The sequence below is a fragment of the Nicotiana tomentosiformis genome, chromosome 7, assembly GCF_000390325.3.
Source record: "Nicotiana tomentosiformis chromosome 7, ASM39032v3, whole genome shotgun sequence".
Classification (NCBI taxonomy): Eukaryota; Viridiplantae; Streptophyta; class Magnoliopsida; order Solanales; family Solanaceae; genus Nicotiana; species Nicotiana tomentosiformis.
The window spans coordinates 125,812,263-125,956,441 of NC_090818.1; the positions used below are offsets into that span (position 1 = coordinate 125,812,263).

Below are 144,179 nucleotides of genomic sequence, written 5' to 3' on the forward strand. Positions count from 1 at the left end.
ATAGTAGGACATGGCAAATCTAATATTAACCGGAAAATAAGGAACACACCTTCAACTTACCAAGGACATGACTCAAGATTGAAGGATATGGAAGTCGGGGATTAGGTAGAAGATTAGTAGGTAGTCTGAAATACCGTATTTGTTCCTTATTTTCCATATCAGTATTATTATTATTATTATTATCATTCTTGTATTTTCTTCAATTTCTATTACTACATGTTGTTTCCTTTGATTTGGTTACCTTATTGCTTTGTTAGTTTGTTGTTATTACTATTCTTGTCTTTTTTATTTTCAACCTGATTTCTTCACTTACTATTGTTTTTCTTTTTCAAACTTACTTTGAAATATTTTTTCTTGAGCCGACAGTCTTATCGAAAACAACATTTCTACCTCCACAAGGCAGAGTAAGGTATAGGTACACACTACCCTATCCAGACCCCACATATGAAAATACACTAAGTATATTGTTATTATTGTATTTGTATAATAGCCTTCTAAGAACCCTACGTGTATGAAACTATGTATTTATTGTATGTTAATACATTTGATTAGATACGGAATTTGAGAAATAAAAAAAATTGGAACGCACAAATTAAAATTTTGGATTCAGTCTTTAATCTCCACCTCTAACATATACTACCTATGTTCCAATTTATGTGAACCTATTTGACTGGACACGGAGTTTAAGAAAAAACGAAGACATTTGGAATTTGTGGTCCTAAACAAGTCAAAAAGAGCCCTGGAGTATTTGTGTAATTATAAAAGCTTCTCATTAAGGGTAAAATTGTATATTTAAGCAAAATTATTTCCAAATTAAGAAATTGGTCATTTTTTTTGGAACAGACCAAAAAGAAAATATGTTCACGTAAACCGGAACGGAGCGAGTATAAAACTAAAAAGAGAGTAAAGAAATTTGCATAATCCTAGTCGAGATAAATAACTTGCAGAAGTTGTAAACTACGGAAGTGGACCGTTACCTAATCCAAGTGACATCACAAGCATTCAAATGAACGTACTAAATTCATTTCTAGTTGAAAGTTGATAGTTTCCGTTGGCTACTTCTGTCTTAGATATCTTCTTTTTTTACTGTCAACCACTCAATTTAAAAGTCCAATCTTTGTTGAACTTTCTATATAAATAGATCATTTGAAAATCCACAACTACGTAACAATACTTCAGTCAAAACTATATAACATAATCTTAAGAGTCAAATAAATTTTGCTCTTCATGTCCACAAATACAATAACAAACAAACTCAGTGCAATCCCACGAATAAGACCTGAAAAGGGAAGTTACCTTACCCAAAAAAAAAAAGATGAAAAGAAAATAGTAACAACAAATATAACAACAAGATAGTAAAAAAACCAAAGCAAAAGAAACAAGATAGTAATAGCCAATACAAACACTTGATAAAAACACTTAAGCCAACAAGGAAGAATCAGAGCTTGATTCCAGACATACTCTAGCCAACCAACTAAACACCACAAACTTCAAAAGTCATCGTTTCTTTCTTTAACAATGTTTCGAGTCAAACTACTTGATATAAATTGAAAATGGAACGAAGGTCTGAATAAAACAGTAATAACAAACCCAATATGATCTCACAAGTGAGATATAAAAAGGATGAGATATACGCAGACTTTATATGTACCTTGTATAATTTCCTCAAGAGAAAGCGTATTCAAAACAGATTTGACAAATACAAGGGATTTGGTAAGGAAGTTAACTGTTCTTCACAGTATACAATTTCACCAACTACAAGAGACATATCAAAAGACAGAATAGAAAAGAATCCACAGCTTAAGACCTGTTTTAGTTACAAACTTGTTTACAAAACCTAAAATTAGAAACTGATGATCAATCTTCCTTCAAAGGCTAAAAATGAACAGAAAAACAACAAAAACAGGAAAAATTGAATAAATCCAACCAACACTGAAAAACAGCCAATATATAAATAGAAATATCGATTATCTTAAATTATATCACACAAACCTAATTAGCCACTGAGCTTTTTTTAAGGTAATTTTTCATTGAATCGTTTCTATACTCTTGCTCAGCTCTTCCAACTTCTTCATCCTCATTTTCTCGCTTTCGCCCACCAGCTATAAAAACATACATACACAGATTAGACACATCGAAAAGAGTTTTAAATACACAGAGAAAATTATTTGGAACAGGGAAATCAATAAATGCAGTAAATATATATTTACCTCCATCAATCTTGATATAAGCTGTACTTTTTCCTTATGTTTTTCATTGAAGGCCTCAAGAGCTTCTTTGTATTCTCTTTCCTGTAGTCACATATTGAAATGGCCATTGTCAAATAATTCATCAAAATATTATTAGTAGTAAGTATTAAATCCCATCTCAGCAGTTAACTAAATTGAGATGAAGTATTATCAGTAAGGGTGTTCATAGTTAGGTTCATATTGGTTTACCCCTAAAAATAAACCAAATCAATTAAGTCAATTTTTCAAATATCAAAACCAAACCAGACCAATTAAGTCGGTTTTTTATCGATTCGATTTTTGTCATTTTTTTCTTGAATATGAGACATACACTACCAAAGACATTTTCCGAATACCATATTCCAACATATCAAACCAATTACTCTTTGAGTAAATATGTCATATACCAAGATATTTTGATAGTAATTGAATTAAATAGTAAATAAAATTTAATGACTCAATTTAAGACAAGTTATTTTTAACATGAAATATTGATTCTTGGAACTATCGATCAAACTAGAATGTAAAGGCAAAGAACTAGATTACTATAACGAGAAGCAACTAGACTACAAACCAAGAGTCAAACGATTAATATGTACAACAACCCAGTTATTCCCACAAGTGGAGTCCGGGGACAAACGATTAATATGTATCATATAAAAAAAATTAACTTATATAATAATATACATATTTTAACAATATACATATTTTGTCAATTGGTATTTTTATAGTTGGTTTGGTTCGAATTTTCAGCTATTTTTTGCTTAAAACCAAAATAAAACCAATTTTGGTCAGTTTCTAAAATTCAAAACCAAAAAGTTATTGGGTTTTTTGTCAGTTTGATTCGGTTTTCAGTTTGCTTCAATTTTTCGGTTTTCCATAAACACCCCTAATTATCAGTATTGATTCCTTATAACAATATATATTATTTACAAAAATAATCACCCAGCCAACCTGACCTGCCCCAAAAAAATGAACAAATAAACAGTTTAACGAAATATTGAGACAAAAAATTCATGGCATAGATATAGTACACAAAATTAGTGAGTGTAAATTGAAGAAAGCAGTGGGAAATATATTTGATACCTTCTTCTGGCAAGTTTGTCCCAGAGGTTTTAACTCTTTGTTGACTGCATCAATCCTCTTTCTGACCGTTGAAACTTCTTTCTTCATTGGATCTGCTAATGCTTCTAATTCCTGATAATTTATTTGTAATTTAATGTTATATATATACATGTATTGTATAAATTTTGAACAAAACTAAAAAAAAATCCTTTTTTCCTATTAATTACTCATCAGAGCTACCATTTCCAACAGTTGAAATTGCCAAAAATTTATACACATTTTGTACCAATTTTAACCTCCCAGATTTATCAAATTGTGTAGTATAGTACAGGTTTCAAACACAATAATATGCTGAAAAAACTAACTTAAAGAGGGAAATAATACAGATCAGAGTTCTTTTGGCTCAAAAAAAAGTAGGAAAATCCCAGAAAGTAAAAGGGGAAAAGAGGACAGAAATGCAAATCTAGATTTTGTTGAAATAAAGAAACAAATATGTGTTCCAAATAATTAATCCTTCTGTTTTTGTTCAAAATTTATGGTAAGTTAAATTTCTCATTTTTTCGCACAAACTAACACAATAATTTTCAATTAAACTAGCAATACCTTTGCCCTAATTTTCTAATTTTCACCGGAATATGTCAAAAATTCCTAAAACCCAAAACAAATAAAGTTATTTCAAGTTCTTAGGCTAAAAATCAAAACCTTATACTACAAAAAGAAAAAATTTATATTCAGAAAATTAAATGCTTAAGCCAAAAAAAAAGAAGGGAAAACAAACCTCGCGAATAATGGCCAAACGGCGAGTTTCTTCTTCAATACGACCCAACTGAGCTTGAACTTTCTCTTTAACTTCAAGTTTCTTTTTCTCAATTTCTTCTTCTTTAGCTTTGAAAGTTGAAAGTGCAGATTTAGACATTTCTTCATCTTCTTTTGTTAATGTACCATTAAAACTCAAACTCCCTGAAATTTGACTCGTTGATTGCATCAGTGTTTGTAGCTGTTGTTGTTGCTGATTCTGCATTTTTTTTTTCTTTACCAAAATTTTACTCTTCTGGTTTCTTCAGTTCTTTCTCTTTTCTCTGTTTTGTGTCTACACTATCTTTTTCTTTTTGCTTTGGTTATGATTGGAATGGACCCTTTTTTTCTGCTCTACTGTTGCAGGGTTGTGCTTATGTACAAATACAAAGGGCACATTTCAATATCTTTTTAAATTTTTTCTTGTGTGACCCACAAAAGAGGGTGAAAAGTATAAATAGTTAAAATACTAGTGGTGATTTTATAAGTAAAGAAATGTGATTTTACACCATCAAAAGAATTGTGGTAGTATACATAACTCGTTTCACTCTTAATCATAGGTTTTCTGTTCGACCCTTAAAAATACAAAAAATAATGATAGAGAGTGTTTTTTTCATTTAGTAGGTTATACAACAACAACAACCCAGTATAATTCCACTAGTGAGGTCTGGGGAGGGTAGTGTGTACGCAGACTTTAATTCTACCCTGGATCAGAGAGACTGTTTCCGATATACCATCGGTTCCCTCCATTCAAGAACTCTCACCTTACTCTTAGGATGACTCGAACTCACAACCTCTTAGTTGGAAGTGGAAGCTACTCAACACTACAACAACCCACTTTTGTCTATGCGACCTCTTTTGTAGGTCATACACTATACGAATTCAAAACAATTGGAGCCAAAGCAAATATCAAATTTCAAATGAAAACGAAAAAACAAAAAAGAAATCTTTACGTAAATAGTTAGTTGGATTCATTGTTATTTTTCATAATATGAATTATAATTATACATTTGCATATTATTTATAGTTTAAACGATTGAATGAATACGTATTGGGGTTATTTCTTTCAACCACCAACAAGGCAACTATTCATTCATAAAAGAAGCATGGACAAGAATTTCATCACTTTGCTGATTTTATTGTCAATCTCAAAGCTTGTGTCTACTCATTTTCTTTAGTAATTAGCTAATATCTTTTTCATTTGATGTTCGATATCTGTTTTAAGGTCTAACTAATTCGAATTCGCATTGTGAAGTCTCATATATGATAGTATTAATTATATTACTCAGACGAGTTTACCTCCCTTGTATTAAGTTAACCTTTTTAGTAATCTAGTTAAGTTGTAACTAGAATTAGTTAGTTTGTTATTAATGTGTACTTCTATATTACTTAGAGGTTAGAAAGTTAGCATTAAGCTGTATGAAATCCTCTTTTCGATTGCTCTCAATTTGCTCTCCTCTCAACTTACAATCGCAATACTCATTTGATATTAAATTCAACTTGGAGATTTAACATAATTCCCTTTTAACTACCTTTACCAGAACACAGTTTTATAGTTTAATTAACATTATGGAAACTACAACAATATTTTTATTGCTAGTTCTCTTTTCCCTCTTTTGCTTAGGCAAATTGTAACGTAAGTAATGTTGTTGCATGCCAAAAAGATGAACAGCCTGACATTTGCACTTGATTACTCTATCTTTGCAAGACTTTTGCAAATAAGGTCCCATTTGACGAATTTTTTTTAAAGTTACTTCATGCATATAATTCCAACTGTCTTCATTTTCTTTCTTTTTAATAAAGTATTTAGTACTATTATAACTCGTTGATCGGACTAATTTGGCCGGACCAAGATCCAGCCGAGAGAGGGCAGTCTTTAGAAACAACAAGTTGGGAAAGTAAGAGAACGTTTCGCGTTTTCTTATCTTATTCCGGCTTGGACTAATTTTGATTCATATAGTATAACCTCTCTAAAAAGTGAAGCAATAACCTTCTAAGAGGTTCTTTATTCCAGAGTTTGAACCAAAATCTTTTGATGGAGGACTAAAGTATCGCAATTATCCTATTGATATATAAATATGCAATTGGCTTTCTGAGCAAAATAAGCGTTAAAACACAATCTCTTACCTTATTATTTTTCAAAAGCTAATTTTTCGAAATTTATTCTTCCACTTTTCGGTGTTCAAGTATTTATATATATATATATATATATATTTCAAAAAAATCAACAACACATTCTTATTCTGATCAATGAATCAGAGTTCCGAAACAAAAGGAGAAATAATTAAATGTTGAAATAGTTTCTACTCGAAATGATCTAGATTTTTAAATTAAGAGTTCTATAAATTGACTCTTGACAAGAAAAAAAAAACAAATGCATATCTTGATGATTTCGCGACTAGTCGTTATAAAATGTTGTTAAAATGTAAATTGTTGATGTCTTCACTGTTGCATGTATGGATGGATTTGCTCTTACCGCGTCACTCAGACCGCAAACAATAAATAATTTAATTAATTAAAGGGTCAAGAAATCATTCTTCTTTACCATAGATAGTCAAAATCCACGAGTTGAAGTCTAAGTGCAGAAAAACTCGAGAACAATAAGAAGTCATTATTATTTGTTAGTTCGACCCGTTCAATCAGCTACTGATACTTGTATCATGGTAGGCTGTCTACATCACACTCCCTTAGGGTGCGACCTTTCCCCAGACCCTGCCTGAACAATTTCACAGCTCAAAAAATTTTATTTCCCATTTTGTTTCTCTCTCACACACACACACATATATAAACTCTTGTACACACAATATATATATATATATATATATATATATATATATATATATATATATATATATATATATATATATATATATAAACTCTATATCGTACCACAATATTTTTTTTTCTTCAAGATTTAGAATAACTCATGAAGCATAAAAGCTTAAGAATGCTAAATTCTGTTTAATTACTAAAAGTTATTTAGTATAGAATCAATAACATCTTAATTAAGAAAAAAGTTTGGTGTAGAGTTGCAGAAGGGTGGCATGACTCGCCAACACTAATAGGAAAAAACAAAAAATAAAAGATAAATATAAATGAATTAAAAAAGAAGCCTTAAGAAAGAAGAGTCTAACAAGGGAAAGATTTAAAGTCTTAGCTTACTTTTTTAACAAATATGACCAACTTTCCAGTTTTGATTTTTAAAGAAGAATCTCTCTTTGTCATTAAATATACACATATTATTTCCAAAATATTTTTTAATACTCCCATTTTTTTCTTTATCATTTTAAAATATAAAAATTACTAACACTTTATTTTACTTGTTAGTTGGGTATGATTAGGTCAAGCTGTACTTTACATATTTTAAAATGATATAAATATAAAGTTGATAGTGCTTAATCTTTTTTCTTTATAATTGGGACCATTTCCTCCACTTGACCTTTTCAAGATTCAAGGATGATCAATGCACGTAATAGCAATCAATTTCGCGTCCTAATCAATTGCCTGCTCGTGTAATATATATACTTTGAAATCGTAATGTCATTGTTTGTGCAAAAACTAATCATTTTTTTTTTCCTTTTGAAAATTACTTCATAGGGAAGGGGAATTCATAAAAGTGTTATTAAGAAAATTCTAAAATTGCTAAATATGAAAATAAAGAAATATAATTCATAAATTGGATGTAAATGAAAAAGGATGGAATGCTAATTCCCTCCCTCAAGCACAGAGGCGGACGCACTCTACAGGGAGAGGGGTCAGGCGTACATGAAAACTTCGTTAAGAACTCTATGCATACTTGAAAATGTCTTCAAGAAATAGTTACATTTTAGTATAGGTCTCCGTACTAATCTTTCTAAACAGTGATAAATTTATATTGAATGTCATAGTGACCTCGCGACTGTCAAATTATGAGTTCGCCTCTGCTCAAGCAGAAACGGAATGACTTCTTGTTGGCAAAACGAAAAACTAAATAACGACGGTAATTCTCTGAGCCAATCTGAATTTAAAATGTTAGACTCTATATGAAAGAAATGAGGATATATGAGTACTTCACGACTAATTCGTTTGTCATAAATTTAAATATTATTTATCCTTCATTTAAATATGTTCACAAAATACTATGACTTGTTTTATTTGTAATATTTCTTCTAAGATTTGGATTTCATTTCAAGACTTTTATCTTCAATCATTTGATCTGTCATGCCCGGCCAACATGTATAGTATATGATTAGTATTTTAAGTGCTAAATTGTGTTTCTCAAATAAAAAAGTAATCCAAGCTTGAAGGTAGTTAACCAACTGTTTTTCTTGGATTCGCGGCCTAACTCCAATTATTAGCTAAAAAGAAAAGAAAATAAAAGGAACATTAATTATTGGGATTCAATAATTTCTTTAACAGAACATTTTTGTTGGTTTTTTTATTTTGATAAGCAGATAGCACTATTTTTCTTATTTCTCCTTCTTTTATTGGTGTCTTTTCCAATCAATAAAAGACCTCAATTTAAGTAGAAAATAGCCCCTTCGGGATTTGAATTGCGAGTTTGACATGATTTCACATAATCTAAAGATGCGGCGTTTTAATTTCAACAGGTTTTTGAGAAACAGTTTTGAAGAGAAATTATGCATTTAGATTATTTACCTAATATTGCTTTTGGATAATAATGTACTCTCCTTATGTTCTAGTTTTTACGGATAGAACTCTATATAACAGCATCCATATACAGTCAAACTTTTCTATAACAGGCTCGTTTATTCCGAATATTTTTGGATGTTATAGCGAAGTATTGTTATAGAGAACATATATTATAACATAACATGAAAATTAGTTCTGGAAAAAGCATGGTGAAGTGTTGTTATATAGGGACGCTGTTATAGAGAGGTCTGACTGTATAACAACACTTCACTATAAAAGGTATGTTTTTTCCGGAACCAATTTTCATGTTATGTTATAATATATGTTCTCTATAACAGCACTTCATTATAACATCCAAAAATATTCGGAACAAACGAGGTTGCTATAGAGATGTTTGACTGTATGACAATATTTTTTTTAGTTCTTTTCAAAAAAAAAATGTTGGCTTTCGAAATTTGAAAACAGTTAAACTTAAAATTTTCATTTTATCTTTAGTAACATGCTCTTATTTCCATTATTTAAGATTATAATTTCAGAAGTCTTATAACCACATAAATATTGTTGAATATTTATGACTACAAATTTAAAAATATATATATTTTTAAACTCCCAATAAAACTTATAGCCACACAAATATTGTTACACCTTAGCTAATGATGTCGAGTTCTTGTTTAGCCGATGTTGCTTGATACTTAGATTTTGTTTTGTGGTTTATTATAGATATTATTTTAGTCATATGATTTTTTAATAAAAGTAATTTAAATAACCTATAACAGAATATCAGAATTTTTTGTTGGTCATTTTCTTCTATTCAAGTTCTAAGTGATAGGAGATGAAAACCTTATATGATACATTGACCATACAATTTCACACAATCCTTTTCAAAATAAAATATTTTATTAGGCGTGATTTTATGGTGTGACTCACACAATTGATATTAATTGTGTGAGGCTTTTTTTATCTCACACAATTGTAGACTCATATCTTACACATATGAGCTCACAAAATTCTGGGACCACAAAATTGTAAGACAAAAAAGATACCTCATACAACTAGTGTCAGTTGTGTGAGGCACAAAATAAAAATTTTAGCGTAAAATGAAATTCCGTTATGATTATTCATGACTTCAATACATTTAATAACAAGTCATAGTCTCAACTCAGCAGACAGCAACTCTGAATTCTGGAAATGACGTGTAGTTAAAATGACAAGTATTAATCTGTTTTTTTTTTTTGGGCAAACTTATCCAGATTGAGACTTTATTGTTTCTTTCTTGAAATCAATTAATATCTTTTTGTTCATTTATTAATAGAATAATCCAACTACCAGATTCAACTGGATAATCCGACAATTTTGATACTTTAGTTCACCTATTTGTGCTCATTTGTTTTTTCAAACAGAAACTCCATTGTTTTTTTCTCTTTTTGTTCGTATAAAGAAAAAAAATCTTAATTGGACCCCATTAACTAGTAGTTAGCTAAGGTAGATAGGTACTTAGACGTTATATGACGTCTGAAATATTTCAAATTTATTAAAGTTGTTCTAAAGAAGAGGAGGTCACGGGTTCGAGTCGAAAAAACAGCAACTTGCAGAAATGAAGGGTAAGACTAAGTACGATAGACCCTTGTGGCCCGACCATTTTCCGGACCTCGCACATAGCGAGAGTTTAGTGCACCGGACTACATTTATTTTTTTAAAGAAAATCATCAATCGTTCCTAAAGCACAAAAGGTGAATTCTTTACTTTTAAGGCGAAGCATAAATGTACAGTGAAAACTTACTAAAAAATTCATAAATATTAAATTTTGAATCTGTAATTTCAAAATTACAAAGAGCTGACTGATAAAACATTGAAGGTTGAACTGATTTGAATTAATTTGTCCAAAATTTATTTTCCTAATCTGATATTGGGAGAGTTAATATTATAATGGTAAACAATATTGATGAAACCACTGTCTTATCTCAACGGATCTTTCATATAGAAGAGTAATTTTAGCAATTGAATGACTTTGAAGTGAATCAATAAAGTTTGTGACTTTTGCAAATAAAGTACAGTTTTAATATCGTTTTAACCAGGAGACAATTAATTTTATTCCTTCAGCTGTAATTTAACTCAGTGTTAGTTTTTCTTTTTTTCCAAAATTAACTTAAGGTGAATAAGCAAAAAGATATTTTCAACATGTTCAATGGGCCCATTCTATATGGGCCAGAAGGAAGCAAAAAATATGGCATTCCTAGTAAACAAAAGATATGATGGGCCTTATGATGATCCATAGTAAAAAGCCCATAATTAGAAGATAGTCCTCATATTTTAGCTGAGCTCAAGTTATGCAAAAATAAATGGGCTAAAGTCCATGTCGATTTATTCAGTTTGTAATATGTTATTTTTACGTATTTAGTGAATTTACTATATTCGCTTCTAATTATGATGACAAAACTAGAGTTTATATTCCTCAGGAGAAGCATTTTCATTCGAGGAATAGTAACTCATCAATAATATAATGTTGCTATTTCGTATTTTCCTCCTTTTTTAAAATCCTCTTTTCCCTCCATTTTAATTCTTTTTCTCCAATGACTTTAGTTTTTGAGCAAATTCACCCCATTTGATCTAAGACCGAGGGCTTGGATCGAGGTTTTGAAAAGTGTGAAATACAATAAGAACATTGATGAAGTATAAGCTTTAATTTAGTGAAAGACAAGGCAGTAAGCAAAGCAAACTACATCGGTAATCGGGAGTAAAAGTCGAAGATAAGTTACTATAATACAAGTATTCATCGCTACTTTCATGAAGATAACTTTAACGTTAGTCTAAGATTTCCCTCGGCAACTTTATCTCCATCTCGACTTTATCGCTAACTTATGTTTGAGTTTAGAAATACAAGAACATGGAGTATAAGTTTAAATTATAGTTTTAACTTGTTCGGGGATTGAGGTATTAGTACAACAATAAAAGCTAAACGTACGAGTGTCTTAGAAGCAATTAAGCAATTTGAACATCAAAGTTTAGAGTTTAGACTTTACATACCAAACACAATTAACAAGTATGAAAAAAAGGTAAGACCTCGGAAAAATAAGTCACGTGTGGGCACGTGATTAATCTAAGATACTAGTCGCGTGCCTGTCTTCCTCTTCCTCCACTATAAATTAAACCGAATAAAGAAAATATTGTTTTTTTTAAAAAAAAAAAAAAGAGAGAAAAGAACAAAAGGTCAAGGGGAAAATGAATGGGCCCCACATGAAAAGCTGGCAAATATCTGACACAAATCTCTGAAATTTTATCTGACATATTTAGAGTAGTCTCCTTCCCTCACTGACATGTGACCCACCCCCTACCTTTTTCTTTAATTATTTAACATATTTTAAAGATAAAGAAAAATATTTATAACAACAAAAATATCTTTTGAGGGTAAAGACGAAACAAGTGAGGTGGATTGGTTTTTATCATACTTCATATTTGTGATCGTGCACATTTGGTCCAAGCCAAGGATCTATGTTCCAAATTTCCAATTACTAGACCACCCAAAATATAAGTTTAACTTTCTCTGGTCTTGTGAAACTTATTATTCTACTAGTTTGAACATGAACAAGATAACCTCCCGTTTGACCATAAAATTAGAGAGATTTTTGTTAACTTTATTTTTAAATATTTGTTAATTTATAAATTATTATCATTTTTTGGCAAATTTTGAAAATAAAATCTTCAAATCCCAAAAATAACTTCAAAGTAGTTTTTGAAGTTTTCTACTCACAAAACTCTAAATTCTTTTCAAGTACAATGCATGTCCAAATACAATTTTAACTTTAAAAAATAATTTTCATCTTATCTTCAAAAACTCATATTTTCAAATTTCAACCAAATCTATGTCTAAACGCTAGCTAAGAGCTCATTGTACATGGCTCAACTTCTTACTGTGTTACAAGGTTTAAGTCTAGTCCTTGAACAAAATTTGGTTCCATCAGAGGCGGAATCAGAATTTCAACGCGAGACACCATATTCTGCTTAACCGGTTTCAGAATATCAAGTTATTTATATACTCGTATTCAAGAAATATACACATACATATACAAAAAATTTACAGAAGTTTACGGGTCCGATGCCCCCAAATGTTTTCTAAATGAGTTTTAATTCATTGCAAACCTCTTAGAGTGAAGGCAGTATACTTCTTGAAGAGGAATAAGTGGAAACAAATGTTAGTGTGAAATGGTACAAACAACTCGGAACACATCAAACCAAATATTAAAAAACCGAAAGCAATTCAAGAGCCTATTTTGGTTTAGCGGATTGAAAGTAACTAACAAATACAAAGTATATTTGAGTTGATTCTATAAACAAATATTTGTATTTGGATAAAAATACTAAAACTGATATAAACAATTGTTGTGTTTGGTTGAAAAGTGCTATTAATAAATAATATCGAAAACATGATTTTCACGAAGGTGATTCAAAAAATAAAAAGAAAGCAAACAGAAGTTAAGGGGATTTAGCATATTATATATACAAAAAAAATACTTAATATACACAAATAATATTTTGGAAAATGGCCAAAAATGCCCGTTTATTATCAGAAAATGATTATTGATAGGTTCTATGCATCCCTGCTATGTTTTGATGATCTAACAAACTTAATGCTAGGAACTAGATAAGGAACCTGTTACACATCCTCAAGTACTTAAGATCAACAAGTCTCAAAGTCGGGGATATAGTTCAACTCTTCAGAGTCATAGAAACAACAGAGGGAACAAATGAACATCAGTTCCCTTGGAGACCGTACCAGTCAACTCCCCAACAGTTATAAAATTGCTGCCTGCAAACGCAGCAGTGAAAATCAGTACAGCAGTCAACTTCATTGGGAATGCTCCTGTACCAAACATGCTTGCATCATTCAAGTGATGTCGCCAATATTATATTAATATTAAGCCAAAGACAAAACATCACTTGAACATTTTCAAAGAATCAATCTAGCCTTCTCTCAAGTCTGTGCATCTATCCAGCAATCGATTCTCAAGTGCTTCAAGAACAAAGAACTAGATAACAAGGACCAGTTCCCTGCATCGAGTTATCACATGTCCTTAGTTGTGTTGTACCTTTGTTAAAGCTTCTTACTTGGAATTCCTATTTAGCTTGGTTAGAAGCAAGTGTGTAGGAAACTTTTGTTTAATCACAAACTCTGTGTTTGTGTCTTGGCTAGGTTTAGTCGAGTTGTAAGTCTTTGTAGTAGAGTTATTATAAAGTGGCTTGTAATAGAGTTGTGACAAGTTAGTAAGGGATTAAGGAGTTAATTCCTAGGTTACAAGAGGTTGTAATCTAAAGTTTGCTCAGTAGTGAAGTTGAAATCCTACAAGGGTAGATCGTGATTTTTAATCCGTGAGTTGGAAATTTTCCACGTAAAATTCTACTGTGTCGTTTACTTACTGCTGTGTGTGTGTGTGTGTGTGTGTGTGTGTGTGTGTGTGTATTCTGTGGGAACAGATAGAGAACCAGGTTCTCTATACAGTCTGGTGTACTCTTAGTTTCTATCAATTGGTATCAGAGCAGGTTCTTTCTATCAGGCTAACACCTAGAAAGGATCCCCATGGCTGCTCCACCAAACTTTGAAGAAGGTCAATCTACCTACAGACCACCAAGGTTCAACGGCCAATACTATGGATGGTGGAAGACAAGGGTGCATAATTTCATCATGGCTGAAGATTCAGAACTCTGGGACGTTATATGCGATGGATCCTTCGTTCCTACAAAGACCATTGGTGACCCAGTAGTAACATTTCCCAAAACAAGAAACGAATTAAATGATGTTGATCGCAAGGCCATAGAGAAGAACTTCCGAGAAAAGAAAATTCTCGTCTGTGGTATTGGACCAGATGAATACAACAGGATCTCAGCATGTCAATTTGCTAAGGAGATCTGGGAAGCTCTCCAAATAGTTTGGCGCCTACCGTAGGGTTAAGGATAATAGTGATTTTCTGGTGCTAATTTTCATAACACACACTGCTTTACACTTGTTATTGTAAGAGTTTTTGATTCCAAGATCAGCATGTCAAACTCTCGAGCAGTACTTACACACATTGACAATGACCTTGGTTTTCCTGGCGAAAACTACAAAGTAGCTGCCCCAGGAAAGGAAGTGCCTCCAGTTGACCTCAGGGGAGTACCAGTTGCAGACCCCATCGACGTTATGTCACGACCCAAAACTAACCTCTGTCGTGATGGCGCCTATCGTGGAACTAGGCAAGCCGAATCATTTCCAAAACAAACTGATATTTTCATTTCAAAGAAAATTTTAAGGTTATTTAACATAAAACCTCCATTTAAAGAGTTCAAATCAAAGAAAAACAGAAGTGTGAAAATGAAAAGCCCGACATCGGGGTGTCACTAGTCATGAGTATTTACTACAATCTGTCTAACAATATCAAGGCTAACTCAGCCTGGAAAATAGCTAAATACAACTAGAGGAAGATAAGAGAGAGAAGAGCATGGGCTGTGATCGCCAAACAGCTACCTTACTATCTCCAAGAAATATCTGCAACCAGAACACTCAATAACTGCTACCGTGTCCAGCTACACTTGAATATGCACACAAGGTGCATGGAGTAACGTGAGTACGCCAATTCAGTAAGTAACAACAATAAATAAAGAGTGAGTAGTAGTGACGAGCAATAAAGCATATAACGTTCATATCATGAAATCTCAGTAAAGTATAACATGCTTTAAAAATCAGTGTTTGAATCGAATCATCTCGTTTAAACCCGGTTCCAGTAAAAAAAAATCATTTAAAGATATTTTTCTAACAAGTTTTCAAACCAAGGCTCAATGCAAAGGTGAGCAAAAGAAATGATGAAATCATAAATAACCCCTCGGGCAAAACATCACTCATAAACAGTCCCTCGGGCAAACCTCACAGTCACTCGTGCCACTCGAGCATACCTCACAATCACTCTTGCCACTCGGGCATATCTCACAATCACTCATGCCTCCCAGTCACTCAGTACTCGGTACTCGCACTTAGTAAGTACCTGCGCTCACTGGGGGTGTGTACAGACTCCGGAGGGGCTCCTTCATCCCAAGCGCAATAATCTTCACGGACAACTCACGTGCTATAATAATAAAGTATGATGTAGGCGGGTAGCCCCGATCCACACTCATCCTCAAAAATCAGGCTCTCGGACTCACTCAGTCATAAATATGCTGCAGGCGAGCAGCCCCGATCCTCACTCATCCTCACAAATCAGGCCCTCGGCCTCACTCAGTCATAAACCTCTCAAGCCACTCGGGCATTTTAGTAAAACAGGGCATTCGGCCCAAAACAACATTTATATGCATCAAAATAGAGTCATAAAACTGAGTTATGCGGTAAACAAGTATAAACATGACTGAGTATAGATTTTCAATCGAAAACAGTGAGAGGATGGTAAGAAACAACCCCTAAGGGTCCAAATAGCATTGGCACAAGGCCCAAACATGGCATTCAGCCCAATTTACAGAAATTCTTTCTAAAACTTATAAGTATCAAATGGTTTCAACAAAGTATGCAACTTTACAGTTGCTACGGGGCGGACCAAGTCATAATTCTCCAACAGTGCACGCCCACACGCCCGTCACCTAGCATGTGTGTCACTTCAAAATAGTAGAATGATACGAAATCCGGGGTTTTATACCCTCAGGACCAGATTTACAATCGTTACTTACCTCAAACCGCGAAATTCTTATTCTGCAATGTCCTTTCCTCATGAATTGGTCTCCAAACGCCTCGAATCTGGTCATAAATAATTCGTTTCAGTCAATAAAATTCATTGGAATTAATTCCATAAGATAAAAATGATTTTCCATAAAAATCCAAAAATTAGCTCAAATATCGCTCGGTGGGCCCACATCTCAGAACTCGACAAAAGTTATAAAATCCGGAAACCTATTCAACCACGAGTCTAACCATACTAATTTAACAAAAATCCGACCCCAACTCGACCCTCAAATCTTCGATTTAAACCAAGAGGGTTTTCAAATTTTCCCAACTCAATTCACCAATTAAATGATAAAAATAACCATGGATTCGGGTAATTTAACCAATATTGAGTTAAGAATACTTACCCCGTTGTTTCCTCTGAAAATCACCCAAAATCGCCTCACTTCCGAGCTCCAAATCGCCAAAAACTGAAAATGGGATGATGTCCCATTTTCAGAACTTAAACTCTCTGCCTAGACTTTTCTTCTTCGCGAACGCGGTCAGTGCCTCGCATTCGCGAAGCACAAAATAGCTCCCGTCCAAATTCCTCCTTCGCGAACACGACATCTCCCTCGCGTTCGTGAAGCACAAAAAAATGCCTCTGCCTTAATGCCTTCTACGCGAACACGTTCAACCCATCGCAAACGCGATGCTTCATTCCCTCTCACTACGCGAACGTGACACCCCCCTACGCGAACGCGTAGACCAATTGCCTGGGGTCTTCGGCTGCTTCCTCTCTTCTTCGCGAATACGTAACACCTCTCGCGTTCGCGATGCACACCCAGTCCACCCTTCGCGAATGCGTGCTTCTCTTCGTGAATGCGAAGAGCAAATATGCAAGCCTCTCAGTTCCTCTTCGCGAACGCGATGAAGTAAACCAGATTGTGCATCTGAAAAATTCCAGCAGAGTTCCAAGTCCAAAATCCAACTCGTTAACCATCCGAAACTCACCCGAGCCCTTCGAGACCTCAACCAAATATACCAAAAAGTCCTAAAACATCATATGGACTTAGTCAAACCCTCAAATCACCTCAAACAACACTAAAACCATGAATTACACCCCAATTCAAGCCTAATGAACTTTGAAATTTCTAATTTCTACAAACAACTCCGGAACCTATCAAATCACGTCCAATTTACCTCAAATTTTATACACAAGTCATAAATGACATAGCAAAGGTATTCCAATTTTCAGAATCGGATTCCGACCCCGATATCAAAAAGTCAACCCCCTCGTCAAACTTCTCAAAAATTAAACTTTCGGCATTTCAAGCCTAATTCCTCTACGGACCTTCAAATAATATTCTGGACATGCTCCTAAGCCCACAATCACCATACGGAGCTATTGGAATTATCAGAATTTAAATACGAGATCGTTTACTCATAGGTCCATATCCGGTCCACTTTTCTAACTCAATTTTTCAATTATGAGACTAAGTATCTCATTTCACTCCGAGTTCCTCCCGGACCCAAACCAACTAACCCGATATAACATAATATAGCTGAATAACACCAAAAAAAAAGTAGAGATGGGAAAAACGGGGCTATAACTCCCGAAACGACCGGCCGGGTCGTTACACGCTAGTTCCCATGTTGCCCTGAATGCAAATCTGGGCGTCGACCCCGAAAATAGCGTCCATAGAGACGTTCGATCAGCTGGTCAGAATGCACAGGGCGATGAAGAAGGCGGAATCAGCCTTCGAATAATATTCGAAATGTTGCAGGCTCAACAAGCTGCAATAACACAACTTCAAAATCAGAACCATGCACCGAGTAGGGTCGAACCCAAGCCATCACAAGAAGTTGTTCACAGGGCCGAACTATTGCCGAGGAGGTCAAATATGAATGAGTCAGGGACCGACCCCGCTATCTTGAAAATGTTCGAGGAGCTGACAAAGCGAATTGAATCGGGGGAGAAGAAGATTGAAGCGAATGACAAGAAAATAGAAACATATAACTCCCGGGTTGATCAAATTCCGGGGGCGCCACCGATTTTGAAGGGTCTGGATTCAAAGAAGTTTGTACAAAAGCCCTTTCCCCCGAGCGCGACTCTTAAGCCCATTCCAAAGAAATTTCACATGCCAGAAATTTCCAAGTATAATGAAACTACCGACCCCAACGAGCATGTCACTTCTTACACATGCGCAATAAAGGGGAACGATCTAGAGGACGATGAGATTGAGTCCGTACTGCTGAAGAAATTTAGAGAAACTTTATCAAAAGGGGCAATGATATGGTACCATAATTTGCCACTTAACTCCATTGATTTTTTTGCCATGCTCGCAGATTCTTTCGTTAAAGCACATGCCAGAGCGATAAAGGTTGAGACTAGAAAATCGGACCTCTTCAAAGTAAAACAGAAAGACAACGAGATGCTCAGAGAGTTCGTATCTCGGTTCCAAATAGAGCGTATGGATCTGCCCCCGGTCGCCGATGATTGGGCCGTTCAGGCTTTCACTCAAGGCCTAAACATACGAAGTTCGGTAGACTCACAACAACTAAAGCAAAACTTGATAGAATATCCAACTGTAACCTGGGGCGATTTGCATAATCGATACCAGTCAAAGATTAGGGTCGAGGATGACCAGTTGGGGGCTCCTTTCAGGTCCGTTTATCCAAACAGGACCATCGACAGAGTTAAAAGGGATATTGACCGGGAACCACGATCAAATAGAGATCGATATCAGTCATACGGTAGAGATCAGAGAAACAACGGGCCTGGATGCAACCCCGTTCGAATTGATAGAAGAAATGATCTAGGACGGAGCTCTCGAGGGCACATGAGTAAGAGCGGTTTCGACAGAAATGTCGAACCCAAAGAAGCGCCACGACTATCGGAATACAACTTCAACATTAATGCATCAGTTATTGTATCGGCCATTGGGCGCATCAAAGACTCCAGGTTGCCCCAACCTCTGCAGACCGATCCAACCCAGAGAAATCCTAATCAAATGTGCAAATATAATGGCACCCATGGTCATAGAACAGAAGATTGCAGACAGCTGAGGAATGAGATAGCATGTTTGTTCAACGAAGGGCATCTTCGAGAATTCTTAAGCGATCGGGCTAAAAACCACTTCAAGAACAGAGATTCAAACAGACAGAATGAGCAAGAAGAGCCGGGCCCGTATTCAAACGCACCAAGGTGTCGATCACGAAGGAACATCGTACTCGATACTACGTACCGGAAGGGACCTAGTCTTTCAATGACGAGGATGCAGAGGGGATCTTACAACCCCACAACGACGTACTGGTAATATCTCTCCTTATGAATAAAATTCAAGTTAAACGTGTTTTGACTGATCCAGGTAGCTCGGCTAACATTATTCAATCGAGGGTCGTAGAACAGCTCGGCCTACAAGATCAAATTGTGCCCGCAACCAGAGTACTTAACAACCTCAACATGGCAAGTGAAACCACCAAAGGTGAAATTACTTTGCCAGTGAACGTGGCCGGGACCATCCAAGAAACAAAGTTCCATGTGATCGAGGGTGACATGAGGCACAACGCCCTGCTCAGAAGGCCGTGGATCCATAACATGAGGGCAGTACCTTCGACCATTCACCAAGTTCTGAAGTTCCCGACATCGGAGAGAGTCAAAATCGTGTACGGGGAGCAACTCGCCGCCAAGGAGATATTTGCAGTCGATGAAGTGATACCGGTATCGACACTCTCATCAACGAAGGGATCAGATTTGAAGGGAAAACAGAAGGCCAAATAGCAACCACAGACACCGGCCTCAACCCAATTGCAGGAGCAAGGGATCGATGAGGATGACGACTACTGGATCCCTCGATCCTTCATAATTTCTGATGACTCCGACGCCACCAAGTCAACGGTTGAAGAGTTGGAACAAGTCACACTGGCCAAGCATCAGCCCGAACGAAAGGTATACCTGGGCACAGGGCTAACCCCCGAGCTCAGCAAAAAACTTATCCATTTCCTTAAAGTTAACACGGATTGCTTTGCTTGGTCCTACCTCAATATGACATGGATCCCACCAGAAATTACCACTCACAAACCTGGACCCTAAATTCCGCCCGGTGAAGCAAAAAAGAAGGCCCCAGTTCGAGGTCAAACATGCCTTCATCAAGGACGAGGTAACCAAACTTCTCAAAATAGGATTCATTCGGGAAGTAAAGTACCCCGAATGGTTAGCAAACGTAGTGATAGTCCCTAAGAAGTGAAACAAACTTAGAATGTGTGTATATTATAAAGACCTGAATAAAGCATGCCCCAAGGATTCTTTTCATTTGCCTAATATCGATCGTATGATCGACGCCACGGCCGGCCACGAGACTCTCAGTTTTCTCGATGCCTATTCCGGGTACAACCAGATACAGATGAACCCGGAGGATCAGGAAAAGATCTTGTTTATCACTAAAGTACGGTACCTACTATTATAATATAATGACATTCGGTCTAAAAAGTGCTGGTGCAACTTATCAACGCCTAGTAAACCGAATGTTCGAAGAACAAATAGGAAAATCAATGGAAGTTTATATTGATGACATGTTAGTTAAGTCCATGCAGAGGACCATTTAAAGCATTTGCAGGAGACTTTCGATATACTGAGGAAGTATAATATGAAGCTTAACCCCAAAAAATGTGCATTCGGGATTGGCTCAGGCAAGTTTCTTGGTTTCATGGTGTCCAATCGAGGAATCGAGATCAACCCCGATAAAATCAAATCTATCGAGGATATCACGGTAGTGGATAATGTAAAGGCCGTGCAGAGGCTGACGGGGCGGATAGCCGCCCTAGGACAATTCATTTCGAGATCCTCACATAGGAGCCACTGATTCTTCTCGCTGCTTAAGAAGAAGAGCAATTTTGCATGGACTCCGAAATACCAGTAGGCCTTGGAGGAACTAAAGCGGTATTTATCGAGCCCGTCGCTGTTTCACACCCCGAAAGTGGACGAACAGCTTTACCTATACTTGGCAGTCTCGGAGATAGCGGTAGGTAGAGTCTTGGTCCGAGAAGAACAAGGTACGCAATTCCCTATCTATTATGTTAGTCGGACCTTAGGTGAGTCCGAAACTAGATATCCATACTTAGAAAAAATAGCGCTTGCTTTAATAAGTGCCTCTAGGAAACTAAAACCATATTTCCAATGTCATCCAATATGTGCTGTAACAACTTATCCTCTTCGAAATATTTTGCACAAACCCGAGCTTTCCGGTCGATTGGCCAAATGGGCCGTAGAAATCAGTGGGTACGATATTGAGTATCGACCCCGAACCGCCATCAAGTCTCAAATCTTGGCGGACTTCGTGGCTGACTTTACGCCGTCCCTCGTACCCGAGTTTGAAAAAGAACTATTGATAAAATTGGGTACATCTTCGGGAGTCTGGACCCTCTTTACGGACGGTGCTTCGAATACGAAGGGGTCCAGACTAGGTATCGTACAAAAATTACCCACATGTAATGTAGTTAGGCGATCTATCAGAACTATAAAATTGACTAACAATGAGGTCGAGTATGAGGCCATGATTGCAGGTCTCGAACTAGCTAGAAGCTTGGGAGCGGAGGTCATAGAGGCTAAGTGTGATTCTCTCCTCGTGGTAAACCAAGTTAACGGGACTTTTAAAGTCCGAGAAGACCGAATGTAGAGGTACTTGGATAAACTATAGATGACTCTACATCGATTTAAGGAATGGACCTTGCAACATGTACCTCGAGAACAGAACAATGAGGCTGACGCTCTTGCAGACTTAGGTTCATCGGTCGAAGACGACGAACTCAACTCGGGAACTGTCGTTCAACTTATGAGATCGGTAATCGAAGAAGGTCACGCCGAGATAAACTCCACAAGTTTAACCTTGGATTGGAGAACCAAATGCATAGAGTACTTAAAAAAAGGGAAGCTTCCATCAGATCCAAAGGAGTCGAGAGCTCTGCGCACAAAGGCAACACGGTTCACTTTGTCCGAAGACGAAATGCTGTTTAGAAGGACGTTCGATGGACCGTTGGCAATATGTTTGGGATCGGGAGATACCGACTACATCCTACGGGAAATTCACGAGGGCACTTGTGGAAATCATTCCGGTGCCGATTCACTGGTCCACAAAGTAATCAGAGCAGGGTACTATTGGACCGATATGGGGAAGGATGTAAGGGAGTTCGTTCGAAAATGCGACAAATGCCAAAGGCATGCGCCTATGATTCATCAACCCGGGGAACTACTCCACTCGGTCCTGTCCCCATGGCCCTTCATGAAATGGGGAATGGACATCGTTGGCCCTCTCCCGTCGGCCCCAGGTAAGGTTCAGTTTATTTTGTTTATGACTGATTATTTCTCTAAATGGGTTGAAGCACAGGATTTCGAGAAAGTCAGAGAAAAGGAAGTCATAGACTTCATTTGGGACTACACCATATATTGATTCGGGATACCATCCGAGATTGTATGTGATAATGAAAACAATTCATCGACAGCAAAGTAACTAAATTTTTTGAGGATCACAAGATCAAAAGGATCATATCAACACCTTATCATCCCAGCGGGAACAGACAAGCCGAATCGACCAACAAAACCATCATCCAAAATCTTAAAAAGAGATTGACCGACGCCAAAGGAAAATAGAGAGAAATACTACCCGAGGTTCTATGGGAATACCGCATAACATCGAAATCCAATACCGGAGCAACACCGTTCTCGTTAGTTTATGGCGCCGAAGCTCTGATCCCGGTCAAGGCCGAAGAACCTAGCATCAGGTTTCGATATGCAACAGAGGAGTCGAATAACGAGACCATAAATACAAGCCTAGAATAGTTGGACGAAAGACGCGAAGCCGCTCTCGTCCGATTGGCCGCCCAAAAATAGCGGATCCAAAAGATACTACAATCGAAGAGCCAATCTTCGACATTTTAACGTCGAGGACTTGGTGCTAAGAAAAGTCACTCTCAACACCCGAAATTGGAATGAAGGGAAATTGGGTCTGAACTGGGAAGGACCGTACCAGGTTCTCGAAATCATCAGAAAAGGATCCTACAAGCTCGGCATGATGAACGGCGAACAACTGCCGAGCAATTGGAACGTATCGCACATACAACGATACTACTGCTAAGGTACGACCCCTCCCATTTTTATTTATATTTTAAACTAACCCTTGCAGGTGTTCGACCAGAAACAACGATGGATTCTTCGACACGAAGCCTTTAGGTCTGAAAGCACGCGTTGCACTCTTTTTCCCTTAGACCGATTTTGTCCCAAATGGGGTTTTCGGCGAGGTTTTTAATGAGGCAACCATTGATCGTGCTAACTTAGAACAATTCAACAGTATCCGAGGCTTCTTTACAATCAACCTAGAAACTGGGGGGCATTGCCCTCGAATGCCAATTTTGATGCAAGGAATTACTTCATGGCAGCATGGTCTCGATAGAAAAAATTTGTAAGGGCCAAATAGTCAAACGAACCGTGCCCGCATAGTTTGCTCGAGCCATGGCACAGAACATGTACGCATGTATAATCATTTATAAAGAGAAGTATTTTTCTTTACCGATATCTCATGCCTTAGAAATTTTTTTCTACTTTACAATTTCATACTCTCGATCATTTATGTAAACAGGCTTAAGGGTCGACCATAACCAGAGTTCGGATAATTACCCCCACGTTCGGGGATTGCCGTCCGAAAAATAAACGAGATCGATTTATTAAAACTTCGAGATCATAAAACCTTTTAGAAAATCCTCGATTTTTATAGGCCACGGCCACCCCACTCGGGGACTGACACTTCGGGCAAGCTCGAAGTAAAACGGGAAAATAAGCCCAAGGGGCAAATTCCAAACTAAAGAGGCTACGACCGAATTAACACGGGTCGGAGACGTCCGAATTTCATAACAAAACAGGTCTTCGAATTCTTTCATAAACCGGTTAAAAAGGCTACCTCCCGGGCAAAATCATAAAAGGCTTCGATAATATCAAGCCTCGAAAATTCTAATGAGTACAAAATTGTTCGAACTTTAGAACAATTCCTTATTTCATGCTAAGGCATTACAAGTTTTGCAAATACAAATGATAAAAAACTTTTTCAAGCCGAAAAGATGAGAAAGCCATAAACAATCTTTTTACAAAAGCCTAAGGACTGTTTTTTGCTTTGAGTTCAAGAGACCATCCTCGCTCAAATAAAAAACCTAAGGGTTACTTTACTTTGAGTTCGAGCAAACACTCACTCGATCGTAAAGCCTAAGGGCTATACTAGTTCGATTTCAATCAAATTGTCTAAACTTCGGACCTTAGAATACAACTTCATAATTTTATAAGGCAGAAAGGAAGAAAGTTTATATATATATATATATATATATATATATATATATATATATATATATATATATATATATATATATATATATATATATATATATATATATATATATATATATATATATATATATGTCAAAAATTATTTACAAGGGCAGCATGGCCCGATCAAATTTCTCTACAAAAAACCGAGGAACAGTTTTAGATGTTTTGGCCATTTAGTTTTTGTGGGCAAAGAAGAATGGAGATTAAAGTATTTGGTGCTTTAGGAAGAACAAACAAAGGAACTCAAAAATCTGAAGATAGGAAGCTTTGGAGAAGGCAAAGAACTATAGAGATTGGAATGAAAAAGATTTGAAAGTAAAGTTTGAAATAATGAAGAATGAGGCTATTTATCGATTTCACAACGACGGTTCAAAACTGGTAATGGCCGACCGTCGACTGACGCGCATTAAATACCCGGAAGACTATACCGACGAGACGTTTCAGTCACTCATGTTGCTTATGTCACGACAATTACGTCATGATGTACCGAGGTGAAGATCGAAGGCTCAAATCGTTTCTTGTCATTACTCTCCAAAAAACGAGGGGACTATCTGTATACGGTCATTTTGTATGGTTAATCGAGACCGAGAAGGATAGAGATCTAGTGAGATCGAAGGAAGCCTGCAAAGTCGAATAACAGAAAGCCGAGGAATTCGTGACCGGGCGAAGATTGTGGCAGAGATCTCGGCATGTATCAAGTCAAGACCAGTTGATTAGCCAATTAGGAGATTTTCTTCTGTATTTAGAATTATACCATATGTAGAACTCCTCTACTATATAAAGGGGGTTCCAATCATTTTGTAAGGGGAACATTCTCGCATAACAAAATAATATATTATGTTTTCTCTCTTAAGCTCTCTTATTCAATTGAAATTCGAGGGCGACCTAGTTCGAGGGTCAAAGTTGCGCGTTACATTGATTTGCTTCATTTTACAGTTAATTTTTAATTTCAATTCTCATATTTCTCAATTTGTGCCAAGTGAAATCACATATCCTTAAAATCACTTATAAATTTAATTGTTATTCGATTTTAAGAGTAAACAATTCCTCATTTTCATAATAATGTTATACTGCATATATTTGCATGAACAAAACCGGCAAAAAGTTAAAATATTCAGACAGTTCTTTTTACCATATGGTTAATTACTTCTTGTTAAACAAGACCGCAAAACTAATGTATGATTTGATATTTGATCAGATTTATGGGTCCACATCCAAACAAGAAAATTTTAGACTGTTTATGCCATATTTTAATTAAGTAATTTGTTAAGCAAGAGGCAAAACTAACGTGTGAAAATCTAGAGTCGATAAATTCAAAATGAATCTGATTTTAGTGTGTATACATATTTTAATAAAAGCATAAAAAATAATTTATTCAAAATTTTCATTGCTCTAAATTTCATAGATTACTATTACCACATATTGCTTGATTGTTATTTTTCGCTTCGATTTTCTTAATATTTTATTGTTGCTATTGTTTATTGTCGCCATTGATTTTTTTCATCTTTCTTTAACTGATAATCTATTGGAAACAATCTCTTTTCCTTCTCGGGATACGAATAAAATTTACACACATATTTCCTTCTCCAAACCACTGAATTTGTTAGTTGTTGTTGCTTCATTGCTCTAAATCCAGACTCTGAACATGATTTGATTTGATCAGATTGAGGGGTCAACAAAACAAGAAACTAAGTACAGGATTTGAATTTTGTTTCATGTGTGATGATTATTTATTATGATGATTATTATCACAAGATATATCAGAAAGGAAAAGGAAGACATTTGACCACAAAAGTTTAAGTTTGATTATTGTTACACTTGCCATTATCATGCCATGCATGTGGAGAGAAATAATTGTTTTATCTGCCCTAGGTCTTATCATCTTATCTCTGGTAAATAACACCTAGAGAAACATTTAACAGGGAATATCTTGGTGTTTGTAATATAATAATTAAACAAAACAATATACTAATCTTGTTTCATTTCTAAAGAAAAAACATATTTGGAAAGTGCATGGAAAAAGGAGCTCATGTGTTAGCATAAGGACTTTCACATTGGGCCAAAAAATACCCCAACATAAATAAAACTTTTTAACTTCTACTTGTAATATAAGCTTGCCATAGCTTGTAAAGAAAGTCGAGACTAGCTAAGTAGAAATTACTACATAATAATTTCTTTTCTTTTTTTTCCTTTGAAAGTTCTTTGACCATGATTACAGGTGGAGCTAGAGTATAATTCGGTCGAATTCAGTAATTTTAGTTCAAAATATATATTTATCTTAAGAAAATTATTGAATATATATCCCTATATCTTAATTTATATAATATATTTCGTTTTGCGAGATTCAAATTTCTTAATTCTGACAAGATATTTGAACATAAAATCTTTAAATTTTTTGAAATAGAATTTATACATTTGGAAATTACGTAAAAAAATAGTATAAGTCACAATAATTAATAATCGAAATATTTAAAAGGCATATGAAAACATTACGGTCAAAGAACAATTCGTTTGATTCTTGAAAGTCGAATACCTTCAAATAAGTTGGGAGAGAGAGAGTATAATTTAATATTAATTTAATATCCAATAACTTAAAAGTACTAAAATTTGGAATACATAAAATTAAAATTCTGATTCTGTCTCTGATCATTGTTCTTTGATGCGTCTTAGTGAAAGAAAAATAATTTTGGTATCTTTTGGTTTGGTTTTTAAACAATAACCATTTTAAAGAATGCCTCTACTGCATAATATTATGAGGTTGAAGAGAAGTTTTAATGTGACTATCTTGTTATTCAAGTGTAATAAAAAGGTGTCATATCTTAAATATAAAAGTTTTCTGGAAATCACCAATGGAATCATCACAAGTTAGAGTCAAAATCAACAGATTCAATTACATTTACAGAATTGACCATATAAATCTGCCTTTGACCTAAACTTTGTAGTAACAACATAGCACAACTAATGAAAATTAGACAAACTCTGATTTTTGCTGAAATAGAACTTGCAATTGTCAGCTCCTTGTTTACTACATTTTTTCCTCCTTTTATCACATTCTCAGGGATGTTCAGTTTCTTGACTTGTAGCAGGAAAAATAATGAAGAAAAAGTTAAGTTTTTTGAGCCCCAAAATAGAATTGCATTTAAGCCTCATTAACTGCAGCTTTATCTCTTTCTTTCCTTTTGGTTCCCTTCCCACGGCTTACAGCTACAGATAGACACAATCTGCACAAACTTACACCCTATTTTTTTAATACTAGCATTTACTAATTGAAAATTTATTTTTTTCGAAACCGACTAAAAATAAAATAAAAAAATATAAACCATGAACAGAAGGAGAAACGTATTATAAAAGGTAAACATGTTGTACTTTGCAAATTACTTATAAAATTTTTAAAAAGTAGGGATTGCGCGAACATAGGCTCTAGTTGCTACAAATTATGACAAAGGGCCGATCTTAGGCGAGCACCCGCTCAAAATGCAATGAAGGTCACCAACCTAAGCCACGAGCCTTACTAATCTCCTATTGACCCCAATCCAGGAACATGATAATACTAGTAGTATATAAACTTCATTACACAATTAAGTTGTGAAGGTCGAGAACTAGCGTAGAAAGTTGGTAGACAGTCGATCGAATTTCTTTTTCATACATGTAGTACCAATATTATTTTTGTACTTTCTTATACTCGGATTTCTATTACTACCGGTTATTTCTTTTGCTTAAGTTATCTTATGATCTTGAAGTTGTTATCGCTTCTTGTTACTACTTCTTTTTCATGACTTCTCTATTGCTATATTTCTTTTCAACAATGATGTGACTATATTTTTCCTTAGCCAACATCCTATCGAAGTCTTTCTATCTTCACAAAGTAGGTGTACGATTTCCGTATACACTACCCTTTCCAGATCTCACTTGTGAGATTACATTAAATTTGTTGTTGGTGGTGGTGTTAGTGTTAGTGTACAAAAAGGACAACTCGTTGCTCTAAGTTCCCGTTATGCGCGGGGTCCGGAAAAGGATCGGACCACAAGGATCTATCGTATGCAACTTTACCCTATATTTCTGTAAAAGGTTATTTTCACGGCTCGAACTTGTAACCTCCGTCACATTGCGTCAACTTTACATGTTAGTGTATATAAGTTGAAAATCTTTATAGTAATATTATACTTTGCTTTTTCTCTCAACTGTCTTGTCTGACTGTCTTTTTTCTCAAGTGCTCTAAACAGAGCTTAGCTAAAGGACTTTTCTTTTCTTTTTCATCACTTTGGCTTTGTGAAGTGGCCTCAAACAAGACACTTTTCAGGCTTTTTTCAACTATATCACTGATCTCTTCCTACAAAAGATATATATAAACTGTCCACAGAACTCTCTGCAAAAAAAAAATTCCTTTTCTACTGCCAAAAACCAAACTTAATATCAAAGCCAATAACAACAACAAACAAGAGAGAAAACTGTCCCAAATAATGGACTTTAATCTGAAGCAATGGAAAAACCAACAACAGCAAAATGAGTCAGAAGAAGAAATACCAATACCTTGTGCAAAATTACCAAGACTTGTTCTTGACCTTGACTCTTCTTTTTCACATTCTGCTTCTGATTCTGCTCTTCCATTATTTGTATCTGAACCTACCAAATTGTCAGCATATCCTCTTTCTTCAGATTCAACTTCCACTCCCACTAAATTTACAAGTGAGTAAAATACTAAGGATCCTTTTAATTTGTCCATAATTCTTTTTTTCTTTTTTCCAAAACTCATTTTCAAGAACATTTTTTATATCCAAACACCTATTAATACTCCTTTATTTCTGTTTTTTTTTTTTGTGCAATTTAAAAGTTATGAATTTTTTTTACTGTTAAGGTAACATATCTATAATATTTTTTTTTTTTTTTGGAGTAGGAATGGGAAGTAGTTATTTCAGTTTGGCACAGTGGCAAGAACTTGAACTGCAGGCTTTGATTTATAGACATATGTTAGCTGGTGCACCTGTTCCTCTTGAACTTCTTCATCTTGTTAAGAAAAGTCTCATTACTTCTTCTCCTTATAATTACTTGCCTCAATCCTTTCAACAATATCACCACTATCAACAAGCCTGTAAGTTAATTATCTCCTTTTTCTTTTCAATTTATTGTGAAAATAGAATATATTGCTGTATAATTATTCATACTTAGTTTGTATAGAGAAAGGATCTGTATTTTGATGTTTTCTCTATTATTATTATTATTATTATTATTATTATACTTTGATAAATGAGGGGAGCCTGGGCGTTACTGGTAAAATTGCTGTCATGGAGGTCACTGGTTTGAGATGTGGAAACAGCCTTTTGCATAAATGGAAAGTAAGATTGTGTATAATAGATCCTTGTGGTCCGATCCTTCCCCGATCTATGCGCACCGCTGGAGTTTAATGCACCAATGCACCGGACTGCCTTTTTTTAAAATTTGAGAAATGAGTAATGCATGATGAATTTTTTTTGTTGTTGGTCAATAATTCTCAGCCAACTAAATTAAGAAAAACTACCCTTTTATCCCCTCCATGTTTCAAAGCCTATATTTGTTTTTCTCCTTCTATGCTATTTTGATGTGATTTCTTATTTTCTTGATTTTTAAGCTTGGAAAAATGGAAAAACACATATTAAAGAAAATATGTTCTGCTCTATAGCTTTTGTCAACAAATTTAAGCTAAAGATCCATCCTTTATATCAGTTTAAACTAGTACTCCCCTAAGTCAATCAGCTCAACTGATCTCATTTTTTTGTTGTTGGCATTTTCAAGAATATTGCTTTTCTTTTATTATATACTTACTATATATATACATCAGGAATTTCTTTTAGTATATGTATATCACTTGAATAATTTTGTACTTTTCTTTAAGTTCTGTGTATGGACAGTGTATAATATTGTAACACCATCGACTTAAGTACAGATAGTTGTTTATAACAAATACAGTCAAACCTCTCTATAATAACATACTTATATAACAGTTATTCGCTATAAAAACCAATATTTTTTCGAACCGATTTTTATGTTATGTTATAATATATGTACTGACAATTTTTTTTTTTTTGTGTGTAAAATATAAATGAAGTGGTACAATCGGGATATTGGGGAAGAACAGGCATGGATCCCGAGCCAGGGAGGTGTAGGAGAACTGATGGGAAGAAATGGCGGTGTTCGAGGGATGTTGTTAGTGGCCATAAATACTGTGAACGCCACGTCCACCGCGGCCGTAACCGTTCAAGAAAGCCTGTGGAAATCACCACAATGGCCGCCCCCGTCCCTGCTGGCGGTGTTAACACCGCCAACAGTGGCGGCAGTGAAGTCCTTAATGCTAGTGCACCTCATTTTACTCTATCCGGAACTTCACCTTCTATTGATCTTCTTCATCTCAATCAAAGGTATGCATTTTTGACAATTGAGTTTAAGTTATATATGCACAATGCATAATATATTTACACATTAGGTTAAGTTGTAATAACATGTAATTAATGCTTATAATAAACATTATTGGAAAAAAGAGTAAACAATCTGCTATAACACGTTAATTACACGAATGGTGTTGGAAAATTCGGATTGTCCGTATATATAACTTAAACCTTTGAAGTTTTTGAATATGTTGTGATTATACCCTTGTGTTATTTCTTTGGGATTTTGTGCTTTTCTTTTTCCAATTTTATAAAGTAAAACGTCAGTCTTGGTTCTTGTACATGGGGAAGGATTTGTCCTATTTTCTGTATTGCCTCATTATTTATAACTCCACTAGATTGATCATTTTTCCCCCTAGTGAGTTAATTAAAATTAAACAACATTTTGGACCAATATTCCTTTATACATACTTATTCTTCTCATACAAATTTTGCACTTAATGAAAGTTAATCATTTTCCCAAGAGCAAGTTTTACTTTCTACAAGGAAATGACTGTTTTTTAGCAGAAGTGACAAGAGCATTGAACTCAACTTTTAAATAAAGGGACTAAATATTTGTATTATCAGAAACAACCTTTCTACCTTCAAAGGTAGGATAAGATCTGCGTACACGTTATCCTTCCCAAATCCCACTTGTGAGATTACATTAAATTTATTATTATTATTATTATTGGACTAAATATATGTATTATTCTCTTCTCCCCCATCCTCTCCTTTTTCCCTACCACCTCTAAAGAAACATTGGTTGATTTGATACTTGTCTCCTAAAAGGAAGAATATATAAATTAATACCCTGATCAAATGACTTTATCTACTTCAAATTCCATTATCACATTTTCCTATTGTTTCTTTCTAACTCAGGTAGGGGTCCACTTACTGATTTTTTCTTGGATTTTTAGAATCTCATTTAAGATAGTTTGGTCCACTTTCAATTTCATAGTTGGACCCCAAACCCCACCTTCTTGATTTTTTCTGAAGTTTGCTTTGGCACAGAGCTACTTTTTTGGTTGTGCATATTGAGTAGGACTCACCCCATCCACTTGTTCTGTGTCTCTGCACATATATAGGCCCCCCTTATGTACTGATGTTTTTTGGGCTATTAACATATTTAGTTGGTCAGACTAAAAAATAATTACAGCTGCTAGTCAAATATATATCTTGATTATGTATATTATATGCTTATTATACATTAATATATAAAAAATATAATTTTTTTTGCTATTATTTTGGAGGCGACGATATTGTGTAGATTTTCCATGTTTTATGTTTTTATAGGCCTAGTATAATTTAACCCTGAGTCGAAGGTTTATAGGAAATAACTTCTCTATCTCCACAAGGTAGGGGTATGGTCTACGTACATATTACCCTTCCCAGACCCCACAGTGTGAGATAATACTGGGTATCTTGTTGTTGTAGTATAATTTAACGGATTATAATAAGTTACTTTATCATATTTATCACGTTATCATGTCAAATTTATTATGAAAAAATATCTACTGTTATAAGTCAACTTAACTTAATGGTGTATTTATTTATTTTGCCTTTTGCTTGATTTGGGCTGGGCTAACATGATTTTTTGTAGGCCCTCAGAATCCACTATTGAGAAAAAAGGCCCATTGGAAGTCCAAAATGATGTTACTGGGGATGGTAAATCCAGTAGCCAAATCCTTCGTTGTTTCTTTGATGATTGGCCTAGACAACTTGAGGAAGGCAATAATGCCAGAAGCAATGGTAGCTCTGTGGCTTCTGCCACCAGCCTCTCCATTTCGATGCCCGGAAACCCCTCGTCCGACTTCTCGTTAAAGCTCTCAACCGGAGATAGACAGAAGTCTGGTGCTCGAGTCACCACGTGGGGAACGAACCAAGTGACATCGATGGGCGGACCACTAGCCGAGGCTCTAAGGTCATCGACATCTAACTCGTCTCCAACGAGCGTTTTGCATCAGTTGCCGCGGGGTAGCACATCAGAGGCTAGTTATGTTAGCACTTGACTATAAGTGCACTGTTGATTTTTCATGACAATGGTGTTTTTGGACCCTACTATAACTTCTTTTGCTTTGTTCAACTTTTTTCATCTTTCACCTTACAAAGCTGGTGCTTGCAATATGGAGTTTGTATTATTTTGGTTTGTGTAGGTGAAATCATGAATGCTTTGCTTATTTCTTTCTTGAGCTCGTCTCTCTTTATCATACTCTTCTCATCTTTTCCAACATTAAGATTGATATTACGTTGTTTTGTCCAAAGACGAAAGATCCAATCTTTTTCTATGGTGATGTTAAAATTTATGCCTATTTTATATCTATTTAATGATCAATCCACTAAAGAACATGCCAGTTTATCACTGGGCGACCAATGGAAAAAGAGCGAGGGAGTTAACTAACTATCATAATCAAGAAGGTAAATTGATGTGCAGAAACAACAAATTTAGCCCCAAACCAACCACAACAACAAGCCTCCTTCATTTGACACAAATTATGATGAATTTTCGTGTACATACTTGTTGGAGCTTTGGTGGGGCATTTAAAACGTCGGTTTTGTCCTCAACAACAATCTGCCAGAATTTTAAAGTCTCCCAACAATAACATAGGAGCCAGCAAATTGGTAGCAAAACTTGGAAGGGAAAAAAGGGATCTTATACAAATAGCCGGCCGGATCAACTATTTATATTTTCCATCCGGTATACATAGGTTGTGCACATATTATAAGCAGTTGGGTGGACGGCTTTAGGCTAAATGTTTTTTTTTTTTTTTTAAATAACACTTTTAGCCACCAATTTTGAGCCCAATAAAACATCATTAGATCAGCTCTATTTCCATTTTATAGTTATTGTATACTAGGTCATATAGTTGATATCGAGTTGGCTGTACATGTAAAGAGATGTTACTGCTACCACCCACTGGCTCAGCTAGATGATAATTTACAGAATGCAATATGAACTCCTAAGCAAAACCTGCTGAAGTTAGTGTAGCAGTTTGACATAAGTTCATCGATTTTACATGCTTCTTCAGCACTTCATCTCTGCGTATATTGCTCTGCTAGTAGGGGAAAGAACTGCAAACCTTTGTCACATGAAACTCCGCCAAGACTAATGCAATATTGCCAGACTTGTCAAGAAGCTTATCTGGATAACCGGGTGGTGTTCGCATCTTTCAATAAGTCCATTCATTCTTCAATAGCTACTTCTTCTTCTACTTTGTCTACTAGTGCATAGACCACTGCCGTTCTGCTAGGTGCATACACCATAAAGGAACTAGGACGGTCATCATACCACCCTTCCTGCATAGACAAAATTGAATTTTTTATAGAAATTTCTTTCTGAAAGAAAATTAAATAACACAAATAATGGAGGGAGATTTTACTTACGAAGGTGAAAAATTCAGCATTGTGATCAATTCTTCCAAAGCCACCAAAAAGTGGATCATCCGAGTCCAAGACAACCTGGAAGTGCAACATTTGAGTTAAATCATGTCAAAAGAAAATCAATTGAATGCATAGACCGCATCAAGAAGGCGATAGTTTAAGACAGCATTCCGAAATCTTTAAGTTCTTAGAAATCACCTATTTTAAGCATTTCCAAAAGATACCTCAATTGTGTGATACCAGGATGTCCTACTCTTTATCAAATACAGGAAATGGACCAACTCCAAATTAGAGCATGAGTTCGCCACTACAGAGTTTCTTCAAGAAATTCTTAGTTTCCAATAAAGTACTGATTTTGAATTGAATCTAACACATCCTCACATTTGCATTGATAAAATCAACTATCTAACAAAACCTTAATATCGTTCTACCACTTGATATGAAAGTGAATACCTTGAGGTGTCAATTCTTGAATAATCACTTGATCATCTTACAAATTGGCTAATGCAAGCAAAGGTATGGGAAGAGCTAAACTAATGGTCAAAGAATACCAGCATTCAGATTTTGCATTTCATATTTATCTATAGTACTGAAAAGAACTGAAGTCTATGGATTTATTTTAGGTTCCAAGATGATGGCATAAAAGAGCTTTCACTTGGATCACCCACATCAGTTTTCTGTCAAATATGTTTACCAGAGAAATATGAACCATTGGGATCACGATGGGGAACAGTTGACGATTCATTAATCAAAAGAACATTTTTTGATTATGCATTACAATTGTCAAATAAATCGGTTGCACTACTTATACAAAACTGATGGTCTCCATTTCAAAGGAAAGAATGAGTAAATGTACTATCGAAGTAGACATGTTTCAACTTAGCATACCTTGTATTTTCCAGGCTTCAGGCAGCCTATGCGATAGTCTGAATAACTATTTGTCCAGTGAAAATTAAAGACGAAAACTAGGTCACCTCTTTCAAATACAATCATCCTATCTCCTTCATCCTTTCGTGATATGTACTGGTGTTCTGAAGTCATAAACTGCCAGAAAGAGTAGATAAAGTTTCGTCCATTACACAGAAGTATAAAAAATGAACACAGTATGAACAATAAAGTAAATATACATGACCACTAAAGAGAATAAAGCTAACGACAGACTATTATCATGCTTGTTGTGTATAGAAGACTGCCAAGAGATTAGCATAAAAATAACTTGATTGTTCCATATTTTCTCTTTTTCCATGATTTTCCATTAGAAGTTGCAACACATGTCATTATCAAGTTTTAAAGTTGGCTGAAAGATGCTTTTGACAACCTAGGGACAACAGATGAGCAGGAAAAATTTAAAAGAAAAAGATGATTGAGCCTCAGGGGACTTGGATGTCTGAAAATGACACTGGAAGCCTGGAACCGTCAGGAAAAGAAGAAAGATTGGACACTTCAACATGCTCTAAGGGCGCAGTAAGATCTAATAGACATTACCAAGGTTGAGAGAGTTAACGATAAGTTTCAAAACTCTAGAGATGATTTTTAAGATAATCATCATTCTATTTGTTCTTTAGTAAGATCCATGAGCAACCTGCACTTGATATTTGGTGAAAGAAATACATAAATGCACTGTGAGCTGGATTTCCATACAAACAAAGTGTTAACTATACTGGTACAGCCAAGGTATCTCTAAATCTTTGTTTTGAAACTAGGTGATGGGCCTATGGATATATTGCTCATATTCTGATTGTTTTAATGATGGTTTTCACTATGTTTGCTGAATTGCAGAAATTGGAGATAAAATGTGTCATTGCATGTCCCATATGATAATATGGAGTTAAGCATTTAATTGACACTTTAATTGTGGTTTCTTGGTGATTTCATTGCATTGTGACTGTTAGTTTATAGATATGTATAGTGTAGTCTTGTCCCACATTGGAAGAGGAGTAATATCTCCTTGTAGTGTATAGCTATAAATAGGGACCTCTTGTATTGTATTTATCATCCAATATCAATAACATATTTTCTCCCGTGCCTTCTCATATGGTATCAGAGCATTAGAGAGAAAAGATCGCTGTACGTCATTCCAGCGTTAACCGGGAAGAAAGAACTTAGTCATCGTGTAATTTTTCCGGTGACCTAAGGCTTGTCTAAGTGAAAGTCACTTTCTGTCGGTGTTGTGCTAAAACCAACACCACCACGAGGTAGATCACCCTCCGACTACCAACCCCTGAAATTTTATCCGGCAGAAAAGCCGCCACGCTCCTCCACGCGCCGGCAACAACTTTTCCGGCGAGGGTTCCGGCCACTTTCCGGCCATTTTTTCGCGAAGCTTCTTCAGGACAGTGTGTTCTCCTTAAAATTCCGAGCCTACCCATCTAATTCAAATCAAATTTCGGCCACTTTTATATTTTTCCGGCGTGAACAGTGACCTTTCTGGCCATTTTTTGAAAATATTTCTTCAGGACAGCTTGCTCACAAAGGAATTCCGAGTCTATCCATCCTGGTTACAACAAATTCCGACAACTTTGGAATTTTCCGGCGAGCTACAGTATTTCCGCGCGTGAACAGTGTTTCCGGCACAGAAATAGTGTTCTGTTTTCCTGCTGTAAACAGTGTTTTTCAAGCTATTTCTTCAGTTTTCTCACCGGAGTTACTTATTTCCACTATTTCAAGTTAACTCTACTACTACATCTCGTAGCGACATGTGAACCGATGCTTTGAATAGTCGGATGGTTTCTTTAGCAGATTATATTGAGTTCCTTCGGTACAAAGCATGTAAGCAGACATCTTCTGAGATAGCTTCTATTGTTCAAACAGGTAATAGCGTGACTTGTTTCTCCCAATCTTCATCCTCTGAGTCTTGGGTCATTGATTCAGGTGCATGAGATCATATTTATGGTAACAAATCTTTTTTCACTACTATTTCATATTCTCAATCTCTTCCAAAAGTCACAATGGCCAATGGGTCTCAAACCATGGCAACTGCAATAGGTCAAGCAAGCCCACTTCCTTCCTTACATTTAGATTCAGTCCTTTATGTTCCCAATAGTCTTTTTAATCTCATAGCTGTTAGTCGCTTAGCCAAATCACTTAAATGCGCTGTTTTATTTCTTGATGACCATGTTTTTATACAGAAACGCAGTACGGGGCGGATCATTGGTACCGGGCGTGAATCAAACGGACTTTATCCTTGCTAAATCACATGGACTCACATCTTGTCTTCCTTCTACAACTTGTCCTGTTACTGATTCACCAGATTTATTACATAAACGGTTGGGACATCCCAGTTTGTCAAAACTTCAGAAAATGGTATCTGATTTATCTCACTTGTCAGCTCTAGAGTGTGAGTCATGTCAGCTCGGTAAGCATACCCGCCCCCATTTCCCTCGACGTCTTGATAATCGAGCAGAGTCACCTTTTACTTTAGTCCATTCAGATATTTGGGGTCCTAGTCGGGTCAGTTCCACCTTAGGATTCCGCTACTTTGTTAGTTTCATTGATGATTTTTCCAGGTGCACTTGGATATTTTTGATAAAAAATCGATCTGAGCTGTTTTCTATTTTCCAGACCTTCCACGCTGAAATTCAAAATCAATTTGGGGTTTCTATTCGCACATTTCGTAGTGATAATGCTCGAGAGTATTTGTCTTCCCCATTTCAGCAGTTTATGAAATCTCATGGGATTATTCATCAAACATCTTGTCCGTACACATCTCAACAAAATGGGGTAGCTGAAAGAAAGAATAGACATCTTATTGAAACTGCTCGTACCCTACTCATACAATCTCATGCTCCGTTGCGTTTTTGGGGGATGCCGTTCTTACATCTTGCTATCTTATTAATCGTATGCCATCTTCAGCTATCCAGAACCAAATTCCATTCTCTGTCTTGTTTTCCTACTTACCTTTGTTCTCTCTTCCACCCCGTATCTTTGGAAGCACTTGTTTTGTCTATAACCTTACTCCAGGAACAGATAAGTTAGCTCATCGTGCTCTTAAGTGCGTATTTCTGGGTTTCTCGAGAACACAAAAGGGGTATCGATGCTACTCTCCTGACCTCCAGCGGTACCTTATGTCCGCTGATGTTACCTTCTTTGAAACCCAATCATACTTCATAGGTTCAGGTCATCACTTAGATAATTCTGAGGTACTACCAGTTTCATCTTTTGGAGATTCAGTCACTCCAGCTCCACCACCTACAGCTCCAGTTGTAGCTCCACCACCTATAGCTCCAGTTGTAGCTCTACCACCTATAGCTCCAGTTCCACCACCTACAGCTCCGGTTGTAGCTCCACCACCTATAGCTCCAGTTCCTCCACATAATCCAGTTCAACCTTCTGCAGCTCCACTATTCTTGACTTATCATCGTCGTCCACATCCAGCATCGGGCCCAGGTGATTCACGCCCCGCATCAGATTCTGCACCTACTGCGGACTTGTCTCCTCTTAGTCAACCAATTGCACTCCGCAAAGGTGTACGATCCACACTTAATCCTAATCCCCACTATGTCGGTTTAAGTTATCATTCGTCTGTCGTCACCACATTATGCTTTTATATCTTCTTTGTCCACTGTTTCTATCCCTAAGTCTACAGGTGAGGCACTATCTCATCCAGGATGGCGACATGCTATGATTGACGAGATGTCTGCTTTACATGCGAGTGACACTTGGGAGCTTGTTCCTCTTCCTGCAGGTAAGTCTACTGTTGGTTGTCGTTGGGTTTATGCAGTCAAAGTCGGCCCGGATGGCCAGATTGATCGGCTTAAGGCTCGTCTTGTTGCAAAAGGATATACTCAGATTTTTGGGCTTGATTATAGTGATACTTTCTCTCCCGTGGCTAAAGTAGCATCTATTCGTCTCTTTTTGTCCATGGCTGCTGTACGTCATTGGCCTCTTTATCAGTTAGATATTAAGAATGCTTTTCTCCACGGTGATCTTGAGGAAGAAGTTTATATGGAGCAACCACCTGGTTTTGTTGCTCAGGGGGAGTTTAATGGTTGTCTATATGGTTTGAAACAGTCCCCTCGAGCTTGGTTTGGTAAGTTCAGCACAATTATTCAGGAGTTCGGCATGACTCGTAGTGAGGCTGATCACTCTGTGTTTTATCGGCATTCTGCTCCTAATCTGTGTATTTATCTAGTGGTTTATGTTGATGATATTGTTATTACTGGTAATGATCAGGATGGTATTACTAATCTGAAGGAACATCTCTTTCAGCACTTCCAGACTAAGGATCTGGGCAGATTGAAGTATTTTCTAGGTATTGAGGTCGCTCAGTCTAGCTCAGGTATTGTTATTTCACAGCGGAAGTATGCCTTAGACATTCTTGAGGAGACTGGAATGATGGGTTGCAGACCTATTGACTCTCCTATGGATCCGAATGCTAAGCTTCTGCCTGGACATGGGGAGCCTCTTAGAGACCCTACGAGATATAGGAGGTTGGTTGGCAAATTGAATTACCTCACAGTGACTAGACCTGACATTTCTTTTCCGGTGAGTGTTGTAAGTCAGTTTATGGATTCTCCATGTGATAGTCACTAGGATGCAGTTGTTCGCATTCTTCGGTATATAAAGTCAGCTCCAGGCAAAGGATTACTATTCGAGGATCGAGACCACGAGCAGATTGTTGGGTACACAGATGCTGATTAGGCAGGATCACCTTTTGATAGACGTTCTACGTCTGGATATTGTGTTCTAGTAGGAGGTAATTTGGTCTCGTGGAAGAGCAAGAAACAGAATGTAGTTGCTCGATCTAGCGCCGAAGCCGAATATCGGGCCATGGCTATGGCGACGTGTGAAGTTAGTTTGGGTCAAGCAGTTGCTCAAGGAGTTAAAGTTCGGAGAAATCAGCAAGATGGAACTAGTGTGTGATAACCAAGCTGCTCTTCATATTGCGTCAAATCCGGTGTTCCATGAGAGGACTAAACACATTGAGATCGACTGTCACTTTGTCAGAGAAAAAATACTTTCAGGAGATATTGTTACAAAGTTTGTAAAGTCGAATGATCAACTAGCAGATATTTTCACTAAGTCTCTTACTGGTTCTCGTATTAGTTACATGTGTAACAAGCTCGGTACATATGATGTGTATGCACCGGCTTGAGAGGGAGTGTTAGTTTATAGATATGTATAGTGTAGTCTTGTCCCACAATGGAAGAGGAGTAATATCTCCTTGTAGTGTATAGCTATAAATAGGGACCTCTTGTATTGTATTTATCATCCAATATCAATAACATATTTTCTCCCGTGCCTTCTCACAGTGACAATGTCCTTCAAGGTTTCTAAGGATGTTCGAGCAGGGGGGGGGGGGGTGGGGGTTTGGGGGGGGGGGGTGAGCCGGAAGGCAAGAGAGTCACAAATTGAGCAAGATAGGAAGATGATGGAAGGCTAGAGCACCGCTGAGCAAACATTGAAGGTGTTAACTTGAAATATGCAAAAGGATGTGAGAGGGTAGTGCCTAGTTTCTCCCAACAGACAGCAAACATAGAATTGTCTACTTCATCTTCGCACACCAATTTCCACCACCAAACACCAAAAAGAACTATTAGCTCAATAATCCAAGCTACAATTAAGCATTAGGAATTTTATAATCTTCGAATTGGGACTCTGTTAAACCTAATACTCCCTCTGTTTCAATTTAGATGACACACTTTCCTTATTAGTCTGTTCCGAAAAGAATGACACATTTCTATAATTGGAAATAATTCAACTTTAAACTCTTCATTTTACCCATTTTACCCTTAATGAGAAGTTTTTATAACCACACAAATGTCATGGCCCCACAAAGCTTTTACCCTTAGGCTTTTAAGACCACAAGTTTTTCAAGTCTTTTTTTCCCCATAAACTCCGTGCCGAGTCAAACTAACTCATCTAAATTGAGACGGAGGGAGTAACTATTTAGTGCTGGTTAAGTCTTCGGTAAATAGGGTGGGTAACTCTTTCAAAAAGTTGCTGGTTATATCTCTTTCAAAAATTTGCTACAAGTTCGAAACTTTAACTGCATTTTTCCATGAATCAGAATATCTGTAAGACTACCATAACCAGAAACTAATTCTCATGAATCAGTAAAGTAAATGACTGGATCCCAGCTTCGTCTGGTTGTTCAAAGAATGATAAATGATTACTGGTTATGGACAAGAATTTTCAGCAAACTGTATTTAGCCAGATAGTAAAAGACACTACATGATTATGCTATCACATAGATCTGAGACTATGTTTTACAAGAGCTTAATGAAGTTCCTCAAACAAATGAAAAACTACTGGTATGGGAAATCAAGAAGCACAAAACTGAGAAAGCGGCACAATATAAACACATACCTCATATCTCTCTTCAAGATGCTGCATAGCCTGGTCAAATTCTTGCAACCCATGGTATCTTAAATAATCTGCATCTCCCTGAATATCCAGCAAGGATAAGCACTCACAAATTAAGACTGAAAAAAGCTAAAAAGGAACTTGGAATAACGCCAAGAAAAAGTTAGAAGTATATTGGTCCTTATACTTCTCTTTAACCAAAATAGAAAAAGCTGATGGGAATCGTGTGTGTGATCCCACTTTTTTTTATCGTTTCTTTCACTTCTTAACTAGACAATGGAATGAACCTTATCCTCTCTCTTTTACCGAAATTTTGTTATGTCCGTGCAAAAAGACAAGAGTATGAAGTATTTGGGGGAAAAATTACTCTACATGAAACATAAATGTCAATGCATATTTACACTAATGACAGAACTCATAAAAGCTACAGTTTGCGTGTCAGAAAAGGATGATTCTGTAAACTGTAGACAAGACCTGACTTACCCTTAAGGAGATAAAAGAGGTCATCATAGTTCACAAAGCAACCAAGCTAGACTTTCAACTTTCAATTGATAAATGTAACATGTCAATTCACTATAAGCATAGACAACATTATTTATGTTGAGTTATTATCTATCTAAGCGAATTATCTTTTTGTTATACTCTCTTTATCCCACAAAGTTTTTTGCTAGCAGCTCTATTAAGTAATCTGATCACTCACCCTTGCTCAGCGTAAAGACAGCCTCAAAACATTAATCTCTCCGTTCCATTTAGTATGACATTGTTACTGTATAGGGAACCAAGGAATGTTTTCTTTGACAATGCATTTGTAAGAAAATATGATTTACAGTATGTTTATATAATTAGTAAATATGTCGATATTCAAAATAATTAAGAAATCAACGTCCAAATTCACGCCGAAAATTAAATATTTTGACCCTTGTACTCTAAACCCCATCATTCCCTTTGGGAACAGAGGGAGTATTTGCATCAGCGCCACATCAATGCACCAAGAAGCTAGAACGGTAAAGCATACAACCTGGATAAGAAATAATGCAAGGGCTAACCAGATCAAATCTCCGTCTGCATTTATCATAACTGAAATTGTTTCCGGGAATCACTTGTCCATCAGGGAGGTGTTGTTCAGCCCTAGGGAAATCAATCCACTCTGGAAAATATAAGTGAATGTATTAATGTACAATAAAGAATACCAGGAAAGAAAATTGTACACGATCAAAAGCAGCCTAGCAAAGAATTAAGGCCAAGGAACAAAAATGTTAGCAATCTATACCAGGGTGGCCAAATTCATTTCCCATGAAATTTAGGTATCCTTCTCCTCCTAATCCCATAGTTACAAGCCTGATCATCTTGTGCAACGCAATCCCACGATCTATTAATGGTGTTGACGGTCTATCCAGAGCCATAAAATCATACATATCCTGAAAAGAATAGTTGCGTTTGGGGGGGGGGGGGGGGGATTAAAGAATTACATGAGAACTTGATAAACTAAATCAAGAAAACACACAGCTCTAGCCCTTGAAGACGTAATTTTGGAGCATTATTTAGACTCATAGTTGACATAATTGCGTGTTAACAACTCCATTCTGTTGTAAAGCTAATAGGACAGGACATGGGATATTCATGCTCACGCATTACTATTAGAGAAATAAAAAGGGTAATCATCAAAATACACAAAAAATATCCAGCTTATAAAAGAACATGACGGTGCTTTTTTAAAAGGGAGAAAGTAGTAGATTCATGTATGAATACATCCTTCAGAGAAAATTTACTTCGGAAATGAAGCTGATAGTTTCGTGAAATTATAGAATATCTAATAGAACTGGTGGAAACAGCCTCTCTACCTTCCCAAGGTCGGGGTAAGGTTTGCGTATACTCTACCCTCCCAAGACCCCACTTGTGGGATTACACTGGGTTTGTTGTTGTTGTTCTAATAGAAATGGTAGGTGAAAGAATGCAGACTTCTCCCTCGAATAAATGGATGAGTTAATAATGCAAAACTAAAGTTCTCCTTCAAGTGGCATGCCCAATCTTAAGTTTCAATTTGATTGCTGAGAAAAGACAGAAAAAGTATATATAACCTTGTCCATCAACCAGAATGCTATAGTTTTATCACCAACTAGAGCTTGATCATGACTTTCCGCATATGAAACACACTTTTCCGACCATCTTCTATTTGTCAGTGTATGAATAATATCACCCACTCTCCAATCCTCATCCCTTTTCCTGTAACAAACAGAGTTAGAAAAATGAGTTTTCTAGATAAGCGACTTGCACATAGAGAAAAATATGAACTGCTGGAAATTAACTGAAGTCAAAACACAAAATATTAAGGAGCATATCCTGAGAGCAAGCGAGTGTTCTGTATTCTGGATAGAGAGAGCATATGGTCAAACAAGTAGTAGACACGCATTGCCACCCAGCATAATAGCATCAACACTGAAATCATTTGATGATAGTTGGACAACTGCAGAATAATCTTTCAAAGTTGTCTCACAACAAGAGCACGTGCATCTTCGCCTCACTTAAGAAGATAGTTCGAAACCAATACTAGTTCACATAACCAAACATTACACCACTCAGACATTGAGAAATTACCAAAACAGTGAAACACTTCCTACAAGATGGCACCATTATTTTTCTTAGGCAAACATAACTTGTTTTCCCATTTCTTTCCCCTATACAAGACTAACATTGCCTTCCTCCATATACAAGGTAAACAAGCTACCTCCACTACTCTCCCTTTGTTGAACTTATGCCTCACCCTGGAAAATGGTTCGGATGCTTCTAGATTAGAATAAATTTGAAATATCAAACACGGGTTTAGGCTAGCGATTAAAAGGAGATAGGCTGGCTTGATTGCACGAGTCCATGTATCCTGATTAGTGTACCATCACCATCAGAACTGCTGCCCATTGAAAACAAATAAAAAGGCAAAAGAAGCTAGTGCAGATGGTTTTCGCCTGGAAAAAATCCTGTTGACTCTTGAGTGATTCAGATTGCTGCTTACTAAGAATCTTATCTTGCAGCATTCATGACAAAACTTCACGAGTTAACAGAGGGCTCCAGTAAAACCTAAAGAGAATATGTAACTACTTTTCTCTAGACCAGTTACTATCCCTCAAAATAGGCTCTCAGAAAAGGAAAGAAAAATGTACAAGGAACAGCAAAAAAGATATGCAATTATGCAGTGTAGACCACATTAAAATGTTTCAGTGGTTGTGCTTGAGTTGCCTCGTCTATTGTAAACTTCGAATTGACATCATCTACACACTAATTTTATGTTCTCTATTTTTGGTATACTTCTTGTATACAGTGTCTTTCCCATATATTTATCAAATTAATTTACTTCATCAAAAAATATACTTTATATAATTTCAGGGATAAGCATTTGAAGCTTTAGAAACAGCATACTTGAGCAACTCAATCCATTTATCAGCAATTGCCATATGCAGCCGATAGTCAAAGCCAACACCCCCATCTTGAACGGGAATACAAAATGTCGGCATTCCACTAACCTGAAATTAGTAGCAAAAAGAGTAGAGCATTAAGAGTGTGATCAGAAGAGTAGCAGCCCATATAGAGTAAAATGTCCTTTCTCTTCACATTGCATAATTTGCAATTAGCATAAATATCTGTTTCATAAAAGAAGAACCTTTGAAAAGCATACAGTAGTACCAAGGACAAGCATACAGAGTCCTCCATATAAAGAAGAAAACCAAGCAGATCAGGAAAAGTCACCCAACTCCTTATAAGGACACTACTTATACTATAAACTCTTTTGAGAAGAAAACTTGTCCTTAAAAATCCTTGCATCACCAGATGCCCCGAACACACTAAACAGTTATCATAGCAAAACATTTGCCGATATCTTCCCTTCTTTGCGAATATAAAATTTACGTCTGATAAACAATAATCCATTCAGAGTTAGTAACCAGACATATTGTTCAGATTAATCAAATACTTCCAACCATAACTATTTTATATTTGATAAGTTACTTCGTTATAAATAAAGTACAATATCATCACAAACAAGTACTCCCATGCAACACGCACTATTAACGGAAATCACCTTATTGGGCTCTTGAAAGTCTAATAGGCCATTGTTATTTATTTTTGTTTTTATTTTTTTGATGAAGTAATAGGCCATTGTTATTGTTAAAGACAAATAAAGCATTTAGATGAGGTAGCACACGCAATTCAGCCAGTAGTATACCATTCATGCACCAAGACCAGGCAAAGGTTTTGTACCCTTCCAAAAAAAGGGCTAGGGAGAACCTAACGGAGTTATACACTCAGAAGAAGGAGAAAATAAAGACATATAACAGAGCAAGCCCATAATTAAGTTCCATATACGATAATCAGAAATTAAGAATGTGAAATAGAATTAACAATGAAGTGAGTGTTATCAAGAGAACAAAAATTTCAAATAAACCTAGAAAGAGGCTTGGCTGTAATATTGAACCAAAGAAAGACAACAACAACGAGGATAAGAAGTTTAAAACTAAGTGCTTCCTATTGGTCTTCCGAAAGACCAAATGAACATCCACATCCACTCTATAGGAAACAACGAGGAAAAAAGAATGTATATAATGAATTTTTTAAGGCTGTAGTAAGAGTTGCTACTACCACATTGTGCATCCCCTCCATTTTCATGAAGATCATGCTCGCTTTTAGTCAACTTAGCATAAGGGTCTTGACCTTAAAAGGAATAGTCAGACCACTAACTTATAAAGGAACTACTTTTAGAGAATATGCTACCTAGACCATTGAAACTTTATCCTCGGCCTGCTAACCTGATCTTAACACTAATTGCCCAAGGTATCAATCCCACATAAGTCGCATACATTATGTTGAATTTTTACAACAGGCTGTACAAATACATCCATCATACCCAGTAAGCCATTTAAAGGAAAGAATAGATCCTCAGATAAGAAATACGAGCATATGGAAAGCAGAGACTTCACGTTGTCTTTTGCAGAGCTATCTTGAAACTTAAAAATTGAAACAGAAAATGTTTTTAAGAGCAATAAATCTTCAGATAATTTTTTATCTTTAGTTATACGTTAAAGTCGACATGGGCAAAATCAGGCTTGACCAACATTAGCAGTGAATAAAGGGCATCAAAACATATGTAACAAAACTATGACCCCATTGTCTGAAGAATGAACTGATCCATCTCAAAATAAAAATAACCAGGGAAGGTAAGATAGTTAGCATCATTCCAACAGTATTTAATTTGAGATATTGCCACAGGTGATGCTTGATTGAACACTCTGATGGGGAAAGTTAAGATGGCCACAGAGGAGATAAGGAGAGGATGATCTGACATGAGGGGATAATAATAAGGTAGAAATCCATTGGAGAAAAATTAGGAGCAAAGACCTTTCTCTTTTAAATTTATTCTGGAGATCAGAAAAAACTCCAGTCAGCATAATCAGCAGAATGGACTTGTTGTCACTGGAGAATGAACAAGAAGTTCCTACTTTCTATACTGGATTTCCACTTGCGTTAATTAAGGGAATTCTATAACTATATTAGAGATGGGGAACAATGAAACTTCATATTTCACTTTGAACAGGGTTCAGGAAGATGAGAATTTGGAGAAGCAGTTCGGAGACATTAAAACATAAACTTTTCTAAGCAGTAGTTTTCTGAAAAGTGAACCAGACTCCTCTTAGAACAAAATCTTATATCCCCTGACGTCATAACCAAATTGATTCTCTAAGCTGCTTTTTTAAAATTATTGAAATTTTTCATAAATACTTTATTGGTGGTGTTAGCAGATGGTATCCTCCAGCTTGAAGATCCTACCATCAGAAATTCAGCATACTGAGGTCTCATTGGATTTTACACAATCTCAGAGCATTCCAGTCACCATAAGGTCAATGTGACAAGTACTTACATCTTCACCAATGGTAATCGCATCTGGGAAAAGCCCGTGAATAAGATCATTGACAAGCATCAAATACACCACAGCATCCACATCAGTCGCGAATCCGAAATATTCATTGTAGTTCCCGGTGAATGCCACCTATAGAAATTAAAAATGCATCAGGTAAGTAGTTTAGCAGAATACTGGAGAGACCACCTTGGTAAAACACATGAAGCAGGAAGAAGGAAACTGATATTTCCAAATAGTATGACATTAGCTGTGCGTATAACTACTATAGAGTTCCTGAAGCTAAAAAGAGGATTCTCATAAACCTTAATTTTTCATTATATTCTGTAGATATTGGGAAAGTATTTACCAACCCCACCTATGTGTGCCTTGCGAAGTATAGCCAGTCTCAAGCTTGGATGAGGGGGATCACATTAGGTTGAGGTTAGCATAAAAGTAGTTCAACTCTGATTAATCCTTTAAATATTAACTTAAATAGGGTGGAACAACATACAGCAGATTCATATAGTCGACTTCAACTAATATTGGATTAAAGCATGTTGAATTGATCGATTGGAAATTGTTGACTAACATGTTCTTCCATACTTATACAAATTTGGAAATCATGTAACTATTTAGTCTGTCTGTTTTATAGTAATCTCATTCGCATAGACACCTTTAATCTATATATATGTACTAATTCATCTCTTTCAACAACTTTTTACAAGTAAAAGCAACTCAAAGTTTGCTCAACCCAAAGAGAGGGCAAAAATAATGGAAATTAACTACTCAATGTAAACTACAAAAATTGTACTTCAGCTCCTTAAGAGGCCACTTTCCCTCTTAAATGAAAACCACCAACAGATTTTCGCTAAACTTTGTTTGTTTTTTTTTGTGTCCGGGCCAGCTTGCACGTGACTCGGCTAATTCCACCCATAACTGCAACCTACCACCAACACAAGTACCGGATAACTTAGCTCACCAAGGCTTGGGCAGATGAGAAGAAATCACCTGGTGTTTTTTGTCTCCGCTAGGATTTGAACTTCAGACCTCATCGTTCTCCTCCACTTCATTGACCACTAGGCCACACCCTTGGGTACAAGACATCCGCTAAACTATTTTTCCATTTGATTGGACAGATTTATCTTAGACATTCAGGCAGAGAATTAACATTGCAGGCATTTAGCTTATTCAATGAAAGAAGAGGAAAAAATAATGAAGCCGATTTTATACAATGGTAATACCAGGGTAATACTAAATAAAATGAAGAGAAGGTACGAATTCTTCTAGATAATATTAAAATCATAATGTCTTGGCTAATAAATGGCCATGGTACTAAAAAGGAATTGTTGCAGTTAGATGCCTAATTACTTTGTGAGTTGCTTACTAGAATGCTAAATAACTGCTGCGTACTCCATAGAATGATACAAAGGTCAACTAGGTTTTTTTCCCATAACTTGGTAGTTACCAGGCACCTTGTTGTCTAAAAGCTGTCACTTGTGATCACAAAATTGAGTATAAAAATTATGTTGGATCAACTTTACCGATAATCCGTGGTGAGTATACATCATTGATGTCACACCATCAAATCTAAATCCATCAAATTTGAACTCATCCAACCACCATCTCGCATTTGAGAGAAGATACCTAAGTACCTATAACAAGAAACATAGTTTCTGTCACACCCATGGACACGAGGCACAAGGTTCTGGTTGACTCATATTTGAAAGGAAGAAAGTACCTCCCAGTGTCCATAGTTAAAGAGGCGGGAATCCCACATCCAATGATAACCACGAGATCCAGAGTGAAAATAACAACTATCAGTTCCATCAAACATGTTCAGCCCATCTAAAGTATTATTTGATGCATGGCTGCAAAAAAGTTGCACGATTCCAGCAAGTCAAGGACAAAGTAAAGCTTGTCAATAGAAAATATGTGCCAATAAAAAAAGATTAACACTTATTACGACCAGATGTTAGAATTAAGCACCATTTCTTTCACTTATGGATCCATGGGAATAAAAAATAAAGCCTAATCTGAAAGCTATGCACTTGCACCTTAACCACAAGAACAGAAAACAGAACTCAAAATGGAGCGAGTATAGTAGTACACAAGCTCAGTACAAAATCCAGAAGTCAACAAAATATCGTACAAAAGGTACAATGTTTTTCACTTTTTAACCTCCTTTTTTTGGTTTAAAAGTTCATACTGCTCTTAAGGTTTTTTTAATCGTTTTCACTTTGGGATTTGGGCAGAAACGGATGAACTGGATAAACTGTATATCTACTGTCTAAATTTCAGTGTTGATGAATGGAAGTCCTGAAGGCTTTCTCCCATCTCAAGGGGATTGAGGCAAGGAGGTCCTTTTTATCACCTTTTCTATTCTTGCTTGTGATGGAAGGTATGGGTTGGAAGCTGGAATATGCTAAAGAAAGAGAATGGATTAGGGGTTCAGTATGGATTTTCACGGTGATCAGGATATCACGGTAACATACTTACTATATGCTGAGGACATATTATTTTTCAGTGAGGCACAGGAGCTACAACTCAGATATTTGAGACTAATACTTCTAGTTTTGAAGTATTATCTGGATTGAACATCAATCTGGCAAAAAAGAGCATCTTTCCCATCAATGAGGTGCACGAAATTAGTTGCCTGGCATAGACTTGATTGCAAAGTAGAATAACTTCTACACTAATCAGAAAAAGTGGAATCACTTCTACCACATACTTGGAATGCAATTGGGAGCCAAACATAAGAGCAACGCCATTTAGCAAGGAGTGATAGAGAAGCTCAAAAGGAGATTATCAAACTGGAAGAAGCACTACATGTCTGGCAGAAGAATTAAACTGATATATACTACACAGCTTCCCCATGTATGTCAACAACAACAAACCCAGTAGCTTCCCCATGTATGTGATGTCACTTTTTCCTCTCCCCGCTAAAATGGAAAAAGAATAGACCAATTGAGGAGAGACCTTTATGGAGTGGTAACAAGGAGAAGAACACTCTTTACTAGTAAAATGGAGTGTGGTCACTTAAAACAGGAAACAAGGAGATCTAGGCATTAAGAAGTTCACTATAAAGCAAACAGCCTCTAACTCAAATAATTATGGAGGTGCAACTCAGTAAATAGTCCCTTGTGGAAGCAGGTTATAATTGCCGAACATGGGCAAAACAGTTAGTCCAGTAAACCTGTCACAGGCCCTCAATGAGTGGGCTTGTGGAAGCATCAGAAACCTCTAGAATGATTATGTCAAATACATACACTTCTCAATGGGTAATGGCATCAGGATAAAATTTTGGTAGGATGCTCGGATTGGTCATATTCCACTAAAGATGAATTTCCAGACCTGCATTATAAGGGAATAAATACTGAAGCAGCAGAAGCACAACACTGGTCACGGAGAGGATCGGGATTATCTTTCAGGAGAAACTGTGAAGACTGGGAAATTGGGAGTCTCACTAACCTTTCTCAAAAAAAAAAAGTAAAAGTGGTGGGGTGGGGGGAATCGGGAGTCTCACTGATCTGATAGGGAAGTTAGAAGGGGCCAGAATATGTCAGAGGAAGTCGACAGCGAAATGGAGACATCAAAAGGATGGGAAATACACTGCTAAGTCTGGATATAGAACTTTTTGCAACAGATGGAGTACTATTACCCATAATCTGTAAGGGCAAAGCACCACTTAAGGTGGCTAGCTTTTGTTGGATAACTGCACATGAAGCATGTTCGGCACAATCAAAATTACAAAGGAGGGGAATAATGTTGTGCAGCAAATGCTACATTTGTGAGGAAAATGAGGAAGAGGTGAATCACCTCTTCATACACTGCAAGGCAGTCTGAAAATTGTGATGCATGTTTTTCAGCTTATACAATCTAAAATGGGCATTACTAAAGACAGTTAAGGAACTAGCTCATTGCTGGAATGGAAGAGAGCTGGTTAGGGAGAATAGTAAGACATGGATGACCATCCCTGCATATCTTTTTTGGATATTTGGCTGGAAATGAACAGAAAATGCTTTGACGGCGTAGCCAACCCTGTACACAAACTTAGATATTCATGCTTATATTTTTATGCTTTCTGGAGTAAGATGATAGATGTATATTATGATGTCAACTCTTTACTTGAATTCCTGAGTTCCCTAGATGTTAGAAACAGGGAAGGCTGAGTGTTTGCTTTGTATATAGCTGCACCTACTTGGTGCTGTTTCTGTGGAATTAAATTACGTTTACTTGTAACAAAGAGAATCAATTAAGAGATCAATTAAGAATCTTGGGAATCGTCTAGGAGACTCAATCACTGTAAATATGTATCATTTCCTATGTTAGAACATGTTTACGAACTGTCTAAACCCCAATAGCTTGTTGGAATATCAAGCTGAACATGCTTTCTAGCTGTCGGCAGTGTACAATATTTTTTAGGCATCGAGTACAATAATGCATCTGGCAGAAAAGATTATGTGCGATTAATGTTTCTTAATGAATATTTCCCCACCTACAGAAAAATAAGGAGAATATCTCCACACCTCTCCTTGGTTATTTATTCTTATGTGTGCATCAACGTTCATCATATGTAGACAGGAAAGCTAATCCACATAATTGAAAGCTACAGCATTTAATAATTCATCAATTGCAAAAGGCAAATTTTTAGGCATTTTTACGGTAAGTGTCCAACATCCCCACCATCAGACTGACTAGTTCTTCACAAGGAAAACTATATGTCACCAATCAAAAACATGAAATGACAAAAAGACTTGATCCTTAAATTCACTAAACACGGTTGCAATAGTAAAAGATTAATTAATACCTGTGAACAATGTCCATGAGAACAACAATTCCTAGCTCATGAGCTTTATCAATCAAAGACTTAAGGTCATCAGGCGTCCCAAAACGGCTGCTTGGTGCAAAAAAATTTGTGACATGATAACTGAGACAAAGAAGGATAACAAGTTCCATTAGAAATACTAAAGTAGTCAGTTAAAACAGTTACTGGCACCAGTTGACGAGATCAGAAACTGAGACGACTTGCTGAAGATATAGAGTAACCAGGGAAACAAATGCAAACAGTAAAAACGAGAATTACCCAAAACTAGCATAATAAGAATGCTCTTGAATAGCCATAATTTGCACAGCGTTGTATCCAAGTTTTTTTATGCGAGGAAGAACTTCATCTCTAAAATTCACGTATGAGTTAATTTTAGGCTCCTGCATCACAAATATACAACCATTTCTAGGGTCAGAGGATAACAACATAAACTCAATAGTTCAGACAAATAGCAAAACTTAAGGAGACTGAGATAAGAAATAACTAAAAGCTTCTTGAAAATGCGTATGGCATTTAACTCCGGTCCCAGGATCTTGGGAGAAAATGGAATAGAAAAAGGGGTAAAATATTTTATTTTATTTCTTTTTTGATAAAGACAAAGGGGCCAAATATTCACATCTCTGATGCATCACATTTTGCAGCTACGATATATATGCACGAGGAATCAGCTCTTGCTATCATAACATCCATATACAAAAGTATCACAAAAATGAAGAAGTCCATATAAACAGCTGGAAACATTCAAAAGCTCTTGGCACAGTAAAAAGGTATCTGGTAGTACTTTTTTTCTTATATAGTTCTCGAAAACTAGGTCAAATAAACAGAGAATAGTAATAGTAAAATAAAAGAGTCAAAAATACATAAGTGTTTGCACTTGACAAATTTTCAGTGTTTTCTAGTCTGCCTATCCCGTCGTGCTTTTATTGTGGAAGATGATTACTTGGTAAAGAATAATATCGACATGTGAAAAGGGGCCTTCAGATGCCATTTCTAGAACAGCAAGAAAAGAATTAACATCTGGTTCATAAAGTTAACATTCAGAAAACCACACGGCAAAACCTTAATCAACCACAATCACTTCAGTTCGGCTTTCAACAGCCACTTTAGAGAAATAGCTGCTCTGATGACTAAATGTTCACATATACGGCAGTCATGACAGGTCCAACATGAAATGAGATATCAAAATTCAGATTCAAAAATTATAAAATTACATGAAAGAGTAGGGATGCACACCGGACTACTCATTCCGATATGAGATTCATATATTCTCAGTGACTTTGGTTTCTTTGGCCGTGGATGTTGGAATACATACTTCTCCTACAAGGAATTGAAAACGAATCATAACACGAAAACAAATGACAGAAATAAAAGTTTGTGAGGATACAGAAATTAGCAAGGGAACACAAGCACCTACGTAGGAAAGAAAAGGAAAAACTTCTAGCTCACAGACTGCTGTGCAAGACACTACTAAATAAGCTAATCAACAAAACCAACTGGACAAATATACAGGAGAACATCAGAAAGAAGAGTTGGTAGAAGACTATTAATGTATGCTTGCCAGGGACTAGCTCAAATCCATACGTTAACATGTCAACATATTTTGTAGCTTTTTCATTGAAACTCTATGCCACACAAATCCTTGCTTATCAACATATTCTTTTTTCTTTTTTATGACGACTATTCCACCGGGTATATCTCCCACCAGTACTAAGTGACTATTCCGCCAGCTTATCACTTAGTTTCTTGCTAAATAAATATGAGACAAGCTAATCTTAAGAAAGAGATCACTCTAATCGCTTAATGATTTCTCGGAAAGAATATCTTTATGTGAAAGGATTCTGAGTTCTGACAGCAAAGTTGGTCTAGTATTTCTCTAGGTCCAAATATTGCACCTTGAAGCTATAGCTTGCAATGTGTATTGTAAGGAAGCTGAAGAAATGGTTAAGCATATAATTGTTCAGCATGAACACGTGAACGAGTGTTGGACCCTCATTTTTGGGCTTGAGGCATGAGTATGTCGTGCGGCTCGTGTCATATTCTATCTAGGATTCCCTTTCATTTAGGCTCGCTATTTTGGGGGTGGAAGGGGAAAGCATATGGCTACAGTATAAAATGCTTATTAAGGTGCAAGGATTTGTGTGGCATAGAGTTTCAATGAAAAATTCCTTGAACATATACCTACATATATGATGTCCCTATTCCCTATGCCAGTGAACAGAATAGATGCCTTGAGAAGAAATTTCTTATGGGAAGGCAACAGTGATAAAAAGAAAATCCATTTGGTCAGATGGAACTCCCTTACAGTTAACAAGAAGACAGGGGGGTTAGGAATCAAGAACTTAAGAGTACGGAACCAAGGTTTGATGATGAAATGGTTATGGAGATTTGCCTCAGAAGAACAATCCTTATGGAAGGAGGTAGTTAGAGAAAAATATGGTATGGAAGGAAAATGGACAACAAAGCCTGGGAGAAATCCCTATGGGGTCAGCCTCTGGAAGTCTATCAGGAACTTTTGGCCTAAACTAATAAACAAGTCAAATTTCAGAGTGGGAAATGGTATGAAAATATCTTTCTGGGAAGACAATTGGTTAGGTCAAGGATCATTGAAACATCTTTTCTCAGACATTTACACACTGAACCAGCAGAAAGAAGCTACAGTAGGTGAGGTTTGGACAGACCAAGGTTGGAACTTGACCTTTAGAAGACTAATAAATGATTGGGAGATTGACAGATTCATAGAGTTTTACAAAACACTGGAGCAATTCAAAGGAACATCTACCTCTGAAGACTGTATGAAATGGCAACGGAATGGGAGACAAAAGTTCTCAGTTAAAGCAGCCTACAAGGAATTCAACACTTCAAATAATCAGATAGGATGCTGGCCATGGAAGCTGATTTAGAAAGTTAAAATCCCCTATAAAGTTGCTTGTTTTTCATGGCTATTGGCTAAAGAGGCAGTTCTAACTCAGGACAATTTGATCAAGAGAGGTTACCAGCTATGTTCTAGATGTTACTTATGTGGGGAGGAGGCAGAGACAATCAATCATCTCTTTTTGCACTGCAGAGTCACTTTACAACTATGGAGAATATTCATCAGCTTAAGGGGAATCTTGTGGGTAATGCCGAGAAGAATATCTGAAGTTCTAGCTTGCTGGAACAGAGAAGGAAACCACTCCAGTCATAAAGAGAGATGGAGAATTGTCCCAGCTTGCATTTGGTGGACAATATGGGAAGAAAGAAATCAAAGATGCTTTGAAGATAAGTCGAGGAGTATTCAGAAGATCAAAATGAAGTGTTTAATTCTTTTCTATTTTTGGTGTAAAGGAGAGTACCTAGAAGACCATGAATCAATTTTTGATGTTTTAGGATTCTTGTGAGATGACAAAGGATTGGAGAGTTTTCTCTTGTATCCCACCTTGTAATTATGGGGGACTACACATTTTTTGTGTAGTCTACTTTATATATATAGAAATATGTTACCTTATCAAAAAAAAAAAAAAGCTTTCCGCGGACAAAATTTGCTATTAACAGGTTGTGAATCCTAGTGTATCTCAATGATGTAGTCTGGCAGCTTGGAAAAACTAGCAAAAAGCCATGAAGACTTCCGGAGCTTCTTTTTTTCCCCTATGCACCTGTTATCCATGGTTTAGAGCCTTCTTCTCTTAAAACTCGTATAATTGATGCTCAATAAAGTTCCATATTCAAATAATTAATATTTTTATCTAGTACAGCCCGATTGTAAAACCTTATCTACTGTAGTATTTTGGTGCAAACTGGTCGTTGCACATGATTAGATGCAATGCTAGACACAATAGAGGATTTGCACGATTGCAACTACACTTGTTGCACTGGCTTAATGCAAGTATTTATAAATTATCATATTACTTATAATTAAAAAAAAAGAACATTATACAAGTGGATAGCATACTCCTTAAGTAATCCGATCGTTTCATATATCTACAATTTTTTTTAGTCGCAATCTTTATTTATTTCCAGTAAAACCCATTTTGCCATTTCAATTACTATCCAAACAAAAGAATAATGGCAAGCTTAAATGCAGCCACGTGTGAATTTTCTAGTATGGGTTTTCACATATGAGTTCAAACTAATAAAGATTTTCCATTCCATTGAGTGTGACCATCGCATTTAAAAGCTTAAGCTGTTATAGAGGGCATCTTTAATTTATTTAATTATGTCTAATTCTTTTTCATGTGCGGGTCTAATTCTTTTTCATGTGCGAAGCACGAGGAAATTTTTCCTGATAATGAGTGGCGGTGAGACTCGACCCAGGATCTCTGCCTACTCTGTGGGAGTGTGTGACAATCTCATCTAAAAGCTAAAGTTGTTCGAGATTGATACCTTAATTTATTTAATCATGTCTTTACCACATTCCTTTGTATGACGAACCAAATACAAGTCCATATACTAGGCAATTAGCAACAACAGAGAAAAGAGTGTAACCTCTTCGGGTGGATCATAGTATATTCCATTGTATGGAATTTCACCAGGAGGCTGTACAGAGAACTTGATCCAAGCAGGAATGGAATCCTTAACACCTGATGGAGTGTCCATACGTATCTACATTTTCAGTATATTAGAGTAATATTAGTAAATAGTGGCATAGAACCACCAGGATCAGAAATAGACGATAAACTATGATTATATTATGAAACAAGCACAGTGAAAATATATGTTATATACATTATGGAAATGATGATTTACAATTAAATGCTCTGACCTAGAACATTAGATCAAACCTAGAAAATCAAATAGTGATATTCATTGTTACTGATCTTGAATTGAATAATAAAGAAATTGCATCAGGGAAACAACTTTTGAAAGCTCATTCATAGATGAATATTTATATTGTTTCCTTTTGGAAGGGGTGGGTTGGGGTGTCTGTGTGCTGAAAGAGAGAGCGAGAGGGGAGACAGAGACACTATAAACTTTGTTAAAACACATCTCCTTGAAAGAGTAACAAGCCAGCACTTATCAGGCTTAGAAGTGAATAGACCTATATAACTAAAAAGAATTCTTGAACATTCTTTGACACAAGTATTTTAACTGAAAGGTAGAAAACAGTAGTATCGACAGCCAATGGATAAAATACCCAAAAGTCAATCAGAGCACTGTGGAAAATGAACATACCTTCACTCTGGACCCATGAGGAATTGCAGGAGAGCCGTCCGCATTATTTGGCAAAAAAATCCCCCAGACACCAAATTCGTTCTGCTTATAGATCATGAATTAGTTTTATGCAACATTCCGTCACTGCATAGAGCTTAACATTATAACATGCACAGCATAACGTGTCTTTATAAGATGGTAAAAGAATACTAAGAGCTTCAATCAACATGTTAACCACCATCATCCTAGATCAAAACAGCAGTACTATGCAGATTACTCTTGTGCCATTGTCTCTATACTTCTTCAGTACTCGTACAAATTAGATATTATATAAAAGTGAATGCAAATAAATGATCCTTCTACATATCCTTCATAGTTAACATATTAATTACAGAAGATGACCGTAACACTGAAACTCTCTATAACAACCCCCCCCCCCCCCCCCCAAAAAAAAAAACCCCCACCCCGAGGAACACAAAGGAGAGAAGAGAAGAGAAAGACAATGGAAGCTAGTGAAGATGCGACTCATCTACTATAGCAGTGCAAAGATTGTATAACATCTGTGGAATATGATCCATAAAAATTCAGGAAGTAGTTGGATAATGCCTGAAGAATCTTTTGGGAAACTGGAAAATAAATGAAAGAAGGAATAAAGACAATGCTTGAACAGAAATTCCTCAAGCGATGGTTCTGTCAATTCGGAAAGAAGAGAATAGAAGATCTCTTGAGCAAGTGGAACTTTTTCCTTTTTTTTTTCAAGTACAAGTGGGACTTTCTTTTGTTCCAAACAGAACGTATGATGTTCTCTTAGAGTACTTCAGGAGTACTCAAAAGATGGAACTTGTATAGGTGTTAGGATGTCTTCTGCAGAGAGCAATAATATTTGTATAGCTCCTCTTTGACCTGTACACTTGTCTAATATCCGGTTGATCCCTTTTGTGCAATGAACTGAAAAAGAAGGAATTTTGTTGCATGCTCCTAGAAGTAAAGCAGAGTACTGAAAGACTCGGAAAAATCTAAAGAACACCAGATCTTGAATATTTCATTTTATCATATCAATGGAACATCTACAAGAATAATTAGACTTCTTTTCTTTTTTTGATAAGTAACCAGACCAGTTAGACATAGAAAGCACTATTCTCACCAAATACCAATTTAAAGTGTGTCGGCGTTTTCAGACCTACTATCAAGGAACTAACGAAATATGAGCCTTGCTAGAAACATGTCAAGAAATGATTACTTTGAAATCTTAAGAAATCTGTTAGTTTACAGATATGTATAGTGTAGTCTTGTCCCACATTGGAAGAGGAGTAATATCTCTTTGTAGTGTATAGCTATAAATAGGGACCTCTTGTATTATATTTATCATATAATATCAATAACATATTTTTTCCCGTATCTTCTCACATGGTATCAGAGCATTAGTGAGAAACCCGTCGTTGTGCATCATTCCAGCGACTTCCGGGAAGAAAGACCTCTTTGCCGTGCAATTTTCCGGCGATTTAGAAGGTTGTCCCGTAAGCAAATAACTTTCTGTTGGTGTTGTGCAAAAACCAACACCACCACAAGACTCCTCAGGCTTCGGCGACCAAACCCCAGTTAACCCCACCGGAAAACACACGTCCACGCGCCCTCACGCGCTTGGAAAAGAAAAGAAAAAATCCGGCAAGATAGGACCCACGCGCCGGCGCGTGAGCACTGTTCCGGCCAGATTTTGAAAAAGTTTCAGTTGAACAGTAGGATCGCCTGGTAATTCTGATCCTACCCTAACTGGTTTTGTTTCATTCCGACCACTTTGAGTTTTTCCGTCAGCTACAGTAGATTCCGGCGTGAACAATGTTTCCGGCACAGAAATAGTGTTCTGTTTTCCTGCTGTAAACAGTGTTTTTCAAGCTATTTCTTCAGTTTTCTCACCGGAGTTACTTATTTCCACTATTTCAAGTTAACTCTACTACTACATCTCGTAGCGACATGTGAACCGATGCTTTGAATAGTCGGATGGTTTCTTTAGCAGATTATATTGAGTTCCTTCGGTACAAAGCATGTAAGCAGACATCTTCTGAGATAGCTTCTATTGTTCAAACAGGTAATAGCGTGACTTGTTTCTCCCAATCTTCATCCTCTGAGTCTTGGGTCATTGATTCAGGTGCATTAGATCATATTTATGGTAACAAATCTTTTTTCACTACTATTTCATATTCTCAATCTCTTCCAAAAGTCACAATGGCCAATGGGTCTCAAACCATGGCAATTGCAATAGGTCAAGCAAGCCCACTTACTTCCTTACCTTTAGATTCAGTCCTTTATGTTCTCAATAGTCCTTTTAATCTTATAGTTGTTAGTCGCTTAGCCAAATCACTTAAATGCGCTGTTTTATTTCTTGATGACCATGTTTTTATACAGGAACGCAGTACGGGGCGGATCATTGGTACCGGGCGTGAATCAAACGGACTTTATTACCTAAATCACATGGACTCACATCTTGTCTTCCTTCTACAACTTATCCTATTACAGATTCACTAGATTTATTACATAAACGGTTGGGACATCCCAGTTTGTCAAAACTTCAGAAAATGGTATCTGGTTTATCTCACTTGTCAGCTCTAGAGTGTGAGTCATGTTAGCTCGGTAAGCATACTCGCTCCCATTTCCCCCGGCGTCTTGATAATCCAGCAGAGTCACCTTTTACTTTAGTCCATTCAGATCTTTGGGGTCCTAGTCGGGTCAGTTCCACCTTGGGATTCCGCTACTTTGTTAGTTTCATTGAATGATTATTCTAGGTGCACTTGGATATTTTTGATAAAAAATCGATCTGAGCTATTTTCTATTTTCCAGACCTTCCACGCTGAAATTCAAAATAAATTTGGGGTTTCTATTCGCACATTTCGTAGTGATAATGCCCGAGAGTATTTGTCTTTCCCATTTCAGCAGTTTATGAAATCTCATGGGATTATTCATCAAACATCTTGTCCGTACACATCTCAACAAAATGGGGTAGCTGAAAGAAAGAATAGACATCTTATTGAAACTGCTCGTACCCTACTCATACAATCTCATGCTCCGTTGCGTTTTTGGAGGGATGTAGTTCTTACATCTTGCTATCTTATTAATCGTATGCCATCTTCACCTATCCAGAACCAAGTTCCATTCTCTGTCATGTTTCCCTACTTACCTTTGTTCTCTCTTCCACCCTGTATCTTTGGAAGCACTTGTTTTGTCTATAACCTTACTCCAGGAACAGATAAGTTAGCTCCTCGTGCTCTTAAGTGCATATTTCTGGGTTTCTCGAGAACACAAAAGGGGTATCGATGCTACTCTCATGACCTCCAGCGGTACCTTATGTCCGTTGATGTTACCTTCTTTGAAACTCAATCATACTTCACAGGTTCAGGTCATCACTTAAATATTTCTGAGGTACTACCAGTTTCATCTTTTGGAGATTCAGTCACTCCAGCTCCACCACCTATAGCTCCAGTTGTAGCTCCACCACCTACAGCTCCAGTTGTAGCTCCACCACCTATAGCTCCAGTTCCTCCACATAATCCAGTTCAACCTTCTGCAGCTCCACCACTCTTGACTTATCATCGTCGTCCACATCCAGCATCAGGCCCAGGTGATTCACGCCCCGCATCAGATTCTGCACCTACTGCGGACTTGTCTCCTCTTAGTCAACCAATTGCACTCCGCAAAGGTGTACGATCCACACTTAATCCTAATCCCCACTATGTCGGTTTAAGTTATCATCGTCTGTCGTCACCACATTATGCTTTTATATCTTCTTTGTCCACTGTTTCTATCCCTAAGTCTACAGGTGAGGCACTATCTCATCCAGGATGGTGACATGCTATGATTGACGAGATGTCTGCTTTACATGCGAGTGGCACTTGGGAACTTGTTCCTCTTCCTGCAGGTAAGTCTATTGTTGGTTGTCGTTGGGTTTATGCAGTCAAAGTCGGCCCGGATGGCCAGGTTGATCGGCTTAAGGCTCGTCTATACTCAGATTTTTGGGTTTGATTATAGTGATACTTTCTCTCCCGTGGCTAAAGTAGCATATGTTCGTCTTTTTTTGTCCATGGTTGTTGTACGTCATTGGCCTCTTTATCAGTTAGACATTAAGAATGTTTTTCTCCACGATAATCTTGAGGAATAAGTTTATATGGAGCAACCACTTGGTTTTGTTGCTCAGGGGGAGCTTAATGGTTGTGTGTGCAGATTGCGCAGGTCACTATATGGTTTGAAACAGTCCCCTCGAGCTTGGTTTGGTAAGTTCAGCACAATTATTCAAGAGTTCGGCATGACTCGTAGTGAGGCTGATCACTCTGTGTTTTATCGGCATTCTGCTCCTAATATGTGTATTTATCTAGTGGTTTATGTTGATGATATTGTTATTACTGACAATGATCAGGATGGTATTACTAATCTGAAGCAACATCTCTTTCAGCACTTCCAGACTAAGGATCTAGGCAGATTGAAGTATTTTCTAGGTATTGAGGCCGCTCAGTCTAGCTCAAGTATTGTTATTTCACCGCGGAAGTATGCCTTAGACATTCTTGAGGAGACTGGAATGATGGGTTGCAGACCTATTGACTCTCCTATGGATCCGAATGCTAAGCTTCTGCCTGGACAGGGGAGCCTCTTAGAGACCCTACGAGATATAGGAGGTTGGTTGGCAAATTGAATTACCTCACAGTGACTAGACCTGACATTTCTTTTCCGGTGAGTGTTGTAAGTCAATTTATGGATTCTCCCTGTGATAGTCACTGGGATGCAGTTGTTCGCATTCTTCAGTATATAAAGTCAGCTCCAGGCAAATGATTACTATTTGAGGATCGAAACCACGAGCAAATTGTTGGGTACATAGATGCTAATTGGGCAGGATCACCTTTTGATAGACGTTCTACGTCTGGATATTGTGTTCTAGTGGGAGATAACTTGGTCTCGTGGAAGAGCAAGAAACAGAATGTAATTGCTCGATCTAGCGTCGAAGCCGAATATCGGGCCATGGCTATGGCGATGTGTGCGTTAGTTTGGGTCAAGGAGTTAAAGTTCGGAGAAATCAGCAAGATGGAACTAGTGTGTGATAACCAAGTTGCCCTTCATATTGCGTCAAATCCGGTGTTCCATGAGAGGACTAAACACATTGAGATCGACTGTCACTTTGTCAGAGAAAAAATACTTTCAGGAGATATTGTTACAAAGTTTGTAAAGTCGAATGATCAACTAGCAGATATTTTCACTAAGTCTCTTACTGGTTCTCGTATTAGTTACATGTGTAACAAGCTCGGTACATATGATGTGTATGCACCGGCTTGAGGGGGAGTGTTAGTTTACAGATATGTATAGTGTAGTCTTGTTCCACATTGGAAGATGAGTAATATATCCTTGTAGTGTATAGCTATAAATAGGAACCTCTTGTATTATATTTATCATATAATATCAATAACATATTTTCTCTCGTGCCTTCTCACAAAATCCATATTTTCTTGCAAAGATCCTTGTAACATGCAAATTTGAAAACGGATCACGTGCCAATATAACTCGATCAACAAAGGGGTAATAGAAAAGGTAAACAGAAATAAGAATACGAGAAATTTGCTAGAAACTGTGAAATGAGTAGCAAAGACAATCGATTGTAAAGAACACAAGGCTCTCAGGCAAAAATGGCAACAGAACCACTTGGATATGTACTGTGAGGGATATACCCGAGTCATGATGTCAGCATTTGGGTTCCAATTGTTGAAATCTCCAATGAGGGCAGCCCACTGCAAGGGAAAGGATAGGATATACATGCAATTTAGACTTTCACAAAACCGATATTATCATATCATAAACAAAATGCAGAAGTTGGTATAACAACAGATGGGCATATAAGGAGATCACCAATGACTTTCCACGTTATTTCACATTATTGATCTCTCATTTCACCGTATACTGCATTTGAACCTTATTTTTTTAGTAATCAGTTTACACAAAACGTCAGAATTTGCAGCTTTGGCAGAAAAATGTTCTGCCATACATCCAGCAATTATGTGTTGCCGAAGGGATTCTCCTTTCTTTTAGAAGGCTCCTTCATGTAAAATCAGCGTACTGAACTCATCGGACTAAGTAAAAATCAAGAAACAACATTTTATTATGATAAAAGCACCCCTAACCAAAAGAGAAACACTTGGTTTGCTGTTATAGGTACCTATACTGGCATAAGACAAGCCAGGTCAAAATATCATGGTTGTGTTCCTCAAGACAAATTTGTACTTAGTTGGCTGATCTTGAGTTAGTGTAGTTCTAGGAATCCTGGGAGCTAATTCTTACATGCCAAAATAGATCTTTTACTTGCTAGTGGCAGAAGAAAGATGATTCAATAAATTATTTTGGGATACAGAAGTTTGCAACCTGGAGTATTTTACAATAGTTTCTCAGTTCTTGACCTTTATACTGAATAGATGACTCAATACATGTCCATTCTCACTCCATCCTCAAAGTGACCATCAAATTGGACCAGAATAAGTCTTACAGACTAGATCAATGACTCACCAAGTCGAAGCCTAGATCAAGCTTGCAGAGCTAGTGAGCAATGCTATCAAGTAACAAAGCCTAACTTTAATAAGTTAAGCCAAAGGAATTTTATCCTCGTTTTTAGGTCAGAAGTCCATCCAGGGTGAAGACCATAATCTGTGCAAATGACAGAAACTGTAGAGCAATTACAATATTCTAAACTATCAGAAAAGAAACATCTTTAGGTCAGAAGTCCTTAAACATCTTTCTTGAGAATTAAAACATAAATGTTCTCCTTTCTACTTTCTCTTAGTTTCTCTCACCTTTTACTTTAAAAAGAAGTGGTTATCAATTTTGTGGTCCTTTTTATCATAGAGAATCTAAAACAAAACAAGAAAGGAAACACTGACCTTGGCACCAGGAGCCCACTCCCGATAAGTGATACCTGTAGCACTGGCAACAAAGTTCACAGGCAATCAGTGACTGGTACTTCAGCCCCTCTCAGTAGAGCAAACTTAGAAAGGGAAAGAAGGAGCATCTACAGTAAGGTCAGGCTTACAGATCTGATATAACTTACTCCAAGGAAAAGAAAAACAGAAAGTAAAAAGATCTACAATAAAGGGATAAGTACATAGATTCTCTTCCAACAATTAGGTGTAACACTAGCTCCAGATGGTTCCTTTTCGTAAACATTAGCTTCGGAAGGTCACTTTCAGGGAATCACTTCTGCTGTCTGAGACAAATACTTCAAATTCCAATATATACCATGCCTAGATTGCTAGAAACTAGATGATAGCTATTTTTAGTAAAGGGCTGAGCATGTCAAGAATTAACCGCTGCTATATACATGTCTCGAAATACAAAATGTAATCTGTTTCTCTTTCTTTTTTCTGCCGATATTACAACCTATATCACCATTTCACTCCTCTATAGGTTTGAGTGTGGGTCAAAGAAGTACCAAGTGGGCGTCAACGAATAACATTATGGCATGAAATTGACAAGGTTTTGCACAAGGCCGGTCTCGAATACCTTCAGAAAGAAAATTAAATAAGATAGAAAGCAGTTATTACCTACGAGTGAAACCCATTTTTTCGTAACCACGAGAAAAAGCTTCCAAACCACCCTCATATTTGTCAATTGCCTCCCTCATTTTCTTGTACTCTGAAAACCTAAAAATGGATAGCATAGAAAAACACTCTTTAGATTTTAGCTGGACATGTCCAGGCGCAGGAACTGCAGAGAAAGATAGCACTGCCACTTGGGGCAGAATGAAGCAGATAAATGCTGAGGCATATAGATACACCAAGAGCAAAACCATAATTACATAACCAAAGGCAAGTAATGTCTCGAGAGCAAGAACATCCAACAAAGAGAACAATTCATAGAGAAAGAACAAAAATTCTGGAAGTACATGTGAGCAATCAGCTTTCAGAGTTAGTAAAATTGGAAAGTTGAAGAATAAAACAGAACTGCTGACGATCAATCCAACCAATACAGAGCATGGTAGACTGCTACTAGAAATTAAACTAGCATGTTGCTGTGCTATGGACCTATTGCGTCCTTTAAGAATTAAACTTGGGAGACAAAAACGAAGAATGTACAAAGCAAATAATCAAACATAGGCAGAAGAAAAAACAAAACCCAACATAGGACCACGGCAATTGAAAACAAACATCGATGACAATAACAAAACAGAAAATACTAAGAGCATTCAGATTGGAAAAAAAAAACTTCTGTTTCAAACAATGACTAAAATATTATAAAGCATCTTAAATGGGTATAAAAAAAAACAGTGGCCGGTAATGCCTAAACCAAGCATAAAAAATGGGTTAGATGGACCAAATTGTGCATCTTAACTGGTCAATGGTTCCCTGGAAGGCTTCTTCCCCTCCCAAGGAGACTTGGACAAGGCGATCATCTCCCTCTTTGTTCATGCAAGTGGTGGTCACCTATCTCCCGTTTTGTCCATGGCCAAAAGATTAAGGCACTTAGAAATATGCTGAAAGTGGCTGTAGACGGGATGGATTAAGGGATTTAATGGGGAGCCAGTAAACCTTCAAATTGTCTCCATTACCCCCATATTTATGCTGATAATACTGTCATGCTCTGTGATGCTGAGGAGAGGCAACCAATGCACCTAAGAGTCATTCGTGATGCCTTTGAGGCAGTTCCTGGCCTAAGGATCAACAATGAACTAAAATTTCCTCTTCCCAGTCAATAAAGTTCACAGCATACACTCACCGGCTGACCTGATCAAATGCAGAATTGGGGAACTACCCGCCATTTACCAGGGAGTTCTCTCAAGGCCAAATATAAAGACACGGCAGGGGAATGGAGTTAGAGAAGGTGGAGAGGAGACTGTCAAACTGGAAGAGGCACTATCTTTCAATGCGTGGCAGACTAGTATTTATTAATTGAGTCCTAGATAGTCTTCTTCCAACAACACCAGTACACCACTACCTTCCTGAGTCCTAAACGTGTGACAAAGCTCAGAAGGCATTCCTATGGGAAAGAAATGCAGAAACCAAAATGTACCACCTGCTTAGGTGGGCTAAGTGCAGAAGTGAAAGGAGGCCGGTGGTCTAGGAGTAAGAAACCTGAAAAAGTATGACTGAAGCTCTTATACAAATGGTATACAAATGGCTATGGAGGTAAACTTCTCAAGTCTCAACAAGAAGGAATGTGGGAGTAGTGATTAGCAAAAGTATGGTTGGTCAACTCTGTGGTGTTTCAACCAGTGAGTGCTCATCTTATGGGGTCTGCCTATGGGAAAATACAAGGAATCATTGGGCTGATTTGTTCACTTGTATAGATGCCAATCTAGGCAATGGAAGAAATTAAAGTTTTGACAAGATGCATAACAGGGCCATATTACCCTCAAAGATGAATCCACAGATCCTACGTCATGGCAGATAATTTGCAAATAAGTTGCTGAAGAATGTTCAGAAAGATTTCATATATATGTACACAATAGGGACTGGTAAGCAGCAGCATATTGAAGTCTATAATAAAACCTAAACATCATCAACCAGATCATCACAGGAAAAAGTATAACAGCCTATAGACGATATAATATCATCTCCCAATCATCGAATTCTGCCTCTAAAATAGGCAAATTACTCACCGAATGAAAACATTTTTACCTGTAATCAAGGTGTTGACGATGGTTTGTCAAAAGGGGGTCTATTTCGTAAATCTTCTGACCGAGTCCAGGTGGAGGAATGCCCCTCTTTCTAACTCTATCAGATTCATCGATGATTGACTCTTCAGAAGTATCTAATGTTTTGGACTCCTTCAGTTTACCACCTTCTTCTAGTTGTAGTGATGAAGCAAAATCCAGCTCTTCAACATTTCCTTTAAGACCACTTGCTGGCTCGACGTCACCGTTCTCAGCTTTAATCTGGCTAGCATGTTCCATTTCTGAACTATCTACATCAGTTGATGCCTAAAATAGAAAAAGTAATAGAACAATTATGAAGCAAAGTGACAATATGCATTGTCAGTGGTTCTATTATATTCCAAAAAGATTTGTACATTCAATTTAACAAGATTAAAATTATATAGTAAAGAGACATGCTCTAAGGATCTACAGATCTAATCGGTGGTTGGAGCAAGATTACTGTTGAAGCTAGAGAAGTCTCACTGCTTACAATGTTTTAGGGTTTTCATCATCTTACTAGTGAAGCTTTTTTAACTCATGTGCAAAAGATGCCACCAAGATTCAAAAACTCACACGTCTAGCCACCGAAACCCAAGCGTCTTCTTTCCATCATAGTGGAGTACGAAACTAGAGATATCAAATCAGTCAAAGATCAATTCCAGAGGTACACAAGCTAGAAATATTATCAATCAAGCATCCAATGAATAGCTTTATCTATCTCCTAATAAATTGAACAAGAGGTTGCCTCCAAATTGATTTGAAAAGGAGATTCCAAATTGCTTTACGTATGAGAATTATATAGAGATAAAGGCCCACCATCAAAACTATTAATAGATCAAAACAGTGTTCGAAAATGACTCTCTTCGGAATTAAAATGATGATAATTTTCTTTTATTTGTTGATGATATTGTTTTTTTTTCTGGTCGTTGGAGGGGTTGTTAATAACATAATTTTGTTTTGATAAGTAAACAACATGATGATATTGTTGATGGACTAGACACAGATGAGAGATGACATTGAAAGGTGTGGAAACATTCGGAAATATTTGGATGCATGTTAGGCTATTCGGAGAGTGAGTTAATTCATAGCCCCAAAATATTTTTCTTTTTATCCTGTTAGACTATTGCTTTAATTTCTATAAAACGCAGAATTATCGAAAGATTTGGGACGAGTTCTATAAAGGTCTTACATGAAGGTTAAGTGTTGTTGTTGGTCTTACATGAAGTGGTGGCAAAATGGTTAAAAGAAAACAGTTAACCACCCATATTATCCACTAAAAAATGGGTTGGATAATAAACTTTTTTAAAACGGATCAAATATGGATAAGAACCATATTATCCATTTAGAAAATGGATAACCAATGGGTAACCAATGGATAACCAATAGGTTTAACTTTTACATTTGCAAAGCCTCAAATTGGGGGTTCCTCAAGTTTGGGAGATTAGGAATTCTCCCAAAAGTGATCATATTCAAGAAATCATGGATAATATAGTTACCCATATTATCCGCCGGTTAACCCGTTTTTTATCCGTATTAAATATGGGTCGGGTCGGATAATTTATCCGTTCTTCATTACCCATTTTTCACCCGAACCATATCCGACCCGACCCGCCCGTTTGTCACTCCTATTAACATGACGGTTAAGTTGAGAAATCACTTGTAAAGAGTAGACGTCTGTGACAGAATGGCCAGACCGCCACATTTTCTATGTTTATCTAGCAACTAGCAATGAGATTACAAGTCGAACATTCCCGCCCAGGAGATTTAATGATCAAAAAAGCAATGAGATCTCATCCTATGTAGTTACAGAGAGGATGTAAGCATGTTTTTTTTTTCCATCGATAAATTTCTCTGCAATTGCGTTAAACAAGTCGAACATTCCCGCCCAAGCTTCTCCAGAGCGGTGTTTCTAGGCAAGCTCCGGTGGCATTCCCTACTGTCTTCTGGAAGTCGTTCCTCCACAAACAAACCTCCTCATAAGTTGTGTCTTGGCACTTTAAAACCATGCCTCTCTATTTTACTTGAGCTCCCCATGAATGGTGCTCTATATTCAGTATCCTCTGGTATCTGCTACACGATGCCTTAGTCCCCACTTTATAGTAAAATGCCTTTCTCCAGTTACCAAATGGTAATTCCCCCGACAAAACTAGTTTCACATCCTCCTCTGATGATGCAGCACAGCTACGCACGCCCTGCACTAGTATTCATCGAATAGTTCTCATTTGTCCAAAAGACATCTATACTGGTCATACAAGTATAACGGGTCTAATTACCTTCTATGAGTTTTAGGACATTTAATGTTGATAGCGTTCATGTATGGAATGTGAACAGTTCCTCTACATATAAAACTCGTATGTATGAATAGTATTATGAGGATAATTTGTATTATTCCTGTGAATGGTGCCCATGCTTACACGGAACCAAACTATTCCCTAGTCCTGGTACCACTTGTAGGGACGTGCAATATATCGATAGGGATAATACAACCGAGCGTTTTGATGCCATTTGTTGAGACCAAAGACCCCCACAGTAAAATAAAGGGAAATAATGGTAGACATTGAAACTTCCGATACTCTCTCAATTGATACATGCATGAGACAAAATAGGTCGCCTATAGGAAAAGAGATTTTGGACCCAAAAAATATTTTTCCATAACCTGAGATAAGCAATTATCTAAACAAGACTGTTCAAGAAGCCTTAGTCATTCCAATATTATGGAAAGGATCTCTCTACCAAAATCCCAAGCTGATTGTACAAAGGGCTTTAAGTGTGGTAGGCTGAGCTGCTATGTATCATTTTCTTAACTCCCCAAAAGTAATATTTATTAATCATGGTTCTATAGGCACTGAAGGGAGCGGACCACAAGGGTCTATTGTACGCAACCTTACCCTGCATTTCTGCAAAAGCCTGTTTCCACGGCTCGAACCCGTGACCTCCTGGTCACTTGGCACAAACGTTACCAGTTTCGCCAAACACCTGCAGATAACTTTCTACTATTATTTATTGGGAGAACCTAAGGGAACCAAAGCATACTCATGCCTCCCTCTGAACTAAGAGTGCACACAAATTTGTTCTCACGAGTTAGCAATGATGCATCAACTGTAGCTAGAAGCCATGCATATGGCATCTAGAATACGGAAATATAGAGAAGACCGGTAACACTTTTTTACGCCACTGTTCTCATGGGAACAAAATGCAATAACAATTTCATTTAAGCAGACTCAGGACAATATCTATTTAGAAGTGTTTTCCGCAAGAAAATCTGCCACCTCCACCTCCCCCCCCTCCCCCCCCCCCAAAAAAAAAAAGAACTCCCTTTTCATGCCGTTGGAGATTAATGTAACATACCAGGGAATTTTCTGGAACTGTATCAGCGACCTCCAATTGTTCAGTTGAGGTTGAGGAGCTATCACTCTGGCTGCCAGGAACAAGGACTTTCCCTGATGCTGCAACTGTAGAAGATCGGGATTTGGGCTCGTAAGAAGACTTTTCAGCAAAGATCTTCCCTACATACATACATACATACATCAGATTAGTGTTGTATCTCCACTAGGCTACATAAGTGTCAACTAATCATGGTTGAAGAGAGCAAATATTTGTGTAATTAATTAGAAGTGATACTGCAGACACAATCAAAAAGTTTTTTTCCCAAGCACAATATTACCAAACTATTTCAACTATACGTTTATTCTCGGAATCAAAGAGTCCCGTGTAGCTTAAATTAATGTTAAAATGATACCATTCTTCAGTTTGACAATATTTTCATGATAAATCAAGAAACTTGTACAGTAGAGTCTATAAAAGTAGAACAGTAATGACATCATTTTCCAGCTTAGAAGTCCCATCTTCCAGACAAAACCACAACTTTCACTATTCAAATCAACTAAAAAGCAAAATTAGAAAAGAAAAAAAAATCTGATCGGGGGGGGGGGGGGGGGGGGGGGGTTGTTCGACCACGGATCATTCTTACAACTTACTTTTAGGAGGAATAAAGATCCTTCCAGAAAAGCAACATTCAGAAGGTCCTTTTGAACCCAAAACCGACATTTCAAAAGAGTTATATTACCTTTAAAAATGTCATATCAAAATTTTTGATGAATATTCATTCATTTGTTTTCTTAGAGAAAAATACTTCAGCAACACCCAATTAGAGAAACCAAAGAAAGAATCAATATTAACCAAACTTTTTCACCAACAATATTGTCTAGGAAGGTGCAACAGATTGACATCACTTATTAACACTTTAAAAAAAATCCCCATTTCTTCAGACAAAAACCTCAACTTTCACCACTTAATCAAATGATCAGTCAATTGAAGAAGAAAAGGAAAATCTAAGCATTGATTCTTACAACTTATATTTAGGAGCAAAAATGATCTCCTAGATAGAAATAGAAGGTCCCTTTAAACCCAAGCCAAAGTCAATTACAACTGACCCAAATTTCAAAAAGTTATGAAAATTCATAATTTTTGCTTTTTGAGAGTATCTACTTTAAAACATTAGAAAATACCCAATTACAACAAACCAAAGAAAACACACACACACAGAGGAACCAAAGAAAACACACACACACAGAGGAGGGGACAGGGTAGTACGTGAAACAGAGTGCTTTTTCAAGAAGACGGAAACGCTAGGATTCCTCCGATCAGCATTGGAAGTGAAAGCAGGGGATTTGTGAAGCGATGGAACAGTAGGAAAACGAACACCAGAGAGTGTGTACACCATTGTTTTCCTTAGGGTTTTTACGAATCTTAGTTCATGAGGTTCAAGTCCTACACTAAAACACCAGATCTGATAACTAACTGTCAAAAGTGTGCTGAGTTCAAGGCGCCAAGAGAAGCGTGATTACAGAGAGAGAAAGAGCAACTGACTTTGAGTGGCGGAGGTTTTATATTTATATATTTAGTGAAACCACCTTAGTGTGTGATTTTTATAATTAACTTTAACTCTATTTATTATAATTGGTCCCTTAATTTTTATTTTATGAACAATAATGGTTTATATTTTTTAAAATAATAATTCAATTTTAAATTTCCCATTTTATCATTAATCATATACTTTATAGCTGCATAAATTTCACGACATCTTAAAAATCACAAGTTTCAGATTTTTTTTAAAATTCTTTGCTCAATTAAACTACAACGACAAAAAGTCTTTCCATGTTCCCACAAAATATATATTCAAGTAAGTTCATTAACAGTGAAATTATTTACATTCATTTACTACATTTACATAATAACCTTTTGACCATCAAGAAAGTCTAGTTTAATTTGACCATCAAGAAAGTATAGTTCAAATTGATTGACCAAAGTTTTTGATTTTGAATTCTAAATATGAAATATCTTTTGCTTTACTCCGCAATATGAAGTTTTTTTGGCCATTAATTTAGATTTTATCGGGTCCCACTACAAATATAGACGAGGCATGCACAAAATATTTTATATTTACACAGGGGACGAAAAAGGATCGCACTTGAGGAGTGTGATGCAGACAATCCTAGTAGTGTCTGTTTCCACACTTCGAACTCGTGACTTATAGGTCATATGGATATAATTTTACCGTTATTCTAATTCTCTCCTTCCCAATATAAATATAGACTCGAATAAAAAATCAAAAAAGGAAATTATTTTAATTATTTTAATATTTCAATGTTTTGATATTTTTCCAAGTATATGAATCTTCGAAAAGATGAGGAACGAAAGGCTACCAGTGTATTTCAGGTGCAAGTGATTAGCTGTCTTTTTCAATCTTGTGGGGTTTTCACTTGTGATCTTTTTAGTGGCATTATTCCATGTGTCTTCTAAAAGTGAGGAGTACATTTTGTTAAAAGAGTGTTTGGTTAAAAGAGTATTTTTATGGGATATTCTTTTTGCTTATTTTTATGCTTTATAAATCATATGCTAATTGAAAAGATACCAGTAATATTGATTGTAAGTGCCATTTTAATGAGTTGATGAGATAATCACATGGATTATAGTGGGGATCTTTTAGAACATCGATGATAAATCACTATTTAATCATTTTTTATAGAATAAATCAACTAGACAGTATCTTTTTTTCACAATTAAGCAATGATCTTTATGATCGGTATTACTACTGCTAGTCTATTATTATCTTATTCTTTAATTTTATTATTATTGTTATTTCTTTTATTTTGAATATCTTTATTATTTTTGTTGTCAATACTTTGATCTCTTGCATTTTCAAACATGTTTTGAAAACGTTTTTCTTGAATCGAAAGTCTATCAGAAACAACATATTTGCCTCATACAAGGGTACAGTTGTGTATACGTTATCCTTTGCTTTCTAGACCCCACTTGTGTCACGACCCCAAATTCTCTCCGTAGGATATCGTGATGACACCTAGTCTCTAAGACTAGGTAAGCATATCAATGCGGAATAATAATCGAAATATGAAATAAATAAATCTGCAAGTCACTTAATTACAACTCCCAAAATCCGGTAGAAATAAGTCACAAACTTCTAAGAATTTATTCTCTATGTCTCTATACATCAGAGTCTAAAGCAAATAAGGAAGACAACATAGTAAGATAGAAGGGGACTCCGGAATCTGTGAACGCTGGCAGATATACCTCGAAGTCTCCTCGTACCGCTAGTTTACTGATGTCTGGTTTGATAAGATGTATCTAGATCTGCACAAAAAGATGTGCAGAAGCGTAGTATGAGTACACCACAGGGGTACCCAGTAAATGCCAAGCCTAACCTCGGTAGAGTAGTTACGAGGTCAGGTCAGACCCTACTGAAAAATAAATAATGACATGGTAAAATGTTTAACAATATAATAAGATAAAATGATAATGGAAATTAATCAAGTAGTATGTCACCATTTAATTACACCAAATAATGGCAATTAATACCTCGTGGAAGCAAAACAGAATTCTTTTTAACTTTAAGAAAATCACAACGATAATCAAAGGCAACTGCGGCCATAAATCAATATCAACAAGGGCACTCCCGAGGTACTGCCTCGTAGTCCCAAATCATAAATAAATTCACAATATCTCATTTTCTTATGTCACCACGGGATTCTTCACAATTTATTTAAAGAAAATATTTTTTTTTCGAAATAGCACCCCACGTTTTAGCCACCCTTATCACACCGCATGACTTCTAGTAGTCTCCCCTACTAGCCGCGCATATCAAGCCGCCCTTATCTCACCGCATGCGTTTCAATACCCAGACCTTATACTACCGCATGCGTATCAATATCACAATATATCATAATTTACACCTCAAGTGCTCAATATTTCAATTTGCCAAAATAAATCAACAACAATATTTTTCCATAATAAAGAGCTCACGGCTCATGCCAAAATAATCCAACAATAATATTTTTCCACAATAAAGAGCCCACGGCTCCATCAAAATGAGCACGAAAATCTCACAAAATATTCGGGAATAAATAACTCGACAAAATAATATTTCAAAATTTTAATATGTTGCTTCAATACCAATTTTAAAATGTCAAATAATTCATATTAATAATATTTAATTTAAAGAAAATCACCCTTCAAATAATGCACAGAATAAAAGAAAACGAGTTTCAACTAAACAGGTAAAATAATTAGTAGGAAAAGGTCAAGCAAATTTAAAGTATAAACATTTAAATCAATGATGAAGAATATAACAAGGTAAAATTATTTAATTAATATGCAACAGCGATCTACACAATTTAAAGGCATAATCTTTCACATTTAGCTCGTGTACAAACTCGTCACCTCGTGTACACAACTTTCAATACATTTTAATTTATCACATCAATACCAATCCTAGGGAAAATTTTCCTCACACAAGGCTAGACAAGTCACTTACCTCGATTTGCTCCAATTTAACCAAGTAGTATGTCTTTTCCTCGATTTTCTGACTCCGATCGACTCGAATCTAGTCATAATTAATTTGACACAGTCAACAAAAATTATAGAATCAATTCCATAACAAAATACTACATTTTCCAATAAAAATCCGAAATTAACTCAAAAATTGCCCGTGGGGGCCACGTCTCGGAATCCGACGAAAGTCACTAAATATGAACGCCCATTCAACCACGAGTCTAACCATACCAAAATGACGAAATTTCGATAACAATTCGACCCTCAAATCTATCCAAGAGGATTTTTAATTTTTCCCAACTTAAATCATTAATTAATTGTTAAAAACAATGATGGATTCGGGTAATCTAACCAAGATTGAGTTAAAAATACTTACCCCGATGTTTTCTCCGAAAATCTCCCAAACATTGTCTCAATCCGAGTTCCAAATCGTTAAAAATGGAAAATGGGACGAACAGAACTTAAACTTTCTGCCCAAGCTTTTTCTTCTATGCCATCGCGGCCAAAGGCACGCGATCGTGAAGAACAAAATAAGTGTCATGCCCCAAACCTGAAGAGGCGTGGCCGGCACCCGATACCATACTCAGCCCGAGCGTACCACTCTGTAACTTAATCATCTGAAAATATCGTCTCTCTCATCTGAGGGGTAAACATACCCAAAAACTCTATATATATATATATATATATATATATATATATATATATATATATATATATATATATATATATATATGAGTTTTTGGGTATGTTTACCCCTTAGATGAGACAGACGATATTTTTAGATGATTCAGAATATATATATATATATATGTGCATGCTGACGAGGCCGCCATTAACATCTACTGATATACAAACTATACAGGACTAGTCTACAAGCCTTTAGAGATAGTTGAACCGTATCATGGTCGGGACATGGCCTCGACCTACCCATCAAATCTGTATATATAAAACGGACTCCAAGGTCTAGACCTGGTAACTCCGGGGAAGTGGAGCTTACCAACAAAGTTGATATTTGGCTCTGTCAACTGGGAAGGTCTATCCAGCTGTCTATCAGGACCTGCAGGCATGAAATGCAATGTCCCCAACAAAGGGATATCAGTACAAAATAATGTACTGAGTATGTAAGGCAATAGAATAACTGAAAGCTGAAACTGAACTGATGATATAATAACTGAATGTAACTGGGAATCAAAAATAATCTGAAGATATGCTTACTTGTTGATACTCACTCAACTCTCTCCATATAGTATGTAAAATAGTCGTCCGACCCTATAAGGCTCGGTATGTGTAACTGCCCTGCCGTAATAAGCTCGCTCATAGGCGCTCGGCCACAGTAGGCTCGGTATATAACTTACCATCTAATCAGAGATTGCCCAATAGGGGCCTGCCCACCGATTATAGCTCGATGGTGGTAAAAATAATGTAATACTGTATAAATATATATGTACACTCTCTGCTCTCTTGGATGAAATAAGACAATACTAAACTGAATATGAAGTCCCGATAAGGGAGAATACTATAACTTATGAGACTATGATAATGTACATAAGTTCAGGAGTACGAACTTCTCTTTATGCCTCGTTATCAAACTCATGTAGTTACTGAATCATGCCAAAATGAAGAAAGGTTTAGCCTTAACATACTTATCACAATCTTTCCAATCACCAAATTGAACTCGCCTCTTCGTACCTTAATCTACAACAACGATAATAATACTATCATTAAGTTACGAAAGTACAACTATCGCACAACGAACGACAAGCTTATTTTGTATTAAAAAAGGCAACATCTCCCTTATAATCCTTACGTCCTCCAAATTCAAGATAACACCAACAACACAAGAATACAACAATATAAACATGTATACATTATTTCTCAACCTTATTGTAACGACCTGACCGGTCATTTCAAGAATTATAACCCTGTTTTCCCCATTTCCTACTTCTTTTTGTGTTATTCAGTTATATTATGTTATATCGGGTTAGTTGGTTCGAGTCCGGAAGGAACTCGGAGTGAAATGAGACACTTAGTCTCATAATTGAAAAAATTAAGTTAGAAAAGTGGATCGGATATGGACCTATATATAAACGACCTCGGATTTGAATTTTGATGATTCCAATAGCTCCGTATGGTGATTTTGGACTTAGGAGCATGTCCGGAATATTATTTGGAAGCCCGTAGAGGAATTAGGCTTGAAATGTTGAAAGTTTTATTTTTGAGAAGTTTGACCGGGGGGTTGACTTTTTGATATCGGGGTCGGAATCCGATTATAAAAATTGGAATACCTCTGTTATGTCATTTAGGACTTGTGTGCAAAATTTGAGGTCAATCGGACGTGATTTGATAGGTTCCGGAGTTGTTTGTAGAAATTAGAAATTTCAAAGTTCATTAGGCTTGAATTGGGGCGTAATTCATGGTTTTAGCATTGTTTGAGGTGATTTGAGAATTCGACTAAGTTCGTATGATGTTTTAGGACATGTTGGTATATTTGGTTGAGGTCCCGAGGGTCTCGGGTGAGTTTCGGATGGTTAACAGATCAAAAATTGAACTACAACAGTTGCTGTAATTTCCTTATGTTGGAAATTGCTTCTACCAGAATCGAGCCCAGAAATCTCTTAGAAATCGAGCCCAGGGTCGAGGGCCACGATCGAAGCCCAGATCGAGCCCAGAGTCGAGGGCCATAATCGAGGGCTAGGATCGAGAACTAGGATCGAGGGCCAGGATCGAGAACCAGGATCGAGGGCCTCGATCGAAGGCCAAGATCGAGGCAGAACCGAGGATGTCTGGGCAGAATTATAAAAACAGGGACTTCATCCCATTTGCCATTTTTGACAAATTGGAGCTTGAGGAGAGGCGATTTTTGATATATTTTCAAGGAAAACTTGAGGTAAGTCCCTTGTGATTATTTTTACTCCATAATATTGAATTATCATCGAATAATCCGATTAGATTACATGATTTTGAGGTGTAAGTCGTAGATTGGAACTTAGAAATTTGGAAATAAGATTTGTAGATTTGAGGGTCGAGTTGAGGTCAGATTTTAGTAAAATTGGTATTGGTAGACTCGTGGTTGAATGGGCTTTCGGATTTTGTAACTTTTGTTGAGTTCCGAGACGTGGGCCCCATAGGCGATTTTTGAGCTAATTTTCAGATTTTTATGGAAAAATTATTATTATCTTGTGAAATTAATTACAATAAATTTAATTGACTGAAACGAATTATTTATGACCAGATTCGAGGTGTTTGGAGACCAATTCACGAGGAAAGGGCATTGCAGAATAAGAATTTCGCGGTTTGAGGTAAGTAACGATTGTAAATCTAGTCCTGAGGGTATGAAACCCCGATTTCGTATCATTCTATTATTTTGAAGTGACGCATATGCTAGGTGACGGGCATGTGGGCGTGCACTATTGGGGATTTGTGACTTGATCCGTCCCGTAGCAACTGTAAAGTTGCATACTTTGTTGAAACCATTTGATACTTATATGTTTTAGAAAGAATTTCTGTAAACTGGGCTGAATGTCATGTTTGGGCCTTGCGCCAATGCTGTTTGGACCTTTAGGGACTGTTTCTTACCATCCTCTCATTATTTTCGATTTGAAAATCTATACTCAGTCATGTTTATACTTGTTTACCGCATAACTCAGTTTTTATGACTCTATTTTGATGCATATAAATGTTTTGGGCCGAATGCCCTATTTTACTGAAATACCCGAGTGGCTTGAGATATTTATGACTGAGTGAGGCCGAGGGCCTGATTGGTGAGGATGAGTGTGGATTGGGGCTGCCCGCCTACAGCATATTTATGACTGAGTGAGGCCGAGGGCCTGATTGGTGAGGATGAGTGTGGATCGGGGCTGCCCGCCTGCAGCATACTTTATTATTATCGCACGTGAGTTGTCCGTGCAGATTATAGCGCTTGGGCTGAAGGAGCCCCTCCGGAGTCTGTACACACCCCCAGTGAGCGCAGGTACCTACTGAGTGCGAGTGACGAGTGACTGGGAGGCAAGAGTGATTGTGAGGTATGCCCGAGTGGCAAGAGTGATTGTGAGGTATGCCCGAGTGGCAAGAGTGATTATGAGGTATGCCCGAGTGGCACGAGTGACTGTGAGGTTTGCCCGACGGACTGTATATGAGTGATGTTTTTGCCCGAGGGGCTGTTTATGATTTCATCATTTTTGCTCACCTTTGCATTGAGCCTTTGTTTGAAAAAATGTCTTAAATGATTTTTACTGGAACTGGGTTTAAACGAGATGTTTGATTCAAATCCTGATTTTTAAGAGCATGTGGTATTTTACTGAGATTTCCTGATATGAACGTTATATGCTTTATTGCTCGTTACTACTGCTCAGTCTTTATTTATTATTGTTACTTACTGAGTTGGCGTACTCACGTTACTCTCTGCACCTTGTGCGCAGATCCAGGTGTAGCTGGACACGGTAGCGGTTATTGAGTGTTCTGGTTGCAGATTTTCTTGGAGATAGCAAGGTAGCTGTTTGGCGATCGCAGCCCCTGCTCTTCTCCCTCTTATCTTCCTCTAGTTGTATTTAGATATTTTCTGGGTTAATCTTGATATTGTTAGACAGATTGTAGTATATGCTCATGACTAGTGACACCCCGATGTCGGGCTTTTCTTTCCGCACGTCTGTTTTTCTTTGATTTGAACTCTTTAAATGAAGGTTTATGTTAAATAACCTTGAAATTTTCTTTAAAATAAAAATATCGGTTTTGGATCGTGACACTTATATACACCACAAAATACTACAAAACAGCCCAACACACGCCAATCTCTTTATACACAAAATGATCCCCGTAGTAGTGTCAAACAACCCGAAAATGTTACGACTGACAACCAGCCCACCACCCTGCATTTATGTGGTGTTTCTCCACACCTTCCTCATCCAAAATTCCACAAAATAATAGTAAATCACGCAACCCAACAACAATACCAAACAGTCCACAAAACAGTCCGCTACAAGTCAATAACTCGAACTCATGACTTTCGATCACCGTCCCGTAAGTTCTTACAAATATAGAACAACTTACTATGCATCTACAGCAGAAAAGAATGGATGAAAGAGAGCAGTAAACTTACCTTATTTGTTGGATAACTCAGCTCCTATCTTGGTTCATCAAACTTTAGGTTTTACCTCCAATTAGAACTTGAAAGGGAGAGAAAATCAATTGGGGTTTATGGGAAATGTTTGGGAGGATTTTTGCAGAGATAAGTCTGGTTATTTTGCCATGTTATCAGCCTAATATATGAAGGGGATACGCCTTTAAAAATTCCTCTTTGAATGACCCGAACTGGCCCATTTTTGGACTAACCGAACTGGCCCAGTTTTGGATTCTCGTTTAAGCAAGTAGGTGACAGTCTGCGCAGTCTCGCAAAAATGCCCATATCTCTCTACTCCGATATCATAATTGCAAACGGTTTAATGAGTTGGAAAATAGACTCATAGATCTTTAATTTGATGGGTGGGAACACCCCATAACTCTAAGTATATTGAGAGAAAATCGTAGTTATATTTGACCCAAAGTTTCAGTAAAACTTATGAACGTAACTTGTGATGATTTTTATCGACTTTTGTTTCGCCACTCGCTTGACTTCAAAATATAACATACGACTATCATAAGAATAATATAACTCATAACATAAACTCCTTATCATGTTAAACACCGTGGTCTCACCCCAAAAGTATATGCTATAACATTCCCAACTTGTCGACTTTCGACGAAATATTATTTTCTTCAATTCCTTTAGTTTCTGAACCTTCCAACCCTCTTTGTACTTGTTGTTCATGATCTTCAATATTTGTAACTTCCGAGGTAACATGATTAACTTAATTTGTAAACTTTTCAAATATGATTTTATTTCCGAGCTTACGTAAATTGACTTACGACGTACTCGTACGTACGAAAACATGGGTTGTAACATCATTCCTCCCTTTGGAACATTCGTCCTCGAATGTTGACTGGTGCACTTATCAGTCTTATAACCTATAGCTCTTATAAATACTTTATTGCTGGCCTTTCCATCTAGGCAACTATTCTATAAATAAATCCATAGGCTAGGGCATTCCCCCGTTTAGGTCTCTTTCTCACACCATGACTTATGGTCGGAATCCTTCCAACCTCGTTATTATTGGGACCTTCTGTCATGTAGCATGTACGACTTTGTCATTGTATGTACGCCTATGCGACTCTTCAGTTCCTTTTCCTCCAGCTTTTAGCTAATCTCTAGGCCTCACTTTGGGAATATATATATTAACTATGACAAGTTGTTCCTCCCGGTGTATATATGTGTAGTGAAGTTCTTCGCTCGGTACTTTGTCAAATTGACATACTACACCATCACACTTACTTCGGTTTACTATTGCCGAGGTTTGCTACCCAACTCCAGGTTACCCTCTCGCTTCTTATCCTATATGTATAATATCTAAGTCCTTTAGTTCTTCCTCATTACTGTTCATCTTAAGAATGACGACCTAATATCATCTCATACTTTGGAACTTTTATCTGCCTATTGTTGATTCACCTTAATGTTGATCTATAATTTACCACTGATAACTTGAAACCTGTTATGTAATACAATGTCCTTAGGGATCACGTCTCATCAAGAAACATCTTAAGTTATTTGCTTGATCCATCTAGGGACGATACTATACTTAAATAACCGTATTTTATCGCATCCCAACGTGATTCATCTTATGAGGGTTATTCTAATCTTATGCAATTCATGAAATCCCTTCTCTTTGAATCATTAACCAATCAATGGCCTTAACGTCATCCTCTTATCTATCACAAGTACACCCATATTCTACTACCAGGGCAACATTTAATCTCTTTAAATTGTTCATAGTCTTAGACTCCTCCGAGTTCATTCAGGCTATACTGAGTTTTTTTTATAACTTACGGAAACCATCAGCTCTCTTATTTTGATGGACTTAATTCTGAGGCCTTACATATTCTTGTCACCTTCTCAATCAGTTCTGTTTATCCTTACTCCTGTCCACCTAAAACCTTGTTGTTCTACCATACTTTAGCTTGCGACCTACACATATCTATTTATAGTACTCACAACATTCCTTTAACTTTCTAGCACCATACATTTCCTTATGTTATTCTGGAACTTCAAGCGAGACATCAAATCGTCTCTAACTCTTCTTTACTCTCTTAACTAGATCTCTCGGTACTTGGAAACTATAGGCTAGAAGATATGTCACTGACAACACCACTATCATTTGTGGATACTGAATCACGACGCTTCTTGCCCTCTATCTGATGTATGGATTATTCATAACCTTCTACACTTGATCATCTCGTACCTTATTAACCTTTACCTTACTTAGATTTTAATCTCACATTGTATCTTCTGTCTCTTTCATAACCTTCCTTCCACATAAGTAGAATTCACATCCACAACTTGAAGCTCTACTATAAACTTACACCTCTAGTGCGTACACAATCCGGTGGAAGCTTCATACTTACTCCTTATGAGGCTGGTACTTTCTTTTTGTCTTTATTGTAGAGCCGTTATAGAATATGGTCGTTGTACTATCTTTCTTGTATCTCTAATGTTAAGAGTGATTTTGCAATGTTCAGAATCATGATTTCTATAATTATATTGGTCTAATAATCAGACTCCTGATTCACTTACCTGATGTAACTCGTTAGTTTTCTCTTCTCTCCCAGCCTTTAAGTAGGCTTAAGCTATCTTCCGATCTGCTACTCAGGGTATTATTATTTTCGCCTTTGGTGGATGCCACGGAACATCCATAATATAATCTTCTAACAATTCAAGCCTTTGTCTGTGAGGTGGACTCAATTCTTTCTTTTAACTTTATACCAGAGTCACCTATAGCTGTAGGAATGTCAACATATATGCTGCATGGATAATACTCTGAAATGTTAAGCGCGGTCATAACGTAACTAACTCTGGGTCATTGATTGAATAGTTCCTTTCGTACTTTCTCAATTTTCTTTAAAAGTGCGCAATTACTTCTCCTGGTTGTTCTGCCACTTGTTGCATGAATACTTGGCTTATCTTAGTGCCCACGTCTATTGGAATTTCGTGCATATCATATGATCTCAAATATTACTTTTGATTTTTACTTCCCGTTCATTAGCCACGATAGGTGCCACTTTCTTATGGAGTGTATACAATATTGTAGTGAGACTGTTGTTACAAGATCATTTTTTTTCTTTAGATCACTATGCTTATGTTGAAGCCTTCTTCCTTATTTCCTCAACTAGTCTTTCATTGTAGCACTTAGGGAAGACCCTCTGACTCTTGTAAAGCTGGGAGCTTTTTACATCGTATACTCGACGAAAATTTTGATGTACTGACTAGCCAATAATTAACCTTAGTTACTTATCTCGGTGCCCTTATGCTCGTAGGGTTACTTCTGCACTCAAATTTTTATTATCTCTTTAGTAGCACTTCTCTTTTATTTCTATAACACTTATACAATACCTTTTACTACCCCAACTCCTATCAGAATATTTCTCAAGGATTATGATGTCGTATCTACGAGACCGAATTTCCTATGCTGGGTTTCACTTCGTTTATCTTGCATGATCTACTGATTTATCTGAGACCTCTTGTCTAGCCATGACTAGGCTCTTCCTGAATTCCTGAATGAACTACTAACTACTCGTCAGTCCATGCTCATATTTACATTCTGGGTAGCCTCTCTTGGGTTATGTCTTCTGTCTTAACTTAACTTTTACACTAGCTCCTAATGTATCACGTGTTCATTCGCACTTATTTATCAATAACATCTGGTGTGGGAACCCTTACTGCCTCTCCTCGGCGTCGTGCTTGCATAATGTTCTGGAGTCGTATCATGTCTGTAGGATCTGAATAAATGCAATATCATTCCTTTCGCCATTTACTGCATTCTTCCTTTACTATTCCATAGTTACCTGAACCACTTAACTCTGACTTAATACCATATTACACCATCTTCCCTCCTGTAGGGGAGTATTAACATTTAATGCTATGAAGACTTACTTATAAATATTTTACCTCTTCATCTTCAACATCTTTTCACATCTTTATTGACTCTTACTCGCCTTGCAGTAACCTTTATGTACCAAGGATAATTGAATATCTTACACACGACGGTATCAGATACCTAGTGTAACTGGAACACTTAGTCCCTTAAGCTTAACTTTACTCAAAGTGCTTGCTTTAGGGAAGCGTCTTCCTGAGTGACCTTTAAAGGTTATTCTTCTGTTGTCGATTGTATTATTGCTGGAATGCGATCTTTGAAATTCTCTTGATGTCGACTATCATCACCTCATTCGATCCTTAATTGATGTTCAGTTTATCTTGTTCACTAGCCCATGCTGATTTTTATTACTTTGGGGGTCTAAATATTTTGTTTTGGTAATCACGTTAGACGCACCAACTCATTTTTCGAAATGAGGATATGACTTTTGGACTATACTCTTTTATTGTCTCAAGGCCTGTCACCTCTTGTCTTTTCCTTCACTTGACTATAGACTCTATCATCATATCATATTTTGATTTACCGTTATTACCCATTTATCACATCTTACTCATAATATTTCATCTACTCTCTTCTTATTCTCCTGCTAATACTTATGTCTATCGCATTATTCTGAAAACTTCAACAAAATATTATTTCACTTTTAGCTCCCCTGGCTCAATCCACCATTTCGGGTTACTCTAACCCAAGCTGGATCTTGATATCTCATCCTTCTCTTAAAACTATATATGTTAGCTCCCATAGAGCATAACTGAGATGGGTGTGGCCAATTGTACATACCTCTATTTCTGTTGAAGGTAACTTAGAATCCTTTTATTTCTCTGCCTGGGGTGGAAATTCGGATAATCTTCATTAACTAGGTACCTCGTACCCTTCTTCACATTGCTTCTGTTACATGTTGAAACTTATACTTTTACCTTATGATACTCCCATGGCCTTTTATTCACGGATTATGTTAGATATTCCCGTCTTAGGGTAAATAGAAAATTCGCACATATGGTAAGCACGATATAATAGGGTCTCAAACAGGGCCACGTAGTCAAGAATTCTCTCTCTACTAATGTCCTTACCTGCTGTTGTATTAGCCCTCTATCTAGCTATAATTTTTCTAATTGAAAGTATCTCTATATCATTAGCAAACATAAGCTTTGGTTCGAACTCTTATGACTCAGCTCTATAGCACGATTTGGATTTGAATGAAGGATAACAGACTCCTAAATGCCTTGTAGCCTCCTGCTTATAAGTGTGGTGCACAACACAACCATAAACAAGACTATACTAGACACGGCTTGTAGACTCCCTAGGATAGAACTGCTCTGATACCAAGTTTGTCATGACTCAAACCTGAAGAGGCGTGGCCGGTACCCGATACCTTACTCAGCCCAAGCGTACCACTCTGTAACTGAATCATTTGAAAATATCGTCTCTCTTATCTGAGGGGTAAACATACCCAAAAACTTATATATATATATATATATATATATATATATATATATATATATATATATATATATATATATATATATGTGTGTGTGTGTGTGCATGCTGACGAGGCCGCCATGAACATCTACTGATATACAAACTATATAGAACTGGTCTACAAGCCTCTAGAGATAGTTGAACCGTATCATGGTCGGGACATGGCCTCGACCTACCCATCAAATCTGTATATATAAAACAGACTCCAAGGTCTAGTCCTGGTAACTCCGGGGAAGTGGAGCTTACCAACCAAGCTGATATTTGGCTCTGTCTACTGGGAAGGTTTATTCAGCTGTCTATCAGGATCTGCAGGCATGAAATGTAGCGTCCCTAGCAAAGGAACGTCAGTACAAAATAATGTACTGAGTATGTAAGGCAACAAAATAACTGAAAGCTGAAACTGAATTGATGATATAATAACTGAATGTAACTAGGAGTCAAAAATAATCTGAAGATATGCTTACTTACTGATACTCACTTAACTCTCTCCATATAGTATGTAAAATAGTTACCCGGCTTACTGATACTCACTCAACTCTCTCCATATAGTATGTAAAATAGTTACCCGACCCTATAAGGCTCGGTATGTGTAACTGCCCTGCCGTAGTAGGATCTCTCATAGGCGCTCGGCCATACTAGACTCTGTATCTCGGCCATTCTGGGCTCGCTCATAGGCGCTCGGCCACAGTAGGCTTGGTATATAACTTACCATCTGATCAGAAATTTCCCAATAGAGGCCTGCCCACCGATTATAGCTCGATGGTGGTGAAAATACTGTAATACTGTATATATATATATATATACTCTCTGCTCTCTTGCATGAAAGAAGACAATACTAAACTGAATATGAAGTCCCGATAAGGGAGAATACTGTAACTTATGAGACTAGGATAATGTACATAAGTTCAGGAGTACGAACTTCTCTTTATGCCTCGTTATCAAATTCATGTAGTTACTGGATCATGCCAAAATGAAGAAAGGTTTAGCCTTAACATACCTTATCACAATCTTTCTAATCACCAAGTTGAACTCGCCTCTTCGTACCTTAATCTACAACAATGATAATAATATTATCATTAAGTTACGAAAGGTACAACTATCGCACAACGAACGACAAGCTTATTTTGTATTAAAACGGGCAACATCTCCCTTATAATCCTTACGTCCTCCAAATTCAAGATAACACCAAAAACACAAGAATAAAATAATATAAATATGTAAACATTATTTTTCAACCTTATATACACCACAAAATACTAAAAAATAGCCCAACACACCCCAATCTCTTTATACACAAAACGATTCCCGTAGTAGTGTCAAACAACCCGAAAATGTTACGACGGATGACCAGCCTACCACCCTGCATTTATGTGGTGATTCTCCACACCCTTCCTCCTCCAAAACTCCACAAAACAATAGTAAATCATGCAGCCCAACAACAATACCAAACATTCCACAAAACAATCCACAAAATAGTCCTCTACAAGTGAATAACTCGAACTCACGGCTTCCGATCACCGTCCCGTGAGTTTTTACAAATATAGAACAACTTACTATGCATCTACAGCAGAAAAGAATGGATGAAAGAGAGCAGTAAACTTACCTTATTTGTTGGATAACTCAGATCCTATCTTGGTTCATCAAACTCTAGGCTTTACCTCCAATTAGAACTTGAAAGTGAGAGAAAATCAATTGGGGTTTGTTGGAAATGTTTGGGAGGATTTTTGCAGAGATAAGTCTGGTTATTTTGCCCTATTATCAGCCTAATATATGAAGGGGATAGGCCTTTAAAAAGTCCTCTTTGAACGACCCGAACTGGCCCATTTTTGGACGACCCGAACTGGCCCAGTTTTGAATTCTCGTTTAAGCAAGTAGGTGAGAGTCTGCGCAGTCTCTCGAAAATGCCCATATCTCTCTACTCCAATATCGTATTGGCAAACGGTTTAATGCATTGGAAAGTAGACTCATAGATCTTTAATTTGATGGGTGGAACTCCTTGTTAATCTAAGTATATTGGGAGAAAATGGCAGTTATATTTGACCCAATGTTTCAGTAAAAACTTATGAACGTAACTTGTGATGACTTTCATTGACTTTTGTTCCGCCACTCGCTTGACTTCAAAACATAACACACGACTATCATACGAATAACATAACTCATAACATAACCTCCTTATCATGTTAAACACCCTAGTCTCACCCCAAAAGTACATGCTATAACATTCCCAACTTGTCGACTTTCGACGAAACATTATTTTCTTCAATTCCTTTAGCTTATGAACCTTCCAACCCTCTTTGTACTTGTTGTTCATGATCTTCAATATTTGTAACTTCCGAGGTAATATGATTAACTTAAGTTGTAAACTTTTCAAATATGATTTCATTTCCGAGCTTACGTCAATTCACTTACGACGTACTCGTACGTACGAAAACATGAGTTGTAACAATAAGGTTACCCAGAATTAAGCTTATGCGATCGCGGATAACTCCACGCGATCGCAAAACACAACATTCCTAGACCTACGCGATCGCAGACTCATCCACGCGATCGCGAAGGGTTAAGCGCGTGGACCAGGTTCTGCCTTGTTTCCTCTTCGCGAACGCAGTCTTAGCCACGCGTTAGCATAACACAGCTTGCCAAACCTACGCGATCGCGGACTCGCCCACGCGATCGTATAGCACAAAATTTCAGCTACCCAATTAACCCTACACGATCGCATACCTTCTCACGCGATCACGTAGAAGGTAACCAGAACCTGCATAAACCAGAACTTCAGCTATCAAGCCAAGTCCAAAAATGATCCGTTAGGTATTCGAAACTCACCCGAGCCCCTCGGGACCTCAACCAAATATACCAACAAGTCCTAATACATTATACGAACTTAGTCGAGTCTTCAAATCACATCTAACAACAATAAAAACATGAATCACACATAGATTCAAGCCTAATGAACTTTGAAACTTTCAATTTCTACAAACGACCCCGGAACATATCAAATCAAGTCCGATTGACCTCAAATTTTGTATGCAAGTCATAAATGACATAACAGAGCTATAACAATTTTCGGAACTGGATTCCGACCCCGATATCAAAAAGTCAACTCCCCAGTCAAACTTTCAAACTTAAATTTCTATTTTAGCCATTTCAAGCGTAATTTAACTACGGACTTCCAAATAAAATTTCGAGCACTCTCCTAAGTCCAAAAGCATCATACAGAGCTGTTGGAATCATCAAATTTCTATTCCGGGGTCGTTTTCTTAAAATGTTGACCAAAGTCAAACTTAGCATTTTAAGGCCAACTTAAGGAACCAAGTGTTCCGATTTCAACCCGAACACTTCCAAATCTCAACCAACCATCCCCGCAAGTCATAATTTATAAAAGCACATACATGGAGCTTTATTTAGGGGAAAATAGTTCTAAAAATCAAAATGACTGATTGGGTCATTACAACTTATGAGATCAGATTTGGGTATGTTGTCATTGTTGTTGTTCCAATTAAGCAAGGATCCAGAATTTCAAGAGAATGAGTGCGCTATTACATAGCGGTCGATCTAAAATTTATATTTGACTAGTTCAACCTTTAGATTCTTACCATGAATTCATTATATTTTTGAAATTATAGGTTTAAAATTAAGTTATTTTATAATTTTATTTATTTCTCGGGTATATATCTTTACAATGTCAAAAATATGTTTACAGTCCACTTGACCCACGTTTAATCATAATGAGCCGTGTTTTTCAGCCTTTATTGAATTTGTGGACCCAAAAGTGTAAGATATGGATCCACAAATTTGTGAGATAAACAATGTCTCATACAACTAATGCCATTTGTTTGACGCACAAAATTAAAATTTCCCTTATTGGCCTATATGATTTGAAAACTAGGCAGCTTTCCCATATTTATCTTCTTCAACCCAACTGCCTCTTGTTTGTAAACTGAGAAGCTCGATTTTGTTACTATGTTTGGAGCTCAAATCATGGTTAATGAACTAATTTTGTAAGATTTGGGTTGTGAAAAATATATTTGAAAGGTAACTCACCATTGTTGAATAAGTTTGAAGAAGTGGATTGAAATTCTAAATATGATATTAGTGCAAATTTTGGAATTGGCATTATTTAGACTTAATAGAAATAATCTAAGGAGTTACAAAATTTGAAAGTTATTTGATGTAGATCTAATTATACTTATTTGTAACAAGAATTGTAACTATAAATCCCAGAAAAAGTTCGTTTCCATAGCTAGTGACGCGTTATACATTTTTATATATTATTATATACTTTTGTATAAGATAGATACATTCGAGCCCCGCAAACAACCTCTTGCAGAAATGCAGGGTAACTTTGTGTACAATAGACCCTTGTGGTCCGATCCTTCCCCGAACCCCGCGCATAGCAGGAGTTTAGTGCATCGAGCTGCCCTATTTTATATGATAGGTCATTGTTTATAGAAGTACTATTGAGGGTCGCCCGGGCCCAATGCTATTTGGTGGTGTTGTTAGTAGTATTTTTAAATGTGGCTCACTTTTGCAACAAGTTGGCCATCATTTTCAGTAAATTGGGGGGGGGGGAGGTACACAGTTAGTTAGTAATAAGACATATATTTACTTTTAAGCCATTATTTAAAATGCCTTTAGTCTTTAGCCACTGCTTTAATAAACTTTAACCCACCCGGACGAAAATACCCTTCTGCTCATAAAGTTCAGGACCCTTGTTACTGTAAGTTCAGGACTAGCTGTCCTTAATTTATGAGCTTGTAAGTCTAAGTTCAGGACTACATGTCCTTAACTTTTGAACTTGTAACTCTAAGTTCAGGACTGCATGTGCTTAACTTTTGAACTTGGAACTCGAAGTTCAGGACTACGTGTCCTTAATTTCTGTATTTGTAACTCTAAGTTAAGGACTACCTGTTCTTAATTTCTGTGCGTGCAACTCTAAGTTAAGGACCAAATGTCCTTAAATTATGAGCTTGTTACTGTAAATTCAGGACTAGCTGTCCTTAATTTATGAGCTTGTAAGTCTAAGTTAATGACTATTTGTCCTTAGTTTTTGAGCTTGTAACTCTAAGTTTAGGACTACATGTTTGTAACTTTTGAACTTGTAACTCTAAGTTCATGACTACATGTCCTTATTTTTTGAACTTGAAACTCTAAGTTAAACTCTACACATTCAAACAAAGAGAAAAAGAAAAAGTATAGCAACATAATTAAAATACGCATTTTTACCCAAAATCACAAGAAGGGAATAAAACAAAAATTAGGGCTTTTAGCATAGAGCAGAAATTTTGGAGTGTAAGGGTAGAAATCAAAAAAGGAACAAAGTGAGAGAGGAAGAAGGTTACCTAGGAATAGATTTCGCCGGAGAAAAGGGAGACAAAGAGACTGGCAAGGAAGAGAACATGGATAGAAAAGAGATAGAAGAAATGGTAACACCGTCTTTTCATATTAATTTTAATAGACTAGTGGCTACTTTTGCTCAGAATTAAAAATTCTGGATAAAAAGTAAATACCACTTTAAAAAGTGACTGCCTCACGCATATTTTACTAAATTGGTGAGCGGTCTACAATTCTGTCTATAGGCGTTTGGACATAAGAATTATAAAATTCCAAAACAATATGAAAAAAATATTCAAGTGAAAATGGTATTTGAAAATTAGAGTTGTGTTTGGATATGAATATTATTTTGGATTGTTTTTGAAGTTTTGTTAGTGATTTGAGTGAAAATTATGAAAAATAACTTTTTAGAATTTTTAAAATTTTCGAAAAATTTCAAAATTTATCTTCAAGTGAAAATCAGAATTTTATGGCCAAACACTGATTTCGAAAAAAAGTAAAAAAAATTCAAAAAAAAAGTGAATTTTTTATGTCCAAACGGGCTCGTATTAACTCCAAATGTGAAAACAGAGTATGATTATATCTCCTTTTTTACCTATGTATGCTATCTTAGTATTTCTGATATCGTACAATATTTGTTAAGGATCGACTCATTTTTAAAGCTGATTTATTATATATTCAGTTATTAAATTAAATTAAAATAAAATAGTAGAATAAATTTGATGAAATTTTGAAGTGATTTAAATCTACTTACCATTTTTGGGGCTTTGATTGGCAAAAGCGATTTTGGTCCTTTAGCCCACTAGTTGGTGGATTAGCCTCCAATAAGCTAACAAACTTTCTCGTAGCTCCAACTTATATAAATATATCATTAAATCGCCGCATATTAAGCATTAATTTTATCTGACTAAGCAACAAAAATCGGATTGTTTTTCAGTTGGTGGGAATAGTGAAAGAAAGAGAAAGGAAGCACCAGAAGATAAGGGAAATCAGCGGGGCAGAGGTTAAATTTAGAATACTATTTTGTTTGTCCTTTAGCCGGTAAACACAACAACAACAACAACAAAAAAAAGAAGTGTAATTCCCTATCTTGAGAAGTTAGAGAGGTTATGTTTTCGATAGACTTTCGGCTCAATGAAAGACAAAAAAAGAAGATTTTTGTACAATAAAAATACATCTGGTTCGTTTTTTCTGAAATAATTTTTTAGCAGAAGTCTTGATTTATTCGGGCTAGTAATGTAATCCAATTTATGCAAACTCTTGATTTGATGAATAAATAAACATGCTACTCATTCAACCTGCTCCATTTTTAGAATGATTTACAAAGGTTATACATTTATAAATGACAAACAAATTAAAAATTTATAGTATGTTTAGTTTGAATATGGTATTCCAAATTAGTATATTATGTATCATGACTATGTAATTATATATTTCTCTATCTATGTTTTATATAATTCCGTTTATATGAAAGTATAGAGCCGTCTCTTCCTAATAGCAGCATATTTAATTTTATTGTTAAAAAATTTGGAAATTATAATCTCTAAATTCTATTTATAACCTCGAATACTTATATATAAACCAATTAACATTTGAAGGAATTCAGATGAAAGATTGAATAAATAGTTTGGAGTGATGAATTGAGAAATGAAAATATTTATCAAGAAACAAGGATATCAAAACGGAAAAATAATCAGTACAAAATAGTTGCCTTTCTAAACTTAAAGAGAAAGTAGCATCTGATATGTTTATCTCAAACTTGTTGACACATTTATTTCTCTGAGAATGAAAAGAGTACATTTTGACATCCTCGTATGATTTTAACATCTTTATTTATCATTTAAAAATTAGAAAATTTAAAATCAATTCATTTTGATCCTCAAGTAAAAGTGTAGCTTTTAATTTTATAGTACTTTTTAAAAAAATCTTTATAGCCTTTCAATTACAACTAAATCATCATTTTCCTATTAATTCTACTGGAAAAAGTAAGAATTTTATACGACAAATTAAAATGAAATAAAAAGAAGTGCAATCCAAACCCACAAAAAGGAGAGCTAGACCTCTAGGTGTGACATTGAAAGACCCAAAGTGGGGTCCACGTGATAAGGAAGTGGCAGCTTCGAAAACGTGTGGCTTGTAAAATGAGTTTGCCCCTACTGAAGTATACATGTTGACCCCAAACTTCTTAAACTGTGGCTTATATATAAGTCGAATATAAATACTGTATTATAATGTGTAAGTGTATATAAATATTACTACAAAAAAATTATTGGCTATTTGGGCATAAACTGAAAAATATGAATGCGTAGGTGCATTATATTTTATTGGGATGTATATTTTTGAATATTTCCCTTTGATTTAGCTATATAAATATTTTTACCGTGACAAACAGACAAATTTTAATATATTAAACTTGGGAATTGTTAATCAGCAGCAGTTAATCATAGTCTAATTATGATGTAATCTTAAACTATAGTTAGAGAGTTAGTTAGTTGTTAGTTAAGAAGGCCAATTAGTTTGTTATAAATAATGGACCTATGTACAATTTATCTTCTTCTTCTTCTTCTTCAGAAATGCAACGGGCCTTTCTCTGATTCCTTCTCTTTTTCAAGATTCTTCTTCCTCTTCTTAGCTTAGATCTCATTTACATGGCAGCTAACATGGTATCAGAGCCACTAGTTGAAATCTAAGCAAATTGCGAGCAAATCTAGCCTTCTCGATTACTTCATTTCTGCAATTGAGTGCTGAATTGAGCTAGAGTAACCTTTGGTTGAAGCTAGGGTTTGTAAGCCTCTTACTTTGAAGCTATTTCTCGGTCAACAATGGGGATTGAAGATGAACACATTAGCGCGACCTCAACTATTGGCAATTTCACTGCTGGAACTGCTACTTTTCCCACCATCGATCACAACCACCCTTTGTACCTGCAACCAACAAACACACCAGGTAGTTCTCTGATTTCTCTTCAACTTACTGGATCATACAATTATGCCTTGTGGAGTCGTGCAATGAGAATTGGCTTGCTAGGTAAAAGTAAACTAGGTCTTGTCGATGGGAGATTTCCTAAATCTAAATTTGAGCCTGAACTTCATGATCTGTGGGAGAAAGTTAATGCTATAGTTCTCTCATGGATAATGAATGTTGTGAGACCAGAATTGTTGAGTAGTGTATTGTATGCGTCTAGTGCTCATAGAGTTTGGGAGGATTTGAAAGAGAAGTTTGATAAAGTAAATGGCTCGAGAATACTCTATTTGCATAGAGAATTTCATACACTGACCCAAAGGACTATGACTGTAACTGACTACTTCTCATGGCTTAGAGAGCTGTGGGATGAGTTTGATGCTCTCATACCTTGTCCTAGCTGTCCCTACCCTGAATCTAAATAGTATGCTCAACATTTTGAGTATCAAAGACTTCTTCAATTTCTCACTGGGTTGAATGAGTCCTATTCTCAATCAAGGAGTCAAATCATGATGATATCACCTCTGCCAAGTATAAACAAAGCCTACTCTTTGTTAGTAGATCAGAAAAGTCAAAGAAACCTCACAAGCACAACACAAGTTGCTCAGGTCACTGAAGATTTAGAAAGTACTGCCCTATATAGCAGTACGAATATGAATAATGCTGGAAATTATAAATCCAAAAAGAGTCAAGTTCAGTATGAATACTGTCACTATAAGAGACATACGAAAGAGAATTGTTACAAATTGATTGGATATCGTGCTGATTTCAAAGCCAAAAGGAAAAGGAATTAGTACAGAACATTATGCCAATTATGCAGGCAATGCAGAAATTTCAGGTGCAAAGAGATGCAATATGACTACTAACATGGCTCTTACTGTCAATGGATCATCTAGCTCAGGTACAACACAACAAATGAGTCAACCTGCTCTCTTCCAACATATGTCACATCCAGCTCCTGTCTTTACTCCTGAGCAGTACCAACAAATTGTTCAGCTACTTTCAAGAGGAAGTTCGGAAGAATCAGACACATCCAACAAAGTTGCTGCAGCAGGTATTCTAAACCATGTGAATGCTTTTATGTCTCAATGTGTCAATAGTAAGTGGATAGTTGACACTGGGGCTTCAAATCACATGACTTCAAGTTTAGAGATATTACATACTCACAGAACACTTCCAAATACAGAAGCAAACAAAGTACATTTGCCTACTGGAAATGTTGTGTCAATGTCCCACACAGGTTGCACTTTTGTATTAAGTAACCAAGAGATCTCTAATGTTCTGTACATTCCTGACTTTAAGTTCAACTTACTGTCAGTCTCAGAACTCACTAAGGAGCTAAAGTGTATGGTTGGATTCTTTCTTGATTTCTATATTTTTCAGGACCTCTTCAGTGGTCAGGTGAAGAGGATTGGTAGAGAAGAACATGGACTGTACATTCTGCAAGGAGGTGCCCCAAAACAAGATCTATATCAGGCAACAAATAAGTGTACTAACCCAATAAACACTATGTCAGTCTCTTCATGTACTTCTGGTTCTAACACTTTGTGGCACAGAAGGTTAGGACATGCTCCTTTAGATATAATAAAGAGAGTAGAAGTACTAAACAAACTCACAACAGCTGATTCTAGTCATTGCACTGTTTGTTCTATAGCCAAACAAACCAAGTTGCCCTTTCAGCTAAGCAGTACTACTACAAAATCAGTGTTTGAACTAATTCACTGTGATATATGGGGACCCTATAAAGTGCCCACATATGATGGTAAGAGATATTTTGTTACCATAGTTGATGATTACACAAGGTATACTTGGATTGTTTTGTTACAGTATAAGTCAGATGCTATTGTAGTTCTAACAGACTTTCTTAATCAAGTAAAGAATGTTTTCTCTACTACTGTAAAGTTTCTAAGAACTGATGAAGTGAATTATTTAGTACTGAATTTAAGAGTCTGATGTCTAATCTTGGTATTTTTCATCAAAGCACATGTGTCTATACACCCAAACAGAATGGGTGGCAGAAAGGAAAGACATGACCATCTTGGAAATAGCTAGATCACTCAGATTTCAAGCTGCTATACCTTTAAGATTTTGGGGAGAATGTGTTGCTACTGCAGTATATTTACTTAATCGACTGTCTTCTAAAGTTGTTGGATACAAATCACCATTTGAGATGCTGTATTTGCATCCTCATTCATTGTCTCATCTCAGAGTTTTTGGTTGCTTATGCTATGCCACCAGTCCTCAAGTGCTGGATAAGTTCTCACCCAGAGTAGTACCTGGTGTGTTTCTGGGATACTCGGTCTACTCATAAGGGGTATTTGTTGTACACTCTGCATTCAAAAATATTCATAGTCAACAGGAATGTTGTGTTTCAAGAGAATATTTTTCCCTTCAAGCATGCTACATCTATTGGAAGTCCTGTATTTCCTATCCTAGACTTGCTATCTTCTACTCTGAGCAACATTACTCCCTCTTCTTATACACCACTAGCAACAGAGGTGTCCATTGACACCAGTTCAAATCAGTTGCATGCAGACTCCTCTCAAAGAGCTCCTCATTCTGCAACAAGCTCAGAAGAAGCTGTCTCTATGATCCCTTTTGCTGTTGATCAATTGCTTGATACTAGTCAAAATGCACATGTGTCTTCTCAACAAGCTGATGAGCCTCTTGCTGAACACAGAAGGTCATTTAGACCAAGTAAGCCACCTCTGTGGTTGCAAGACTATGTCACCACCTCCAAAGGCTCTAAGTGTAATTATCCTATATCTTTCTATGTGGACTATTCTTCTATTGTTCCATCATATAAGCAAGTCCTTGCAGCCTATTCAGCTCTCTCAGAACCAGCTTCCTTCAAAGAAGCAACAGTTGATCCTAAGTGGATAACATCAATGAAGTTGGAGATTGCAACTCTTGAGGATAATCATACTTGGAGTATCGTAGATTTTTCACCTGGGAAGACTCCTATTGGTTGCAGGTGGGTTTACAGAATTAAGTACAAAGCCTCTGGTGAAGTAAAAAGGTTCAAAGCTAGGCTAGTGGCTAAAGGCTACAGCTAGAAGGAAGACTTGGATTATGGAGAAACTTTCTCCCATGTGGCCAAGATTGTGAGTGTTAGATCTGTTATTGCCCTAGCTGCTTCGAGACAGTGGTTAATTTATCAAATGGATGTCCACAATGCCTTTCTTAATGGAGATCTTAGTGAGGAAGTCTATATGCAATTGCCTGAGGGGTTTGCTAGACCGGGGGAAACTAATAGGAAGGTATGCAAACTACATAAGTCCCTTTATGGACTTAAGAAAGCACCTAGACAGTGGAATATGAAGCTGACAGAAGCCCTGCTCAACATGGGCATTCAACAAAGTCACTATGATTACTCTTTGTTCACAAAGAAAGCTGGGGATGATATAGTTGTCATATTGCTATATGTTGATGATCTTCTGATTACTGGGAACAACCAACAACTATTATGCAGTACTAGATCAAACCTCAAGAAGAAGTTCAAAATGAAAGATCTAGGAGAACTTAAGTTCTTCTTATGGATTGAGTTTGCAAGGTCCAAAAGAGGAATTCTTCTGTGCCAAAGAAAATATGCCTTAGAGTTGATTTCTGAGTTAGGTTTGAGTGGTGCAAAGCCAGCTGGAACACCACTAGAGCTGAATCAGAAGTTAACTTCAGTAGAGTATGATAATTACTTCAAAAATGACAACACCCATACAGATGAAGGTCTTGATAATACTGGTGCTTACCAAAAACTCATTGGAAGATTGTTGTATCTCACTATGACAAGACCTGATATTGCATTTGTAGTTCAGGTTCTTAGTCAGTATATGTATTGTTCTAAAAGGTCTCACATGGAAGCAGCATTGAGAGTTGTAATATACATAAAAGAGGCTCCTAGCTTGGGCTGTTCTTGCTTGCAAAGTCTTCAAATCAACTAAGTGCCTATTGTGACTCAGACTGGGGGGGAGGGGGCATGTATACAAACTAGAAGATCAGTCACAGGGTATTTGGTAGAGTTTGGAAGTGCATTGATATCCTGGAAGTCTAAGAAGCATAATACTGTGTCTAGAAGCTCTGCTGAAGCCGAGTTTAGAAGCATGGTATCGTGTGCAGCAGAAGTTACCTAGCTAGTAGGACTGTTCAATGAACTTGGTGTTAAAGTTGAGCTTCCTATAACTCTGGTGTGTGACATTAGAGCAACAATTCAAATTATAGCAAATCCAATCTTCCACGAAAGGATAAAACACATCGATATAGATTGCCACTTTATGAGAGAGAAGTTGAGTCAAGGTCTTCTAAAGACTGAATATGTTAACATTGAAGATCAACTAGCAGATATACTTACTAAAGGTTTGGGAAGATCTCAACATGAGCATCTGCTGAACAAGTTGGGGTTGAAGAATATGTATCAACCATCAACTTGAGGATGAGTGTTAATCAATAGTAGTTAATCATAGTCTAATTATGATGTAATGTTAAACTATAGTTAGAGAGTTAGTTAGTAGTTAGTTAAAAAGGCATGTTAGCTTGTTATAAATAGTGGACCTATGTACAATTGTCTTCTTCTTCTTCTTCTTCTTCTTCTTCACATGAGCCTTTCTCTGATTCCTTCTCTTTTTCCTCTTCTTAGCTTAGATCTCATTTCCATGGCAGCTAACAGGAATGTTGAAAGAATACATCAAACAAAGAAAAAGAAGTACGTCGGATCTCAATTACAGTGACAAAGAAAAATGAAAGTACGTCAGATCTTTGTATAGATGCATCGAATAAGGATGGCACCATATGACCTTTCGAGTTTGATCACGCATACATATATTTAGGTAATCTTAAAGAAATATAATATTATTATATATGGTCTAGGGAGAGGAGTATCCCTCCACCTAGATACACCCATGTGAATGGGATCCCTTCACACTCTTTCGAGCCTTGTGAACGAAAACATTCTGGTAGGGAGTGTTTCTCCCTTAAAACAGCCTTATGCGATACGAAGTTGGATTAGTCAAGTCAATAAAATTCAAAAATGAGATGGATATACCTTAAAGAAAGAAAGGAATAATCCCAAAGTATTTTTTTTTGTTTGTTGCAATCTTGAAAATGTTGTTTAACAACCTCAAGTCGACTAAAACCTGTTTCAGTCTAAGTTAACTCTAGAAAGTTAATTAGACAAAATGAGAAAAAGAAGAAAGATCATGTCTTACATCTTTTCTTTTGTTTTTTTCTTTTCTGAACATAACTTTTGATTTTTCATGTTGTACTTTCTCTCCTATTAATAATTTCATTGCCGATTCATGTTGACAGGAAAGCACGTGTCGACATATTTAAACTCTTTTTCTTTTTAAATTTTATTAGTTAATCATACAACATTATTATTCTATTTGGCGAAGCTTCTTTTTAGTCAAAAGTAATTTTTTTAAAATTTGGCCAAGCTTTTAAAAGGAAAAAATGCTTTTGAGTAGAAGTAGAAGTAATTTTTGAGACGCAGAAAAGTATGTTGAGAAAAATACACTTAAATCACTTTTTAAAGCTTGAACAAACATTAATTACTGATCAAAAATATTTTTTATATTAATAAATAAAAAATAATATTATTTCTCACCAAAAGTATTCTATTGAAAAGTATTTTAGAGGAAAAACTCTTTTCAAAATTAAGTTGATTGTAGAAGTTTGGCCAATAAAAGTATTTGAATTATGCTTCAAACATGAATTTCACATTTCTTTTAATAAGTAAACCTTAGGAGACCATGGATACACGAGATGAAGGTTGTGCCTTAAACATATCATCAACTACTGAAATTCCCAACTCCCAAGGGAATTAAACAAATAAGAGGAGACCAACAAGCAGTAAGGAAAATGAACGCGATCTCAGTTTCCAGGAGCAAAGGGAAGGAGCATGCATCATAGCAATTACAGGAACCAATGCCTGCTCCCAAGCCAAACGAAGTCAACCAGGAGGAGGAGGAGGAGGAGGAGGAATCCTATCGGTACCAAGATGTTTCCAAGTACCAGAAGAAACAGACGCAACAAAGTCCACTGCGGAAGAACTCGAACAAGTTGCGTTGTTCGAAAAGTTTTTGGAGAGAAAGTTCCATTTGGGAATAGGACTAAACCCTGAGCTCAGGTCAGGGTTCATAGAATTTCTTAAATTTAACGTTGACTGTTTTGTGTGGTCACATGCAGATATGATAGGTATCCCACCAGAAGTGGCCGTGCATAATTTAAGTCTGGACCCTAATATCCCTCAGGTGAGGCAGAAAAAACGCCCTATTATCGAGGTCAGAAACAAATTCGTCAAAGAAGAGGTAACTCGTTTGCTTAATATCGGTTTGATCCGAGAGCTAAGGTATCCTGAGTGGCTAGCTAACGTGGTAGTAATTCCCAAGAAGAATAAATTTTTTTTGCATGTGCGTGGACTATAAGGATCTAAATTTGGCGTGCCTTAAAGACTCGTTCCCATTACCAAACATTGATCAAATAATTGATGCGACGGTGCGTGCACGAGTTAATGAATTTCCTTGATTCTTATTCTGGGTACAACCAAATCAAGATGAACTCGGAAGATCTAAAAAAATCTTCGTTCATAACGAACTTCGGCACATATTGCTATAATGTGATGCCTTTCTGTAATGACCTGACTAGTCATTTTACTTTCTAGAACCCCGTTCCCCTAAATAAGACTCCCCATATGTGCTTTTACTGTTTTATGATTTGCGAGGATGGTTAGTTCGAGATTTAGAAGGGTTCAGGTTGAATTTGGAACACTTGGTTCCTTAAAGTTGGCTTAAAAGACCAAGTTTGACTTTGGTAAATATTTTGATTAAACGACCTCAGAATCAAGATTTGACGGTTCCAATAGGTTCTTATGATAATTTTGGACTTTGGGCGTATGTTCGGACCAGGTTTTGGATGACCCGGGAACGTTTCGGCGCCTAATATCAAAAGCTGGTTCTTGAAGTTCTTTAAATTTGGTTTGAAGCGGGTTTTGGTGTTGTCGAGGTCCAAATAGAATTTCGAGATCAAAAATAGTTCCATAATGTCATTTTAGACTTGCACGCAAAATTTGGTGTCATTCCGAGTTGATTTGATAGGAATCGGACGAGCGAAAGTCTTTTTAGAAATTTTTGAGTTCATGAATCAATTCATGCGTTTTGCATCCGAATCGTAGTATTTGATGTTATTTCCATGTTTTGATCGCTCAAACGAGTTTGTACGAGGTTATTAGACTTGTATGGGTAGTTGGTATGGGGCCCCGGGGGCTCGGGTGAGTTTCAGACGTGTGGAAGGAGTTGAAAACACTCCAGTTTTTTGGTGTTCTTGGAAGCTGATGATGCAGGTCTCGCAAATGCGAGAATATGTTCGCATTTGCGAGTCTCGCATTTGCGAGAAAGGCTTCGCATTTGCGATGAAGCCTGGTCTGGACCTAGTTCCCAATTACGAGAGAAACAATCGCATTTGCGACCCTAGCGCTGATCGCATTTTCGATTCATTTGTCGCATTTGCGACCTGGACGGGGGAAAAACCCAGTTCGCATTTGCGATGATTTTGTCGTATTTGCAAACCAGAAGTCGCAAATGCGACATCTGAGACCTGTGCACAACTCATTTAATGCGGGACTTAGGCCATTTATTTCATTTCACTTCATCTCTTGGGCAATGTTTGGAGCTTTTGAAAGGGGGTTTTCACCTAGCACTTTGAGGTAAGTAATGTCTACACAACATGAGTTAAATACATAGATTATGGGTAGATTAACATGTGAAAATTGGTGAAATCAAAGGGTTTAGAAAAAAACCTAGGTTTTGGATAAAATTGAGATTTGACCACAAAAATGGTTATGGTATTTGATAAAAATCATATATTTATGTTCTTAAGGTTATGGGTAACAACTTTCTTCGAAAAGTTTCGGAATCCGGGCACGTGGGCCCGGGAGTGAATTTTTAGGAATCTAGCATTTTGGGTTGGGTAATCACTTTAATAGTGGGGATATGAACTTTTGAGCATAGATTAATTAATTTAGATAATGTTTGACTAGTTCCGAGTCGTTTGGCACCGAATTCGGAGGTTTGAGCACATTCTTGAATCGGGAAGTGAGCCTTGAGACGAGGTAAGTCTCTTTTCTAACCTTGTAAGAGGAAAATTTCCCCATAGGCAAATTAAATAATGTATGTGACTATTTGTGGGGGAGCTACGTACGTACGAAGTGACGAGAGTCCACGCATAGCTACTATTTATGCTAAGTCCGAGTAGTGTAGGACCCCTATCATGCTATATTTGAAATATTTGTGCCTTTACTTGTCAATTGGAGTACTTAAATCGTAGTTCCATAAATTGTACAAAGATTCCAAAGGGATAAGTTTCCACTCATTTGAGGTTATAACTAGAACACTTAACTGTTATTGAAAAACTTGTGTTCCTTTGAGTGTTTTTCTGTTGTGGAGCGGGCCGAGCGCCTCAGCATATTAAATAGATGCATCTATGGTTCGCGTCGTTCGACCCTCGGCAGTACACATTTAAATATTGTTGTGTTGGTTCGGGCCGTACGACCTCGGCATTACTTGCGCATGTTGATTCTTGGAAATAATAATTACGAAAAAGATATTCATCATTTCTTGTTGTTGAGTTTAGTACATTTATTGTAATCCGTGCTTATTTATGATTTTGATTTATTATCATTAGCCATAGTAAGTGTCAAGTCAACCCATCGTCACTATTTTTTCGAGGTTAGACTGGATACTTACTGGGTATATATTATTTATGTACTCACTCTACACTTCTACATTTAACTGTACAGGATCTGAGGCAGGTGCATCTGGGTACTCATCTGGCGCGCATCCTTGATTTGGTTCGAGATTCTATGGTGAGCTGCCCTTCTGAGCCGTTCAGCAGCATGCCAGAATCTATCTTATATTTTGGTTCATGTCTACTTCTTTTTGGACAGTAGGATAGACATTCCTTTGTATAATCTACTAAGTTTCCCATATACTTGTGACACTAGATCTTGGCATGTATTAGTAGTAGACTTATGGCTTTTGGGTTCTATTCTTTTGGTTATAAACATTTCTATTGGTTTCACATATTAATTTAAATCGGTTTCTTGTCAAATCTTTTAAGTTAAGGAAAAATCACCACATGTGAAATTAGTAAAAATGGAAATGTTGTTAAGTTATTCGTTGTCGGCTTGTCTAGCAACGATGCTGGACGCCATCACGGCCTGATTTGGAATTGGGTCGTTACACTTTCGGGCTAAAGAACGCCGGAACCACTTATCAGAGGCCTGCAAACAAAATGTTTGAGAAAAAAATAGGGAAAATCATGAAAGTTTACATAGATGATATGTTGGTTAAGTCTTTGAACGTAGGTGATAATCTTAAACATATACAAGAAACCTTTGACATTCTAAGGAAGCACAACATGAAGTTTAACCCCGAAAAATGTACATTCAGAGTCAGCTCCGGTAAGTTCTTAGGGTTCATGGTGTCGCAAAGGGTGATCGAAGTCAATCCCGATAAAATTAAAGCTATCGAAGACATCCCTTACTAGCTACCAAACGTGAAGGAGGTTCAAAGGTTGACAGGAAGACTGGCCGCTTTAAGCAAATTTATTTTCGGTCTTCGAAAAAATGTCATCACTTCTTTTCACTTGTCAAGAAGAAGAAGAACTTCGAATGGACTCCAAAATTCAAGCAGGCTCTGAAGGGTTTAAAAATGTATTTGTCGAGCCCCCATATTATTATCGAAACCGGAAGAAGGAGAACCATTGCTGATGTACTTAGCGGTCTCGGAGGTAGCGGTAAGTGCAATTTTAATCCGTGAAGACGAAGATATGTAATCACTTATTTATTATGTTAGTAAAATTTTAACGGGAGCGGAAACTCGCTATCCACATCTGGAAAAATTAGCCTTAGCTCTCGTTGTCGCTGCTCGGAAGCTTAGGCCTTACTTCCAATATCATCTGATAGTCGTGGTGATAACCTTTACCTTGCAGAATATCCTTCACAAACCTGAACTTTCAAGTCGACTAGCCAAGTGGGCGGTCTAAGTGAATTTGACATAGAGTACAAACCTAGAACTGCCATTAAGTCATAGGTTTTGGCCGACTTTGTGGCCGATTTTAGTCCGGGACTGCTACCTTTGGTTACCAAAGAAGCAGTGATAGTGTTGAAATCGACGTCAGGAGTTTGGACCTTGTTCATGGACGGAGCTTCCAATGTGAAAGGGTCCAGGCTCGGCGTAGTGCTATTCACGCCTTCAGGAGAAACCTTAAGGTAGGCCATAAGAACTGTTCCTCTGACTAACAATGAAGCTGAGTATGAAGATTTGATTGCAGGACTCGAGCTGGCCCAGGGACTAGACTCTAAGGTCATAGAAATCAAATGTGATTCCCAATTGGTAATAAATCAGGTATATGGGATCTTCGAAGCCAAAGAGGAACACATGCAACAATATGTAGTGAAAGTCCAGGCTCTGCTCGCATGGTTTAGAGAATGTTCAATTACCCACATCCCGAGGGAAGAAAATGCGAAAGAAGACGCACTAGCCAATCTGGGATCATCCACAGAAATGAAGGGATCAGACTCTGGTACGGTCGTGCAGCTTATGCATTCAGTATTGGACATAGACGACTATTATGAAGTAAACGCGACTAATTTGTATGGGACTTGAGAAATGAGATCATTGACTATCTCGAGCACGAAAAGCATACTACGAAGGAAATATCTTCAGCAGAAATAAGACCTTTAAACAACAAGGCATGGAAGCGGAGAACTGCTACGGGACAGTTAGATAATCTTTTGCTTGGTAACAAAGTTCCAACCGGGAAGTAAAGTTTGCTATCAATTCAAAGGTTACCCGACCGTTTAGGAGTGCAAGCCACTGGGGGTGGTTAGATAGTCTTTGGCTCTATAGCAAAGTTCCTAATGATAGGTAAATCTGGCTATCGAACCAAAGATTATCCAACCATTCACTAGTGGAATATTCAAAAGAGCAAGACTTCTAGTGTTCAAACTCGCATTCTTCGCATTCGAACACTAGGGGAGAATGATATGAGAATAGTCCAACACAACTGCTACATGAATTGGGATTACGAAATTTGGGAATAAAGTTGTATTATCGGTACCGGGGACTGCACGACCAGTCCTGTAGAAATAACAACAACAACAACAACAACACAATAACAACGACCCAGTAAAATTTCACTAGTGGGGTCTAGAGAAGGTAGTGTGTACGCAGACCTTACCCCTACCCAAAGGGAGTGGAGAGGTTATTTCCGAAAGACCCTTGGCTTAAGAAAACGAGAAGAGACAATATATCAGTACCATAAATAGAAAGTAAAGGAATAATAACAATAACATAAAAACTAGAAAATAGATGAAAATAATAGCAATAACCGGTAAATAGACCCGACACTATAAAACGAAAGAGTAGTGAGAACACAACATTAACCACTAGCAGTCTAAGATAAAAATCCCATCAGACTAGCCTCATATAGTTACAACCCTATCCTACAACCCTAATACTCGACCTCCACAGCTTTCTATCAAGGGCCATGTCCTCAGAAATCTGAAGTCGCGCCATGTCCTGCCTTATCACCTCTCCCCAGTACTACTTAGGCCGCCCCTACCTGTAACGACCCGGCCGGTCGTTTTGAGAATTAGAGCCCTGATCTCTTAATAACTATTTTCCCCACGTTTGTTTTCGCTATTGGGACTTACCAGAGTGATTAGATATGGAATTCAGAGAGTTTTGGGACACTTAGTCCCTAGTTGTGAGTTTAAGCCTTAGAGTTTGGACCGTAGTTGAAACTATGTGAAGGCGGATCCGAAATGGAATTTCGTCGACTCCGTTAGCTCCGTTGAGTGATTTTGGGGTTAGGAACGCGTCCGGAATGTGTTTTGGGGGTCTGTAGTAGATTTAGGCTTGAATTGGCGAAATTCGGCTATTTCGGCCGATAGTGGAAATTTTGATATGGAACTCAGAATAGAATTCCGAAAGTGACTGTAGGTTTGTAATGTCATTTGTGACCTGTGTGAAAAATTTGAGGTCATTCAGACGTGGTTTGATAGGTTTCGGCATTAGTTGTAGGAATTTGAAGTTTCAAGTTTTTAAAGTTTGAATTGGAAGGTGATTCATGATATAGCATTAGTTGATGTGATTTGAGGGCTCAACTAAGTTCGTATGGTATTTTAGGATTAGTTGGTATGTTTGGTTGAGGTCTCGGGGGCCTCGGGTGTGTTTCGGATGCTTAACAGGTGAAAGCTTGGACTTAGAGGAATTTCTGATCTTTGCTGGTTCTGGTGTTTCGCACCTGCGGAAAAGAGACTGCAGGTGCGCGAGCTGCACATGCGGAGATGGAAGCGCAGATGCGAAAAGTCGAGAGTTGGCCTGGGGTCGCAAGTGCGAGGAAGTTTCGCATCTGCGATGCCCGCAAATGCGCAAGGCTGTTCGCAAATGCGCAAGATGCGCAGAAGCGGAAAAGATGTCCGCAGGCGCGAGCGCGCAGGTGAGGCCCTTTCGTCACAGGTGCGAAGGTAGAGGGGGCAAGTGAGTTGCGCAAATGAGCAAGTTTTCCGCACAAGCACACCCGCAGGTGCAAGCCCAGGTTCCGCAGGTGCGGAAATACCTGGGCAGTGATTAAAACCGAAGGGCTTCGCGATTTTTATCATTTTTGGCTTTGCAAACTCGGGTTAGGGCAATTTTTGAGATAATTTTCGAGGCATTTCTTGAGGTAAGTTCCTTGTGCTTACTTTTGGTCACTAATCTTGCCTTGCCATGTATTTTCCCACCTAGTTAATATGTATTTAAGGTGGAAATTGGAAGTTGGAGGCTGGGGATTTGGAAGTTTGAATTGTGGATTGGAGGACCATTTGGTGTCGAATTTTAGTAAATTTGATAAGGTTAGACTCGTGAGTGAATGAGCTTTCTAGTTTTGTAAATTTTGCTGGTTTTCGAGACGTGGGCCCGGGGGCCGAGTTTGAGCCAATTTCAGGTTTTGGCCTAATTTTTGTAGTTTTTCTTGTGGGATTCATTCCATTAGCGCGTATTGATGGTATTGTACTGTTTTGAATAGATTCGGGCCATTTGGAGTCGGATACTCGTGGCAAGAACGTGATATCAGGTTGATTTGAGCGGTTCGATGTAAGTGGCTTGCCTAACCTTGTGTTGGGGACTTTTTCCTTAAGGTGTTTGATATTAATTGATGTGTGGGCGCCGTGTACGTGAGGTGACGAGTACGTACACGGGCTATTATTGCAAAAATCCCATTTTTTCTTTCTAAAGCACAAATTGTTTTTCCTTATTAAATTGCACTAATACGTTTAATTGTGAAATTTAGACTAGAGAAGCATGCTTACGTGTTTTAACTGCCTAATTGACATTCTGTGCGTCATGTTTAGTTAAGTCCTTATTTGCCTTATCTGTGTTTAGTATAAACTGTATAACTCGATGTCATACATGTCATTTCATCTTGCGTTGCATATTTAAATTGGGACTACAGACGTATTCCGGGAGATCCCTCTGTATTGCATATTTAAATTGGGACTACGAATGTATTCCGGGAGATCCCCCTGTACTGCATATTTACCTTGGGACTACGGACGTATTCCGAGAGAACCCCCTATACTGCATATTTAAATTGGGACTACAGACGTATTACGGGAGATCCCCCTGTACTGCATATTTACTTTGGGACTACAGACGTATTCCGAGAGATCCCCCTGTATTGCATATTCATTTGAAACTACGGGACGGTATCCCGAGAGATTCCCCACTGTGTTTACCTTGTTCTGAGCCGAGGGCTCCCTTAACTGTTAAATTTTAGAGAATTTCTTTAACTGTGTTACCGTAAAGTTTACTTATATCTTCTACTGTTTAATTTATTATATTTACTCCGGTAGGGCCTTGACTTGACCTCATCACTACTCGACCGAGGTTAGGCTTGGAACTTATTGGGTACCATTGTGGTGTACTCATGCCCTTTCCTGCACATAGTTTTCGTGTGCAGATCCAGGTATGAGCTATCAACCTTGGGGTTAGCGCGTGCTGCTGATTCTAGGAGACTTCAAAGTACTTCTCCTTGCGTCCCCAGATCTTCAGAGTCCCCCTCTACTCCCTCGCCTAGAGACTTTCTTTATTATCTTCATACTTTTGTATAGAGCTACATAGATTATAGCAGCTTGTGACTTAGTGATATTCCGGATCTTGGGAAATTATTTTGTATATGCCGAGTGGTACTACTCTTGGCTATTTAAAATATGCCGTTTATCTTTAAAATGTTGTGTTTTATTTATATTTTCTGCAATATTAGGCTTACCTAGTCGTAAAGACTAGGTTCCATCACGATACCTTACGGAGGGTTAATTTGGGTCGTGACAAGTTGTTATCAGAGCACTAGGTTCGTAGGAGTCGCGAGTCATAAGTCGATTTATTAGAGTCTCGCGGATCGGTGCGGAGACGTCCGTACTTATCTTCAGGAGGCTATGTAACTGTTTAGAACAATCACATTTCTTTGATTTCCTTGTCATGCGAATTATTGACACCAAAAATTCTAAGATTCTATTATATTCTTTCTCACAGATGGTGAGAACCCGCAATGGGAGGACCGACGATCAAGCACCCGAGCCCCCTGCTAGAGCCGCTAGAGGCCGGGGTCAGGGTAGAGGACGACCACGCGGTGCAGTCCGAGCTCCTGTGAGAGCTGCATCAGAGGAGCCCCAAGCAGCTTCAGCTGGAGGGCCATCACCGGAGATCCCTATTGCTACTCCAGCCCTCCAGGAGACTTTGGCTCAGTTCTTGAGCATGTTTGACACTCTGGCTCAGGCTGGACTATTCCCGATAGCTCCCGTTACATCTCAGGCCGGGGGAGGGGCATAGACTCCCATAGCCCACACTCCTGAGCAGAGGGTCCAGGTTGATCAGGACCTAGAGTATATTCTTATGCCCCCAGTGGCTCCGGTTCCGCATGAGATCAGGGTAGCTGCTTCTGAGGCAGAGCAGCTCAGACTTGAGAGGTACAAGAAGTAGCACCCACCTACTTTCAGCGGACTAGCTTCAGATGATGTTCTGGGTTTTCTTGAGGAGTGTCATCATATTCTTCGCACTATGGGCATTGTGGAGACGAGTGGGGTTTCTTTCACCGCTTTCTAGCTGAGGGGAGCAGCATATCAGTGGTGGCGTGCCTATGAACTGAGTAGTCCGGACGAGGCAGCCTCACTCACTTGGACTCAGTTCTCAGAGATATTCTTGCGTGAGTATGTTCCTCAGAGCCTCAGGGATGCTTGCCGTACAGAGTTTGAGCAGTTGCATCAGGGTTCTATGACTGTGTCGGAATATGCAGTCCATTTCAATGGGTTAGCTCGCCATGCACCGGCTCTGGTTGCTACAGTCAGAGAGAGGGTTCGTCGCTTCATTGAGGGACTCCACCCCAGTATTCGGACCAGCATGGCCAGGGAGTTGGAGATGGACATCACTTATCTGCAAGCAGTGAGCATTGCCAGGAGAGTGGAGGGCATGTTTGCCCGGGACAGAGAGGAGAGAGAGGCCAAGAGGTCTCAAGAGACTGGTCATTATTCAGGAGCTCGTGCACCAGCTGCATGCTATGGTAGGGGTTTTGTGAGTCACCCTATTCATTCAGCTCTTCCAGTAGCCAGCGGTGTTCCAGCTCCTCCTAGACCTCAGGAGCCCTATTATTCACCGCCAGAATCCAGTATGCCTCCTACTCTAGGTGCTATTACCAGCCAGTCCAGCAGGCCAGGCCCGAGTCAGTCCCAGCCGCCGCGTCTTCCGAGAGGTTATTTTGAGTGTGGTGACACTCGTCACCTAGTTAGAGATTGCCCCAGAGCCAGGACGGGTGCACCTCCAAAGACTTATCAGTGCTCCAACGGGTCCTCCGATTATTCTTCCAGCACCAGCTGCTACCCCACCTCCTCAGCCAGCTTGAGGTGAATGTCGGGGAGGTCGAGGTCTCCCTAGAGGGGAAGGCTAGGCCAGGTACTATGCCCTTCCAGCCCGTTCAGAGGCCGTTGCTTCAGATTCAGTCATCACAGGTATCATCCCTATCTGTCATAGGGATGCATCAATATTATTTGACCCAGGCTCTATGTATTCATATGTGTCTTCTTATTTTGCTCCACATTTGGGGATATCTCGGGATTCTTTGAGTTCCCCTGTTTATGTATCTACTCCCGTGAGAGATTCTCTCATTGTGGTCCGCGTATATCGATCATGTTAGATTTCTCTTAGTAGTTTTGAGACCAGCGCCGATTTGTTATTACTCATTATGGTAGATTTTGATGTTATCTTGGGCATGGACTGGTTGTCGCCTCATTATGCTATTTTTGATTGTCACTCTAAGACCGTGACGCTGGCTATGCCAAGCTTGCCAAGATTAGAGTGGAGAGGTACCTTAGAGTATACTCCCCGCAGGGTCATTTCATTTCTTAAGGCTCAGAGAATGGTTGAGAAGGGGTGTGATGCGTATTTGGCCTATGTGAGAGATGTCAGTATTGATACCCCTACAGTCGAGTCAGTTCCAGTAGTGAGGGACTTTCCAGATGTGTTTCCAGCTGATCTTGCGGGCATGCTGCCCGATAGATATATTGATTTTGGCATTGATTTGTTGCCGGACACTCAGCCCATTTCTATTCCTCCCTACCGTATGGCTCCTCTTGAGTTGAAGGAGTTAAAGGAGCAGTTGCAGGGGTTGCTTGATAAGGGTTTCATCAGGCCCAGTGTATCACGTTGGGGTGCTCCAGTCTTATTTGTAAAGAAGAAGGATGGTTCTATGCGTATGTGTATTGATTATCGGCAGTTGAACAAGGTTACAGTGAAGAACAAGTATCCATTGCCTCGTATTGATGATTTGTTTGATCAGTTACAGGGTGCCAAGGTGTTTTCCAAGATTGACTTGTGTTCTGGCTATCATCAGTTGAAGATTCGGGAGCCGGATATCCCGAAGACTGCTTTGAGGACCAGATATGGTCACTATGAATTTCTTGTCATGTCATTTGGTCCCCAACAACTTTTATGCATTTGATGCACAGTGTGTTCTGACCTTATCTTGATTCTTTCGTCATTGTGTTTATTGATGACATCCTGGTATATTCCCGGTCTCGGGAAGATTATGAGCAACACCTGAGGACTGCACTTCAGACCTTGAGAGAAAAGAAGTTGTATGCAAAATTTTCAAAGTATGAGTTTTGGTTAGACTCAGTGGCATTCTTGGGTCATATAGTATCGAGTGAGGGGATCCAAGTGGATCCGAAGAAGATTGAAGCAATGTAGAGTTGGCCCAGGCCGTCATCAGCTACGGAGATCCGCAGTTTTCTTGGTTTGGCGGGGTATTACCGTCGCTTTGTAGAGGGATTTTCATCCATTGCAGCACCTATGACCAGGCTGACCTAGAAGGGTTCTCCGTTCAGGTGGACCGATGAGTGTGAGGAGAGCTTTCAGAAGCTCAAGATAGCTTTGACTACAACCCCAGTATTAGTATTGCCTATAGGTTCGGGGTCCTACACTGTCTATTGTGATGCCTCGAGGATTGGCCTTGGAGCGATATTGATGCAGGACGGTAGGGTGATTGCCTACGCGTCTAGACAGTTGAAGGTACATGAGAAGAATTATCTGGTTCATGATCTCGAGTTAGCAGCTATTGTTCACGCCCTGAAGATTTGGCGTCATTATAAGTACGGGGTTCCCTGTGAGATTTACACTGATCACCGGAGTTTGCAGTAGTTGTCCAGGCAGAAGGACCTTAATTTGCGTCAGTGGAGGTGGTTGGAGCTACTTAAAGACTATGATATTACTATATTGTACCACCCGGGGAAGGCCAATGTAGTGGCCGATGCCTTGAATCGCCGGACAGAGAGTTTAAGGAGTTTGGCATATCTTCCGGCAGCTGAGAGGCCCTTTGCCTTGGATGTTCAGGCCTTAGCCAGCCAGTTGGTGAGATTGGATATTTCAGAGCCTAATCGGGTATTAGCTTGTGTGGTTGCTCGGTCTTCTCTTTATGACCGTATCAGAGAGAGCCAGTATGATGATCCTCATTTTCTAGTTCTTCAGGACAGGGTTCAGCGAGGTGATGCCAGAGATGTGACTATTGGTGATGACGGTGTGATGAGAATGCAGGGCCGGATCTGTGTGCCCAATGTAGATGGGCTTCAGGAGTTGATTCTTGAGGAGGCCCATAACTCGCGGTACTCCATTCATCTGGGTGCCGCGAAGATGTACCAGGACTTGAGGCAACACTATTGGCGGAGGATGATGAAAAAGGATATAGTTGGGTTTGTGGCTAAGTTTCTCAACTGTCAACAGGTTAAATATGAGCACCAGAGGCCGGGTGGGTTACTTCAGAGGTTAGAGATCCCAGAGTGGAAGTGGGAGCGGATCACCATGGACTTTGTGGTTGGACTTCCTCGGACTTTGAGAAAGTTCGATGCTATTTGGGTGATCGTGGATCGGCTGACCAAGTCAGCCCATTTTATTCCAGTGTTGACTACATATTCTTCCGAGAGGTTGGCTGAGATTTATATCAGAGAGATTGTCTACCTTCATGGTATTCCAGTATTCATCATTTCAGACAGAGGTACACAGTTCACATCACAGTTTTTGAGAGCCGTACAACAGGAGTTGGGTACTAGGGTGGAGTTGAGCATAGCCTTTCACCCTCAGACGAACGGGCAGTCCGAGCGCACGATTCAGATTCTTGAGGATATGTTACGTGCCTGTGTGATGGAGATCGGAGGGTCATGGGACAAATACTTTCCACTTGCAGAGTTCGCTTACAACAACAGTTATCAGTCCAGCATTCAGATGGCACCGTATGAGGCTTTGTATGGTAGATGTTGCCGGTCCCCAGTGGGATGGTTTGAGCCAGGCGAGGCCCGACTGTTGGGTACAGACTTGGTCCAGGATGCCCTGGATAAGGTGAAGGTGATTCAGGAGAGACTTCGCACAGCCCAGTCCAGGCAGAAGAGTTATGCGGATCGGAAGGTTTGTGACTTGGCATTTATGGTTGGTGAGCGGGTCTTGCTTCGGGTATCACCTATGAAGGGTGTTAGGAGGTTCGGGAAGAAGGGAAAGCTGAGCCCGAGGTTCATTGTTCCTTTTGAGATATTGCGGTGAGTTGGGGAGGTTGCTTATAAGCTTGCCTTGCCTCCCAGCCTAGCATGAGTTCACCCGGTATTCCATGTGTCTATGCTCCGGAAGTATCACGGTGATCTGACTCATGTATTGGATTTCAGCTCAGTCTAGTTGAACAAAGATCTATCTTATGTTGAGGAGCCAGTAGCTATTTTGGACAGGCAGGTCAGAAAGCTCAGGTCAAAGAATATTGCTTCAGTAAAGGTCCAGTGGAGGGGTCAGCCGGTCAAGGAGCCGACTTGGGAGACCGAGCAGGATATGCGCAGCCAGTACCCTCATCTTTTCACAGTTTCAGGTATGTCTTTATACTCGTTCGAGGACGAACGATTGTTTTAAGAGAGGGAGGATGTAACGACCTGGCCGGTCATTTTGAGAATTAGAGCCCCGATCCCCTAATAACTGTTTTCCCCACGTTTGTTTCCGCTATTGGGACTTGCCGGAGTGATTGGTTATGGAATTCAGAGAGTTTTGGGACACTTAGTCCCTAGTTGTGAGTTTAAGCCTTAGAGTTTGGATCATAGTCGGAACTATGTGAAGACGGATCCGGAATGGAATTCCGTCAACTCCGTTAGCTCCGTTGAGTGATTTTGGGATTAGGAGCGCGTCCGGAATGTGTTTTGGGGGGTCTGTAGTAGATTTAGGCTTGAATTGGCGAAAGTTAGTTTTTTGGCGATTTCGGCCGATAGTGGAAATTTTGATATCGAGCTCGGAATGGAATTCCGAAAGTGGCTGTAGGTTCGTAATGTCATTTGTGACATTTGTGCAAAATTTGAGGTCATTCAGACGTGGTTTGATAGGTTTCAGCATCAGTTGTAGGAATTTGAAGTTTCAAGTTCTTAAAGTTTGAATTGGAAGGTGATTTGTGATTTTAGCGTTAGTTGATGTGATTTGAGGGCTTGACTAAGTTCGTATGGTGTTTTAGGATTGGTTGGTATGTTTGGTTGAGGTCCCGGGGGCCTCGGGTGTGTTTCGGATGCTTAACGGGCGAAAGCTTGGACTTAGAGGAATTTTCGATCTTTGCTGGTTCTGGTGTTTCGCACCTGCGGAAAAGAGACCGCAGGTGTGCGAGCCGCACATGCAGAGATGCAAGCGCAGATGCGAAAAGTCGAGAGTTGTCCTGGGGTCACAGATGCGAGGAAGTTCCGCATCTGCGATGCCCGCAAATGCGCAAGGCTGTTCGCAAATGGGCAAGATACGCAGAAGCGGAAGGGATGTTCGTAGGCGCGAGCGCGAGCGCACAAGTGCGGCCCTTTCGTCGCATGTGCGAAGGCAGAGGGGGCAAGTGAGTTTCATAGATGCGCAATTTTTCTGCACAAGCACACCTGCAGGTGCGGGCCCAGGTTCCGCATGTGCGAAAATACCTGGGCAGTGATTAAAACCGAAGGGCTTCGCGATTTTTATCATTTTTGGCTTTGCAAACTCGGGTTAGGGTGATTTTTGAGAGCATTTTCGAGGAATTTCTTGAGGTAAGTTCCTTGTGTTTATTTTTGGTCAATAATCTTGCCTTGCCATGTATTTTCCCACCTAGTTAATATGTATTTAAGGTGGAAATTGGAAGTTGGAGGCTAAGGATTTGGAAGTTTGAATTGTGGATTGGAGGACCATTTGGTGTCAGATTATAGTAAATTTAATATGGTTAGACTCGTGAGTGAATGAGCTTTCTAGTTTTGTGAATTTTGTCGGGTTTCAAGACGTGGGCCCGGGGCCCGGGTTTGAGCCAATTTCGGATTTTGGCCTAATTTTTGTAGTTTTTCTTGTGGGATTCATTCCATTAGCGCGTATTGATGGTATTGTACTATTTTGAATAGATTCAGGCCATTTGGAGTCGGATACTCATGGCAAGAACGTGATATCAGGTTGATTTGAGCGGTTCGAGGTAAGTGGCTTGCCTAACCTTGTATTGGGGACTTTTCCCTTAAGGTGTTTGATATTAATTGATGTGTGGGCGTCGTGTACGTGAGGTGACGAGTACGTACACGGGATATTATTGCAAAAATCCCATTTTTCCTTTCTAAATCACAAATTGTTTTTCCTTATTAAATTGCACTTATACGTTTAATTGTGAAACTTAGACTAGAGAAGCATGCTTACGTGTTTTAACTGCCTAATTGACATTCTGTGCATCATGTTTGGTTAAGTCCTTATTTGCCTTATCTGTATCTAGTATAAACTGTATAACTCGATGCCATACCTGTCATTTCATCTTGCGTTGCATATTTAAATTGGGACTACGGACGTATTTCGGGAGATCCCCCTATACTGCATATTTAAATTTGGATTACGGACATATTCCGGGAGATCTCCCTGTACTGCATATTTACTTTGGGACTACGGACGTATTCCGGGAGATCCCCATGTTCTGCATATTTAAATTGGGACTACGGAAGTATTCCGGGAGATTCACCTGTACTGCATATTTACTTTAGGACTACAGACGTATTCCGGTAGATCCCCCTGTACTGCATATTCATTTAAAACTACGGGACAGTATCCCGAGAGATTCCCCACTGTGTTTACCTTGTTCTGAGCCGAGGGCTCCCTTAACTGTTAAATTTTAGAGAATTTCTTTAATTGTGTTACCGTAAAGTTTACTTATATCTTTTACTGTTTAATTTATTATATTTACTCCGGTAGGGCCTTGACCTGACCTCGTCACTACTCGACCGAGGTTAGGCTTGGCACTTACTGGGTACCATTGTGGTGTACTCATGCCCTTTCCTGCACATGTTTTTCGTGTGCAGATCCAGGTACGAGCTATCAGTCTTGGGGTTAGCGTGTGTTGCTGATTCTAGGAGACTTCAAGGTACTTCTGCTTGCGTCCACAGATCTTTGGAGTTTCCTTCTACTCCCTCGCCTAGAGACTTTCCTTATTATCTTCAGACTTTTGTATAGATCTACATAGATTATAGTAGCTTGTGACTTAGTGATATTCCGGGTCTTGGGAAATTATTTTGTATATGTCGAGTGGTACTACTCTTGTCTATTTAAAATATGTTGTTTATCTTTAAACTGTTGTGTTTTTTTAATATATTTTCCGCAATATTAGGCTTACCTAGTCGTAAAGACTAGGTGCCATCACGACACCTTACAGAGGGTTAATTTGGGTCGTGACACTACCTCTTCTCGTGCCTTCTAAAGCCAGCCTCTCACACCTCCTCACCGGTGCATCTGGGCTTCTCCTCTATACATGCCCGAACCATCTGAGCCTAACTTCCTACATCTCCCGAATATCATCATTCCTAATCTTATCCATCCTCGTGTGCCCACACATCTACCTCAACATCCCCATTTCTGCTACTTTTATTTTCTGGATATGTGAGATATTAACTAGCCAATACTCAACCCAATACACCATGGCTGGTCTAACCACCGCTCTATTAAACTTACCTTTGAGTAATAGTGGCACTTTCTTGTCACACAGGACTCCAGATGCTAACCTCCACTTCATCTACCCAACCCCAATACAGTGTGTGACATCCTCGTGGATCTGCCCATCCCCCTGGATAACTGACCCAAGGTACTTGAAACTGCCTCTACTAGGGATGACCTGATATTTAAGCCTCACGTCAATTCCCTCTTCCCTCGGATCGGTGCTGAACTTGCACTCCGGGTATTCCGTCTTGGTCCTGCTCAGCTTGAAGCCCTTAGACTCAAGGGCCTGACTCCAAACCTCCAACCTCTCGTTAATACCGCCTCGCGTCTCATCAATCAGAATTATGTCATCAGTGAATAACATGCACTATGGCATATCCCCTTGAAAATGGTGTGTTAGTACGTCCATCACCAGGGAAAATAAGAATGGATTGAGCGCAGATCCTTGGTATAATCCCATAACAACCGGAAAATGCTCTGAGTCACCTCCTATAGTCCTAACCCGAGTCTTAGCCCTATCATACATGTCCTTAATAGCTCTAATGTAGCAACCGACATACCTTTTTCCTCCAAGCATCTCCAGATAACCTCTCTAGGAACCTTGTCATATGCTTTCTCCAGGTCAATAAACACCATGTGCAAATCCTTTTTCCTATCCCTATACTGCTCCACCAACCTCCTTATAAGGTGGATAACTTCCATATTAGAATGACCCGACATGAACCCAAACTGGTTGTGGATATAGACACTGTCCTCCTTACCCTCACTTCTATAGTACCCAAAGTTATAGTGACTCTCGGAATGCTCCAAATCACCTAGCTCAATATCCTGTTCCCCTTCTTCATTCAGAAGTTTATGAAAGTAAGTTTGCTATCTCTTTTTAATCTGAGCCTCACCCATCAATACTATGTCGTCCTCGTCCTTGATTCACCTCACTTGGTCCAAATCCCGAGCCTTCCTCTCTCTCGCCTTGGCTAGCCGGAATAACTTTTTCTCCCCACCTTTGTCCCCCAGTTCCTCGTACAGACAACGAAAAGCCACAGTCTTAGCCTCTGTGACCGCCAGCTTAGCCTTTTTCCTAGCTACCTTATATCTCTCCTTGCTCGCTTTCCTCTCCTCCTCACTTGTACTCCCTACTAACTCCATGTATGCCGCCTTCTTTGCTTCTACTTTACCTTGGACCGCTTCATTCCACCACCAGTCACCTTTGTGCCCGCCAGAGTTGCCCGCCGAGACCCCTAGCACCTCTCTCGCAGCCTCCCATATACAGTCTGCCATTATCGCCCACATAACACTCGCGTCCTCGCTACTACTCTAGGATCCTATAGCCTCTAACCTCCCCTCCAGCTCCTGAGCTTTATCCTTAGTCAAGTCTCCCCACCTGATCCTCGATCGTCCTCATACAGACCTCTTCTTTCTCTTTAACATACTACTAACGTCCATCACCAAGAGCCTATGCTACATCACGAGGATCTCACCCGGGATAACCTTGAAATCCTTGCACAACCCTGTCACATCTCCTAAGGAGAAGATAGTCAATCTGAGTCTTCACCACCGTACTTTGGAAAGTAACCAAGTGCTCTTCCCTCTTCATAAAACTAGATTTCGCAATCACCAACTCAAAATCCTTAGTGAAATTCAACAGTGAAGTACCTCCTCCGATCATATCCCCAAAGCCGAAGTCGTCGTGCACCTTGCCATAGACACCTGCAGCTGACCCAATATGTCCATTGAAATCCCCTCCGATAAATAACCTCTCAGCAGGCAGAACATTACGCACAATCTCAACCAACCCCTCCCAAAAGCACCTTTTAACCTCCTCATCCATGCCCGCATGCAGCGCATAAAAGCTAACAACGTTTAGGGTGCACTCTTCAACTACCATCTTAATAGTTATTAATCTATCATTCACCCGCCTAACCTTAACCACAGACTATCTAAGTTCCCTATCCACCAGAATACCTACTGCATTCTTACCCTTTCGGACTCCAGAGTACCAAAGCTTATACCCGTCCGTATCCCTCGCCTTCAATCCTACCCACCTTGTCTCCTGGACACACGCTATATTGATCTTACACTTCTAGAGGATCTTCGCTAACTCTATAGACTTACCCATCAATGTTTCTATGTTCCATGAACCAATTCTCAACGTATAGACTCCCTTGTTCCCCTTGCCTCCTCTCCCACCCCCTGACCCCTGACCCCCTCCCCGAGGACATGACCTTACTCTACCATCCCAGAATACAACCACTATACCTATGACAAACTAAGAAAATCACTAACACACAAGAGACAATAGACCAAACTAAAAGAGAATAAGTTGTAACTACAAGCACACTAATATGGAGATTAAACCATTGCGAACTAAAATGGCAATAATATAGCTAACACAAAGAAGGGAAACAGGAATACGAGAGGTACCAACTCCTGCGAATAGAACCTGGAGATTGTCTTGATGCACACGACGATGTTGCGGCACTTGGCGCGTTCCCGTCCAATTTCCCGTTACCCCTTGCTAACACTCGCCCGAGCTATTCTCCAATGTTTGCATGTACACGTCCCACTCATCGCCAATAGCCCTGACTCTTACCTGCAATATACACAAAATACCACGGCACCAAGAAAAGGGGGGCTATCACCGCTACCACTCGTGAAGCCCTAGCAATAGCAAAGAAGGAAAAAGGGAGAGGAAAAGAATAGGGGGGGGGGGAGAGTACACGTATGTAATAATAAGAAGGAAAGACAGGGAACAAGGGGCAAAGCTGTTGCAGTCACCGAAAAAAAGGTTGTCAGTGGGCAGCAATGCAACACCAATAGTAGCGAAGAAGGGAAATGGGAGAGGAAAAGAAAAAAAGGGGGGAGAAGAAAAATAGTGTATGTGTGTGTGTGTGTTGGGGGGGGGGGGAGGGTTACACGCAAGTAAGAAGAAGAAGAAGAATAGAAAGGGGAAAATAGGCTGTTGAAGTCACAAGAAAATGAGTCGCCAGCCGGCAGCGGTCGCCAAAGATGTCGTCGATGTTAGAGTTGGGACTGAGGGGAAGGGCCAACAAAAAGGAAGAAAAAAGAGAGATGGGGGGAGGCGAGAGAGATGGGGGGACTTACCTGCTGGGTGTGGGTGGTCACCGGCGTCTCTGGTGGTCGCCGACCGCCAGTCATACAAGTGGCCGTTAGAGCTAGCTGGGAGAAGGAGCGTGAGGAGAGAAAGAGGGAGCGTGGAGAGAGAAGAGAGGAGAGAGGAGAGAGAGTATTAGTCAATAAAGTTGAAAAGAAAGTAATCCACCATATTGAAAAAAAATCGAAATCGTCCCGTAGAAACGAGTTGCACAAATTAGCCACAAGTAATGGCAATTTCTTTTCTTTTTAGCACAACAAATGCTTATGTACTTTCGAAAATGGAAGGAATGAAGTAAAGTCCTTTTATTTTTATCTTGTTTCTTTTCCGAACGATAAATTAATTTTATCATTTAAAAGTTAAACAAGTACTTCAAATGCTAGTGCCGAAATGAACAAGAGACGTCCTCTTCAAGAGCACTGTAAACATAAGAGGGCCCTCTCTTATGAAACGCTCATAGTAAATAGTTGATTTCGAAAGAACTTATGCCGGGAACCCAAATGCTATCAGAGAAAAATGCACCCGAAGCCTTATATAATTCGATGCAAAGAGAAAAACTTGCGCAATACTTAAACAAAAAAGTACTACTATATAATAACGTGCCAAGCAGCACAAATATGAAGTAAAAAACAAAAAGGAGAGAAAGCAAAAAGCTAAACTACTGCATCCCTAGAATCCAGGGGAAGAGAAGCATTTGCGCCCCCAGGAGAAGTAGGTGGATCTATTGCCGGCTCGAGGTCTTGACCTTCATCATCATCCCCTTCAAGTTCTTCTTTAATTCCCAAGAACTCATAACCAGAGCAAGAGGAATTTGTCACATCGGGTTGGACCGGAAGGCCCCTTCGGGCAGTTGACTCCAGCTCACGGGCCTTGGAGATCTCGGCATCAAAGTTAATAACACCCACTTTGGCCTCTTCCAAGGTTTTTCTTCTCATGCTATACATAGAATATGTTTTTTCAACAATGAGGGAAGCCTCTCGGCACTTAAGCTCTTCCTTAAGCTGGTCAACCTCGATCGAAAGGCTATTCCTCTAAGACCTAATGGCTTGAAGGCTAACGTCGAGGTCATGGATAGTGGAGTTGTAAACTTTATTATGATCCATGACCTTCTTATACTTTTCCTACATTCAGACATGCTTCTCCTCAACAACAATAACTTTTTCAATTGCATAGTTCAAGGCTGCCTCCAAATTATTCAGGCTTTCAGTAGAGGCAGCCTCACGATCGGCAGCAGCAAGAATGACATTTTAGACCTCAACCCACTTTGTCTTGGCTTCTTCAATATGTACCCTTAAAATTACGGCCTCTTGGATGAGGGTTGCTACATCTTGCTCGATTTGCTGCAACCGAGCTTCCAACTCAATGGCCTCAGCAGCTTGTGCTTCTAGTTACGGGAGGCGAGCAGCAATTGATCCCGCTCGGCCAACAATTGATCTCGCTCGGAGGTGAGTTTCTCTTTGTTAAGGATTAACCTCTAAAGGCCCTCAAAAGCAAGGAAGTTAGCCTGCAAAACAAAAGTACAAATTAAAAATCATGTCATAACAAAGATATAAGGAACAACAGAGGCAACAAAGATCGTACTGCCGCTACGTTGTGCAAGGCATTGTTCACCATACACTCTCCCGAGAGAAACTGTATTTTATTCCTATCCTTTTTTGAAGCCAGAGGCTTCAGATAACTGGCAAGTTCCACCGGTCGGGATAGCAGATGGCATTCAGTAGAAATCGAGAGGGAGACGCTCCTCCTCCTCTAAGGATCTGCGGAGGGGAACAAATAGTTATGCCCCAAATTCCTATGAACTAGGGACTGGGGAGGAGGGACATCCTTCTCTCAGACTACTGCGGCCGGTGAAAATAATGTAGCAGTTGCTGGTGGTGAAGGAAAAGTTGGTGAAGACGGAGATGAAGCTGGTGGCATTATAGGTAGGGAAGCAGCTGAAGCAAAAGTAGTGCTAATTATTGGTTTCTCAACAACTGAAGACGTAAGAATCTCGGTACTCAGCCTCGTAGTACTGGGAACATTGACTGGGGCTCGGACACGAAAGTTGGCATCCTCCACCATATCAAACTCCCCTAGAGCGCTTGAGCGTTGTCATCGGTTGGTATTATTAGTTCAGCATATTGTGCATTCTTTTGAGCTGATGAAGGTTGTCATATTCTATGTAGAGAATCTTCTTCATTACTGGCTTGCCCATCATTATTGATCACCACAGTGGCTGCAGCAGGCTCGGCCACGGCTCTCTTCGCCTTTTTATTTTTATCCTCGGCCGCAGAGGAACGTCGCCTTTTTTGTTTATTGTTCTCCGGTCAGGGACTCCAAGACGAAGCACCTGTAATAGAAGCAGGTCTGACGACACCCGTTCGAGTGAAGGCCTCCTGCAACAACCTCGCCGCATTTGCGGGATCAGCTAAAACGTCCTTCTCGGGGACGGTAACAGAGCCTTGTAGAAGACCTAAATTCAACAAAGGGAAAAATTAACCGGTTTTCTTATATGTGGGATGAAGTCAAGATAAGTTCGAGAGTCAACTTACCATGATTTTTGGCCTTCCACCCATATTTAAGGGACAACTCTTTCCATCGGCGGGTATCGGGCGTGGTGACATCTAAAATCTTCTGGACCCACTGGTCCAAGCCTTCGACCCTTGGTGGTATCCACCGAGTTTCTAAAATAATGAAAAAAAAGGATCAATGATAACATGGAACAACCTTTAACTAGAAGAAAGCACATGGTTGCACTTACGTGTACGATTCCATTATTCAGGAAAAGATGAAATTATTGTCGGGATGATGTCCCTGGTGGCAATTGCAATGAACCACTCCATCCATCCACGATCTTTGTCATCATCCATGCTGGTGAGTAAAGCATGGCGACCACGTTTGCTGAAATTTATCATTCCCTCACGAAAAATCTTGGGGGAATAAATGTTCATCAGTCGGACCAGGGAGAGCTCTTCCCCTGTCTCCTAGCATAGACCCCGAATACATGCGACCGTCCACCACACAGAAGGGCTCACATGTGCCAAGCAGACCTGGTAACGAAAGCAAAACTCCAAGATAACGGAGTCAAGCCCTCCACTTAATGAGAGTGGGGCGAAAGTGAAAGGGTACGTGTAAACATTCGTAAAACCGTTCTTGGAAAAGGTTACCCGCTCCTCTAGGTCAGGAGTGATAATGTTCAAATCTTGGAAACCACAGTCTTCCTTCATAGTAGGGATGCTAGAAGGACGGATAGAAGAAGGGTATACACCAACAACCCATGTGCGGGAGCTTGCAGAATGGAACTTCTCTTTGAAATCCTTAGTTGTAGTAAGATTTCTGGGGATAATGGTGCTCACTGTAGGAAGAGCATCATCATTAGTTCTTTCTTTGTTCTTTGAAGAACTAGAGTTTTTGGAAGAAGAAGCCATAATTAACAAAGGGAAATAAGCCATAAGTTTTTGGAAGAAGAAGCCATAAGCCATAGCATTGTTTATAAGGGGGGTATACTAGTTCCCCTCGCTATGACGTGGTTAGGGATAGTGTTTAGTGAGGCTTTTGCTAGGGTGGTTTTCCTAGTCATATTTAGCATGTTTGTTTTTCACCCAACCAATTTGGTGTGAAGGTTATCTATGATGAATTAGAAATCATTGTGGGTGGGCCTCTTCTGGAAAATGGGGAACCCTAGGTATTTGCCAAAGGTGGTTGTTGCCTTAATGGCAAGGCTGTTAGAGATGGACTCCATTTGGTGGGATAGGCAGTTAGCACTGAAAAAGATTCTGGATTTGCTAAGGTTGATCTTTTGACCTGAAGTCTGATTAAAGGAATTGAGGGTATTGAGGATTGTGGTGCATCTTCTCTTATTATGTGATAATTCAAAAGGTCATCTTATGTTTTAGAACTCGAATCTGCGCTTTTAAGCCTTAAAAATCTCATTTTTAGCCTCATCGATTAGTGTGCGCAGACCGGACGTGTTTCGGGAAAGCTTTTATGTTGAAAATTGATAAAAATATGAATTTTTGCCTTAAAAGTTAATTTTAGATGACTTCGGCCAATATTTTTGGTAAACGGGCCCGGATCCATATTTTGACGATCCCGGTGGATCCGTATCAAATCATGGGACCTGGGCGTATGCCAGGAATCGAATTTGGAGGTCCCTAGCTCGAGTTATGAATTTTGGATGAAAATTAAAAGTCTGAAAATTAATTATTTTTAAGAATTGATTGATGTTTGGCATTATTAGTACCGGGTTCGTATTTTTGTTTCGGAGCTCGGTACAGGTTCATTATAATATTTAATACTTGTTTGTGAAATTTGGTGAGAAACGGAGTTGATTTGACGTGATTCAGACGTCCGGTTGAGAAGATAGAAATTTTAAAGTGTTCTTAAAAATTTCATTTGATTTGGTGCTAAATTCGTAGTTCTAGATGTTATTTTGACAATTTGATCGCGTGAGCACGTTCGTATGATATTTTTAAACTTGTGTGCATGTTTGGTTTGGAGCCCCGAGGGCTGGGTGAGTTTCGGATAGGCCACAGGATGTTTGGACTTTGGAAAATCTGGGTTTCTGCAGAATCTAGTGCCTTCTGGTTTCCTTCTTCGCGTTCGCGAAGGCACTCTCGCGAAGTAGAAACTGGGATGGCTGATTTTTACTTTTCGCGAACGCAAAGGCCTGGTCGCGAACGCGAAGTGATGGGGGATTTACCTCTCGCGAACGCGACCGGCTCATCGCGAACGCGACCGGCTCATCGCGAACGCGAAACATTTGGGACCTGGGGGAGGGTCGGTCGTTCCTTCATCGCGAACGCGAGTAATGTCTCGCGAACGCGAAGGCCAGGGGGAGTAGCCTTCAGAAAGCGAAGGAGGTCTCGCGAACGCAAAGGCTTGGAAGCTCTGCTCTTCGCTAACGCAACAGTGGCCTCGCGAACACGATGCACACTGTCGCCTAGTGCATAAAAAAGAATAAAAACGGGACTTAAGCTATTTCTTCAACATTTTCAAGAACCAAACGGTTAGAGGCGATTTTCAAGACTCATTTTCTTCTCCAAAGTGTTTGTAAGTGATTCTAAACTATTTTCTTTCAATTACCCATTACATTTCATGAATTATCAACCTAAATTCTAGAGTTTTCATGGTAGAATTAGGGGTGTTGGGTAGAAACAAGGGATTTCGGAAATTTAGAGATTTAGACCTCAATTTGAGGTCGGATTCCAAAACTAATTATATATCCGGGCTCAGGGTGAATGGGTAAATGGATTTTGGTCTAAACCTCGAGTTTTGACCAAGCGGGCCCGGGGTAAATTTTTGACTTTTTGGAGGAAAATTTAGGAAATCTAAATTTATGCAATACAATTGATTCCTTTTGCAATATTTGATATTATTGAGTCATTTTTGAATAGATATGAGTGATTTGGAGGTGGATTCTAAAGAAAAAGCTGTGATTGAGTATTAAGTGGCTTTCGGAGCGAGGTAAGTGTCGTGGTTAACCCTGACTTGAGGGAATTAGGAACCTCAAACTATTTGTTATGTGAAATTCATGTGAGCGGCGTATATGTGAGGTGACGAGTACTTATGCACCGCCAATTTATTTGTTTTACCAGTTTCTTCCATTTTTCTTATATTGTCTCTTTCCTATGCCTAATTGCTACGTGTTTAAACTAGTGTTGTTAAATTGATTGTTCATATCATGTTCATGGACCTTCTGGTGATAATTGAGTATTTATTTCGAAGATTGAGATTTATATTGTGGAACTAAATATTGAGGTAAGGCTTGCACTTGTTATTTTATCTCCCTGTTGTTAATTGTTCATTGCATTATGGTAAGGGAGAGTGTTAATTCACGAAGGGTGATGCCGTGCCATATTGCGAGTGTTAATTCACGAAGGGTGATGTCGTGCCATATTGCGAGTGTTAATGCACGAAGGGTGATGCCGTGCCATATTGTGAGTGTTAATGCACGAAGGGTGATGCCGTGCCATATTGTGAGTGTTAATGCACGAAGGGTGATACCGTGACATATTGTGAGTGTTAATGCATGAAGGGTGATGTCGTGTCATGATATGAGAGTTAATGCACGAAGGGTGATGCCGTGCCGTTTCTATTGATTTATGGTAAGATTGAGAGTAAAAGCACGAAGGGTGATGCCGTGCATTTTTCCTTTACTGTATTCGTTGTTTCTGTTGATTCATAGTATATTGGTTATTCTAGTTATCATTCTGATGTAGTTCCTTATCACGTATTCCCCCCCCCCCAAGCATATTTTCCCCTCCTGATATTTCCTGTATAGCTCTTCATTACTGTTATTTATATATACACTGTTAAATTATACAGGTTGATTTGTAGGTGCCTTGCCTTAGCCTCGTCACTACTTTGTCGAGGTTAGGCTCGACACTTACCAGTACATGGGGTCGGTTGTTCTGATACTGTACTCTGCACTTTCTGTGCAGATTTTGGTACCGGCTCGGGTTGATTGAGATTTTGCTATTGGACCGCTATCCGGAGACTCAAGGTAGATCTGTCGGCGTTCATAGACCTTGAAGTCCTCGTCTATATTTTTCTATTCTACTGTTTCTTTCATTCAGACAGTTGTATTTCTTTCAGACTATTACTTATAGTGAATTCTAGAATGCTCATGAATTGTGACTCCAGATCCGGGTGATAGTAATTAATACAGTTTTTATATTATTCCGCACTCATTATATTTCACTTTAGCTAATTTGCTGTTATTTACTGAATATGATAAGAATTGGTTTAATGATTCTCTAATGTTGGTTTGCCTAGCAAGTGAAATGTTAGGCGCCATCACGGTCCCGACGGTGGGAATTCCAGGTCGTGATAAGTTGGTATCAGAACACTAGGCTACCTAGGTCTCACGATTCACGAGCAAGCTTAGTAGAGTCTGGAGGATCGGTATGGAGACGTCTGTGCTTATCTTCCAGAAGCTATGAAGTTTAGGAACAAATTTCACTTCTATTCTCCTCTGTCGTGGGATGTTGTTTTCTCAATACTGATTGAACTCTTCTACTCTTATTCTCTCGCAGATGGAGAGAACACGTACTACTTCCTTAGCTGAGCAGCAGCCAGAGCCTCCAGTGGCAACTCCTATGAGGGGTAGAGGCCGAGGCCGTGCCAGAGGTCGAGGTAGGGGCAGGGCTCAGCCCAGAGCCCAAGCAGCAGCCCCAAGAGTAGAGCCTCAGATAGAGCTTGACGAGGAGGTTCCAGTCCAGACTGTTCCAGCCGGACCAACTCAGGTTCCGGAGGGGTTCATTGCCACCCCAGTACTTCAGGACACTATGGTCCGATTAGTGGGACTTATGGAGAGTGTGGCCCAGATTAGCACATTTCCCATGGCACCAACCGTCTCTCAGGCTGGGGGAGGAGCCCAGACTCCCACTACTCCCGCTCCGGAGCAGATAGTTCCCAATATCAGGCTCCACCAGCTCAGCCGGTCGGAGTAGTTCAGCCGGTTGTTGCGGCACAGACCGATGATGGGTTAGCTATGTCTTCTGAGGTTTTGTGGAGATTTGACAGGTTTAACAAGCTCTTCCCAGCTCATTTTAGTGGTGCTACTTCAGAGGATCCCCAGGAATATCTTGACAGTTGTCACGAGGTTCTACGGAACATAGGTATAGTGGAGACCAACGGGGTCGATTTTGCTGCATTCCAGATAACTGGTTCCGCCAATAAATAGTAGAGAGATTATTTGTTGACCAGACCAGCCGGGTCGCCTGCTCTTACTTGGGACCAGTTCTCTCAGCTCTTCCTAGAGAAGTTTCTGCCTATCACATTGAGAGAGGAGCGTCGCCATCAGTTTGAGCGCCTCCAACAGGGCAGTATGACTATTACTCAGTATGAGACATGTTTCGTGGATTTGGCCCGTTATGCTATTCTTCTGCTTCCCACCGAGAGAGAGAGGGTGATGAGGTTTATTGACGGACTTGCTTAGCCTATCAGATTGCAGATGGCTAAGGAGACTGGGAGTGAGATTTTTTCAGGCGACTGCTAATGTCGCCAAACGAGTCGAGATGGTTCTTGCTCAGGGAGGTCAGGGGTCTGACAAGAGACCTCGTTATTCTGGTGAGTTCAGCGGTGCCTCATCTAGAGGCAGGGGTACTATTGGTAGAGGCCATCCTTCCAGAACGTTTCATTTAGCACTCCAGGCATCCCACAGTGTCTCAGGTGGTCGTGGCCCTCAGAGGCATTATTCCGACCAGCTAGCCTACAGTACACCACCAGCTCCTATTAGTGCATCTCCACTCCAGAGTTATCAGGGTGGTTACTCAGGTCGACGGGGTCAGTTTCAGGGTCAGCAGTCACAGCAGCCGAGGTTATGTTATACTTGTGGTGATCCGAGGCACATTGCTAGATTTTGCCCTCGGGCAACGGGTAGCTCATAGTATCAGAGTTCTCGTGCCATAGTTCCGGCACCAGTTGCTGCACCACCTGCTCAGTCAGCTAGAGGCAGGGGTCAGGCAGCTAGAGGTAGAGGACAGACTGTTAGAGGTAGAGGTCAGGCCGTTAGAGGTGGAGACTATCCAGTTAGAGGTCGTCCCAGGGACGTAGTTCAGAGTGGTGGGGCCCAGCCCCGGTGTTATGCTTTCCTAGCCAGGCCTGAGGCTTAGTCATTTGATGCTATTATTACAAGTATTGTTTCAGTTTGCAGTAGAGATGCTTCAGTTCTATTTGATCCGGGGTCTACTTACTCCTATGTGTCATCCTATTTTGCTTCATATTTGGTTGTGCCCCGTGATTCTTTGAGTGCTCCTGTGTATGTGTCAAATCTAGTGGGGGATGCTATGGTTGTAGATAGTGTTTATCGTTCATGTGTGGTCACCGTTGGGAGTCTTGAGACTCGTATAGATCTTCTACTTCTCGATATGGTTGATTTTGATGTCATACTGGGTATGGATTGGCTGTCACCTTATCATGCGATATTAGATTGCCACGCCAAGACGATGACCTTAGCCTTGCCGGGGTTGCCTCGATTAGAGTGGAGAGGGACTCTTGGCCATTCTACCAGCAGGGTTATCTCTTATGTGAAGGCTCGGCATATGGTCGAGAAGGGGTGCCTAGCTTATTTGGTTTATGTCAGCGATTCTAGTGCGGAGGTTCCTTCCATGTATTCAGTGCCAGTTGTTCGTGAGTTTCCAGAGGTGTTTCCTGCAGACCTGCCGGGGGTGCCACCCTACAAGGATATTGATTTCTGTATTGATTTGGCCCGCGCTCAGCCCATTTCCATTCCGCCACACCGCATGGACCCGCCAGAGTTGAAGGAATTGAAGGAACAGTTGCAAGATTTGATTGATAAGACCTAGTGTCTCACCCTGGGGTGCACCTGTGTTGTTTGTGAAGAAGAAAGATGGATCGATGAGGATGTGTATAGATTATCGATAGTTGAACAAAGTCACCATCAAGAGCAAGTATCCATTACTGAGGATTAATGATTTATTTGATCAGTTTCAAGGTGCCCAGGTGTTTTCGAAGATTGATTTGAGACATGGCTACCATCAGTTGAGGATTAGGGCATCCGATGTCCCTAAGATAGCTTTTCGGACTCGGTATGGGCATTATAAGTTTCTAGTGATGTCATTTGGGCTGACAAATACCCCAACAGCTGTCACGACCCGAAATTCCCACATTCGGACCGTGATGGCACCTAACATTTCACTTGCTAGGCAAGCCAACGTTAGAATATTATTATCCAATTTTTAAACAATCTTTACATTATTAATAATCAAGGAAACAAAAGCGGAAGCAAAATTTAAAATATAGTGAAATAATCTATATATGCAACGGTGTCTAAATACCATCCCAGAATTGGTGTCACAAGTGCACGAGCTCCTAGAATAAATACAAATAAAGGTCTGAATAAAATAAAGCTGTCTGGAAATAAACACACATCTAAAGTAAAAATAGACGGGGACTTCAGAACTGCGGACGCCATGCAGTTATACCTCAAGTCTCCTCTGGTAGCTGAAATCCGAGCAAGTCTACAGTACGTCGCTGGGACCAACTCCAAAATTTGCACAAGAAGTGCAGAATGTAGTATCAGTACAACCGACCCCATGTACTGGTAAGTATTGAGCCTAACATCGACGAAGTAGTGACGAGGCTAAGGCGGGTCACTTACATTAACCTGTACGCAATATTAGTAACAACAACTATAATAAAAATAATTCAGGTAACTCATTTATAATAATTGAAGCCAATTCAGCAGCCATAACCAATTATCATTTCCATCAATTCTGTTGCAGCGTACAACCCGCTCTCACAATATATTCACATTCAAATTCTGTTGCAGCGTGCAACCCGCTCCTCCAATATATTCATTTTTATCAAGTATGTTGCGGCGTGCAACCCGATCCACTAATATATATATATATATATATATATATATGTCGACTTTTAAATAAGTCTATTGTGTCGTGCAACCCGATCCTCCAATATAGACTTTTAATAAGTCCATTGCGGCGTGCAACCCGATCCTCCAATATGGACTTTTTAATAAGTCTGTTGCGGCGTGCAACCCGATCCTCCAATATGGACTTTTAATAAGTCTATTGTGGCGTGCAACCCGATCTCCCAATATGGACTTTTAATAAGTCTGTTGTGGCGTGCAACCCGATCCTCCAATATATTCATTATAATTAATTCTGTTGCGGCGTGCAACCCGCTCCTCCAACATATTCATTTACCAATTCTTATAGAAGAAATTTCCCAAATAATTGCAACAATTGATATAAAATTATAAGACAACAAGCATACAATAATTATGATTTAATTATGAAACAAACAATGTCAAATAGCTAATTATTATAGAAATCAGGGAGAAAATAGGCAGTTTAATATTTAATATGCTAAATGTCAAATAACAATTAAGACACATAATTCAAGTCGCATGTAACAATTAATGCAGGAATTCAAGAATTAATATTTTACAAAGAATAGGAGAGAAACAATTATTATAAAAATTAATTCATGATTTAAAACAATTTATGATTTTTCAAGTAAGCAGGCAAACAATTAATTTGACGATGTATAGACACTCGTCACCTCGCCTATATGTCGTTCACATGCAATTTACATAACAAACTATTTAAGGGTTCTATTCCCTCGATTCAAGGTTAACCACGACACTTACCTCGCTTTGCAAATTCCAATCAATTACTCGACCACAACTTTTTCTTTTAAATTTGTCTCCAAAAGCTTCAAATCTATTCACAAACAATTCGATATACTCAATATGAATCATAGGAATTAATTCCATATGAATTTACAAATTTTTCTTGATAAAATTCCGAAATTCATTAAAATATTCGGCAGTGGGACCCACGTCTCAAATCTCGGAAAAACTTACGAAATCCGAACACCCATTCCAAGACGAGTCCAAACATACAAAATTTATCCAATTCCGATGTCAAATGGACCTTCAAATCTTAAATTTTTATTTTTGGAGGATTTTAGAAAAATCTGATTTTTCTTCCATAAATTCACGGATTCATGATATAAATGAGTATGGAATCATGAAATATAATCAATATAGGATAAGGAACAGTTATCCCAATGTTTTTCCGAAAAAATCGCCCAAAAATCGCCTTACCCGAACTCAAAAATGGAAAAGGGTTGAAAATGGGACGAATCCCATTTTCCAGAACTTAAGTTCTGTTTCTGGAACTTTTACCCTTCGTGAACGCGGTCAGTGCCTCGCGTTCGGGAAGCACAAATTCCCGCTGACCAATTTTACTCTTCGCGAACGCGAGGGCTACTTCGCGAACGTGAGGCTTCGATCGCGAACGTGAAGCTTCCCACCTCAAGCCTTCGCGAACGCGTTCTCTCTGTCGCGAACGCGAAGCACAAAATGTGCCTGCCCCAATTTTCTCAAGTCCAAAAATGATCCGTTAACCACCTGAAACCAACCCGAGCCCTCGAGGCTCCAAACCAAACATGCACCCAAGTCCTAAAATATCATACGAACTTGCTCGCGCGATCAAATCGCCAAAATAACATCTAGAACTACGAATCGGACACCAAATCAAAGGAAGTTTTCAAGAAAACTTTAAAACTTATATTTTTATAACCGGACGTACGAATCACGTCAAATCAACTCCGATTCTAACCAAATTCGGCATGCAAGTCATAACTATTATAGTGGACCTACACCGGGATCCGGAACCAAAATACGAACCCGAGGTCAATAAATCCAACATCAGTAATTTCTTAAAAATCATTAAACTTTCAAGCTTTTAATTTTTCATCAAAATTCCATATCACGTTATGGGCATACGCCCAAGTCCCAAATCACGTTACGGACCTACCGGAATTGTCAAAACACTGATCGGGGTCTGTTTGCTAAAAATGTTGACTAAAGTCAACTCAGTTGAGGTTTAAAGCTCTATTTCACATTTTAATCCATTTTTCACATGAAAACTTTCCGAAATATTTTTCGGACTGCGCACACAAGTCGAGGAATGATAAACTGGTGTCTTTTGAGGTCTTAGAACATAAAATTACTTATTAAATTTAAAGATGACATTTTGAGTCATCACAATAGCATTTCTAAAATAAACGTTCGTCCTCGAACGGAGTTAGAAAAAAAAAGTACCTGAGGTGGAGAAAAGGTGTGGATATTTACTCCGCATGTCCGACTCGGACTCCCAGGTAGATGCCTCTACCGGCTGACCTTTCCATTGCACCCGAACTGAAGGATAACTCTTAGACCTCAATTGTCAGACCTGCCGGGCTAGACTAGCCACCGGATCCTCCTCGTAAGTCAAATCTTTCTCCAATTGGACTGAGCTGAAATCTAACACATGGGACGGATCTCCATGATATTTCCGGAGCATAGACACATGGAACACCGGATGAACCGCTGATAAACTAGGTGGTAATGCAAGCCTGTAGGCTACTTCACCTACCCTTTCAAGAATTTCAAAGGGTCCGATATACCTAGGGCTCAACTTGCCCTTCTTTCCGAACCTCATTACACCTTTCATAGGTGAAACCCGAAGCAATATTCTTTCTCCAACCATGAATGTAATATCACAAACTTTACGGTCATCATAAATCTTTTGCCTAGACTGAGCTGTGTGAAGTCGATCCTGAATAATCTTGACCTTATCCAAGGCATCCTGTACCAAATCGGTACCCAACAACCGAGCCTCTCCCGGTTCAAACCAACCAACTGGCGATCGGCATCGCCTTCTGTATAATGCCTTATATGGAGCCATCTGAATGCTCGACTGGTAGCTATTATTATAAGCAAACTTCGTAAGTGGCAAGAAATGATCCCAAGAACCTCCAAAGTCTATAACACAAGCACAGAGCATATCTTCCAATATCTGAATAGTGCGCTCTGACTGTCCGTTTGTTTGTGGATGAAATGTTGCACTCAACTCCACCCGCGTGCCTAACTCACGTTGTACAACCCTCCAGAAATGTGAGAAAAACTGCGTACCTCGATCTGAAATAATAGACACGGGCACACCGTGAAGGCGGACAATCTCACGAATGTAAATTTCAGCTAACCTCTCTGAAGAATAGGTAACTGCCACTGGAATGAAATGTGCTGACTTGGTCAACCTGTCCATAATGACCCAAGCTGCGTCAAATTTTCTCTGAGTCCGTGAGAGCCCAACAACAAAATCCATAGTGATACGTTCCCACTTTCACTCAGGAATTTCTAACTTCTGAAGCAAACCACCAGGTCTCTGATGCTCGTACTTAACTTGCTGACAATTCAAACACCGAGCTACATATGAAACTATATCCTTTTTAATTCTCCTCCACCAATAATGTTGCCGCAAATCTTGATACATTTTGGCGGTACCTGGATGAATAGAATACCTGGAACTATGTGCTTCTTCAAGAATTAATTCATGAAGCCCATACACATTAGGCACACAAATACGACCCTACATTCGCAAAACCCCATCTTCCCCCACAACAACTTGTTTGGCATCACCGTACCGCATCGTGTCCTTAAGGACAAGTAAATGAGGATCATCATAGTGCCTATCTCTGATGCGCTCATATAAAGAAGACCGAGCGACTGTGCAAGCTAGAATCCGACTGGGTTATGAAATATCTAACCTCACGAACTGATTAGCCAAAGCCTGAACATCTACAGCTAATGGCCTCTCAATAACCGGAATATACACAAGACTGCCCATACTCACAGCCTTTATACTCAAAGCATCGGCCACCACATTGGCCTTTCTGGGGTGATACAAAATGGTGATATCATAGTCTTTCAACAACTCCAACCATATTCTCTGCCTCAAATTAAGATCCTTTTGTTTGAATAGATACTGAAGGCTATGATGATCATTAAATACCTCACACGAGACACCGTAGAGGTAATGCCTCCAAATCTTCAGTTCATGAACAATGGCTGCCATGTCTAAGTCATGAACATGATGCCGCGACGCAAATGCAATTACCTTGCCATCTTGCATTAATACTGCACCAAGCCCAATGTGAGATGCATCACAATATACCGTATACGATCCTGAACCTGTGGGTAATACCAACACTGGCGCCGTAGTCAAAGTGGTCTTGAGCTTATGAAAGCTCAACTCACACTCGTCTGACCATCTAAATGGGACACTTTTCTGGGTCAATCTGGTCAATGGACTTGCTATAGATGAAAACCCTTCCACGAACCGACGATAATAACCTGCTAAACCCAGGAAACTCCGGATCTCTGTAACTGAAGTAGGTCTAGGCCAATTCTGAATAGCCTCAATCTTCTTAGGATCCACCTTTATGCTTTCTACCGATACAACATGCCCCAAAAAGGCAAATGAGTCTAACCAAAACTCACATTTTGAAAACTTGGCATATAACTGATTATTCTTCAAAGTGTGAAGCACACTTCGAAGATGCTACTCATGTTCCTCTCGACTGCTGGAATAAATCAAGATATCATCAATGAATACAACCACAAAATAATCCAAATAAGGCTTGAACACCCGATTCATCAAATCCATAAATGCTGCTAGGGCATTTGTCAACCCAAATGACATCACTAAGAATTCGTAATGCCCACACCGAGTTCGAAAAGTTGTTTTAGGGACATCAGATGCCCTAATCTTCAACTGATGGTAGCCAGACCTTAAATCGATCTTCGAAAATATCTTGGCACCCTGAAGCTGATCAAATAAGTCATCAATTCTTGGCAGCGGATATTTGTTTTTGATAGTGGCCTTGTTCAACTGCCGATAATCTATACACATCCGCATAGAGCCATCTTTCTTCTTCACAAATAATATTGGTGCACCCTAGGGCAAGACACTGGGTATAATGAATCCTTGATCAAGCAAGTCTTGTAACTGCTCTTTCAATTCTTTCAACTCCGGCAGGGCCATACGATATGGTGGAATAGAAATGGGATGAGTGCCCAGGGCCAAATCAATACAGAAGTCAATATCTCTGTCGGGTGGCATCCCCAAAAAATCTGCAGGAAATACTTCTGAAAATTCACGAACAACTGGTACTGAGTCCATAGAAGGGACATACGCACTGGTATCGCGAATATAAGCCAAATAGGCTAGACACCCTTTCTCTACCATACACCGAGCTTTCATATAAGAAATAACCCTGCTGGTAGAATGACCAGGAGTTCCTTTCCACTCTAACCGAGGTAACCCCGGCATGGCTAGGGTTACTGTCTTGGCATGACAATCCAATATAGCATGATAAGGTGACAACCAATCCATACCCAAGATGACATCAAGATCTACCATATCAAGAAGTAGAAGATCCACACTAGTCTCAAGATTACCAATAGTAACCACACACGAATGATAGACATGATCTACTACAACAGAGTCTCCCACTGGTGCGGATACACACAGAAGCACTCAGAGAATCACAAGGCACAACCAAATATGAAGCAAAATAGGAGGACACATAGGAATAAGTAGATCCTGGATCAAATAGAACTGAAGCATCTCTATGGCAAATTGGAATAATACCTGTGATCACAACATCAAATGACTCGGCCTCAGTCCTAGCTAGAAAAGCATAAAATCGAGGCTGGGCCCCACCACTCTGAACTATGTCCCTAGGACGACCTCAAACTGGCTGGCCTCCACCTCTAATGGTCTGACCTCCACCTCTAATAGCTTGACCTCCACCTCTAATATCCTGTCCTCCATCTCTAGCTGCCTGACCCCTACCTCTAGCTGGCTGAGCAGGCGGTGAAGCAACCGGTGTCGGTATGATGGCACAAGAATCTTGCCGAGATCTGTTACTCGCCAATCTTGGGCAATACCTCCTGATGTGACCAATGTTTCCACACTCATAACACCCATCCTGATGTCGTGGCTGCTGAAGCTGAAGCTGACCCAAATGGGCCGGATAACCACTGTTGTAACTCTGGAGTGGTGGTACACTGATAGGAGCTGAATGTGAACTAAATGTTGGTTGACCAGAGTAAGGCATAATAGGACCGTGACTCCCTGAACCACCGGGAAATGCATGAAGTGATGAATGAAATGGTCTGGGAGGATGACCCCTACCAAAATTACCTCTGCCTCCAAACGAGGCACCACTGAAACCACCGAACTGACGAGGCCTCTTATCAGACCTCTGTCCTCTCTATTGTGCAAGAACCATCTCGATTCTCCTCGCGACATTAGCAACCGCCTGAAAAGAAATTTCACTTCCGGTCTCCTTGGCCATCTGAAGCCTGATAGGGTGAGTGAGTCACTTAATAAACCTCATCACTCTCTCTCCCTCAGTAGGTAGTAAAATGAGAGCATGACGAGCCAAATCCACAAAACGGGACTCATACTGAGTAACAGTCATACTGCCCTGCTGTAGACACTCAAATTGCTTGCGGAATTCCTCTCTCAGTGTGATAGGGAGGAACTTCTCTAGAAATAGCTGAGAGAACTGCTCCCAGGTAAGTGCAGGCGATTCGACTGGTCGGGTCAATGTATAATCTCTCCACCACCTTTTGGTGGAACCCGTCATCTGAAATACAACAAAATTAACCCCATTGGTCTTAACTATACCCATGTTCCGCAGCACCTCATGGCAACGTTCAAGATAATCCTGTGGGTCCTCAGAAGGTGTACTACTGAAGTGAACTGGAAAGAGCTTGGTAAACTTATCCACCCTCAATAAGGCCTCAAAAGACATGGCGAGCCTATCACCGATCTGTGCCGCAACAACTGGCTGAACTACCCCAACTGGCGGGGCTGCTGGAGCCTGATTCTGGGGAGCCATCTACTCCAGAGCGGGAGTAGTGGGAGTTTGTGCTCCTCCCCCAGCCTGTGAGACGCCTGGTGCCACTGGAAATGTAACATTCTGGGTAACGCCCTAAATAAGACTTACCAAACGGACTAGAGCGTCCTGAAGTACTGGAGTGGATATGAATCCTTCCGGGACCTGAACTGGTCCAACCGGTATATTCTAAACTAGGACCTCCTCCTGAAGGTCCACCTGAGGTTCTATAACAGGTGCAACTGCTCGAGCTCCGGACTGAGATCTACCTCGGCCTCTACCTCGGCCTCAAGCACGACCTCGACCTCGACCTTTACCCCTGGCCATAGTTGCCACCGGGAGTTCTGGTCCATGTCCATCGGTAGAGGTATTACGTGTTCTCACCATCTGCGAGAGAATAAGAGTAGAATGGTTCAATCATCGATGATAGAATAAAATCGCACGACATAATAAGAAAGAAGTGATATTGTTCCTAAACTTCATAGCCTCTGAGAGATAAGTACAGACGTCTCCATACCTATCCTTCGTACTCTACTAAGCTTGCTCATGACTCTTGAGACCTATGTAACCTAGTGCTCTGATACCAACTGTCATGACCCAAAATTCCCACCTTCGGACTGTGATGGCGCCTAACATTTCACTTGCTAGGCAAGCTAACGTTAGAATATTATTAACCAATTTTTAAACAATCTTTACATTATTAATAATCAAGGAAACAAAAGCGGAAGCAAAATTTGAAATATAGTGAAATAATCCATAAATGCAACGGTCTCTAAATACCATTCCAGAATTGGTGTCACAAGTGCACGAGCTCCTAGAATAAATACAAATAAAAGTCTGAATAAAATAAAGCTGTCTGAAAATAAACACACATCTAAAGTAAAAATAGACAGGGACTTCAGAACTGCGGACGCCATGCAGTTATACCTCAAGTTTCCTCTGGTAGCTGAAATCCGAGCAAGTCTACGGTTCGCCGCTGGGATCAACTCCAAAATCTGCACAAGAAGTGCAGAGTGTAGTATCAGTACAACCGACCCCATGTACTGGTAAGTGTTGAGCCTAACATCGACAAAGTAGTGACGAGGCTAAGGCGGGTCACTTACATTAACCTGTACACAATATTAGTAACAACAACAATAATAAAAATAATTCAGGTAACTTATTTATAATAATTGAAGCCAACTCAGTAGCCATAACCAATTATCATTTCCATCAATTCTGTTACAGCGTGCAACCCGCTCTCACAATATATTCACATTCAAATTCTGTTGCGGCGTGCAACCCGTTCCTCCAATATATTCATTTTTATCAAGTCTATTGCGGCGTGCAACCCGATCCACCAATATATATATGTATGTCGACTTTTAAATAAGTCTGTTGCGGCGTGCTATCCGATCCTCCAATATGGACTTTTAATAAGTCAGTTGCGGCGTGCAACCCTATCCTCCAATATGGAATTTTGAATAAGTCTGTCGCGGCGTGCAACTCGATCCTCCAATATGGACTTTTAATAAGTCTGTTGCGGCGTGCAACCCGATCCTCCAATATATTCATTATAATCAATTCTGTTACGGCGTGCAACCCGCTCCTCCAACATATTCATTTACCAATTCTTATAGAAGAAATTTCTCAAATAATTGCAACAATTGATATAAAATTATAAGACAACAAGCATACAATAATTATGATTTAATTATGAAACAAACAATGTCAAATAGCTAATTATTATAGAAATCAGGGAGAAAATAGGCAGTTTAATATTTAATATGCTAAATATCAAATAACAATTAAGACACATAATTCAAGAAGCATGTAACAATTAATGCAGGAATTCAAGAATTAATATTTTACAAATAATAGGAGAGAAACAATTATTATAAAAATTAATTCATGATTTAAAACAATTTATGATTTTTCAAGTAAGCAAGCAAACAATTAATTTGACGACGTATAGACACTCGTCACCTCGCCTATACGTCGTTCACATGCAATTCACATAACAAACAATTTAAGGGTTCTATTCCCTCGAGTCAAGGTTAACCACGACACTTACCTCGCTTTGCAAATTCCAATCAATTACTCGACCACAGCTTTTCCTTTTAAATTTGTCTCCAAAAGCTTCAAATCTATTCACAAACAATTCGATATACTCAATACGAATCATATGAATTAATTCCATATGAATTTATAAATTTTTTCGGATAAAAATCCGAAATTCATTAAAATATTCGACAGTGGGACCCACGTCTCAAATCATGGAAAAACTTATGAAATCCGAACACCCATTCCGAGACGAGTCCAACCATATAGAAATTATTCAATTCCGATGTCAAATGGACCTTCAAATCTTAAATTTTCGTTTTTGGAAGATTTTAGAAAAATCTGATTTTTCTTTCATAAATTCACGGATTCATGATATAAACGAGTATGGAATCATGAAATATAATCAATATAGGATAAGGAATACTTAACCCAATGTTTTCCCGGGAAAATCGCCCAAAAATCGCCTTACCCGAGCTCAAAAATGGAAAAGGGTTGAAAATGGGACGAATCCCATTTTCCAGAACTTAAGTTCTGTTTCTGGAACTTTTACCCTTCGCGAACGCGGTCAGTGCCTCGCATTCATGAAGCACAAATTCCCACTGACCAATTTTACTCTTCGCGAATGCGAGGGCTACTTCGCGAATGCGAAGCTTGCCTGGCTTGGCCTTTGCGAACGAGAGATGCCCTTCGCGAACGCAAAGGCCATTTTCCTGGCCAGCCCCTTTCCCTTCGCGAACGCGAGGCTTCGATCGCGAACGCGAAGCTTCGCACCTAAGCCTTCGTGAACATATTCTCTCTGTCACGAACACGAAGCACAAAATGTGCCAGCCCCAATTTGCTCTTCGCGAATGCGAGACTCCCCTCGCGAACGCGAAGAAGGAAACCAGAAGTAGGTTTCTGCAGTTTTTTCAAGTCCAAAAATGATCCGTTAACCATCTGAAACCAACCCGAGCCCTCGGGTGCCTTCTGGTTTCCTTCTTCGCGTTCGCGAAGGCACTCTCGCGAACGCGAAGTAGAAACTGGGATGGCAGATTTTTACTCTTCGCGAACGCGAAGGCCTGGTCGCGAATGCGAAGTGATGGGGGTGTTACCCTTCGCGAACGCGACCGGCTTATCGTGAACGCGAAGCATTTAGGACCTGGGGGAGGGTCGGTCGTTCCTTCATCGCGAACGCGAGTAATGTTTCGCGGACGCGAAGGCCAAGGGGGAGTAGCCTTCGCGAACGCGAAGGCTTGGCAGCTCTGCTCTTCACGAACGCGATAGTGGCCTCGCGAACGCGATGCACACTGTCGTCCAGTGCATAAAACAAAATCAAAACGGGACTTAAGCTATTTCTTCAACATTTTCAAGAACCAAATGGTTAGAGGCAATTTTTAAGAGTCATTGTTTTCCCCAAAGTGTTGGAAAGTGATTCTAAATTATTTTCTTTCAATTACACATTACATTTAATGAATTATCAACCTAAATTCTAGAGTTTTCATGGTACAATTAGGGGTGTTGGATAGAAACAAAGGATTTCAAATATTTGGGGATTTAGACCTCAATTTGAGGTCGGATTCCAAAATTAATTATATATCCGGTCTCGGGGTGAATGGGTAAATGAATTTTGGTCTGAACCTCGGGTTTTGACCAAGCGAGCCCGGGGTCGATTTTTGACTTTTTGGAGGAAAATTTAGGAAATCTAAATTTATGCAATATAATTGATTCCTTTAGCAATATTTGATATTATTGAGTCATTTTGAATAGATACGAGTGGTTTGGAGGTGGATTCTAAAGAAAAAGCTGTGATTAAGTATTAAGTGGCCTTTAGAGCAAGGTAAATATTGTGGTTAACCCTGACTTGAGGAAATTAGGAACCTCAGACTATTTGTTATGTGAAATTCGTGTGAGCGGCGAATATCTGAGGTAACAAGTACTTATGCGCTGCCAATTTACCTGTTTTCCTAGTTTCTTTCATTTTTCCTATATTGTCTCTTTCTTATGCCTAATTGCTACGTGTTTAGACTAGTGTTGTTAAATAGATTGTTCTTATCATGTTTATGGAAATTGAGTATTTATTTCAAAGATTGAGATTTATATTGTGGAACTAAATGTTGAGGTAAGGCTTGTACTTGTTATTTTATCTCCCTGTTATTAATTGTTCATTGCATTATGGTAAGGGAAAGTGATGCCGTGCCATATTGTGAGTGTTAATGCACGAAGGGTGATGTCGTGCCATATTGTGAGTGTTAATGCACGAAGGGCGATGTCGTATCATATTATGAGTGTTAATGCACGAAAGGTGATGTCGTGCCATGATATGAGAGTTAATGCACGAACGGTGATGTCATGCCGTTTCTATTGATTTATGGTGAGATTGAGAGTAAAAGCACGAAGGGTGATGCCGTGCATTTTTCCTTTACTGTATTCATTATTTCTATTGATTCATAGTATATTGGTTATTCCAGTTATCATTCTGCTATAGATCCTTATCTCGTATTTCCCCCAACATGTTTCCCCCTCCCGATATTTCCTGTCTAGCTCTTCCTTACTGTTATTTGTATATATATATTGTTAAATTGTACAGGTTGATTTGTAGGTGCCTTGCCTTAGCCTTGTCACTACTTCGTCGAGGTTAGGCTCGACACTTACTAGTACATGGGGTCGATTGTACTGATACTGCACTCTGCACTTTCTATGCAGATTTTGGTACCGGCTCGGGTTGATCGAGATTTTACTGTTGGACCGCTATCCGAAGACTCAAGGTAGATCTGTCGGCGTTCATAGACCTTGAAGTCCCTGTCTATCTTTTTCTGTTCTACTGTTTCTTTCATTCAGACAGTTGTATTTATTTCACACTATTACTTGTAGTGAATTCTAGAATGCTCATGAATTGTGACTCCAGATCTGGGTGGTAGTAATTAATGCAGTTTTTATATTATTCCGCACTTATTATATTTCACCTTAGCTAATTTGCTGTTATTTACCGAATGGGATAAGAATTGGTTTAATGATTCTCTAACATTAGCTTGCCTAGCAAGTGAAATGTTAGGTGCCATCACAGTCCCGACGGTGGGAATTCTGAGTCGTGACAGATTAGTTGTAGCAAAAAGAGTTAGATCGTCAGCAAAGAACAAGTGGGATATCTTAGGGCCAGATCTGCTAATGCTAATGGGCAATCACTCCTTTTGTTGGACATTCCTCTCAATAGCCTTGGAGAGCCTTTCCATACACAGTATGAAGAGGAATGGTGATAAAGGGTCACCCTGCCTGATGCCTCTGGTGGGCTTAAAGGGTTCAGTCTGCTCCCCATTTACTAGAACAGAGATAGAGGATGAACTAAAACAAGACATGATGAGATTGATGGTGGAAGTGGGAAAATTGAATACATAGAGGGTCTCCTTAATGAAGGACCATTCTAATATGTCGAAAGCCTTTTCTAGGTTGATCTTTAGGATCATGTGAGGTGATTTGCCCCTCATCTTCCCAAAGAGGGTGATTTATTCTTGGACTATGATATCACTATCAGATGCTCTCATGTTGGAGAGGAAGCTTTCATGGCTAGGACCTATGATATGGGACAGGTAAGATTTAATTCTATTTACTAGGATTTTGGTCATAATTTTGTAAACAGTATTGCATAAACCTATGGGCCTGAAGTTTTTAATCATGGATGCCTGGGGCATTTTGGGATTAAACACAAAAGGGTCTCATTCATCAATGGGTGCATTGTTGCTGCTGAGAAGCAATTTTTGTAGAATTGGATGACATCCTTCCCCACTATATCCCAGTATTTTTGGTAGAAGAAGAGGTGCAGGCCATCAGGGCTTGGAGCTTTGAAGGGTTTGAAGGAGAAGATAGCACTTCTGATTTCACTATCTCTGAGAGGCTTGGCAATGGTGATTTTCTGTATATTGGACAGTGAAGGACTTTGAGGACTACGTGTGGTAGTGTGAATGGGTGACTGAGAGTGGGATGTAGAGTAGAGCTCTTGGAAAAACTTGGCTATTGATTCTTTGATTCCCAGGGGCTCATACTGCCAGTTTCCTGGTTCATCTTTGAGGGAGAGAATTTTGTTTCTCCTTCTTCTATTAAGAGTTGAGGTGTGGAAGAATCTGGTGTTGGCATCACCATCAGAGAGCCAGTTGATTATGGCTTTCATCTTCCAAAAGTCTTCCTCATTTTTTAGGACTGAGTCAAGCTCCTCAATGAGAGTGTTTTCTAGGTTTTGGAGGAAATGGCTAGAATGATAGCTAGGGGATTTTTGGATCCCAGCTATCGTGGCAACTAATCTCCTTTTTTTGTGAAATATGTTGCCAAAGGTGAGTTTGTTCCAATTGGTTACGTTTTCTTTGAACCTAGTGGTGGAAGGAATTAAGGTCGAGTGGTTTGGGAATGAGTCTCTGATGAGTGCATGGAATGTTGGGTGGCTGCATCACATGGATTCGAATCTAAAGGGCTTGACTGAGGCCACTTGTGTGCTATTTTTGAGCTTGACAAGCAAGGGACAATGATCAGAGTGGGTCCTAGCAAGGTGGGTAACATTTGCCTCTGAGTATTCATTTACCTAAAGATTATTAGCAAAGCACCTATCAATTCTCTTTAGGATAAGGCAGGACCTTCTTGTAATGCTTGTTGGACCAAGTGTACTTACTGCCTTTAAAGCCTAGGTCTACTAGCTTGCAATTATTTATACAATTCCAAAACAAGTTGCTCCTATTTGTGTTAATGTGGTTGCCCCCGAATTTGTCTCTAGCTTTCAAGGCTTCATTGAAGTCTCCACCTACAAACCAACTACCTTTAAAGTGGTTAGAAATATCAATCAAATTATCCCAGAGGGTCTTTTTAACCTCTATATAGTTACTAGCATAGATTGCAGAAAGTAACCAAGGGGGATTTGATGGGAGTACCTTGGTCATTGCGTGGATACCCTGGGGTGCTACTGCTACTTCATCTACCTAAAGGGAGGACTCTTTCCACATGATGACTATACTTCCTAAATGGCCTACTGCTGGGAACTGGATATGCAGATCATATTGCAGTTCCTTTGTGAGCTTTTTGTGGTCTGCCATGGATCTTCAGAATCTCTATGGCTTTGGATATCTCTTTTGAGATATTCTCCAGTGGTGGTGAGTATTACTTCTCTTGCATAGAAGATGAAGGGTCCTGTTGTGGCCAATGTTGTAGGACTTTGAACTGCGGGGTTGTAAATAGGTCTGTTACTGCAGGATCTGGGAAGAATGGAATGGTGTTGAAGATTTATTGCATCATGGTGTGAACTGAAGGTGGGTCGTTGGTTGGCTGCAGAGGGTTGAGGTTGCTCTGTAGAACCATCGACTGCCATAGTTGAGCGCGAAACATGGCCAAACCCTTGTTTAGCGCTTCTGCAGT

At 38.7% G+C, this 144,179-nt stretch overlaps 9 protein-coding genes across 9 annotated transcripts; 5 read left to right on the forward strand and 4 right to left on the reverse strand.

The window, feature by feature from the left end:
* Nucleotides 1–1,771: 1,771 nt before the first annotated feature.
* On the reverse strand, nucleotides 1,772–4,442 carry LOC104119140 (uncharacterized). Its single transcript, XM_009630562.4, has 4 exons — nucleotides 4,072–4,442; nucleotides 3,315–3,425; nucleotides 2,211–2,291; nucleotides 1,772–2,102 (listed from the first exon to the last, which is right to left on the reverse strand). The coding sequence occupies exons 1-4, from the start codon at nucleotides 4,312–4,314 to the stop codon at nucleotides 2,028–2,030; spliced, it is 510 nt and encodes a 169-aa protein (XP_009628857.1). The 5' UTR covers nucleotides 4,315–4,442; the 3' UTR covers nucleotides 1,772–2,027.
* Nucleotides 4,443–14,292: 9,850 nt separating this feature from the next.
* Nucleotides 14,293–14,658, forward strand: LOC138896328 (uncharacterized). Its single transcript, XM_070181128.1, has one exon. It carries the CDS (start codon nucleotides 14,293–14,295, stop codon nucleotides 14,656–14,658), a length of 366 nt encoding a protein of 121 aa, XP_070037229.1.
* Nucleotides 14,659–18,515: 3,857 nt separating this feature from the next.
* LOC138896329 (uncharacterized) lies at nucleotides 18,516–20,158 on the forward strand. Its single transcript, XM_070181129.1, has 2 exons — nucleotides 18,516–19,458; nucleotides 19,746–20,158. The coding sequence occupies exons 1-2, from the start codon at nucleotides 18,516–18,518 to the stop codon at nucleotides 20,156–20,158; spliced, it is 1,356 nt and encodes a 451-aa protein (XP_070037230.1).
* Nucleotides 20,159–28,930: 8,772 nt separating this feature from the next.
* LOC104094743 (growth-regulating factor 3) lies at nucleotides 28,931–33,335 on the forward strand. The gene is made up of 4 exons (XM_009600721.4): nucleotides 28,931–29,431; nucleotides 29,640–29,834; nucleotides 30,828–31,137; nucleotides 32,747–33,335. Exons 1-4 carry the CDS (start codon nucleotides 29,206–29,208, stop codon nucleotides 33,153–33,155), a joined length of 1,140 nt encoding a protein of 379 aa, XP_009599016.1. The 5' UTR covers nucleotides 28,931–29,205; the 3' UTR covers nucleotides 33,156–33,335.
* A 589-nt stretch (nucleotides 33,336–33,924) lies between these two features.
* On the reverse strand, nucleotides 33,925–72,191 carry LOC104091324 (1,4-alpha-glucan-branching enzyme 2-2, chloroplastic/amyloplastic). The gene is made up of 22 exons (XM_070179735.1): nucleotides 71,908–72,191; nucleotides 70,663–70,820; nucleotides 67,298–67,599; nucleotides 65,225–65,323; nucleotides 64,565–64,607; nucleotides 63,365–63,424; nucleotides 57,684–57,764; nucleotides 56,997–57,113; nucleotides 53,769–53,852; nucleotides 52,794–52,915; nucleotides 52,518–52,637; nucleotides 49,449–49,578; nucleotides 49,252–49,362; nucleotides 47,732–47,860; nucleotides 45,241–45,344; nucleotides 43,908–44,052; nucleotides 43,100–43,247; nucleotides 42,876–42,976; nucleotides 41,833–41,910; nucleotides 35,413–35,568; nucleotides 34,528–34,602; nucleotides 33,925–34,440 (listed from the first exon to the last, which is right to left on the reverse strand). Exons 1-22 carry the CDS (start codon nucleotides 72,035–72,037, stop codon nucleotides 34,327–34,329), a joined length of 2,607 nt encoding a protein of 868 aa, XP_070035836.1. The 5' UTR covers nucleotides 72,038–72,191; the 3' UTR covers nucleotides 33,925–34,326.
* A 21,620-nt stretch (nucleotides 72,192–93,811) lies between these two features.
* Nucleotides 93,812–94,375, forward strand: LOC138896330 (uncharacterized). Its single transcript, XM_070181130.1, has one exon. It carries the CDS (start codon nucleotides 93,812–93,814, stop codon nucleotides 94,373–94,375), a length of 564 nt encoding a protein of 187 aa, XP_070037231.1.
* Nucleotides 94,376–116,322: 21,947 nt separating this feature from the next.
* Nucleotides 116,323–117,727, reverse strand: LOC138896331 (uncharacterized). The gene is made up of 3 exons (XM_070181131.1): nucleotides 117,386–117,727; nucleotides 117,010–117,277; nucleotides 116,323–116,384 (listed from the first exon to the last, which is right to left on the reverse strand). The coding sequence occupies exons 1-3, from the start codon at nucleotides 117,725–117,727 to the stop codon at nucleotides 116,323–116,325; spliced, it is 672 nt and encodes a 223-aa protein (XP_070037232.1).
* A 196-nt stretch (nucleotides 117,728–117,923) lies between these two features.
* Nucleotides 117,924–118,334, reverse strand: LOC104115390 (uncharacterized). The gene has a single exon (XM_009626007.1). The coding sequence runs from the start codon at nucleotides 118,332–118,334 to the stop codon at nucleotides 117,924–117,926; it is 411 nt and encodes a 136-aa protein (XP_009624302.1).
* Nucleotides 118,335–127,035: 8,701 nt separating this feature from the next.
* LOC138896332 (uncharacterized) lies at nucleotides 127,036–128,851 on the forward strand. The gene is made up of 2 exons (XM_070181132.1): nucleotides 127,036–127,162; nucleotides 128,193–128,851. The coding sequence occupies exons 1-2, from the start codon at nucleotides 127,036–127,038 to the stop codon at nucleotides 128,849–128,851; spliced, it is 786 nt and encodes a 261-aa protein (XP_070037233.1).
* Nucleotides 128,852–144,179: the final 15,328 nt, after the last annotated feature.

What these genes read in the sequence shown, in the direction of transcription:
- LOC104119140 (XM_009630562.4), bottom strand. Translation starts at nt 4,314, where the DNA reads ATGCAGAATCAGCAACAACAACAGCTACAAACACTGATGCAATCAACG. An exon ending in GTTTGGCCATTATTCGCGAG is followed by an intron (nt 3,426 to 4,071) that starts GTTTGTTTTCCC and finishes ATAAATTATCAG; the next exon opens with GAATTAGAAGCATTAGCAGA. An exon ending in GACAAACTTGCCAGAAGAAG is followed by an intron (nt 2,292 to 3,314) that starts GTATCAAATATA and finishes ATGTGACTACAG; the next exon opens with GAAAGAGAATACAAAGAAGC.
- LOC138896328 (XM_070181128.1), top strand. Translation starts at nt 14,293, where the DNA reads ATGGCTGCTCCACCAAACTTTGAAGAAGGTCAATCTACCTACAGACCA.
- LOC138896329 (XM_070181129.1), top strand. Translation starts at nt 18,516, where the DNA reads ATGCCAGAAATTTCCAAGTATAATGAAACTACCGACCCCAACGAGCAT. An exon ending in GCTGAGGAATGAGATAGCAT is followed by an intron (nt 19,459 to 19,745) that starts GTTTGTTCAACG and finishes TGACTGATCCAG; the next exon opens with GTAGCTCGGCTAACATTATT.
- LOC104094743 (XM_009600721.4), top strand. Translation starts at nt 29,206, where the DNA reads ATGGACTTTAATCTGAAGCAATGGAAAAACCAACAACAGCAAAATGAG. An exon ending in CACTCCCACTAAATTTACAA is followed by an intron (nt 29,432 to 29,639) that starts GTGAGTAAAATA and finishes TTTTTGGAGTAG; the next exon opens with GAATGGGAAGTAGTTATTTC. An exon ending in CTTCTTCATCTCAATCAAAG is followed by an intron (nt 31,138 to 32,746) that starts GTATGCATTTTT and finishes GATTTTTTGTAG; the next exon opens with GCCCTCAGAATCCACTATTG.
- LOC104091324 (XM_070179735.1), bottom strand. Translation starts at nt 72,037, where the DNA reads ATGGTGTACACACTCTCTGGTGTTCGTTTTCCTACTGTTCCATCGCTT. An exon ending in AAAATGGGTTTCACTCGTAG is followed by an intron (nt 64,608 to 65,224) that starts GTAATAACTGCT and finishes CTTTGTTGCCAG; the next exon opens with TGCTACAGGTATCACTTATC. An exon ending in AAATGGATTGAGTTGCTCAA is followed by an intron (nt 44,053 to 45,240) that starts GTATGCTGTTTC and finishes TGTTTGTTACAG; the next exon opens with GAAAAGGGATGAGGATTGGA.
- LOC138896330 (XM_070181130.1), top strand. Translation starts at nt 93,812, where the DNA reads ATGGGGATTGAAGATGAACACATTAGCGCGACCTCAACTATTGGCAAT.
- LOC138896331 (XM_070181131.1), bottom strand. Translation starts at nt 117,727, where the DNA reads ATGGCAGACTGTATATGGGAGGCTGCGAGAGAGGTGCTAGGGGTCTCG. An exon ending in AGGCTCGGGATTTGGACCAA is followed by an intron (nt 117,278 to 117,385) that starts GTGAGGTGAATC and finishes GAAGGGGAACAG; the next exon opens with GATATTGAGCTAGGTGATTT. An exon ending in GAGATGCTTGGAGGAAAAAG is followed by an intron (nt 116,385 to 117,009) that starts GTATGTCGGTTG and finishes TCACATATCCAG; the next exon opens with AAAATAAAAGTAGCAGAAAT.
- LOC104115390 (XM_009626007.1), bottom strand. Translation starts at nt 118,334, where the DNA reads ATGGTAGTTGAAGAGTGCACCCTAAACGTTGTTAGCTTTTATGCGCTG.
- LOC138896332 (XM_070181132.1), top strand. Translation starts at nt 127,036, where the DNA reads ATGTCTTCTGAGGTTTTGTGGAGATTTGACAGGTTTAACAAGCTCTTC. An exon ending in CGAGGTTCTACGGAACATAG is followed by an intron (nt 127,163 to 128,192) that starts GTATAGTGGAGA and finishes GTATTGTTTCAG; the next exon opens with TTTGCAGTAGAGATGCTTCA.